Consider the following 140,695-nt stretch of genomic DNA (forward strand, 5'->3'; position numbering starts at 1 on the left):
AGCTCATTACACAATGAGACAAAAAAAAGTCAAGTAATCAATGGTACAAAGTTTTCACACTTCCTTCTCTACCCAAGTAAATAGGTTGGCCCCAATAAAATGCACAACATATGCACACTCTGGAAAGAAAGGTTTTAGCCCTCATCTGCTGATAAGGTGAAAAACTATTTACTATTTCAATAGTAGCCTTTTCTCTCCCATACTAACTAGCTTCTCTTTTAGTTAGCATTAGTTAAAAGCATGCTGGTAAGTTTATTGTCCCTTGATTAAACACACTTATGACTTATATTAAAATTTAAACTTAATGTTTAAAATGCTTCAGAAGCCAACATTTCAGTTTTAGAAATTTCAGTGCTATGTTCAGCATTTTACTCTCTCAAAAGCTTTATCATTGGAGCCTGTCTGCCAGACAAATACATCTGATTTATTCACAACTACTAAAGTACCACACAAATCCTGCAACCAGAACTATGTTAGGAATTACACAAGGGTGCAACTGACCTGGCTAAAAATGCCATATACCAATAAGCTGGGAGACTGTGAGCAAAGGAAGAGAAAACAAAGAGGTGGTACTTAGGAGAGGCATATAAAAGCTCCCTGATGAAACAGTTTAATGATAATCTGAGTGTCACAGAAAACTCCAGCCCCATAAAATGCAAGGCTGGTACATGATTCGGCGTGTGTGCGTGTGGATTGGTTTTAACTAATTTTAAGTGAAGCTGGTAATGCAAGGTCTATCCACTAGTCTGCAGCAGAAACAGAACTGAAGTGCACAAAAGCAAGATCTTCACTGCAATGATATGCATGTGGAAGCCTCAACAGAAGCACAAAGAGCGAGCAAAGCAACCCTGAATTCCATTAGGTTTTTGCTTTTCTTCCTTTTTTTTTCCTTCTTAAAAAAAAAACAACCAAAAAACCCAAAAAACAAAAAGCCCCAAAAAACCACACAAACAACCCCCCAAAAACCCCAAAAAACAAAAAAACCAAACAAACAAAAGAAGAAAACCAAAAACAAAAAACAAAACCAAAAAAAATCCCAAGAACATTTCAGATGTATGCTTCCCCTTGAGATGGTAAGAGTGGGTTGAAAAGATTCCTCTGATCGGCTGCACACGGAGTTCTAGCAGCAAGTAGGGAAACTGGGAAATTTTGGATGAACTTTACTATTTTGCAGCATTCTGGTGGTATCTGTGCCGCCAAACTTCATGTATCTTTTTGCACCATTTATGAGCATTCCCACTCGGGTCCATCAGGTAATATGTCCTGTTTGGCTATAAGTGAACAACATTTTAATGATTACTCCAAACATAGTTTAACCAAAAAGCAATAGTCATTCTGCACCTACCAAGGAAATAATTATTCCGAATTAGTTCATTAAGTTTCTGAAAGTTAATTTCAATTACAGCCATATAACATTACATATTATTGATTAACCATACATCTGCACCTGAATATTTTTAAGCAGTCAACTGACAATATGATTCACTACATACAAAGAGGGCTAAATTTTAGAAGTCCTTAAGAACATCCTTCAAAGCCCAAAATCCACTTATGGCTTATTTAAGCACTAATAATAAAAATAAAGTTACATTTTTGTGATAAATATGCATGTCAGAATGAGGGGTTTTTTGGAAATTTTTATTTTATCATTTGATTTTGTTTGGGGGTGTGGACTTCGTGCCTTTTTTTTTGTTGTTGTTGTTTGTTGATTTTGTTCAGGATTTAGTTTTGTTTTAAATTAGAACTACGAAATTTTGTATCTAAGCAATTATACTTTCTCCAGAAAAATCTTTTTGATAACTTACAGAAATTGCCCAAGGACCTTAGAGCAATTTACAAAGAAAACTCAGAAAAGAAACTCACCGTGTGAACAAAAAACGTCTTAAAATTCTTGGCTTCTGGACGCAACTCTAAAGACCATGGAATTTCTCCTTTTAGAACTTTGTTGACAGGATCCACATAATACAAGTGGGGCCCTTCCGTAAGCAGCAATTGGCGCCGACGTGCAAACAATCCCTAACAAGAAAAGTAGAAGCAGCAGTGAAAAAAAAAAAAAAATCCATGAGGGAATTAAAAATGAAAATTTACACATCTCTGAACTGAAAAACAAGAGGCAGTATAAAACCAGCTCAGTGCTAGGATGGTATATTTGCGTTTGGGGAGGTCCTTAATTTTACTTTACCTATTTGACCTCACTCCTTTTTTAGGGCGTTGCAGTGCATTTCTACTACATGGCAAAACACAAGTACTATTTTAGAACAGTATCTTCAAATTCTAAAAACACCATAAAACACCTAGTGGTACAGAGTGAAGCAGAATCTATTTCTCAAAGAAATCAATAGTCATGATTTTGTAGAAAAAAGACCACAAAGAAGCAGGTAGTAACTTAGATGAAACAGAACCTTCTTTCCTCTAAAGCTGATGCAGACTATCCTCGCTTAGCTGTAAACTGCCGAAGTTAACCCTTAAAGCTCTTCTAACACCACCTCTGCCTCTTTCAGGATAAAGGCACTAAGTCTGATCCAGAAAAAAGAGCACACAGTTGAGATGGGCTTGTATTTAATTTTTTGGTAATTTTGGTTCAAACTACATTCAGACATGCATCAAGAAAGAGTGTTTATTAGATTATATCAGACTGGGAGGAAAAGGACAAGTAAACACTAATTTCCTACAATCTCAAAACAAAAGTATCAATAGCAGATTTACTTAGGCTTTTCCAAGAAATCAAGGGCACATCACTAAATAAAGAAAAAAAAAAACAACAATCTACTCACAAGGAAACACTGAATTTTTAAAAAATAACTTGTATATAGGTGACAAGTTGTTCAAGGAAGGAAGCTTTAAAAATAAGGCTGCTTATCTATCTGCAACTGTGCAAAAATTTGACAGCTCAAGCTTGTTACAGGAAATTAATAAAAGCCCTTACCTTTCTTTTGTCCACTGGACCCATTTTTAGGATTAAGTTATTCTCTACAAACTGATGCCTTAGAAAAAGAAAAATAACTATTACTCCAGAAGTAATTCCTTGACAGAAAAAGCTATAATGATCAAGCAATTTTTCATGTCACTCTCTAGGTATGTCCTTTCCATGAGAGTCCTGAACAATTTTAGCACATGAGTTTTGGACTCTTCCTTAGCCCAGACCAGAGAGTTTTTTCTAAAATTTGACAGGGGATTAAAAAAAAAAAAACAAACAAACAAAAACCAAAACAAAAAATCCAACGAAACAAAAAGCCAAAACAAAAAATTAACAAAACCAAACAAAACAGCAACAACAAATAAACAAGAAAATCCCAAACAAGTCAACTAAAAAGCCCCTAACAATCCCCTCCCCCCTCAAGGAACAACAACAATGACAAAAATTCACACATGAGAGACTTCTCTAAGAGTGAACAGAAGTGCTGTTACATAGTCTGGAGGTATTTTGGTTAGATATCCACAAAGTATTATCATGCAAAAAATTCCAACAACTTATGGCATCTGTAAAAAAGAGGAACCTTTTCTAGTTCTAGGATTGTAGAGCGAAGACTCCGTAGCACAGGATAGCGTCATTGTGCCTATCTTATAAACACACTCCACATCATCTTCTAGACCTTGTAAATTTCAGAAATATAATATTAGGGTTTTGCTGCTATTGCTTTAAAAATAGAATCCAAGAAAAATCTAGTTGCTAACTGTACTTGGAAGTACTTAGACTGACAAATATTAACTTGAATCAAAATCACTTGTTTTACAGGATTCTTTATTGCTGTGCAAGTTATTTAGCTACATTCAAAGATCCTACCAAGGATTTCCACCAGCTTGTTTTGCCAGAAGTAACCTCTTTTCATCTTCAGAAAACTGTAAATCCAGCTCAAAGGAATTGTTGTCAAGATCATGAATATACTGTTCAATATTTCCTCCTGATGTCTGTGGTGTACTTGTCTCTGCAGCAGATAGTGAATGGGAAGAGGCAGAACTAGAAACTTGCATGCAACCGAACTGACTCAGGAGATTGTCATACTAAAGGAGGAAACAAAAGTGAAGCAATTAAATGTCTTTTATTAAAAAGCTTATTTTGCACTAAACTGTGGCTTTTAATTTAAACATGCTTTTGGGCAAAATCCCAGCCTATTCCCTGTAGATCAGCAGGCATTTAAGCAAGCCAGCCTTGCTTTTTCAAAATACTCGCTTTATCAGAAAACAAATGCTGATTTAAGTAAAAATTTAACCAGCATCTTTTTTTAGATTCTAAATAATTAGAACTGTCATTAAAATATAACTAAGTAGCTTCAGTAAAACTGTTTATATAACTATTATTTATTTGCATTAATATTCAATAATTATGCTATAATGGAAGTCTCAGGCAGCATCAGAGCTGAATATAGCAGTAGACAAACATACATTTCCATAACAGTCTTCATCATCCTCTGACATAGCAGGTAAATACGCTGTAAGTTTAGGGGGTGTCTGAAGATGTAGGTTCTCCCACACAATGGATTCGAAGAAGGGGTGAGCTTTAAGAGGTCCATATCCTCCCATTTCTTCACAACCTAATCGGTTGGCAGCATCTAGAACCTAAGCAAATTAAAATTAAGTTAAGCTGCATAAAATAATGACAAAAGGCAAAAGCACCACCTGAAAATGTAAAACCAGTTTGTCCCCCTGCCCTAAGCATACATATCTGTAATATAAAGAGGTTGTTTATAATAAAAGATGTTATTTGTCAGTATGTCTTGTCAACAACATTCTCTACTAGATCAGCTCACAGATCTAAGGACAGGAGCACTTCTTTAGGTCCACACAATTTTTTGGCTTTGCTTCTTCGTGAAGACTGAAACAAACATACAGAGAGATGAAGCACACCTCATTTAAGTTTAGTCCACCATCACATTCTAGTGATGCAAGAAGCTGTGGAAACTATAGTTGGTGCCAAACATCAACCTCTCAAGCACCTTAAAAACAGTTCTCAGGATACAATCAGGTTAATACAACCTGGACTTCACCATTCAGGAGACACTGGCTTGGCATAGAACTGGTCTTGGACACTGGAACACACTCTTAGGCCTTTTAGGCTGTATTTTTCATCATCCACAAGGGTGTTTCCTCCTCATCCCCTGATAACATGATAGACTATTGAACTTAAAAAAGCTTGTAACACCTAAAATGTTCTCTGCATAGTCACTTGAGTGTCATGACTATAATCTCACTGATGGAACAGAACTTTTTTTTCCTATTGTCAAACCTTCACAGGCACAGAAATTCTTAGGCTGATACTACTGAGACATGTTAAGTGTAAGGTAACTGCATGCTAAAATGCAAGGCAATTTGTAATGAATGTATCTGCCTGTAATGTACAGAATGTCGTTTTCAACTAAATGATCCCTTATACAACTCAAAAACAACTAATCTGAGAACTATGTAAGCCTAAGTATTTGAATCTTAATTTGTTTGTAATGCACAGTATCTAGAATTGTTTGCTTCCATTTCATAGAGACATTCCTTATCCATACTTTAGAATAAATATGTTTAAAAAAAACAACCAAGTGCTGTTTAATAACAGATGCCGATTTTCAAGACAGTCCCCTACACAGTCAATACTGCTCCTAGATGTTCATGTTATAAGATTTGCAAGAGTGCATAGAAACATCCAGACAGAACTGCATAATCTGAATGTGTCCAATGTCATCAAACCATTTAATGACAAATCAATTTTAGTGATACCTTTTGATTCAAGAAGTTAGGTATTGAGGTACTTGGTCAGTTATAAAATCGACCAAGACAAGCGTACTACATCCAAGAAGAAAAGCACAAATATTTACCAATAGCTTCTCCACAAGATCTTTTGCCTTGGGAAAAAATTTTTCTGGGAAGTCATATTCCAACTTTATTATCTTCTGGAATATAAGATATTCATTTCTGCAGAAGAGAAAAATATTAACTCTTGTTATTAGTTCTTATGATTCTTTCACCTTAACCTGAATAACCCAGATAAATTTTAAACAAGAAATCTACAAGTTACATTCCCATAAATCTTCCTAGGGTGAATGGATACTATGATCCTGTAAGCATCAGATACTTGACCAATAACAAGAAAAGCTCAAATGACTCAGAGAGTGCTGAGGATATGCCTTAAAAACTTCTTCACATATAGTTATCATCATGGCACAAATTAAGTGTGAAATTCTAGGATATCTTAAGGAATCTCTCTCTCAGCAGCTCTAGTTATAGCTGTCTAAACAACTTCATGGCATCAAAAAGGACAAATAACAGCAGGCATGACATTAACACCAGCTCTGCATCATGAAAATACTCCAGAACTGGTAGTAAGGTAAAAATCCAATCAGAGAATATATTTATGATCCATATGTAAATAATTAGCTCAAATCTCTTACCCAGCTCTAAATGGAGGCAATCCAGCCACAAGTTGATATATTATGCATCCCAGAGCCCAGAGGTCAGAGCTTCAGAACAAAGAGGAAAAAAACATAGCACCTTTTTGTAAAAGAAATCTTTAAAATGCAATTTAAAAATTCTTAACCTTCTGCTACTTGGAACATTAGCATGAACCCAGTGGTCAAATCCGCTTTGTATAACTTTCACACTATTTTCACTTCAGCCCTTGACAGAAGAGCAGGAGAGCAACACAGTTTTCAAGAAAAAACTGTTGTGTAACAGTCCCACAAAAACGGGAAGACAGATGAATTCTCAGTTAAAATAATGGGTATGTAATGACTGAAATAATACTCATATCCACATGACATTTCAAAGATTCCTCCAACTTAATTCAATATATGCCCCTTCAGAGTTAAGATACTTTTCTCTAAATATTTGATTTAAAAAAAAAAAGAGGAAATATGTTACAATGCTTTTCTTAAGACACAAACAAAAAGGCTATAATGGTATGTGTGTGAAAGCCATGTTTTAGCACAGTGGGTAAAGGAAAGTTAAGTTTTAGTGTGCTGGCCTGAAAGAACACTTTTAACTTATTCTGTCTCGAGGTAAGCTATCCATAGATTTTATTAGAGCTTCAAAATCCTCATGGAAGACTAAAATACTGACAAAGACTTAAAACTAGTCCAATTAAGAGTTTTCTGTACAATAAAGCATTATGCAGCTTCTACAAGGAGATGATACTCTGATCAAGTCTTACCATTAGGCAATACAGTTAAAAGCTCTTCACTAAAAGATGTGAAAAGTCTGATGGTATCTCTGTCACTTCAAGAAATGCTTGCACAAATTGCTACATCTATTCATATAAATGATCCTTTTTACCTGTGATTTGTCATCAACTAGCTTACTCTTCCATCATTGCAATAAAAAGAGATATACACATTCAGTAAGTTACCATCAACAAGTGATTTTAATGAGTTAAGCAATTTCTTAAGAGCATCACTCATACCAGGCAGAGAGATGAGCTTTAAAATGTTGCAAATCTGAAATACAGTTTGGGAAAGATAACTGCAAGTTGATCTAAATACAAGTGAAAGAAAGCTGCAGCCTTCTCCTTAACTGAACAGCATGTGACATTCTGTTGTTACTACAGCAGGAAATACCATATTTGAGCCATCTTATACAAAACAGAATTTAAATAGTTCTATTACTTGGATAATAGAAAAAGTTTTTCTGATTTATGGGTAAGAAATCCAACTTCACCCTGCACACCTCCTTTTCCAACAACACCTAATCCTGTTAGTAGAACTCAAAAAAAGTAGATTAACTGAGGAAACCAGCCCTCAGAGAAGAAGCAATACTTGTTAAGAAAAAAAGTTTCAAACTCTCTTAAAATACTCAAGCATCTTGTTTGTTTAAGCTTGCTTGGTTGATTTATCTCATCCTCTCCATTTGACAGTTTCCTGACAGAGTCAGTAAGGGTCTGGAATATAGAGTCCTCACCTTTTACAGGCAGATTTCTCTGTCAGCAGTTCTGGAGAAACATACTGTGCTGTCCCTACAAATGAGTTTGCCCGCGCTGTTAAGGCAATAGAAAGAAATAAGCAAACATACTTATGCATAAGCCAATATACCTCTTCCCCTCCACTTAAAAAAAAAAACCCAAAAGGCAATCCACTGCAAGTTACATAATGCTACAAAGAACCCATGAGAATTTAACTCCACCTATCCACAAAGCCTGCTTGGAAAAAACAAATCAACCTCAGTGATACCTATTTGGTTCAAGAAGCTAGGTATTTAGCTACTTACTTAGTTATAAAGTCTACCAACACAAGTAGCTACAGTCAAGGAAAAAAAGTCAATTGAATTCAGTTCAGCCTAGTGCTTTTTTTCAGGCATTGTCTGCAGCACCTATTTACAGGCTATTAGTAACATCTGCAGACACATTAAGTCTACAACCTTGTGCAATTCTGACAGCCACTGGAGTTAAACTTGTAAGCAGAGTTAAAACTTACTGTATCAGGTGAGCCACGGTACCTATTTGTTTGTATTCTTGCCTTGCAAATAAAAACTAAGTAATCTGAAGTAGTTCAACTTCCCAGTATATTTGGTAATTTAGCTAGTATTCTACTACACCAAACATTGCCTCCTCTGACATAATCTAAGTAGTGATAGACAAAACTGTTTTGAGATCTTTTAGTAATTTAGGTGAGGTAATGATATTTGAAGGTTACAATCTGGTAAAAACAGCATATGTACATTTTCAAAGGATCACTTGCTATAATTATTGGTGTCACATAATGAATAATGGCAAACCTTGTCTGCTATCTGCAGATAATACTTTTGCGGTTCCAAAGTCTGTTATTTGAATGTGCATATCTTCATTTAATAAGATGTTCTCTGGCTTAAGGTCCCTGGAAAAGACAGATTTTTATATTCAAACAGCATACAAATTAAAGTTGAAAAACTGTCTATTGACTGAAGTACAGCATGCTATAACAAATGATGCAGTCATTCTATAAACATTGTTACAGCAACTTCTCTTAACTGGTAGCTGTCAACCTGCAGACTAACAGATTCTGGTAAATCCATTAATTAATTTTTTTTAAAAGCATCAGGTAAATAATCATCTCAAAAATATGCTACCATGCAGGTCACATGTTCAAAAATTTAAAATACCAAAAGAGACCAAAAAAAACCCCCAAACAAATCCCAACCAAAACCCACACAAAACCCCAAGTCCCTTCGCTCCAAAGCCTTAATTTAAATAACATCTGACAGATTGATATGGCATTAAAATTTTCTATATCTGTTTCCTCTGTGCAAAACTCCAGTTCGTCAAACACTGGCAAACCCAGTTCCAGCTAAATGTCTTGACTAGCTAAGAACCTAGATCACCTCCATGCATAATATGCATTTCAAATGCATGCCTACCATGTGCATAGACACCACCTCTGATTCTGAATAAAACCAGACTTCACAGTATCACAAACACAATAGATAGCAGTACAGAGTTAGATGTCAAGAGGTGCATTAGAAACAACGTAAGAGCATTCATTTACACTGATATGATATGCCTTTGCATCAAGTTTCCTTAGTTAATCCAAAAAACCCCTACATACTTCCCTCCTAAGCAGAATCTTCAAATGCTCATAAAGAAATCTAGGAGTATGGAAGTTGTTTTGTTTGACTGACAAGAAAAAACAGTAAAAACTGAAAGCTGTTTCTGTCAATCACTGTGCAGCATTATTTTCTTCAGATTAAAGCCTCCTACTGTGGAAAAGTATGAGCTGTACAGTTTAAAGTCTGGAAACTAGTACAGGGAGCAACAAGCCATAAAAATCCTGTTGATTCTTTTGTGCTTGTCCTAAGAGAGAAGTAGAAACTACATTAATGGAATGGACTCTAACAGTTCTCTGTAGGGCTTTTTAAAACACATATGTACATAGATACATTGTACTCTATACACACTTTATATATACTGTTTATATAATATATTGTATACCTACATTAATATTGAATTATGGATCTATAGCTATATATCTAGATACATAGAGAGATATCTGCAATAAATTTTCCAGGGTAGCCTGACATCTTAAAGTGGTTTTATCTCATGTCCTATTTCTTCAGGCAGCAAAACATCCCAAGAGTATTCAGGCATTGCTAGAGCTGTGTCCTCATAAACTTCATACATTGCACAATTTCACTGTTTTCTTTTGAGCTCCTCGTAGGGTCCTTCATATAAAAGCAAGCATAAAGCAGCTCTTCTCTAATATAAAGTTTCCAATATAAGCTTAGTAACACTGACAATCATGCTACATATATTTTATAAGCATTCTCTCAGCCTAAACACAGGAACTGTAAAATCAAAGTGAAACTGGGAGATCTCGAGCTTCCCCCCTGCCCCTGTAGAAAAATCTCACACTTTCAGTACTCTCCACATCCATAATCCTCAGACTCCAATTCAAATTATTCCACAAAAACTTGTATTTAAAACGAAAAACTGTTTTGGAAATAGCTGAAAGAAATAATGCTATCAGAATTATAATTAGTCTGCTTTTTGCCAACTAGCATCTAGTGTCCCATGACAACTGCTTGGTAACCTACCCAAGAAGAAGTTCTGCAGCTCAGATGTCTTGCACTTAAAGCTTTATTTAATAAATATGAACGACAAAACATGATTATCCAAACAATATATTACATCAAGAACAACTTCGAAAATACTACTCAAACTTCGCTAATTTCACCACTTACCTAATTATTGTGCAGCTTTGTGGAAATTGTTCACTCAGCGTAAACTGATATAGATGAATTTTACTTGATTATATAGTACACATTAAGCCACACACAAAAAGAATTCTAGTTACTTTTGCTACATAACAGCACAAGAAAAAAGTAGCCAAGCAAAAAGTCAGTTCTGGCTTTCAGGCCAATTGACGAAGCTTGAAAGACAAGCTTTTGGTAATGTCAATTCAAGGCCAGAAGATTCTTACGTTTTTCTGCTCCAACAGTTGGTTTAACAGTGACTGGCTCTCCTCCTCAAGTTTGCTATGTTTAACTGCTGATGTTAACTGTGCTAGGGCTGATCAAAGGCAATTTGTGCTCTTTAGCTTTCCACAAAATACACCTTTGCTTTTAACTTCACAAAGAACATTTCTAGGAAAAATAAAAACACCTCTTACATGATCAACTACATGTCTGTCTTAGCTTTGTATTACCTGTGAATTATTCCTTTGCCATGCAAATACTCCAGAGCTGATACAATTTCAGCAGTATAAAACCTTGTACAGGTCTCATCAAATGAGCCAATTTTGCGTATGTATTTTAGCAGCTCTCCGTTTTTGGCATAGCTAAGTCCAAAATCTGAATGTAACTTAGTTAAGGTTTATCTCTAAGCCACTCTAAAACAAAAATCTCCACATCTTATTCCAAAGAGAAGAGTACTACTAAAAATAAATGAACAACAGGGAAGAAGTTGGTTAATTTGAAACTTTACAAGTAGCAACCCCAAATAATTTCTTAAATATATTAACAACCTGGGACATGGGTCCAAATTTGTTAGCACAGCAAAAACTACATAAAGGGTTAACTTTGTAGTTTTTCCAGTGACTTGAATAATTAATTTAAATTACATACATAATTGCCCTCAAAGAGAGTTATTTACAGTTATAACTGATAGAAGTTAAAAATTGTCTCATCACCTGGAAAGTACCACAGCAAGTGTTTACACTACAAAAGAGGCCCTGTGAGCTCACACTGTTTGATACACAAGGCTTGCCAGCACTATTAGCAGCCTCTGGGAAAACCAGAAAAATACTTATTGACCCCAGAAAGACGCTGATCTACACCTTCATGCTTTTCCAAGCAGGAGGTTCAAGAGGAAGTTCACATAATTAACATTTTCTTCACAAAGTTAAAAAAAAAGAAAAGAAAAAAACCAACTGCCAAGCAATGAGCCTTCAGGATGAAACTGCACTTTGCAACTACTGCTAGAGAGATCTGGGGAAACAGTAGCCCAAACAGAGGATTCAGATTATTCTATAAGCACCTTCATTTTTACATTAAAAATACTTTTAATAATAGCTCTAATTTTAGAAATTAAACTAGTAAGAAATATAACTGGCTACCCCTATTTTAAATGCAGGAATTACTGTGTTTTACTACAGATAGATAGATAGATAGATAGATATACACACACATATACACATCAGGAATAAAACACTTCTCATAGCCCCTGATTTAGAATTTTTACATTATTTTAAACTTGGATTGTTACAAGTCACCCTTCAACATTTACCACATAGACAATTTGTCCCACAAGACACCTACTCTTCTCTTTGAGAGGACCCACTCATTTTGATCTGCTTAATTTCTGCTAAAAGCACGACTACAAAAATTGCATCACATACATTAGAATATTTCAAGTATCTCAAGTTATTGCCATCATTTCTGTTAGACTATTTTTCAAGGAACCAAAACTGGGCATTGTTACTCTAACAAAGTGTTACAGCAAGTTGTAATATGCAAAGGATACATAGCTTTTCATCATCCTGAAAGGTGAAGTAGAGTTTCACAAAAAAGGGGTGATCCAGACGGGACATTACATCTCTCTCTCGTGTCACATATGGTACCTTGTTTTCTTTTATGATATGACGTTTTTCTAGAATTTTAACTTAATGAAAAAAAGAGCAAGTAAAAACAAGAAGCATGAAGTACAAGTAAATGAAGCCCATCTTGTTCTGGAGTTTTTTTGTTACATATAATTAACATGAAACCACTAATTCTGTTCCTTCAACAAGTGTTTGTAACTGGACTTCATTGATACTATATTTTCAAAAAGTTCATGTTAAAGGAGTCAATACTTACTGGCATATTCTCTAGAACTTGCCAATTCTCGAGCCAAGACAACCTGTTGCCAGAGGAAAGAAAGCATATTGTAACTGGCCACTAAACACATACACTAACATAGATCTTCCAGTAAGTGTTTGGAAAATATTTTAAGCACGCGTTCATATTATGCTGGCTTCAGCAAGACGTCTGCAGAAACTCAGTTCAGCAGACCAATGCTTGTTTTGCCAAAAGACTTACACATCTAAGAGTGTAAATACCGAATAATTTTTTTCCAGAAAAATTCTGAATATTGTAAGGTAAGTCAAAGTAAACTGCCCAATTTTCTTAAAGGAGGGAACAAAAAGCAACAAGTACATTGAGGAATAGTCATAAAACTAATTGACACAGTACTTTCCTTAATGCAGATGGCAAAGATTGAAAGAAAATTTATCTGAATGAGCAAAAGTAAGAAGTGAGAAAGAACTTTCAACTATCTAGAATTTATTAAGAAAAAGATTTAAATAAAAGGAACAGAAGATTTCCAATTAGTAGAAGCAAGGAATGAAATTTCAGGCAAGTAGGTTTACATTTTTAAAGAGAAAAGCTTTTGGAGGAACACAGGGCTCATTTTCAAGAAAGAACTTACAAAAGACAATTTTAGAGACAATCTGAAATGTCCTCTTGCACAAATGCAAGCAATAACCTTGTAAAAATAGAGGAGTACAGTTCTCTGTTTTTCTCATGGTAAGTTTATCTCCATTTCAACACCTTGCTAAAGTCTCAACTTTATACTATTTTTTAAATTACTGCACCAGGCTTGCTTCTAATCCCTTGCAAAATCAATTACAACAGAGTACACCAAAATATTACTACACACCTGATGCTAAATGTTAGGTATTTAGGAAATCTAAATAAGGCATTTTTTCAGATGAAGGAAGTGCATGCAGTTGCATGCTTTAGTACTAGAAGACTGACCTCAGTTCAGTAGCAGTAGGCACCCTTCATTTTCTTTAAAATTTCATCTGCTAAAAACTCACTGAAGTTTACAGTATTTGATCAACAAAAATTTCTATTAGAAACATTAGAAACAAAAAGTCTGTTAACATCTGCATCTCTGAGTAAGGAATTTTTGAGATCCTTCTGTGTACATACGTGACACTAGATAAGATGTGCAGTTGAATGAGAATGTTATTAACTTTTCTAATTTTTATAGCTAGGTTTCATCAACCATATCTACAATGAAAGCTTCTGAAAGCAGGTCAATTTAAAAGGTAGTTATTAAATAAAACCCCACATACACAGAGACCATACTCAGATGGCAGAAGCGATCAGCTGACACAGATGAAAATATATCTTGGCAAATTAAGCTAAAGACTGACTCTTTTCCAATCCTGCACTGTATCCAGTTTTTTCCATTGTATTACCCAGGTGTTACCCACACACACTGATAGTGAACAGCTGTGTTCTAAGTACACTAAGCACTTACCTGATAGCAGGAGTACTTTGGTACCCTGAAGTTCCTTCCTCACCAAACAAAACTGAGAATACCATATATTTTAATTTCCTCCTAACGAATAATCCACAGAACCAGAGTAGACATGCACAAAAAAAAAACCAAAAAAACAAAAAAAACCAAACAAACTGAAAAACCCAAACCAAAACAAAAAAACGTCAGAGGTACATAATAATACAATGTCTCTTATCAGGGGCCTGAATCTTATCCACCCTGTAGAAAGAAGTAACAGAAGTGATAACAAAATGTAAATTCTATAGAAAGAAATTAGACATTAGCTGGATAGCTTAAAAAAAAAAAAAAAGCCGTAAAACTAACAGAAAAACAAAAGCATTCACATAACATGTAAATGTGTAAGTTGTAAATTCAGACAACAGCAAGGCCAGAAATGTAGTTAAACATCCCAAATCGAATGAAGGGGGGATAGGTAGAGCAGAGAACCCTCAGAGGCTACAAAGCAGAAATAACTGGCATCATGACCAAGCCCCACTCTACACTTGAACAAATGTATCAGGCTGCTAGAGGTTAAATCTACATTTAAGAACTGGTTTTGGCCAGATAATCATACTTCCTTAGAGCTCCCGTTTTTAAAAAATGCCTTATATATAGGTGGAGACAAAATCAAGGTGCAATATATATGTACCCACCATATAGGAGGTGAGCTACACAGCATGCCTCCTCAATCATGAGAATTATCATCTTTCCACCACATAACAGTTATTATTCTGAAAGAAGCTTGAAGCTGTCTACAAAGCCTATCTACAAAGTACATTCTCATTAGTTTAAAAGAGGAGAAGGCTCTGCCTTTGTGTGTTTTTTACTATCAGGCAAGGGTCCAAGAAGTTGCAGCTGCAGAAGAAGATGCCACAAAATTGGAGAGTGCTCTGAAGAAAAACCCTGAACCCACATCATGTGTATCTCCGTTGAATTCAACATGCAGCCCTGGCACTAGGTAAGAGCTTGTGGTAGCTTAACAGAAGTCCAAGAAAATGGAATACATTCATTAAGACCTTGAAGAAAATGTTTTAATCTGAAGCTGTCATTGGACATACAGTAATAGGAAGGTCTCTGCTTTGTAAGATAAACACTTTTCAGTTAGAATATCGGTGAGGATCTTGGGGAGTATAGTCAGATCTCTGAGTCTGCAACCATGTTTAATATGAACAAATCACATGCTTTTTAACAAGATGCTTTGATAACAGCATAAAGATACATGCACCACAGATCAAATGCTCTGAAGTTGATACATCAGAGGATGGTGCTGTCGTCCAGGGAGACAGGTAGCAGAGTGCTGGACAAAAGTTTATTCAGAGTCTGGGCTAAGCCCTATGAATTTCTCTACCTACATGGAACATGGCATTAACTATCAGAGACCAAAAAGAGAAAAGTGTATTGCTGAAGCAAAGTGTTCTGGTATACCCAAACCCCAACAACTCTCGGATTCTTTAGCAAGAAGTTATGCAAACTATGTGTTTGAGCACAAATTACTCTTGACGAGTAATAGAGGCCTGCATCCTAAACATTGCAGTAGGCTGCACTCAAACAACCACAAAACCCCAACATTTAGAGACCTACAATCAAAAATTGTATACAACAAATAAGATGAAAAGACACAGAAATATTATTGTCTTACAACTGAGAAACTATTGAACCATCAAATGAAAGTATTACTTGTTCCATGGATTCATTAAGGTAACACTTAAGTTATTCACGTTTGTGCAATGCTGTGGATGTGAAAAACAGATCATTTAAGGCTACTGAACACAAACATACCGACTGTCACTCACTAAGTCCTCAAGAACCAGAGGCTGAGAAAGAATATTGGAGAGGTATCAGTGTTCTTTCTCTCAAAAGCATCTGGCAGTACCTCCTGTCATAGACAGGACGTCGCATAGTTGTTACCACAAGTTCCTAGACCAGTTCCAGTCCTTTATATCAAACTTTTTACATAACCTATTATGGCTATCACACTTACATTAGAAAGCAATGTTGATTGAACATCCAAGCATCAAATCATTAGGATATAAAAAGACTTTTGATCAATTTAAAAGGAACTTAGGAAAAAAAAAATCACCACCCATATTTAGGACAACACTTTATTTTAATAGTTAAGCTTAAATCCACTATGACCCATTCATTTACTCGTCAAGCTGTTCTCTCTCCACATTTCAATCTCATCAATCTTACACAACAACTTTTCAAGCTTATCCAAGACAAACTGTCACTTCTTATAAAAAGTAAAGTTACCGTTGAAAAGGATCCTTCACCCAGAATTTTCCCAAATTTGAAGTCATCAGGTCGTTTCTTTCGAGGCTGTGGAGGCTGCTGTCCCATATGTTGCTGCAAGGAGTTTGAATTAGATCTTGATTCAGGTGCTGTGCCCTCCATGTTAGATCCCTGTCTGCTGCCACAAGTGGAAATGACAGATGGAGTGCTGGAATCCGCTTGGCTCCTCACCATTGAAGGGGATGAACAGGAGCATAACACCACGCTTGACTGGATTGGAACAGCATCATACTGAAAAGAGAAATGAAACTATTATTATTCCCATACAAGGATCATAAAAATTCTTCTTTGAAAGAGCTAGCATTAAAAATCTGTTTAGGAGGGACTGTAAGTATTTATTTTGGAAATGGCAGCTTCAATTTGATAAATAACTCTATTTAGGTCATACTGTCATATACCCATAGGTCAAGCAGCTGAACACTTTACTTCAAGAATGCTTGTTTTAAACTCAAAAAAATGCTTCTAATACCAAGTTATCAAATTTCATGGTATCTTCTCCTACAAATAACATGACCTTAAATTTCTAGTCATACAATGAACACCTGTATTTACCAGTAACATTAGTTCAGAGATCCAAGTTACAATGAACCCTAAATGAACACATGAAAACTTTAATGGAGACAAAGGACACATTCTCAATTTTTTACACGGAATTTTACTTTCTCTGGTAGTATTTATCTTTAGTATACACTGGGGAAGGACAAAAAGCAAAGAGATAACATAAAAAAGGCAGATCAGCTAGAGGGTTCAATAATCAGCAACACCTAAAACTTTTTTTGAAGAATGCTCTGATTCATGACCTTTTAAAACAAGGGAGATTGCATTCCTTAAATTGCACATATGGGTACATAAAGACAACCCAACTGCAAAACAGAAAGAACACATATAGCCCAGAAAACAGCAAATACAAGAAGACACACTCCTAAAACTGATTAATGTAATATGCAAAACAAATTGTCATTTGATACCCTTTCATTAATTTTCCTCAAGTAAGATCAAGGAACCTTGTCAAGTTGCTTTCCGCCCTTTTTGGTAATACACCTCAATTAGTCTGTCAGGGACTGCTTCTGATGTTCTACCTGAAACTGGCCAGAAAATACAAACAAATAGGAGAGCTTTGCTGAACTACTGCTGACCAAAAAAAAAAAATCTTAAAAATTGTATGTAAACAATTTAAGGAAATATTTAAGAAAGTTAACACTATGGCTGAACATTTTTTTAAAATCTCAGTATTCTAACATACATCCAGCAGAATGAAATTATGACTTAATGAAAATCACCTAATCTCAAAATAGATGTGTTGTACAATCATATCAGAGAGTCTGTAACGTACATCATGTTACCAAATTAACAATTACTTCTCACAAAAAGAACTTTTTTACCGCATGAATTTCAATTTGAAACCGTTTTCTGCATTTTTGTCAGAAACCACCTTAGAAGGGAATTGGACTGGCACTCACTCATGCACATGGTTCTTGAGGAACCTATCAAATAAGCAATTCCTCATCTGGCTGTGCTCTGTGCAGTAAAGAAAAGCTGCATTTATTTACTGCTAAAATTGATACTATTATTATGCATATACACATTAAAGCATATGTGCTACAGGTCACAGCTCCTTTTATTCCTTACACACATACACATTTTAGCTGACACCTTCCACAGACTAACTATTGTCCCCAGCATTTTCATATCCTGGATGAATCATCTCTCCTTCAGACACCTACTCAAACAGCAGCACGTCTGAAGACACACAATAGCTAGAACTAAAAACAGATTGCACCCTTTCCTAGCAAGATTACAGCAAGACTGACACAAGCCTGAATGCTCAGCAACTGAAGTGATGCCAGTATAAAAATCATCCCATTAAATGAAACACAATAAATAAAACACACACACACACATATTAAATATCAGGATCTAAACGATGAACTGGCTCCAGTCACAAATGAGCAAAAGAGGTTTTACAGGTAAATAAAGCAGTAGCATTGCGGGGGGGGGGCGGGTTAGAGTCCTCAGCTAGCAAGATCACCTTGAAAAAGCAAACAAGCAAGAAAAAAATCCACTACAAAAGCATCAGAGAGCACTGCGAGAAAGGGGGGGAAAGGTGCTGGATGCAGTACATTTTGTTAAACAGCAGCTGAAACTAAGTCACAATGAATATCAAGTATAGAAAAATCCTGAGGGAAGAGACAGGAGTAAAGGACTTTGTAGGAAGAGAAGGTTATTTTCGGCCAGGGTATAACCTCAATTAGTCTCCTGATTTTCTCAAATTAAAGTCAAGATTAGGAACAAGGAGAACAGATATACATGCAAAAGATTTAAAAGGATCAGTTACCTAAGAAATGACAGAACTATGCAACTGGGCCTGTTATGCTGCATCTCAACGTTTATAGAAAAAGGCAATTCCTACACTCACCCTTTCACACTCCATATATTCTTCTTTAGTATTTTCTCCTGTACTATTTACCTTCTCAGTTTTATTTTGAAAGGTTCCAAAAAACATGTCTGCAGAAACCATACATGTCTCTACGTATAGGTTTTCACACACGCCAGAGACAGAATACAGGCCAGCTTATGTGAACTGTATCATCACTCTCTTGTAAAAATCGGACTTAAGATCCTTCTTCTGCCAGATGCAGACATTTTCTAGTAAAATAAGAAGTCAGTAACAGAAATTTAACATGTTCTAAACTGCATCTGTAATTCTCAGAAGCTTGAGGATGCTCTCCTTCTTGTAATTATCAACATTTTTCAGCTGGCAGCGAGTGAAAGCCCAGATCATCACACAGTAATGACAGACTTTCCTATAGCATGTCATGTATCACCATGAACCATATTGATAACCACTGATCTAGTAATTCCATCTCTTTAAAAAATAGTCTCTAACACTACTTTCCCAAACCCTTAAGGGTTCTCCTCTTCATTTACTTTCATATAGAAGTAGTTTCATTCTTAGTGCAACACACTTGAGTTTGAAAACCTTTCAAGGAAGAAAATATCAAATCTGCTGAATGTATGTGGCATTATAGATCAACAGTCATTTCAAAATCTTCCTCAAGTAGTTTTCACTAAATAACTAGAAACAAGATTCCTTTTATTTAGACATGAAACAAGTAATAATATTGGCCTTTTTCACATTTGTCTGCAAACAGTAGAAATAAACTTTAAGTAAACTGGAATCAATGCAAAAAGCCCACCAGATAACACATTTTTCATTTTCTCCCCGCCACTTAAAAGGACATATACCTTTTCCCTCTGCAACTCAGCATTTTGATAACTGCACTATCACTACAATTTTTAACGTATCTATATGCAAACACGTACCACACTCCTCTAAAGCAACTACAACCACAACAACTGCACCTCCACTAGCTTTTTCCCACCACAAAATTGCAACACTGCAACATCTGCAACACTACTTTGCTGAGATCATTCTATCAACACTGACAGCAGCAAAAAATATTCTAAGAGACTGAGCTTCTAAAACTTCCAGTATTCTTTACTTCTGTACTAACTGACAGCATGTTGAACACTGAAGATGACTGAGAATATCTTTGCTATTGCTGAAATTCTACTAGCAAGAGCTATTACAAAGAAAATCAGTATGAACAGGGTCCTGACCTCTGAGCTGTCTGATAACACCGAGTCTGACTGCTGACTATTACAGAATCTCAAGCTGCATTAAGACATAGGCAGACATGATCACAAAACCTCTTCCATCTAACTACTTGTAAGGCTTATTTCTTTGGAAGTAGACCTTGGTAACAGCAAGTATTTTTTTTACACAAAGCAACATGACCTTTAAACCTCAGCTGGTACATTTGTTTTATTATAAATAATGCTAATGAGACGATAAGCTAGAAGACTGGAACAACCCAAGGTTCTGCTAAAGACAGTTTAAGTTAGACAGGTTCGGCCTGAGCTGTTGTGTAAACTGTTTTGACCTTGTCATGTAAGCCAAAAGTTCTGCAACTGAAATTTATTTTGTATTGCTTACAATTTAAACACTGACAACCTAGAGTTTAAAAGTGAAAAAATAAAAAAAGCTAAGTAGCTACATTTAATATAGTCTTTTCCTGGCACACTGGTGTTTCAGAGGGTTGACAAAGATGTACCAACTGCATGTGACACATCTCATATCTGAAGAAGAGCATCAGAAGTGATAAAGGGATAATTACCAGATATTACACACAGCTTTTCCACTGGCCTCCTCCCCCCTCATATCTCACAATTAAAATGTTAACCTTCTCTATATTCCCCAATACCTAGTTATGACAGTCTCCAGTTCAAAGGTTACTGTGTAACACACCCTGGGAGTTCCAGCCAATTCCAAAAGAAAAAAGCAACTGATCGGGTCAGATACATAGACAGGCCTGAACACACATCCTCAAACTATGCCTCCTAGTACATGCAGGCAAAAGCAGTGTAGTGCAAGTGCAAGAAACTGAAGATACAAACCCAGTGATTCAGAGCAACAAAACACAACCAAAGGCCTCACGTTTCAGTGCAGAGAGCACAGTACAGTTTGCACCAATAAATGTTAATCCCAGAGAGGAGTTGTTTGCAGGAAGTGTAATGATTATTGCGTGATCCCTATCGATATTTAACACCAGCTTTCCTTTCATAAATTCTGTCTGTTGCTGCACCAGAGCGAAGTGCCCTGAATGAAGACAACCCAGAGCAATAATAGATAGCATGCTTTCATAAACTGCCGTAAATATCAGTTCTCAGACCTCATATGCTCATTTCTATTTTTGCTCTGGATGTCCATCTAAAAATGGATTGTCAGACTTTCTGTTAAGTGACCAACAGCATCCTCTGTCAACCAATTGTACACGTATCTGTATAGGGAGAAACAATATACTGATTAATCAAACTCCATTGAATGCCAGTTTCTCTTTATACACACTTTGAATATGCTTAGAAGTTTTGTCAGATAATCTCAAGAATTCAACAATACATCTATCTGCCAACATTATTATTGCCTTAAAGTAATTAAAATACTTGTCCAAAGAGAAAAAAACGTTCATTAGAAAAGGTCACTATCAGACTATCGTTTTAATATAACATAAAATCAAGCATGCAACGAAGGGGACAAAACTCACAATAAGCCAAGTCTCAGAAGTATTTTGAATGCATCACACAGCTAGTTAACTATTTATCCACTTCACAGGTTAACCTTGACACCAAAATACATACAGCCATTTTAAAACATCACAGTAATTGGGAGGTATTTAAAGACATGTACTCTGCACAAGCTTTCATGTTGATGATTTCTAACAGCAAACACTTTTCTCAATTAAAAAAAAAGCATGTATCAAAAATATATACTAGATTGCAAAAATATTTTCCCAAAACAAGACACTTTTTTCTATAGCTCTTTGAAGACAACAGTTAAGCCATTTTCTTCAAACTGCAGCAAACAAACCCCACTCCATGTATTAGTTATTTGTAGATATTTAAAAAGCATTCACATCAAACATTAATCTTGTGATCTTGTGTAGCAGCAGTTTGCATTTATGTTGCATAGAGCTGCATCAGCATTCTTTCAAATCTCATCAACAAATGGTATGCAAAAGATTACTGCAGAGAACTTAAAATTTAGCACATAGGCCAACAAACTACCCCTTTAACACCACATATCTTGAACAGACTTTCACAGTCCATTCAGTAAAACACTCTGAAGCCAAACAATTTGTCAAAAGCTATACTTTGATCAAGGTTCATAAATGGCTGCCAACTATTACATTTAAATTAACATATTAAAATCTCGTCGTTCAATTATAAAAACTATTTTAACACAAATTCGTTTTGCAAGAGAACCTGAAGTCATACATCTACCTAGAGCGAAGTTTTTTGATCTCAGACATTGTCACATGAAAAAACTGTTGTTTAAAGACTATTTTTATGATTCAACCATGTAAATTTCAAAAGCATTTGGCTCCATAAAAGGAGTGGGTTTTTGTTGCTGTTGTCCAGAAAGACTGCTATGCTAACTAATTAAAGAAGTCTAGGCTCTAACCCACCAAAACAACTATGCTCACCTTCATGCCCACTGTCATTTGAAGCCTCTCTAACGCTGGAAGGTAAGTGTTCATTGAAGCACTGCATAAAACCATTCCCTCAAAAAATCTCTTAATGAAGTATCTTGATAGAAATAACTATAATTTAAAAGGCAACAAAAGAGCTTTAAAAATCATTTCATCAATGGTAATACATTTCAAGATTAAAGACTGTACAAATTAATGGCAGGAGAAAGCTAGAAAGCTTCAAGCTTTCCCCTCTTCAAACATAATATTTTACCTAAAATGGCTGGTAGCTCTGCAGTAGTGGGCAACAGAAGTACTATTGGTCTACTGACATTTCTTGCTTTGTGCAGTAAATCCGTAACACAGTTCATCCTTAAGTTAGTAATGAGGATATCAGCTTCATATTGTATCAGCAAAAACATAGCCAAGAGGCTCAATGCTTTGGAAGCACAGAGAACACCTCTATATTCTTAGATTGTTTTGACCTTTAGGGAATAAAGGTATTTTATCCATAAGACTGTTTCTAGAAAAATTAATTTTTCACATACCAAGCAATGCTGATCCTAAATTTTAGTTTATACAAATGCCTTTCTCTAAATTTGACGACCTTACATACAGTGGTATTTCTTACCACTGATTTCCAGGATTCTAACTCCAAAATCAGGCAGGGATTAAAGCTAATTAAAGGATTTATAAGAACCTGCACATCAGCCAGTTACCCTCTAACCTTCTCTACTGCTAAGCAAAGCATTTAAGTTCCAATCACCTTCAGAGGCAGACTATTTAAGGCCTCCTTCCACGGCCTAGTGCTTCAAAACAAATCAGAAACAGGAAACCACTCAAATCTCCAAGAACCTCAATTCAGCCTATGGCCCAAATAGCTATAATGTAAACAAGACATTGAGAATTCATTCAACATAAACAGATCCAGGCTAGCTCACAAAAAAACAGAAGCCATCTGTGATGGCAACAGTCTGGATCCCAGGCTACATCACCAGCTACCTCACAAGGCACACTGATAATCAGGTGCTGCATAGCATAGATGGAGGCTCAGGCTGGCAAACACAAAAGGGCTCACTATGCCAGGCTCCTGGCTAGCAGCTCTAGGGAGCAAAGAGAACAGCTTGGGCTGAAGAACAGAGAAGCAGACAACCTATACTACCAAGGTGGCAGTATACAGCTGGAGTGTATGTACAAAGGATTCATGGCACAGTCAAGAACTGTAAATTCCTGCAGGATTACTGAAGAACCAAACACTGAATTTAGTATTTTTTCTGAAGAATGTGCTAAGCAAGTTAATCCTTGCAATTTTTCACCATGAAGAATAATGAAATATTTGCAAGGGAAGTATTTACAGCTTGTCTTTTAAAGCAGAAATCAATTCTCAAGTTCAATATTTGCTCACACAGCAAACTACTGATTTCCTACAGCAATTTTGAATAGAATTCATATGGCGTGAAAAATAAGGTTCTACACCAAATAGCTAGTTTTGTGCATTTTGTCTCCAGTCCTTTCAGACACTTTAGACTGCAGGAAGTTTCCACAAGCTTACCTGCAAATATGATGTCAGAAAGGGAAATGGGAAGGGAGGAAAATCTGCTTCTCCCCCTTCTTTTCTTCTTTATTATATATACATAATCTAAGTTGGCAACTTGCAAAGAAAGTTTTTTCCATCTGAAATACTAGAAACAATAATTGCTTGGTATCACACATATTCTTTCAAAAGCTCCAATATGAGGAACTTGGAAAAGGATTTTATCTTTCAAATCTAAAGTTTTCCAAATTAAGGTCACTCACATATTTTCTGATTGCCATAAATGTGCTAGTTCTACATCAATTTGTATAGCTTTTCTAGACAAATACATATATAAAAAAATATAAGTTTACTGTTAAAAAAAGAGGTATTACTAAAACGTTTCATATATTCATAGAACAAATTCATTTTTATTACTTTGCCAGTTTACTACATTTTTCAGTCTAACAAAGTGATTGTGCCCCTGGTTTCATGCCTTCTGTACAAGAATTCCTGCAAGTACTTCAGTAGTCAGCAATCCTTTCCAAGTTTTTCTGGCAATGCTGCCTTCCAACTGATCTGCTTTAGGAAAGTGCAATGAGCCTGAGCCTGCAGGATACCTTACAACATACAGCTACAGTAACCCACTTGTAGAGTTTCAAGAGCTAAATGACACAGACTTTACTTCTGGCACTGTAATAGATCAATAATCAAAGAAAAATCTGTTTAAAAAAAAGCCTACCCACACAGTAGAATCATTGTTTAGTAGAACATCACTATTATACTCAGATTATTATGTGGATCATGTCTTTTCCAGTAGCTCTAAGAACTTTTTATGTTAGAAATTTCAATGCATATAAAACTACTCCCCTTAAAACTTCTGATTTTTCCACCTTTGAGCACCTTTTCAACATCCATGTCTTCTACTAATTTCTATTCCTGTAGCTTGCTTTGGTAAGGGATTTATTGAAAACTTATCTCAGTTAAAAGCCTACCTGTGAGTGATAAAGACTAGTCATTGCTTTACGATAAAAACCAAGGAGAAGAGAACATTAAATACATAGGCTTGAAGGGTTTTCCCTACATTGATATCTGGAAGTTTTATACCTACAAGTAACTACAAACAGAACTCTTAACATAGCATAATCTAATTCTTAACACAGATGCAAAACTTACTCTATGTGAGCGCTGAGAGCCCAGTTCTTTGAAAAGTGTAGTTCATATTAGTTCCACTGGGGGAATAAAAAGAAGCAATTCTGTTCATCCAGATCCATGACTACACTATAGGCTTTATCAGGTCAGAAACACTGGCAGAATCTGGTAATTGCTAGTGCAGCTAAACATTCCAGCAAAGATGTTGCTGCAAATGAAGATGTTAATTACCATACTTTCAGACTCCTCACTTTGAGAGGAAGGGCACTTCTTGGTTTAAGAGCCAATATAGTCATAATAGCATTAACAGCAAATAACTAAGACCACACTGGCATGTGCAACTAAAGCTGCACTAAAATAGTTTCCTCTTTAGAAGTACAACTCCTTCCTTATGTCACACTTTCAGAAAATAACAGAACGTTTTAGGAATTGTCCCTGCATACAAAATACAGAAATTAACTGTTTTGGCAGAGCGTTCCTTTTGCTAGAACGTTTCTTTCAAAGCTGCGCTCTATTCACACTTCCCCTCCCTAATTTCCTTTTATGCATTTACAATACAATAATCACAGAACTCATTATGTCATTAACTCCATCACATAAACATTAACAGTAACTTGCTCAGTCTCAAAAATACTGGATTTCCCATATTTGGTATCATCTGAACAACAAAAACGTTAGTTGAATTGGGCAACCTCTATCTGGTACTGCCTGTCAGTATACTCACCTGACCAGGAATATATTAAATAAAATGGAAGAGAAGGAATTAAAAAGAATTATCCTGACAAAATATCCTAATTTTTACCAAAACGGTCGTCAGTTGTGTTCATAATTTTTCCCCCCTCTGCAAGTTTTTCTTATGGACAAGGAGCTAAACTGTATATAGAAAAGGAATACAAATCCAAGCATTTTTGAGAAAAAACCTGAAAAAGATGAGCAATGAGCAAGAGCAGAAATATAAAGGGAAACATACTCTCTGTTTAAAAGTCTAAGTAAACAGAAGTCATCTCTGATGCTAAGAAACAGCTTTATAGAGCTGTATCAACCAGCAAGAAAGCAAAACTAATTCCTTTAATAATCAAAAATTGGTTTATCTCATAGTCCTCAATGTAGCATTTAATGTGCTCTGTAGGATCATTCACACAGTACTTCTCATCTTCAGTCAATAAATATGATTCTGTGTAACATCCTAATGAAAAAAAATCACCAAGCACAAAGAGGACAGCACACTCAAACAGTGTGTCAAGAATCAACGTGGCTGCGCCACTCTCCAGGGAAAACCTTCCTTAGCCAATTCCAACTGATGAAAAGGTTTTAAGTGCTAGAGTGAAGTTTGGCAACGTGAAACTGACACAACACAAGACCCAAAGCACAGCAGCATGCACACGAAGATAAGGAACATATCACTGCTAGGTAGTTTTGCCAACATGAGTGAAAGCTGGTGATTATTTTTCATGAGGACACGTCTACGCTAACTGAACTGTATAACTTACAACACAAAAGAAGATTTACCATTACCACGTCTGTATACCAGCTACAACTCCATCTTCTAGATACGTCAGTGTACACCAAACGAGTTTATGCTGTCAGACTAACGTAAACAACTGCGTTTGAAACGGCGTCCTACTGTGACCCTCACGATCTTCCTCGCGCGTTTGCTCCTACTACAAAAGAAATCGATTACAGAGTGACAAGTAGCTCCCAGAGAGCAACAACACCTGTTCTCCCAGCGGAACACGGCCCGGCATAGCCACGCCAACGCCCCATACCCGGAACCGAAAACGGAGATCCGCGAGAGGCCGCAGTGCGGCCCCTTCACCATCGGCCTCACCTCCTCCCGCGAACGGGCCACGCTCGGGGGAGAACGGGGCCCTCCCGCGAGACCCGCGGCGACCCAGGACCGGGGGACGGAAGAAGGACCGCGAGCAGCGGAGACAAGACCAGACCCACAGAGAGCAGCGCCCGTTCACCCGTTCTGTTCGAGCGGGCGCAGGAGGCGAGGCCGTTCGCGAAAGAACGCCGCGACCCCGCCGCCGCCAGAGCGCTGGGCTCGGGCGGCCACTTCTACGGGGCAGCCACTTCTCACGGGCCGGCCCCGGCGCCCGGGCCTACTTATTCCCTCACCACCCCGAGGGCCGCGGCCCAGGGCGGACTCACCAGGCGGCTGCCAATGCTAGCCACGGCCCGCCTGGCCCGCAAGCCGCCCCCCGCGCCCGGACTCACCAGGGGGCTCCCGGTGCTGGCCATGGCCCGCCCGGACCGGGGCCGCTCCCCAGCCGTTCCGCGCCAGGCGCTCGGCCCAGCCTGAGCCAATGGGGCGCCCGCGTCCCCCGCCCCTGACGTCACCACAACAATCCCCCCACTGTAGGCGGGCCTTCCGCGCACTGCGCTCGCTCATTGGTGACGGTCACTGTTACTCACACTCGGGCCAGGCCAGAGCGTCCCCCGTCAGCCTCAGCGCCCGAGCCGAGGAGAGCATGCGCAGTTGTGGGATGACGCCCCCCGGAAGCTGCGTACGGTGAGGGCGGAAGAGGAGGGGTCGCCGGGCAGCACCTCCCCCGGACGCTCCCAGCCGGCTCCGTGCCGCGGCGGCGAGGGACGGAGGGATTGCCGGAGTGCCGCGCCCTCTGCACGGCTCGGAACTCAAGTGCGTCATAAACGCAATTCCAGTGCGGATGTTCGCTGCTGAGAACCCGCCTCGTCTGCGTAACAGCGGCGCTCCCTCGCCGGTTGTGACAGGCTGTTCTCCCTGCGGTCCGGATGAGCCCGCTGTGCCCGTTAACGGATTTCTGTCAGTCCGCGTGCGAGCCCGCACACCCCAAACCCCGGGACGGACGGGCCGGCGGTGCCCGACACTGCAGCTAACAAATTGAGTTTGTCAAGGAATTCCTAGATTTGTGAGGGATTACTCGAAAGGATGAGGCAGGAAAAGACCATCTAGTTTACTGAATATCAGAATCTACAAGCTACAGATAATTGTCTTCAGATGGGGGTGCCGTGGAGGGCCAGGGCAACTACAGTGTCCCAGGGTTGATCCACTTTTCCAGAAAGATTTTTTAAACAGCCAGCCCAAATCAGCTTTCCTGTATGTTAATTTTCTCATCCTGCTGCAGAAGAGTAGAACAATTGATCATAATCCTGTAGTAGATGGGATGCATGGGACAGTGGACGTGTGTGTGATTTTTTGTTGTAAGTCTATATGCGCTATTCAGACTGTATCCATATTTTACACTGCTTTTGTGTAATTTAGGGCAGTAGTGCTGTAACCCTGTTTGTAGCTACTGAATGATGGTGTGATGGTTTTCTCATCTGTCAGTTGAAAGAGATTATCCTGGCGAAAAGGCAGATTCTTTTCCATGTGATCTGGAAAGAATTTTCTCTCCTCTTTTTACAGTTTTGGGTCTAACTAGAGAGTATCATAATAGTCCACATAGCTGCCTGAACAGTTGGATTTATGTATATGTCCTTGGATCTTTTATAAGGTTCAAAAAGTATCAGGCTCATCACAAAACTAGTAAAATTTGTGGATCATGCACAGCAAGTTTACAGCTATTTCAAACATTATATAACCAAGAGTTCTGAACACAAAGAAAAAGAAGGAATCAAAAATGTCAGACTTGTAATAATATTACATGACTACTCGGTTAAGCTGCGTGTGTCAAGACAGTTCTGTGCAGACTCACATCCTGTTCCAGCAGGGCTTACTTGGGCACATGTGATCCTCTGAGTCAGCTTCCCTGGGCTGTGCATCATCTGTAGAGACTATATGTGTATTCCAGCATGTATGTGCCACGGCAAACACAGATCAGGCAATAGCATCACTATATGCAATTTGCTAGGTTCTACTGCTTACTATCAGCAAACTGTAACATTTTCCTTTCTACAAAAGCAAATGGTGCCTTTAGAATAGAGGTAATAAAGCACGCAGTAGCGTTTAAAGCCACGAAATATCCGTATATCATATGCAATCCTTTGAGATGACAATGCTGTAGAGCTCAATGGCTTCATCTGGCAGACGTTAGGGTACCAAGCCTGCTGGTAAACTTGGACAGTAGAAATTTTTATCTCCTATTCAGTTGAAAACAAACTGACAAACTGAAATTAATTAGAAAAGGGGACAACCACAACATCTACAAGTTTGTCATCAATCTTAGGGAAAAGGGAGAGTAAAAGCCTGTAATTGTTCAGGAAAGGGAGTGAATAATAGATAATGGGTAATGAATTGAAGAATAGAGCACACCATTTCTCTTCCAGTGAGCAACCTAGTTTTAACAATGAAGATAATATTAATTTTAACAACATGATAGCACTCAAAAAATTGAGTTAAAGTCCTTAGCAAGTGTGTTAAATTCTGCAGGAACAGATGAAATTTGCCCTTAAGTATTTTTTTTGGGAAAATGAAACAAAACAAAAACACCAAAACCAAACAAATAACCCTAAGTAAGAAAAAAACCCAAGCAAAACATAAATAACTGAAGCAGTCTCTGCAATGTTAAAAGTTATTTCTGAGAAGTCATACAAGAAACCTAGAGGACTTCAGAATGTTAGAGAGTCCCATACTCAAATGTAGGAAAAGTAAGGCCCAAAATAATGCTACACCAACTGGATAAACAGAGAAACTATATAACTTCCATCTTTGACAACAAAGTTTACTTGCTGCTAACAGGGTAGACAGTGTATAATTTGACTTTGCTAAGGTTTTTGACAAAGTTCGATTTTAAAGGAATACTAAGGAAGCTACTTGACCTAAATGCTAGCTTCTAGTCTTGTTAATGAATTATTAAAGTTTTTGATAATGCGTTTGAGTCTAATCATTAGCAGTTCCTTGTTAAAGTGGAATGGAATTTCAAGGAGCATTCCAGGCTCAAACTTGGTCTGATTCAATATTTTCAGCAATTTTGGTAATGAAATAGAAAGTATGTGTACAAGATTTGTGATATTATTCTGGGAAAGATTTTAGTCACTTGGGAGACAAAAATGAGGAAAAAAATACTCTGACATATTTGAAATACACTCTAAATAACATGAAATTACATAAAGTGTGAAGTATTTGTAGGACACATATTGAGAAAGTAAGAAAATGACAGCCTGAAAAATATTCCAGGCTGCAGCTTTTCAGCTCTGTTCCCAGCCGATAAGCTGGTCCAGCTCAAGGCTAGGGAGAATTTCTCCCAGGGTGATAATTTGGTCAAAATAAAAAGGAATTAATAACAAAGATAGAACACCTGTTGTGGTGTGTGCCCAGGCCCTGGCAATGGGGTGTCTTCTCTCTGAACCAATCACCTTTTCTCTACTCTTGGAGTTGCAGTCCTGCTATAAAACCAAGTGTGTTTCTGAATAAACTTGGCTCTTTCTTCCTTTCATGAAGGACGACCATGTAGCTGTGCATCTTATTTCCATCACACTTCAAGGGTTAAAACCCCTTACCCACGGCTACAAGTATTGCACTTTAAATAAGAAAGCAAATGTATTGATGTAAACTCTGAAATAATAGGTTACTAGCAGTATATTGAAATAGAATGTGAGAGTTACAGGGTACCAGAATTTACATAATGAATCAATAGCGAGATATTACTGCAATTAAATACTATTTTAGCACATAATGGTATACAGAATTGGAGAACGGCAGCTATTCTTCATGTAACAAATGAGGATGCAGTTGAATAATATATCCAAGCCTAGGCATGATGCCTTCAGGAAGATGTGGAGCAGCTGGGGAGAATAATCGGGGGAGGTAAACGCTGCCTGTGGGGGGAAACTGCGAGAAAGCGCCCGCGGCGTCCGGGATCTGCCAGCAGGGGACAGCCAGGCGCCAGGGGACACTGCCCGGGGAGAGGGGACACTGCTCGGGGAGAGGGGACACTGCCCGGGGAGAGGGGACACTGCTGGGAGGGAGGGGACACTGCCCGGGGAGAGGGGACACTGCTGGGAGGGAGGGGACACTGCCCGGGGAGAGGGGACACTGCTCGGAGGGAGGGGACACTGCCCGGGGAGAGGGGACACTGCTCGGGGAGAGGGGACACTGCCCGGGGAGAGGGGACACTGCTCGGGGAGAGGGGACACTGCCCGGGGAGAGGGGACACTGCCCGGGGAGAGGGGACACTGCTCGGAGGGAGGGGACACTGCTCGGGGAGAGGGGACACTGCCCGGGGAGAGGGGACACTGCCGGGAGGGAGGAAGGACACCACCACATCCACGCAAGGGTGCTATCCAAATATGACCTACCTTAAGTCTGGGCCCTAAAACCATATAGGGAGCAACACAAAACCAAAACTGAATACAAACTATGTCACTCAGATCTAGGTGGAGACTAAACAGAGCTCCCATACCCTGGACAGGTTATGGAGTAGAAGTCCCAGGTGGGACAGCCAAACCAAACCACCCCCAAACACACCACCAAAAAACTAACCTACAATTAAATTGAAATCTTTGTCACAGAATATTTTCAGCTCCTTAGTGGCTTACAAGCACTACTTAAATATCTTCCAAAATAGTTTCTTTTGGCAAAACTCAACAGGGAAAAAAAAAAGGGAAAAATGCTGTCTACTTTGTTCTGGTTACAGATGATATATAGCATGCATTCAGTCATCCCAGAATATGAGGTTTGACCAGAACCAATATTATGTCACCTTATTAGACTGTAGTTCTCTATCTTCCTCTTCTACAATCACTCTTAGAGGCAAAAGTCAACCTTAGAATAGTTCAGAGATTCTGGAAGAAGCTGTGAAAAACCATAGCTTGTACTTAACACCAGTCTCAAACATGACACCAAACCCCCCCCCCCCCCCAAAAAAGAACAAAAAAAACCCAAAACAAAAACAAAAACAAACAAACAAACAAAAAAAAACACCCACAAAGAAAGGAACAGGGAATAAGGGGGGGGGGGGGGGGGCGGGGGCTAGAGAGTCTGCTTTTTTTAGAAAATTTGTAGTATTTCAGTGGCTGAATAAAAATGAGGCTTTGTTTTTCCAAAGACCTAATTGTAAAGAAGAGGCATTTTGATTTTACCTACAACTAGTGTATTCAAGTAATTCCATAAAAGCAGGTAAAAGTTTTTAAGAGTTTCTGGAGAACTGCTGATGCTGGAATACAATTTCAGCCTCTTAACCATCAGCCTGTCATCATCTGCAGACTCAGTTCTTATAGTCTTCCTATCTTGCCCAAATGGACACCAGCAGCAGTGTCTTTGACTTTTCATTTCTCTCAAGTAATTTCTGACTACATTCAATCTCTCAGTTTTCTTTTGCTTCTCTATTAAATGAAGTTTTGTATTCTCCCTTCCATAGAAGCCTGACCTGTTTCTCCTTACTCATATCTGAATATAATTGTTCCCACTCTCATTTTGCTAATAAAACTGGTACAGAATACCTTATTAACAAAACAAGATTTAATGAAAATGGTTACATTTCTGTGCAGATGTGTTCATAAGAAAGGGCTATCAAGATCTGATGGCTTTAAGATACAACTGATCTGACAATTTTAGAGAGCATCCCTCAGATTCTGAAGATTTGAAATCTGGGACTACATCGAACTACACTGTGGGGTCTAAAAGTTTGGGATCACCAAAATCCTCCAGATATGTGACATTGTTTTACTGATTTTCTAATCCTGGGGAAATTAGAGCAACTCTTAATGACAGCAACATCACGTTCTTCTCTTGCCATTAGATTGTGGTGGAGTAATAGAAGCGCCCTTGAACACAATTTTGGTAAGTTAAAAAGCGCCAAGGACCAGAAATGGGATATTTTACAGATGTCAGAAAAGCCCTTTGCTTACAGCGCTGAAAACAAATCACTGCTATCAACTCCTGTGGCTGTCACACAAATCGGGTGTTAACTCCTCTTTCTGTTCCTGTTTTTCACACAGATAAAAACTGCTCACAACAGTTCTCTGGCTTAGCACACCTTTTGGGAAGGATGTCTTGACCTACTTTGCTCCTTCTAAATGAAATATTTCTTGGCCTTGTCAAAACTAGTCTGTGTTGTAACCAGAGAGACAAGGGAAGTACTCCAAAGAGGAGGGAACTAATGTATGTGACTGTGTATATAGATGTGTCAGCTAGTTCAGATGCATGTGTACATATCTCAGTATGCTTGATAAAACTGTTGAGCCCATTAAATCTAAGAGATGCAACTAAGACTCCAGAAATCTGCTTGATAGATTATTAATCACTTATAGGATTTTCCGTGTCTAGGGCAGAAAGTAAACTTCCAGAGATTCAGCTCAGAAAGGCTGTACCTGTTGTGCAGATAGGCAAAGGACTCATCAATTGTGGAGAAATAACAGAAGGCCTGGAGAGGCAGTGGGCCTGGTCTGTTCTGTGATTAAGTAAAAGTCATTTGTGTTGTCTTTATTTTTCACCTTTTTCCATTAAATCAGCCCAGCCACTTGACCTTGAAATAAATTTTTGTTAAAGTAGTACATGAGGCTTAGTTATTGAATAATAAAAAGTTACAGCCATTCAAGATAAAAAAGAACAAGGCCTACTGTCTGATTATCTTTAAACAGAGCAATTACAAATTCTGATCAAATCAGGAACCGCTGTAATTCATCAATATGTTAAGAAGCAGAATTTCTGTCTTAAGCAAAAATAGTTTCTCATGATTTTATGAAAAGTCATGCATAGGTTTTACAAAATAATGGAGTTTAAATCATGGTTCATCACATCGCAAATGTTGCTGCTTCCAGGAGGCACACACAGTTCTAATAGTTCTTCCTGGGGCAAACAGCAGGTCTGCTGCTGCCTCCTTACACGGCAGGGTTACTGCATCTGGCAGCCAAGAGCTTCATTCAGGGAAGGGCGTAGTCGTGTGTCTCTGGGACTGCAGGTGGTGCCAGGGTCAGGGCTTGCCATGCCTGGAGGGGTCGTATTTGCTAGACAGGGCATTTAGTCATAATCTTCTTCTGAAGTACAGAAGTTGAGGATGCATTTTAAAATGATACATGTTTGAAACTGCCTGCACAGTCCCCATTTATATCGCTTGGGAGGTGATAGGAGAACACAAGGAACTTTGTAGGCAGTGTTCCCCAGGGAAAGTCACTGATTTTTCTGATGTTTGACATGACTATTGCCATCAGAAAGCGTCAGCAGTTCCGCAGAAATCAAACCTCCTGTGGTATCATTGTCACACAAAGTACAATAGTCACTACCACTGAAGGACACGTCTGCTATTCCCAAAGATTCTTGAAGCATAAGAAAATCACCCTTTCCATGCTGTGAGTGAGAGGAATAATTCCTTCCAACACGAGGACTCTCAAGGTTGTCTTTAATTATTTCAGAGATTTTCAGGCCAATGGGATCACCAGCATGGTTTGGTGCAAACAATAGTCCCGGCCACAACTCTGTCTCTTCTGCTCTTATGTACCTGCTGGAGACATACTGCTGGCTTGGACCTGAGGCAAATGCAAAGGTTTCTTCTGCAGTAACCATGTCTGTACTTCCTGTAGGTTTCAATGAGTTCTGGGAAATCAGTTCTTGGGTGTTTAGATCAGAAATTCTATCTGCATTCACTTTGCTTGAGTTGCTGGCCTCTTCTCTTTCAAGTTGGCTACAAGCCTCATTCAGTCCAACCCAGTCCTAATGAAAGCATCAATAAGCTGGGGTCATTTTGCATAGTTATTCCAAAATAACTTTTCTTTATTTATGGCTTTGGCACAATAACCCAGATGTTTAGTGCAAATGCAACAGGCAAAGTTTGAATAATAGGGTAAAAAAATCTACCAGCTAATTTCACAAAATCTTACAAGAAGTTTTACAAGATTACACCACCAGAATATAATGCAAACTGTTGGTATTGCTTTGGTTTTGAAAAGGTGAACCTTTTGCATTCAGTCTGGGAGCCACTGGAGGAATTTCATTTCTAAGGAGCAAGAGGCTACATAGAAGCTCTGGTGGTTAGCTAGTGTGTGGAAGCAGGAAAATGAGAAACTATAAATTTTCAGAAAGATCAGAACCACGTGTTAGTAACTCTGCTCAGGAGCTAGAATTATTAATCCTAGGAAAAAAAATCCTCCTGTTATGAATGGAGGTCATAAGAAAGAAACGAAATTTATTTCTTACCTTAAAATTCCCATTGTGCGAACTATAGAGTGGCTGAAAGAAAGCAGCTGGTGTGGGAATGTTAAAGCAGGCGAGGCTTTTTGCCCTAAAGTGAGAAAACAACACAATAAAAATGGAGAGTTTTTCTGTGTTCTGTCTCCATGATACTGGTTAGGTGAACCCTCCCACACTGATGTTAGTAAGACTGCACAAGAAGCCCACTCACCATAATTTCTGACTTTTCATGCAATTATTTTTCTGCCACCTATTCATGCATATAATGTTTCTAACCTGAAGCACAGTCTCATAAGTCTCTTAGGAGTATGTCACAAACTTAGCATACTGGTCTATTACTCATTATATGCACCGATCTATTTAAACATTTGTTTATCAGAGTACTTGATCTAAACCACTGTTTCTGAAAGTTAAAGACTTCTAGTTTCATTACATTTAAACAGAGCAATTCTGCCAGACATCCTTGCCACCTTATTGGAGTCTATCCTATAAAAATATTTTAACATATGGACACCATGTATTCTGTTTCTCTAAGAATGATGTGTATATGGATCATAACAATGTATGTCAAGGCAAAAAAGAAAGAGGTAGGAGATTTACCTATGCTCTGCCAGCATAAAAAATGCAGAGGATGGTTGAACGAAGGTTCTGAAGACACTTTTCTCCATACAACTTGATCTCAAATGAATGAGTCCGTTTAGTTTGCCTATATTGGTATTTTACCTACTGACTCCTGCCAGGAATATTACACATGGTTTAGCATTGACATCAGCTTAACCACCTTTATGGGTTGCTGTGTACTTGCACTTTTAATTTATCTACATGAAACTTCAAATATTTCCGTTGGCTTAAATTTCTTTAACTCCAAGATACCATCATCCTTGTGCTTTAGCCAAATTTGGGAGTCCCAAATGGTCTCCTTAAGGACTGTATGGTGGGTCATTAGCCATCATTGGCTGAGGAATATGTCACATTCCAAGATTGTCAGAAGATGTTTTGGAAATTACTGAGTCTGTGCAGCAAAAACAGGAAGGAAAAGGGATTTAACAACTCTTGATTTACCCTTTCCAGGCCATAAAGATCAAGGGGAACTTAATGAAAATCACATACCTTGAGGAAAGCTTGCAGTTCCAGAATAAATAGAGCAAAGTGCCAAAACTCAGAGGAATGAATAAGTACTGCATAGTTTTGGTATTTAGAATCTTTTCAGAGACTTTTGGGACATCTAGGAAAAGAATCAGCGCAAAAATTTTTAATAAAAAGTGTGAAAGTCAAGATAGAACCCCAAATAACCAAGCACTGTAAAGGAAACAGGCAGCTAAAGGCCTTAAGGAAAGTACTTTGCCTATGAATACTTGAAGAAAGCTAGTTCTGATTTTTTTTATTTTATTTTGGGGTTTTTTATTATTTTTATTTTTTGGGACATGGGCATGAAAAATTCTTCATACCTGCTCTTTGAAACACTGTTGTCTTGCTCCACTCACTCCACTGACTGTGGTATGAATTCTCATTTTCAGAAACTTTGCAGCGAACCCTTGCTGCGTAAGCAATGCCACTGTGGAGCTCTGTGGCTTCAATTTCTACCTGTGGCAGTGAACTGGGTAGTGTCTTGTTCCGAGCAAACTGCAAAATATTACAAAGCATTGCTGTTAATGAGACTGGGCAAAAGGAAGCTCTTTTAAATACTCTTTTTATATTGGTTTTTCTCTTCTCTTTTCTTTTTCAAATTTTCTTGTCTTAGATGCAAGAAGAGAGCCTGAACGATGATGGATGCAGGGCTCATGAGAAGAAAAGTTATTGAACTTCAGAATTGATATTTTATGTAAAATCTCTCAGCCTTAATATGGGAAGTGAGAAAGGCCAGCTTAAGTCAGCTAGTGCAGAGCCCTGAGCTGAGTGGCAAGGCTGCACTGCACCCAAAGGACAAGGCAGGATCACTGTATGCCTCGTCCACTTACCTCCCAAGGCATGCTGTACTCCTTATACTGCAACTCATATTGGAGAATGTCAGCGAGGTACCAAGGCACATTCCACAAACTCCACCATATCTGGCACTTGCTGGCAGTGGCATTGCTCTGGATGTCCAAAGGTGGATCAAGTTTTACTGCAAATAGAGGAGGTGGGGATTTTTTCCCAGTCTTTGGGACAACACAAAAGAAAAAAAGTGCATGATATTAGGGTGACTGAAGTAATGGAAGATAAAGCTGGGTCTAAGGAGGGATACCAACACTAGCAGGAGACCAAGTTAGCTTACAGCATCGGAACAGCTACACATCTGACATAAATTAATGATAACTCCAGTAGTCTCTAGGGTTAATCTTGTAAGCAAAGAACCATTCTGGATATCACATTCTGCCCTACAACATACCACTAATCCAGATAGGTTTTGAGCATTTCTATCTAGTACCAGGCCATGGGACATTCCAGTCAAATCCATGACTCCTCATTACATAATTTCTTAGAGAAGAATAAAACAACAAAACAAACAAATAATTGAAGCAATCCAATTGCAAATTACCCAGGGCACAAGAAAACATAATGCAGATGAGAAGTATTGTTGAATGCTCCAGAGCCAGCCCCTCTGAAGTCCAGGAAAAGTCAGGATGGAGAGACTCAGGAACTGCATCCTTACTGGTGCAGTTCACACAGTGCACTCCCTGGAGATGGGCAGTCTTGATTGGTTTCATTGTTTTCCCTTGCCGTCTCTGAGACATCCTTTGTTAGGCAGCATATCAGACCTATCCAGCCTGAAGCTGCTGGGCAGAGCCTCAGCCCACAGCTGTCCTGGTTCATACTCACTGTGCTTGCGGGGAATGTACTCTGGAAGGGTTATGTACGTGTGAATGCGACCAAAGAAGTGTGCTTGGAGAGAGACTCTATAACCATCTGTTTCCAAGATCTGGCTGGTTAAATTAATTGTGCAGTGGTATTGATTCTGCATGCTCTCTGTGGCAGTCAGGTTGCAGCTGGCATTGTGGCCCTTTGACCAGAGGCTAGAAGAAAAAAAAGGCTGAAAGTTTCTTTTAAATCATACAATTAGGGGCTTTTCAGTTTATGGCTATGTAGCAGCTTAGCACAGCACCACACTCTGGAAGACCATGAACCTCTCTTTAGCGCAGAAAGTAAGCAAACCAGCAATCCAAAAGCCAGATGGATGGCAGGGCTGGATAGGTAGGAAGAAGACACCTTTAAAACCTTACTACTGAGAGCATGAGGTCTCACAGGAGTTGCACATAGCATCCAGTAGCTATTCCCTGCTCCCTCTGAAAGTGAACGAGCTGCTGTCACTGCAGGAAAGCAGGTAGGTAGGGGGAAGGAGTGGATGGACAGCTGGTTACAAGTGCATAGCACAGACGTAACAATAAGCTGTACCTTAAGTCCTCTTTCACTACAAACAAACCAGTACTGAGAGCAAAATGTGTTGGAAGATGGTTTATCTTTTTGTGGTTTAGCCATTTATTAGCAATTTTTTCACATTGCATGTGATCCCACAAGAAACTGGGATACCACAGTTTATCAGCTTGCCCATCTTTCCATAGATTTAAAATCCAGTATTAATAAGAGTTAGTCTATTTTTCACTTAACCGTAGCAGAATATGAGGCATCTAATGTCAGAGTGGCTTGCCTCATAGTTCCTGGTGGTCAAGACAATGTTTCTGCATAACCTAAACACATTAATCTCAGGTTATCCTATCAGTTAGCAAACTGTTTGCCTCATTTCTTCTATTAGAGGAAAAACTATTCAGATAATATTCTAAACGTCTTATTAAAGCTTATAAGTGGACTTGTATTTTTATATTTACTAATATGCATTAAATCATTAGGTGTTTAACTTCTAGGCAAAAATGAAAGAAATTATTAGAAGCTGATTAGGCAGCTTTATGCAGGATGGGCTCTGGGCTCTCTCATAGGGAACAGAGGCTGGGAAGGGAAGGTTCTCTGCTCTGAGATGCCAGCCAGAAGAGTTCACTGAACAGATGGAGAGCCCACAGCTGACAGGAGATCATGCAGCCATGTGCACTTGACCTTTGCTGCTGACGCTGAGGCTGTGGGAGCACAATAGAGAGCAGCTTCTGAGGTCTGGGGTGATGAGGTGGCAGAGCTAGCCCTGCCACAGCTCTCCTGCTGTGGAGGGAGCAAAGCCCACAGCTGGGCTCCATCTCTGCTTCTCAGTGCTGTCCTATCCATGCCAGGGCTGGGACTGCCACAGACAGCTCTTGGTGTGCAGCTCTTACTTGGTGAAATGCAGATGGAAAGGTCCATCACCCACGGGCTTCTCCGTTACCCACATGCAGTTCACAGTAGTCACGTAGTTATTCAGGCAGCTCAAGCTGCCAGAGAGCTCTGCAGAGGAAGGAGACCAGAACTGGATTCATGCATCACTGGATGATGCCTTGCTCAATACATCAAACAATGCATTTCTTGCTAATACTTCTGTTGCTGACACTGCATCTTATCTTCCTCATCATGTTCTTACTCTGTTGTAACACACTTCGCTGCATGAGATGAGTGTAAGATCATAGAGCAGGGACCTTGGGCAGTGGCTACACTTTTTCTAGTGCCCAGCTTGTCCAGCATGTGTTGAGTCCCCTAGGCCTGGCATTGTCAGCCAGCTGTACTGGTTCCTGGGATCTGGGAAAGGGCAGTCACAAGACCTTGGGCTGCATACTGAAGGGTCTGTGAATGAAAAATGAGCACAGGCATGTACCTGTCTTTGTACAGTGGTCCTGTTCCAGAATCTCCCCTTACCTCTCCCTCTTCCTCCACCAAAGAGCAGCACAGCAGCAACGCACAGCTGGAGGCCCAACTGCCACACAACTCCTCCCATTCCAGATAGTATCTAGAACAGAATAATCGTTAAGAGCAGTTTTGTCATTATTTTTACCAGTGGGCTGAAGCGTTAGCTGCATGCTTCTGCCAGCCTGACAAAAGCTGATCCTGAATCTGTCAGAGAGGGCACCAACTCAGCTATATAATTTCTTCTACAGGAACTGTTCTTCTCATGGCAGTAAACAGTACTTTGTGCTAAAGCACCAGCCACCTGAAAGGAAATCTACAGTTCCTGCAATTTTATCAAGAGTGGGAGAAGATGTGGGTGTTCTTTCTTTCTTCCTGCATTTTTGTCATCTGATTTATGACAATTTAAGAGCAGCAGAGAGCCACAGTGTGTTGGAACCAATATTCTTGTTTCCCCAAGTCCTGTTTCTGACTATAGTCAAAACCAGATGCTTAGAGAGAATCGTGGCAATAGAGCATAGATGGCAATCTCCGAGTATTCTCAGCCTCCAGACATTTGCAGCTCAGGGGCCTCCTGGAGCAACGTTATTTCTGCATATTCAGAAAACAGAGAATAACTGGTATGATCTGGTCAAAGCACTCATTGGGAGATGTTGAATACTTAGAGCCTAGTCATTACCACAGTTCACCGAAGAGTAGTGTAAGGATGTTTGAAGTGTATCTTTCACAACATGGGACACCACATCTCTATAAGGTTATACTGGGCTCAGCCTCTTTCTTTTTAACCAAAAATTCCATTCTCTGAATTGTCTCCTGGTGAAGTTTTAATTTAAAATTATACTTTTTCACTAAAAGTTTCTGATTTGATGATTTTATGGCAACATTTAATATGAAGAATATGATCTATTCAACAGTATGTGGTGTTTTAAAAAGATGTTTCTGGTTTGCATTATTTGCTGTTACCCGAACACAGCAAATGAGCCCAGCAAGGAGACTGCTGCTCCAAAGAACCTGAAACCCAGAAAACTTGGAGTGAGTCTGTAGTCAGTAATCAGTATAAACAAAAACAGCTTCTTGAAAATTAAAAAAAAATATTGAAGGAACAATGTTCGCACTACTTAACTAGCATGGACACTGAACTGAGCTTTACAGCTGGGGTAAAAAGACGGTGGAATGATCCATCTCAAAAGAGTTGGGTTAGTTATTATTAGAAAAGAAAAAAGAAAAGAATACTGAACAAAACTTGCCAGAGATTATGATCTCGCTTTCAGAAGGAGCTGGGGAAAAGGGAAGGAGTATCAGGATAGGGAAAAAATAAGTGCAGCATTAGCACAGGTCCAAGTGTATGTAGCCTGACTATAGAATAAGATAGTGATTTCTCACCAACAAAGGGTCTGACGCAGTCTTGAATAGAAGGGAGCGAGAAAGAAGCCTGTGATGTGATATATATTACATATATATATATATCTATATATATCAAGGACTATGATAGAGTAATCATTAGGATTGTTTTACTGAAGAGATTAAGCGACCTGATCCATGACCAAGAATATCCTTCCAGTCGTTAATTTCACAAAGATAGACAACAGCATCCATGTATAACTTCTTACATGTGATTATGCCTGCCTATAGTGTCCCTTGTCTGAATTAAATTGTAAAATAATTACTATGTTTCAGAAACTGATCAAGAGAAAAGGAGTATTTCTGGCTTTCACTTCACCACCTCTTCAGTTATGAGTTTTTCATAAATATCCTGTTTTGCTGCAGACTTTCTTCAGGGTGGGGGTTGTGGAGAGGAAGTGTCACCATTAGCTGATTTTAGCTGAGGGAGGCATGAAGTCTCTCCTGCTTATCATTCTAATCAGGTTTGCTCTTGGTCCCTGTGATAAATACAGTAACACTGACTAAATATGAAATAGAGAGAACTGCAGTAAGTAGAATTATATGTCTGCTTACAAGAACTTGTCCAGGCACACAAACAAATAAACAAACTTAGGTCAAGATAAGTAAACCAGGACAGAATGTTTCCAGGTAATTGCTACTAATCTGATAAACTCCCCTCATTCCCATGCAAGGAGTTCTTTGTTCAGTTCTGCAACGTTTGAAATGTGTTAGACATTTCGGGCTCTCTAGCTCACCTGGAAACAAATAGAGCGTGTTTAAATGCAAATTTTTGTGTTAGAAGCCATAAATGTTAGCCATAAGTAGGTGACGGAACACTGAATTCTGAAAGACTTATCATTAAATAATTTCAGGAAGTAGCACTTAACCAGCTGAATGAGATTCTGCAGTACATTAATGCAATTAGAGGAGCCAACACAGACTGTGGATGCATATAAATTAAAAGAAAAGTTATTGCTGCTACATGCAGCATTTGTAACACCATTAATTAATCTCTTATGTTGGAATCAACACTTTAAGCAAAAAATTGCTGTCAATATGAAAATGCTTCTGAAAATGGCTATGTGAGTGATTTAGTCCTGGATAACTTTACTCAGAAATCAACAATTACAGACCAAGTGGATCTCTTTAACTTAGCCAAAGGAAAGGCTAAGTAGTCATTTCACACCAGCCATAAGTATCTTAAATGAGAAGATGATTTCAGATAGGAGAAAAGTATTTCTTTTTTTCTTTTTTAAATCTATGAGAGAAAGATGGAAAGAGTCCAGTAGTTGGACACTGAAGGTAGATACAATTAGACAGAAAAGAAGTGAAGAATTTTTACAAAGGGGAACTATCTTTATTGCTGAAACCTTTCGCCTAAACATATGCAAGACTTGTAGTCTTCCTGTTAGCTCAGATGGAAACCCAGTACTAGCAGTGCAGGTACAATTACAGCAGCTGCAAGCAGTGGAAGACAAATCAATTTCTTAGCTGGATGTCTTGGGGACCAGACTTCTTGTTGCTTTCTTGTGTTCTAATGTCCAGTTTCTGCAGCACTGCAAAGTTGTGGGTGAAGGCAGAAAAGCTGTACGAGAACTAGTGTCAAGAAGGGAGAAGCACCTTTACTCTGCAGGAAAGAGAGACAAAATGTCTGAGATGATGCCCTGAAATGATACACCAGGCATGCTGCCAGCAGTCCATCAGGACCAGGAGACGGTAGTGACCTTGATTTCCAAAGTGGTCTCAAGCTGGTTGCAGTGGTGTTTCCATCTTTTCTGTATGTTTCCAGGGCAGAATTCTGCCTGTCATCTGCTCAAGGAAATGAGATCTTGCAACTGTGTCTTTCCCCTCCTCTCCTGTGGTTCCTGCCTCCACTTCCCAAAAGTAATTTTAAGTAATTTTAACCAGAATTTGTACAGCACAGATTTTCTAAATGCTCTCAACTGCTTATTAACAGAAAGACAGATATTATTGCTTAATCTATCACCAGAAATTCATATTCTGGGATTCAGCCCCAGATTTGGGGTCCAATTGAATGCACAATAAAAAGATAACATTTTCTCATAAGAATTTGTAAGGTAAAATAAATTATTTGATAGACACCACTGAGAGAGGAAGTAGTACAAGCAGTTGACAACAGTCTCAGCATGTGGGTAGCCTAGATATCATCTAGGTTTTAGAAACTATGTAAAGCAGAGCTTTACAGGGAGACTTGAAGAATGAGGTTGATGTAGCCCAAGAGAATTGCAAGAAGGGCTTTGAAGTGTAGCAGTAGCATGGAGGATGATTAGGAGAAGTAGATTTAATGATCTAGTGGGAGGTAGAAGCTGACATCATAGAGTTAACTTCTAGATGAGGAAGCGAGAGATGACAAGAGGACAAGAAGAGGCTGTTAGTGACTTTAAAAGTGGGGATAAGAAGCTTCTGCTTGATAAGATAGAGAGATAGAAGAATTGTATAGATAAATGTAACGGCTCAAAGGGATGAATATGAAATAGGATTTTTACGTCTGACTTCTGGATGACTACAAGTAAGATCAGTTTTACAAAAGCCTGATAAAACATGAAGTCTCATAAAAGAGCATGAACAAGGATTTCACATGGAGATATGTGCATAAGATTCATCAATATGCTCGGGTATCCTTTGATACATATGATATAATATGCCAGCCCACAGCAGACAGCCAGGAGTTCTAGGTTTTATTCTACTTCTGACATCAACTTTTTATAAGTTGATGTTGCTTAAGCAACATAATTTTTTCTTGTTGCAGCTCATTCACATGGTCTTGTAGGCTCACCTAAATCTTAGAGGAAGCCAGAAGCTTCAGGCTCTGATTTTGCAGTGGCTCTGGACTCTTTCAAGATGTGTTTTGCTCATTCTCTCTCCCAGAGCAAAATTCTGATGTTGACAAGACACTCAACAAGGTCTAGCCATGCATATTTTACAGCCCAGAAAGCCTGTTGTATCCTGGACAGCGTGACCAGCAGGTTAAGGGGTGGGATTCCACCTCTCTACTCTGCTCTTGTGAGACCTCTACTTGCAGTACTGTGTCCAGTTCTGGGGTCCTCAACATGAGAACAGAGTTGCTAGAACAAGTCTGGAGGAGGCCACGAAGACCATCAGAGAACTGGAGTCCCTCTGCTATGGAGACAGGATGAGAGAGCTGGGCTTGGTCAGCCTGGAGAAGAGAAGGCTCCAGGGAGAACTTAGAGCCCCTTGCAGTGCATAAAAGAGCTGTAAGAAAGCTGGAGATGGGTGTGTAGGGATGGGGCAAGGGGGAATGACTTCCAGCAAGCAGAGGCCAGGGTTACATGGGGTATTGGGCAGAAATTTTTCCCTGTAAGGGCAATGAGATACGGGCAAGGTCGTCCCTATCCCATTCCTGGACGTGTTCCAGGTCAGGTGGGGTGGGGCTTGGAGCAACCTGGCCCAGTGGAAGGTGTTGCTGCCCATGGCTGAGGGCTTGAAGATCCCTTCCAACTGAAGCCATCCCAGGATTCTATGATACAATGAGTGGTGCACAGTGGGAGCAGACACAGCAGATCTGGACCCTTGAATGCTCAGTTTCCATTCCTTACATCTTAGCCACTAGTCATAAATGACCTGCTCTCGCTTGGCCATAATCCCTTCCTTTGCTGACATCTCTTCCAGAGGCAACACAAACAGGCACCAAAGAAAGGCAGGACACTGACTAGCACCTACAAAATAAAACAGGGATAGGCAATAGCATGCCTGTACCAACGGGTACAGCCCTTCATCCTCCAAGATTACCTGAAGTGCAGAGTCTCCAGAGCAATCTGTTATGCTGGTATGTCTAATTGGAGGGGTACCCATTGTAAAAAATCATCCCTGCCTATAAAAAAAGGTTTTTGTAGGTCCTTTAAGAAAAATTAGTGATACTTTATCTACCTTCTGAATACCTAGGCCTCTAAGCATATGTCTGACAGAAGCACATCAAATGTGCACAACAGGCTCACATGAGACTTGTCCTGGCGAATAAGGAAAAAGTCGTTGGATTTTCTTATCTGCATAGATTATCTGAGAGAACCCCACATAAGCAGCCTTTTCGTCTCTTCAGCTTTGGAGAGCCATTCACCCAACAATTTCATGCCCACAAACAGCCATGTACTTTTACATGTGATATACTTGGATCCCAAAAACAAAGATGCTACAAAGGATGACTGCAATAAAGCAACATTCATACACACACATTTATATACACACATACATTAAAAAAGTATGTTTATGTCTGCAAAATCCCAAACACTGAGAACTATTTTGTCTGGATTCCTTCACATTCATCTCTTGCAGTCAGAGAGGAGTACCTTGTTCAAGATGGTCCTTCTTTCAAGCACAATCCATAAGAATTAATGCAATAGTGGTGTTTTGTGCTCAGCAAACCATCAGAACAAAAGTGCAAAAACACCTCCGGTCTTCAGGTTCCTAGTTCAAGAAACAATATAAAATTCCATATTTAGATAAAGAAAATATTTTTCAATATTTTAGCTCAGTAGATGTCCCCTAGCATTACATACTGGAATGCGTATAACAGAAATATGATAAACTGTCTTACCAGCTCAAAAGAAATGTTACTTTTCACACTGCTTCTGTCCCTTGATAGTTTAAGCTGTGTGGTTTGATAATCAGGCAGTAGCAGCAGTAGCATAATAAAGCAGATTTTAAAGATAATCTCAAGAACCAATGAAAAACTGTTCTGATTATCAGATTGAGTTAAAGTAGCTATATATGTAATTTCTCATTAGTCATGGAGAAACAGGAATTTCTGCTAAAGGGTTAACATTTCAAAGGCTAAGTAATTTGCTGAAAAGTATCTGCTTGCAACTTTTACATAAATAGGTCAGCAAAAGAGCTTTCTAAGTGACCTAAAGCCATTTCCTAGCCCTGAATGGATGTGGGGCTAAACTGCTCCCACCCAAGAGCTGTCCTCAGACCCTTGCAACACCCCCGAGCTGCCCTGTCCTGCCCTCCTTCCACGGCCGACTGCTGCTCTGTGCTCAAAGGGCAGCTCTGCAAGCCAAGGCAAACAAGCACTGCAGTGCTTCCTTGTCCTGATCCTAGTGTATAAGGAGCAGATCTTCCCATGCCCAGCAGAATGATGCAATGGCAGTGTTACAGCCTGCAGCCATCAGCTCAGTCCTGTACATGGGTCTAGTGCCTGGGAGCAGAAAGACAGGAGCAGTCAAAGAACAGACCGAGTAAAAGTCTGTCAGTATTAGCTTCTGGGGCCAAGGGACAGGGAAACAGAGGCCATTCAGAAATGGAGATGGACATTCCCAAATTGATACATCAGAATGGATTGTGGTGCTTCTCCCAGTACCTGCTTTTTGACCCTATCATTCCTGGGGAAAAGGAAATTTCCAAATTAGAACTGCTAGATCAGGGACATTTGCAGTTTGCTCCTAAGAGGCACTGAAAACCCCACACCTCAAACCCCTCCATATCCACAGTGACAACTCACTGACCAAAAGCTTAATTGTTATACCTTGCTTCAAAGGGAATAATTTCTTTTCTTTTAATACCCTTGTGTCACACACTTGTTCATGAAGTCTGCCTCCTAGGGTGAGCAGTGATAACTTCCAGGCCAACATAACACCAAACCATCACCTTCTGTCATATATACAGCCAGATGGTGTTCCAATAACAGTTCCTTCAGCAGTTCTGGGGCCATCAATACAAATGGAAACAGAGAGCACACAGAACTGAGATGTAAAGGGCCCCAGAAAAACAAGCAAGTTTCTTCCTTAAGCAGCCTGGGGTCAGTTACCACAGTGTAGTTTTCTAAGGTGAAAAGAGCTGCAAGATGAAGCTGCAGAAGACTGTGCTGAGCCCATCAGAAATGCTTCTGTCCAGTACACACTGGCACAAACACAATCCTAATGCAAGCAGCCCTCGTAGCATAGCGTGGGGCAGTCAGCTCGCCAGGGCAGTGAGGCTGGGGCAATCCTCTGCTGCCTTCTGGAGGGCATGTGAGGGACTGGTAGAAGCAGAAAGGATGCATCAGTGCACGAAAACAGCATCTCCCATCACTTATCACAGCAGGTGACAAGAAAAATGGAAAATAAGGAGGGAAGAAACCAAAGAAGCTAATAAATCTTGGTGCATTTCTCAGGAAGCCGTTGAGCTTGGGATGTATCGAGGGAGCAATAACAACATGGGCAAAATGAAGTCATGTAGGTCCAAAATCAACATAGCAAATACCATGGCTGATCAGATGTGGATGCAATGCACTACAGTCCCAGCACTCACCTATGAAAAAAAACCAGCTTTTCTTTACTACAGTGCTCTCTCCTGTTTAGGGAGCTGTGGGGTTGCCTATAGTCTCAGGTAAGAGAAGAGGCTGAGGGAAGGGAGTTTATTGGTATCACAGCAACAACAGATTATTACTGCACTGGAAACATGCATCATTTACCACAAAGGTCCTCTCAAGATATGATCTTCTGTAGCCAAGCAGTCTATGGGTTAGTAGCACTGCCCCTATGTAAGACAAAGGTCTTCATATTCAATTTCAGTATTACAGTGACTTTTAAAGACAATTATTCTGAACAAATCAGAGATACAGAGATGTCAGAGAGAAAAACAGATTCAAAGTTATAGTGCAGTTTCATATTTGGCTTTATTAGCTAGCAGAAATTTCTCAAAATTTGTGCTACTGACCTGTTAACTGCAGCAGACCAAGTCCAAGGCAGAAGTGGCAGGTATATCCAGGTAGGACAACATTTTGATAATTATGGCAAAAATTCTAAAAGCTGCTCAATTAATATGTTTGAAAAGTGCAGAGAGAGAGTCTGACTCGATAGAAGAGCCTAGTAGTGACAGTTTGTTTAGAATTACGTGTATTCTGAAGACTTTTCATTTGCAGACTCCACCTGGAAAGTCTTTCTGAAACCTGAGTTGTGCTTAGCCTCTTGTACACACATCTCTGTGATTATTACATAAGAATTAGTTTTGATCCCCATGGACAGGTCTGGAACCCTCTGTAATTAACAAACCAGTACAGCTGAGTTTAAAGAGCCAAAGCTATTAGGAGGAAAAGTAACATCACACGTTGTTTGCAAGGATTAGGGGAACTTTTATGTAGCAAACATGCTTGCCATGGGTTATGATTCCAAAGTTCTGTGTACAGCCAAACTCTCAAGTCATGTGAGAATACCAGGGAAAATAACTTAAAGTTCAGTACTCTTTGTAAGGTTACTGCAAAAATTTTGCATATCTACAGAAGCCAAAGGATAATTTTCAAGGCACGGTTGTTTTTTTCTGACATCAAGGGAGGGTTGATTTATGATTCTAAAATAATCCAAAACCCCAAAAAATTCAGGAACAATCAAGCACAACAAATTTGGGACATTAATAGGATAAGTGGGAATAGAAACAGGCATATTTCTGTGGACCTGACAGGTGTCAGTTTATGCAAGAGAGCTTACACAAAGCAAACTTCGTTTCTCTTCTGAATTTTGCTAACACTTTGCTCCTGGCACACTATGGAAAAGGCCCCACACTCATCCAGGCAACATCAAAGTCCTTAGTTTGTCTGTGTCCCACTGACAGGGCTCTCAGAGCGACAGGAGATCCACTGCTTGACGTAGCTCCGTGGAAAGTCTTGCCCCTCCTGCTCAAGAGGGATGGGCCCACAAATGGTCTGACTGTTTTGCCCAAATTCAGAGTCAACTGGACTTCCACAGTCTGAGTCCACAAAGCCACTGTCAATAGTGTCCAAATCTACAAAAATCAAAGGACAACTGTCACCAGGCCTTATATTGTGGGGGAAGAAGTCATAGGAGCCTTCACTGTAAGAAACACTTTCACCATCAGGAGAAGGTAGAGAACCTGGATTTTCCAAATCCCACTGATAAGGCTGCAAGCAAAGGGCTTCTAGGATGCTCCCTGCCCCTCCTTCCACTCCCCTTTCTCCTTGCTGGTTGACTGGGACACTTGTGCTCCTCAGGTGGTCTGTGGACACAGAGCCTGAAGCAAGAATTTTGTCCTGTGCACTCAGATCAGCCAAATGCAAGTCACTGCATATCCTTCTGTCTTCCTCATCAATGTTAACCTTGGGGTAACCAGGCTCTCCAGCACTATCATCTTCCTTGTTGGTATGCTCGTGTTCCCTGTACACGTGGTTATTACAGCTGCATTGGCAGTCACAAGGTGTAAATTCATCAGCCACAGTCACTGTATCGATTGACAAGTGCCCATAGGACTGGTCCTCAGTCCCACCACTGCTGTTTGCACTACACCACAGGGACTGGCTACCCTGACCTGGGGCAGCCACACAGGACACACAGGGCTTGCAAGGCTGATTTTTTCTCAGCTCATGCAGCTCTTCCTGTGGCGTGCTGTTGGAAGGATGCATGGTGTAAACTTCTAAGACTTCTGGAAGGACTATTCCCCATTCAAAGAAATCAAAGGCCATTTTCATATGGGATGCACCAACCCACTTCTGCAGAAAAGGAAACACAGGGAGAGAGAGGTTAGCATCACAAGGTTTGAGGTTCCACAAAAACAACCAAATTCCTTACGCTTTTAAAAGCAAAAACCAAACTCTAAAATCATTGACTCCTCCACTATAACAGAAGGATGCTGTAATTATGAGACACAAGCAACTGCAGGAGAAATAACTGAAGCAATCGAAAATAATTAGCTGTGAGAGGTTTGCACGGCTTTGCAGTTTTCTCTGACACTCGTGTCAGGATCCCAGTCTTCAGAAATCACATGAACTCAGCTCACACAGTGAGACAGCACTTACAGAGAATAAGAGGTATGGATGTAACATAAAGGCCTTCATGGCACTGAACAGATACTGGAAAGCTCTGGTTCTTATATCTGGAGACATTTGGCATTCCTTTGAGATAGATTTCCCCTTCTACTGCCCTAATGAGAATCCCTTGCTCAGGATAGCATGATGGCCTTTTAGTATGCATGTGTTCCACTCACTTGTGTAGCCCATTTATACCTTAAAATCTCCATTATGAGCCATGTAAAGTGGTTTGAAAAATGGAGCAGGGTCTGGGATGCAAGCCATCTTCTTCCACAAGCTAGAAGAGAAAAGAGAAAGGCTTTGGGGTTAAGCATACATTACAGATGCAAAGCAAGGTATCTCTAGATCCGTTTCAACCAACTGGAATGACCTGCCCAGCCTGGTGAGTTAGCAAGTGACTGAGGTTCCAAGGATGTCTTGTGCTGCCAGAGCCATCTAATAGCCTTTCTGGTGAACCTCACTGGAGATGAGGCCTCAGCACTTGCACACACACATTCACACATGGGAAGAGGTTCCAGTTTTTTTCCTTCCTGGATAATCACCAAGTGCTAGAAATGCATTTTCACTGACGCTGGGCTGGTTTGTGGTCTGCAGGCCAGAACTCTTCCCTGTGCAATTCTTCTGTGGAACTGGGCTGCACCAGCCCTACTGCTGCAGCAGCCCAGCCCTTCTCCATGTCAGCACCCCATATCTCTTCAAGGGCATGAGAAGCCACCAAAAAGGACAGAGGCCTCCAGCCAGCATTGAGGGACCTATGTCAGCTTTGGAAAGGGGCAGCTAGCTCTGGCTACTGTCTGTCTGGAAACTGCAGAGCACAGACAAGAACAGAGAACAGAGAGCAGCTCAGGAGGCTGTGTGGCCCTTGCATCGTCCCCATGTGCCAGCATCTTGTCCCAGCCAGCAGAATGGCAGCAGAGTCCCAGAGAAAAGCAGGTCACTTGGGGCAGTACAACTGCCAGTACCATTCTTGGCCGTCCCTCACAGGCCCATAGCTGCCCACTCATAGATATAAAAGACTCAAGGAAGGCTGCATGTGAACATCCCATCTTTAACAAGATAGAATAAAAGCATTAACTGCTGCCTCCTCAAGCATTCTTACCTCTGCTGTTTGGCCAGAAATGTCGTGATTGAGGCCATGATTGCCACAACAATACCAAACAGTAACAGCCATTCCATGCCTCCGGTCTGTGTCTCTGCTGGAGAAAGAGATGAGGTTGTTTAGGCTCACCTTGCATTTATACCCAGATCAATAAACAGGAGATGGTGAGGAGAAAAAGGGTTTTTGGAATGGAAAGTGTTGTCAAGCATTGGAATGGGCTGCCCAAAGAGGTGGTGGAGTCACTATCCTTGGAGGTGTTTAAGACACTGAACATGGCACTCAGTGCTACGGTCTAGTTGATAAAGTGACCATCAGTCAAAGGTTGGACCTGATGATCTTGGAGGTCTTTTCCAACCTAAATGATTCTATGAGACACCCTTAATTTCTATCCCAGATTCTCTCATTGGGATACTCAGGCTGTAACTCGGGCATCAGTACTCCAGGCAGGCCTGATTGAGGGTGCTCAGAGATCACTGCATCAGTGAAAGGAGCAGTACACCAGCTGCCCTATGGCCTGGCTGCACCACAGATAGCCAGCATGGTTAGCACAGGACAGCTCCTTGCCACAAAAACCCCTGGTGTTTCTGACTCCTGGTTTAGGGAGACCTCCACAGATCATCTGTGAAGGGAAAGAGTGCAGCTGATTAGAGACAGCTGCTGACTAGATGACTGCTTGGTGGCTGCCCTCCACCTGTGATGAAAAGGAGTGCTTCTGAGATCCAGAACTCAGATATCCCTCAGCAAATGGAGCCTGGCCTTGCTGCCACTGCATCAGGTAAACTTTGTAATACTTCAGTTGGAGCTGCAGATCAGTGAGAGCAGGGAAGCTCAGCACATGCTGCTGGCGTTGACCACAGCCATTTTGCACTTGCTCTATTGGAGCAAAGGCTCCTTATTTTCACAGCCTCTGTTCCACCATGACAAGAACCAGTGTACTTCTGTGTATCAAGTACTGTGAACTCCCTGCAGAGTGGTGGCTACCAAACAAAACACCCATACCCAGCATGACCAAACATCAGAGTCTAGACACAGAACTCAGGTTTGAGAGCAGGATCCCCCTCCTCTTAGCTGAAGACTACACTAAGACCCAGTAGAGTCCCCCATTTCTGAAAGCTGCAAGCAAAACCCTGGACATTTGACTCTGAAAAAGGAAGCTAGAGGCTGCACTCTTGCAAGTGGCATCCAAATATACAGCCAACCCCACCAAACACTCTTCTTCAGCCACACAGTGAGAACGTCAATACTGACAGCCCAGGCTTGGGGTTCACATAACTAGTAAGGAAGCTAACCATACCTGTCTTTACTGGACTGTTTAAAATTTGTTCTAATTAATTAGATTTTATTAAATTTCTGAAAGCATTCTCTGATACTGAGCTAACTGAAAGGGCAGGGAGCTCTGGCTGTACCGGCAGGGCTGGTTTTCAATGGCAGCGGAGAACTCCATTCACTCCAAAAACCACCATAGCTGCTGCCTTCCCGGGGTCTAGCTCTCACTTGGAACTCGTACTCAGTGTTGGCCTGTAGTTCCCATGGCAGGATCAACAATGTCCGTTTATCTTCATGAACAGCTTTAGTCTTCTGAGCCTGTGAACGATTAAACACCAAACACTAGAATGACTGCTCTTACTTTGCTCTCACTGCTGCACACTGAGGATGTCTGCAAATTAACCTCTTCTGCTTTCATGTTGTTTCTGCAAGGCCGTGCTCTGCCTGGTCAGCAGCTGCATGCAGTCCTGGGGGAGGCTTCCAGGCAGGACAGCATGAAAATCAAATGAATTATCAGCCTTGCTCACAGGATCTAATACTTCCCACACAGCTTCTGCTTCTCAATTAATTTTTGGGTTTGCCTATTTTCAGTCCAGTCAAGCAGAGAGACATTTTTTCTAAACCATGAAAACCCTTCTTTCCCACCAGTGCTACTGTCCTGGTTGTGCTGGCCTCCTCTTTTCTGGTACACCCTATGTGATGGTAAAGTGACATCTCACTTACCTCCCAGGTGTCACTTCTTCTTTTGTAACGCAGCTGATATTCCAACTCCTCATTCAAAAAGTCGAAGGAAGAGTTCTGGTAGATGGTTTCCCAAGAAATATTGTAACCCTCTGAGAAGAAAGCGGTCAGGTTGAATGGAGGCTGTGGTTTTACTGGAAGAGAGGATGGTGTTACCTTTCATAAGATTACTCCAGTTAAGAGATGGCCCAACACGGTTTTGGCAGTGCAGAGTGAGCAGGGAACAAAGCTGCCCTGGAAGTGCTGGGCCTTCCTACACTAGAGAACATCCACAGCATTCCTGCCCTCAGCCATGCACAGAACCTCACACATGAGGAACAGAATGAAGTCAGGACCACTTTTCTTCAAATATATCTTCTGCTTGTCTCTGAACCTCCTCATTGCCTATGGAGGAGGAAAGATAGTACACAAGACTAATAAACTCCTGGGAGATTATGTGAAATGTAGAGCACCTTGTTCTTCTCATGACACAAAAGAACTCTGTGTAGTCACGATCACTCACAAAATTGGGAAAATACCCCTCAATGTAACAGAGTAAAGAGGAAAAGCTGAAGCTAGGGACACTGCATAAACCCACTGCAATTCCATGTCCCAACTGCCCAAAAAGCAAGCTTTAGTATCCCTGCAGGGAGCGTTCATATATTGAAAAGCAGTAACACAAAATTCCAGCAGTCTGCAGGGCCCACACTGAGCCATGATGCCTTTGGATGAGGACATGTAGGAGATATGCAAAGCACCACTACCCAACCTCTAGTCTGTCCCTGGGAGCAAGGAGGCTTCCTGAAGTGTTAAGGCATTTGCCAAAAAGATGACACTCCTCAAGTACAGTTTAATTTCAGAAGAAGCCAGACAGAAAAATCATTTTCCTATGTCTGCATGGTATCCATCTGCCTGACTAACCATTCCTTTTCTTCAGTTTGCTACACAACATACCAACAGAACATACCAACATTCCACCAAGTCAGCTATGCAACTGCAATCAGTCTATGTGTCATGCAGGAGAAATGATTAGGAATTGCCCCAGAAAGGAGAGCTGCCACATCCAGTACATCTGGGACACCTTGTGCCACCCAAAATAGTGTCATCTTGGTTCAGGGGTTCACTGCAAAAGCCTTTTGGGAGCCTCCAGCTCCTTGGATATTACAAAAGAGCTGGAGGAAGACTTTTGACAAAGGCATGTAGTGATAGGACAAGGGGGAATGGCTTCACAGTGACAGAGGACAGGGTTAGATGGGATATCAGGGAGAAATTCTTGTCTGGGAGGGTGGTGAGGAACTAGCACAGGTTGCTCAGAGAAACTGTGGTGGCCCCATCCCTGGAAGTGTCCAAGACCAGGTTGGATAGATCTTGGAGCAACGTGGTCTAGTGGAAGGTGCCCCTGCCCATGGCAGGGGGTTGGAGCTGAATGATTTTTAAAGTCCCTTCCAACTTAAATTATCTTAAGAATTCTGTGATTTGTGACATTTGTGATAAAGCAATTTCCCCCTACCCTTTAGAATCCAGCCAAGAACAAGCTCTTGCATAGCCTAGGTATGAGACTGGTCTAAGCTGGACATTTATCACTTACTGCTTCGTGAGGAAAAGGAATTTCCCCACCAAAAGCACGGACCAAGCCAGCTCTGAGCTCAGCCTCAAGCACAGTAGCAATAACAAGAGGACAGTGCTTTATGTAGATGAGGGTACAGCAAATGTAGCCCCTCACTGCTTGCTGCCACTCTCACTCCTTGCCCACGCTATCCTAGTACATAAAGTCCAACAGTATTTATCAAATTCACCATTTTTGTACTTACTATTTTCTGACAAATAAAAGCCTTTGGAAAGCACGTGCTGCCTATCAGCTGTCTCTGTAACATCCACCTGGACTTTGGTATCTGCCAGGAATTCAGTCATGTCCACAGTGCACATGTATTGTGTATGACTGGTGTTCCTTGACAATTGCAGGAGACTGCAGGCAGCCACAGGATTTTCTGGATCTTCCTCAGGAGCCCTAAAAAAGTCAAAACAAACAAGTCTGCATGTATCACATACTGTAGTTGTATTAATTTGTTGCTGAACTACCAGGCACAGAAAATGATTAAAATGAAAAACCAACATGTACAAATAAAAAATAACCTTTAAACTTCAAGAGATTCATTTTTTCCCTTCTACTTGCTTAGCTTAGCATCTTTGAGAGAAGCAGGAAAGTGTTTCTGGAAAGGAAAGGTGCTCCTCAGGGCTGCACAGCCAAGACTGCAGCCACTCCATTGCTGGGGCAGAGCAGAGCAGACTGGACAATTTGCATGAGCCCTGCCAATGCACAGGGGTTGAAAGTTCATTTCTCACAGCAGCAAAGGCAAGGCTGAGGAAGCTGGAATCAGCAGAGCAGTCAGCAGGGAGAAGCACAGGCAGCAGAGACACGGACCAGGGGTCTTTTGCTAGGGAAGAAGTCAGTTTGTAACTGGAGTGCAAAATACCAAGTAAAAAACCAGCATGGCAGCAAAACCAGGATTTCTACCTAACAAAGAAGACAGAAGGTTGCCACTGTGCTATGGGCATGTAGAGGCTCCTGCTGGCTGGGCTGTGCTCATCCCACCAGACGTACCATGTTGCAGTGAGAGCGTAGGAGCCAGCGGCCAGCTCATCTTGCAGGATGCAGGACAGGGTCTGTACATAGTCCACAAAACAAGTGAGGCCTCCACAACACAGAGCTGCAGGGTTGGAAAGAGAAAACATAATATCAACTTCTGTGATGAAGCAAGAACTTTGTATCAATATATGCACTCCTCAGGGTTCCCACAAAACCTGAGGGACACAGACCAGTCTCTGGCAGCCGTCTCCAGCTTTGGGGCATAAGATGCGTCCCAGCTCTACAGGGTGACAAGGCACTGACGGCAAGATAAGTGTCAAACAAACAAAAAAAACCTATTAAAAACGCTGTGGCAGCCAAAATCAGGAAATGTCCAAATTGTCACTGACTTTTCAGACTTATCCCTGTCCCTTCTCATACAATCGCTACAGCAGAGTCACATATTTCTGCAAGTCTTTGTTTATATGGCACATAGAAGAGGCATGAAACCAATAAAAACCAGTAGCATATTCAAACACTTTAATTATACCACTTTCTAAACTGAATACTGTTCTTTGCCAGCCTAGTTTTCATTGTACATCTGCATAGCACTTTACGCATTTTTTAAAGTGCTATTTAAGTAATTTTTTCTTTGCCGTTCTATTTTCTGTTTTCTAAAGCCTGATATCTGCAGCATCAATACTTTTATGTCCAGCTCCAGAGCCTTGAAGTAAGTTTTTCATGAAATTTGGGAACAAAAAATATTGCAAGTTTGTAGTTACTATGATTTCTATAAAACATTCTGATAAGCACAATTTATTAATTACAGACTTCTCAAGAGAACTTGAGAGGCAATTGTAGAACTTACAGTGGTCGTAAGGAAAATCAAGTTATTTTTTGAAAGTGGTCACAAAGCAGCATTCATACTCTTGTACTTGTTCTGCAGGAGCTCTGCTCACAGAGCAGTATCCAGTATGTGTTTTATAAAAGTACAATTGTCCTGTACATAGCACACTTATCTCCCTGGATTTCAAGGCAGGTTAGATAGTAGCACAGTGAGAAATGTCTGCATTGACGGGTCCCCTCCTAACAGCCCACTGGGCGACAAGAACCACGACCTTTACACCAGGAACGGTGGATGAGGAAAGGCGTGCAGGAGCTGCAGCGTGCCATGCTGGTTCAAATCAAGCCTACTGCAGTGACCATTCATTTCTGACATGTAAAGCATCACTCCTTTTCGATGGGAATGAAATTGTCACCACCTAGGAAAAGACTCCAGACTGTTACATCCATGCTTAAATCAGGCATGGGTCCTCCCCTGCCATCAAGGCTGTTCCCAGCCTCCTGAGAACACACTGCTTTGCAGCCAAGCAAACCCTTTGATGCCAACCACGCTACGAGCTCACTTCCCTTTGTCGTTCTGCTGCTTTCTTGGTTAGAGAAGCTGCACTCCCTGCTTCCTCCTTCCCTGCTGCAACATGCTTTATGTCCAGGGTGTTGTTTGCTGATGTGATATGCCCAACAACCCCAACGCCCAATCTTACAGCTGAAGCTGCGTGCAGAGAACCAGCACAGAATGCAGACAGTGTGTGCAGTGATGGACCAGAACCATCTGTTCCAGCCTCCAGATCAAATGGCTGTCGGCACAAACAAGCTGTCTGCATTCACACTCACAATGCACAGCAGGCGTGTCCAGCGGAGGGTGCAGCCTCCTTCTGGGGTGGGGTAAATTCAGAGGAAAACAAAGTCCAACTTTTCCCTGCTGAAGTCACCCATCACAGCATTTACTTCCTAGTCCTCTCGTGTCAGAGCACACACTACTCTGCCTATATGAGCTCTGGGCAGCCCTCAGATTTGCATACAGGATCCCCCTTAATCCAAAGATTTAGGTGGTGGCAGAAGAAATTTGAGGATGTTTGCAACAGACTGGTCCTAAGGATGTACATAGGATTTTTTTAAAATCCTCATTTTGACTTTTAAATTTCACATCGCCTTCAGAATTCTGTTCAAAAATTTTCATTAAGTTTTCACATTTTATTTTGAATCCTCAATAGACTCTTCTGAGGGTTCTGGACCAAGCACTGCTTAGTTCAGAATCCCGAACGACATACTTTTTTCTCTTTTAGCCTAACTTTATTCTTCTAGAAAAAATGGGGTTAGGAATCTCTTGCTTTCCGTTAGAAAGGGCAGCAAGTATTAATAGGCTATTAAGCAGCATTAATTACTGTTCTTCTATGCTATTATGTTAATTAGTCAGACTACTATTCCTAGGTATCTGGTAAGTTACAAGGGTATCTTTGGGCAAAAATCTGTTAACAAAATTAAGAGGACAGCTTTTTACTCGGAAAGGAAGAATTAAGTGTCCTAAAATCAGTTAGTTAGATCTAGGATGAAATGTCTGTCTGTCCTTGGCAGCTTCAGAAACAAAACTCAAATACTTCTAACAGTAAGATCTAGATTGATCCAAACTGAAATTAGTACACGGTAATTCCCTGGCTTGCATCACACAAAATTCAGATCAGACATCACAGTGGTCCCTTATGACAGGAAGATATAATTCTGAATGCATCTTTTCTCCTTATTTAGGTCTGGGGCAGGTCCAATGCTCTGCCTACAAGCAGCAGGTAAGATACTAAACTTGCATGGTTCCCTGCAGATGTGGTTGCCATTGCCTTTTTCTGTCCAGCTGATCTGTTTAGAAAGTCAGCTCTGAGTCAGCTGGAGTTTGCAGTGTGGGTAGGAACCAGCAAAAAAGGAGGGGGGGACTGTATGTCCTAAGCAAAGGGACTCAGACTAGGAGCAGTTCACTCCACTGACCCTGGCTGAGCAGCCAACAGCAACCCTGGGCATGTCCTGGTCTTGGCCACCAGAACCTCTTCTACAGCAAAGGGTATTTTTGGTGGGGGAAATCCTACTCTAAGGTCACCAGGAGACATTTCAGTGCAAGGCAGGCACTTCCTCAGAGCAGTATACAAACTGGCTGAGCTCTGCCCAGCTGTGCACCTTCCAGAACCTGTCCTCCACACATTACTGCATGGAACTCTCTCCCCTGGGACCTTGGCAACCTTGTGCCATGCACATCTCATCAGAGCTGGCACATACGGTCACTAAGATAAATCCTGTGGGTGTGCAACCTGAAAGAAATATCTGACGACTTACTGTACTGGAATAAAAGGCAGAAGAAAATATTCTGGAGCCATCGTTTGTTCCTCATAGTGGTTCTCACTGGATGTCCTGGGGAAGAAAAAAACAGAACAAAACAAAATAACTACTGCAAACAAGACTCCCACAGCCAATTTAAAACTCTGCTGTCTGAGCAGAGCAGATTGTCTGAGTAGATTGTCTGAGCAATCTACTTGATTAAGGTGGAGGTGGAATTAATCTTGCTTTCGTTTAAACATCTAAAAGTAAAGTGCTTTATTTAGACGATTAATTTCAGCTCTCCTGTCTCTGCGTGTCTATTCCATGGGCTAAGGGGGAGATGACCAACAGCCTGCCAACCTGCCAAAAGCAAGATCAGTGAAATCTTTGCTCCTTGCCAGCACACGCACAAAGAAAGCAGCGAAGTGACTGCAGCTTGGCTATCCAGGCAACAAGAAAGACTCTTGGGTTAATTGCTAACCTATTCTTTCTCCTTAAGTATCCTGCAACTAGGAATGGCTTGCCACTAGAAGTGACTTGCTGCAGATTCAACAGCTATGCAGTGAATTAGCCAAATGGAGTCTGAATATTATTGTGGGTCTGTGTGAAAAAAGCTAGTGAGAACTCATTGATTTGGCCTACCCAGAGTTAAATAAGCATGAAATATCTAGTTAAGGGACTCCAGAAAGGCAGACCAGACAAAAAAAAAAGAAAAAACCCCGCCCCTCTGTGTAGCATCCAGGAGAACAGTGCTGACTGCAGGGAGAGGCTGCCCTGAGGGTTTAGTGGGGAAAACCTGCAAGAAAGTCTTCAGAGAAGACGACAGCAGGATGTTTAAAACAGAGGAAATGGCATCACATACCAATGACTGTTCAATCCACAGTCCCTCCTCCAAGAAAAAGCCCTCAAGTCATATAATGCATTTAGGGCTGTGTTTTCACAGCATTTAAACATTTATAGAAACACATGGATGTGCACAGAAAGACTTAAAATGTGCTCCCTGCAGAGTATTGGCTGTTGATACCTGTTACAGAACTCAGCACCGTTTTCTCAAGCTGTTCTTAAATGGGACAAGACTTTGGAGAAGCTATGTGCATTATTTTGGGGACATAGTTTCATTGAGAGCAAGTTGTAAGGATGCACAGACAACAGGAAGGGCCCATATGCCATGCCACATTGTCTGCTCTACTCTTTTAATTTAAAAAACCATCACCCCTTTGCCTATTGCAACAGACTTTGCTAAAACGTCTGTCCTTATCTTTCTTACTGCTTCCCTTTAATTAATGAAAGGTTGCAGCAAGGTCTCCTCAAAGCCTGCTTTTCTCCAGGCTGAACAAGCCAAATTCTCTCAGCCTGTCATACATAGCAGAGGTGCTCCAGCCCCTGCAGCATCTCTGTGGCCCCCTCTGGACTCACTACAGCAGCTCTGTATGCTTGTCACATTGGGGGTCCCAGACCTGAAGGCAGAACACCAAGTGGGGTCTCAAGAGAGCAGAGTAGAGTAGAGAATCCCCTCCATTAGCTGCCACCCCCCCACACAGGGGTTTCTGGGCTACCAGCATATATGCCCTGCTCATGGCCAGATTTTTGTCCACCACTGCCCCCATGTCCTTGTCAGCAGAGCTAGTCTCAATCTGTTTGTCCCTCAGCCTGTATTCATAATGGGGGGGTGCAGGCATCCAGGTCCTGGGGTGTCTATGCTGCTTCTACCACAAGCAGCAAATACCCAGGCAGTCACTCAGCAGAGAGAAACCCACGAAGCCTTTAAGACTTGGGGAACATTTGTGGTGTTTAAAAATTTCCCAGGTTTACTCAAATAATGAAAGCAAAACAAATTTAGCAGCCACCAGAAAGCCCCTGCAGCCTCATGTGGGCTCACTGACGTGATCTCAGCGTGTCAGTGCCCAGGTGAGACCAGCAAGACTCGCTCTGGAGGTGTCACAGACACTGTGCTGTGGAAGCAATGATGCAGCTGCTGTCTCTTCTTTCCTGCCAAACAAACCCTGCCCATGAAGCTCCTTCCAGCTCAGCAAGGAGCCCCAGGCACCCTGCCATCCTCCCTCACCTGATGCCAGTGGCAGAGGCCCTTCTTTCTGCATCACACATTGCCTTGAGTAAACACCTTTTCTCGACCCCTCTAGTCCAAGCTGTCCAAGTTTTCTCTGTATAATAACTCTTGCCATTACCACTACTTCTGATGGGGCAGTCCCCAGTCACTGAGATACAGTTCACTGTCTAACTGCACCTTGTGATCTCACCCATCTTCCACTGCTCTTCTCCAAATCCTCATTTCTTTGAGGAAGGCTTGCTGTTATCCTGCCATCTGAAACCTGCTCACTTGACTTCATGCTAAGACTGGCTGCACCATGAGCCCATCTCAGCATCACTTTGTACTGTGACTGTCACACTCTTGGCCACCATGACAAACAAAGAAAGGCAACTTGCTGCCAGGAGGGAAGGAAGGAAGGAAGGCTGGGCAGGGCCCTCAGAGAGGTCTGCAGACCCACCACTTATTTCAGAATCCAATCGGCAGGGCCTCTGATGCTTCGTATTCACGATATTGCAGTAGCTCCCTGCTTTTATGCTCACTCCTGCCTAAATGAACAGAGCTGTGCAGGAAAGTCTTTGCTGCCTTTACTTATTAGACAGTGGTTTCTTTCAATGGCCTCTCCTACTTTCCCTCCTCTGCTCAGAGAATGGTACCATCAACCTGAAGGCATAGGCAGGACTGATCAGGATAAAGTCAAAGCAAGAAGCCCAAGCAGCTCTTTGGGTAGATGTCTTACAGAGTTACCAGAGGCTGCCATTACACAATGGGGAAAGGTTAGCATACAGCTTTGTAAATCTAGAAGGAAGATTCCTGAAGAAGAGCACAGTAGCAAAAATAAGAAAACCAGTAGGATCTGCTAAAATGGCTGAAACAAAGAGACAGTATTTCCTCAGCTGGGATGCCACTGTCTCATCTCTTACCCTTGCCAGTGCCCACAGATTAGCCCAACATTTATCTCCTCTTTCTCTACCTCGGTGTGGTAGGAAAGGACTGCGACCTCTAAGAGCACCATAGACAGTTTCAGTACTGCTGAAACTGTCTGACCTCCTGGCTGTGCTCCAGATTGTTATGACAAGACATGGACAGACAAGACATGTGCAGAAGAGCTGGGAAAGCTGCAGATCTGCAGCAGCGTCTTTGTGGTCTTTGATGTCCAAGACCTCCTGATTTCAATGGAGATGTATAGCAGTCTAAATTGTGAAGCATGCTCCAGTCAGGCCCCCAACAAGTCTGTTATTGTGACCCACACCTTTCATACATCCCTCCATTTGTTACACCTTCCCATTTGCTTCCATCTGTCAGCATGTGATTGTTCACCTGGAGGAAAGAATGACAGTGGGAAATGAGCAGAGGTAGGAACTTAGTCTGGCATTAGAAATGTTCTTTCTACCTCCTCATTTCATTTTCTTGGTCTGTGAAATGGGGACTCTGAATCAGCTTTATGCATCCTTGCAACACAGACACTTCTTATTAAATGTCAAGCATTGTACAGCTGCCAAGTACCACTTGTGCAAACTTTGTAGTATCCTTATGAGACCACAGCAATAAAGCTGAGTAGCCATTCATAATACACACATGTAAATGATGCTACAAGTTTTTAATATTCCAGAGAAGGGGAAATAGGATCAATACAGACAGACATTTATGAAGGTTGTTTTTGTGAAGGATCAGGAAATATGATGCTATAAGCTGCCAAACAGGGATGCAGTCTAAGCTCACAGTTTGAAGTGCTTCCAGGAAATGTATATACTTAAAAAACAAAACAACACCCCAAACGACAACAAAACACAGAACAAACAAACAAACCCTAACAACAAACAAATCGAAAAACCCCAAAAACCAAAAAAAGAGCAAACCCCAAAAAAGAAAGAGAAAAAATGATGGGATTTCCAAGCATGAGAAAATGAATTTTTGCACTCAAGCAAAAAAAGAGTGGAAGACACAGTCCACCAGTGATATGCCCAAATAATCTTTCTTCTTGGAAAAAAAATCATTATCAATGCACACTACCATCTAATCACAAAGCTGAAGCAAGAGGGGGACAAAGGGATGCTCTGACTGTCCAGAGGCTAAGAGCAATGACAGCTGGGACACAAGGGCCACATCAGCTATAAGAAAGATTTACAGTGAAGTTAAAATATCAAGCAGGAACAAACTGGCAGCAGGGAAAATTGGTGGAAACATGGACATTACCTGCCCTGTTCTGTGCATTTCAGCCCTCCAACACTTCCATGAAGCCTGGCTAAATCATTAAGTGCAGACCCAGCCTGTGGAGCTGGGGAGCAGGTGGGTCTCCTCAGCACTGGGTAAGAGCAAAGCCTACTTGTGCTTTGGGGCTACAGGGGCCGTGGTGTATTGGAATACACAGCAATAAATGGAGATTGACGTCACCACTGTATCAGTATTACTGTGCCAACAGAAGGATGTGGTGAGAGGAGGTGATGAATTCAGGTCCAAACACCCACACAACATTTATTACTGTACTGCTCTGCTTTCTTACATGAGAAAAGGGTGGGAGAGTTTATAAAAACTCACAAACCTCATATCTAAAAGGTCATAGCGAGGCTGGTGGACTTAGACTTGTGCAGTGAGGAGGCATCAGTGTCAAGGCATTAAAGGGCTAAGCCAAACTGCATAGTACAGCATGTGCCACATTGGAGACAGTCAGGCACCACCGTGTTCAGCTTCCATCCCTTCCCCAAATGGTCCCAGGGCAACAGCACTAATCCTCAGGCCACGGGCAGGGAGGTTATGTGGCTCCTACACAGGTGAGGGGCTCACCCCTTTCACATCTCATGCCTGTGACTTGTGTCTGGGTGGGTCTCTTTCGATTGCAAGGTTGACACTGAGGGAGGCTCCAGCAGCTCACCTAATCATACCTCTAAAGGGGCTTCAAGGAACCCGTGCACACTCACTGTATCCTTGGACAAGAGGGAAATGAGCAGCACTATGGAGGGATTTGGCACACACAGCACAGTGTGAAGGCAGGAGGAGCTAGGAGCGAGAACAAGGAGCTGTAATAACCCAAGAAGACTGCAGCAGAGAAGCTGGCACGAAGTAGCAGGGTGTAGGATGAGGGAGCTCCGTGTTCAGCCTTCCATGCCTCTGACTCACCCTGTGAAAAACATGTTTTGGAAGGTTCAGGGCAGATGGCTCTTGACCATGCTTGCCAGGCAGTTGCTGATAACTGAGCTGGTTGAACACTGTTATAACATGTATGGAGAAGGTCACAGGACTAAGTCCAAAAGCTCCTCATCATGTTTAGAGCAGCCTCTGAGAAAGAGCAGCTCTCCCTTCTGCATGCTTTGTGGATCATTTACAGGCACAATGTCAGGCCCAAGCTTCTAGAGAAGACTTGTCTCAGTTGATGGTGCCTGTGGGCTCTGGAGATTGCCACCACTCTTGGGTGCAGTGTGGCACAGTACAGGGTTAATGAGGCTGAGTGGCTAAGTCAGAAATTTCACAGGTTCTTAGTAATATCTTTCTGCTGTGAGGAAAGCACACCAGGACAGTGGTATAGCTTTTGTCCCCTGATTACACAGGACTCTCCAAGGTGTGCCAATCCTGTTATTTGTGCAGAGGAGGGAGGGAAAGAGCAGCATGTGTGATCAGTCCAAGGAGTGATAGTCTGGCAGTCACAAGCCACACTATTAAACCATGCAATAATGTGCATTTGATATTACAGAGCTAATTTTAAGAACAGGAACACTGGTAGCACTGTAAGAACAATGGCTTTATAAATTTAAACATATTGCACCAAAAGGCCTGTTTTCCTCAAATTTAACTCATAAAAAGTGTAATTTCAGCCCAGCCTGCAGCAGTAATATTCACCAAGAAGCAAGCATGAAGGGCACACAAGGGAAGGCTTGGTAGATTCTGTTATTCATGACCCAAAACCATTTTGCCATCACTGGAAGAGGGGCAACATCTGTATGTATTGATCAGCAAGAATACAGGTCAAAAAAACAACATTCAGAGCTGACAATTCCTTTCTCTAGGATATAAAACTATTCACACTTGGAGTTATCATGTCCATGATTTGAAGAGAAGGAGAAAAAACTCCAGAGAAACAGTACTACCTCTGTACTTTCTTCCTGTCATAACAGAATTAAACCCATATGCCCAGCAGTGTCAAAGATACAGACCTGGCATAACTTTAGGGTCAAAGGCACCATTACCGGCTGGTGACATTTAGGAGGAAGATAATCATGCATTACGATAAGTAAAAAATGGCAGGAGAACAGCTGAGACATGAGTAACAGCGCTCTGCTGGAAGGGAAAGCAAGCAGCCACCACCTCAAAGCTCAGGAAACAGGCTAAAATATGAATGAGCTGGGGAGAAAGCGGAGGTGTTAGTCAGCAAAGCAGCAGGCTGAAAAACACCCAAGCCTCACAGGTGGTGGCTGTGAGTGACACAGGACGCTGCAGGGGAGACAGGAGTGCATTGCTTTCAGTCAGGAGAATACTGAATGTCACCTGCAGAGACCCCAGCATCCTACCTCCCTGCTGCCTTTGCCAGTTATCTGTAGCCATCAACACTGGGGTCAGCCTCTGGTTTTCCCCAAGATCCATCAAGTCCGAGCCCATATTGCATGAACGCTGTAGTAACAGGACATCACTTTGGCTCTAGCCAGAGGAAAAGGGCTTACCTTCACAGAGATGTGGCTATGTACGTCCTGCTCACATGGAGGAGATTGCACAGAGGCTTGTGTCTTCTCTTAGGAAATCACCAGACACATACTGGTAAAGAGAAGCAGGAATGACTGTGCTTGTAAACTCACCCTGACCATCTGGAACAGAAACCTACAGCTCTGCTCAGGCTCAAACCAAACATCCGCAGCTGCACCATGCAGAGCGTGCCCAGAGCATCTCTGCACGAGGTCAGCAAGACTGTCATGCATTCCCACAGTGCTCACCTGAGCTGGCAGAACTCTCTGCTCCTTTCATGAAGGTTGGCAGAAACTGACCCCCTTAGAGGCAACATCTATCAGCTTGTCCCCAGATCTCTGCAAGTGGGGATGCACCAAGAGCAGAACTCTACTGCTGGCACACAGCTATTTATGGCAAGATCCTCATCTGCATCTCATGGAGCTCTATTTTACCACAGCTGTCAAAAATCAGCACGTCCCACCTATGCTGCCTGGCTGCAGCTCTGCCACACTCGGGGCTGGTGCAGCAATGGAGCAGCCCTTGGCAGTCAGGGTGAAAACCACACCAGCTGTCTTCAATCTCTGGCTGTGGCAGCATGTCCAAAGCAAAGCTAAGGGCTCACACAGCAAGGTGCACAGGGGTGGCCAGCTGCATCTGTAAACCACAGAACATGCAATTCTAACACATTCAGTGGCTTCTCATGTCACTGGCAGCAATGCACTGTGTCTTTAGGAGAAAAGGCAGGAAGGGAGTGGCTTCTCAAAAAAGCCACCCTTGTAGCCCCTCTCCACTATAAAATCTTGCTACACAAACCCAATACAGGAGCAGAGCCAGAAGTTTTTAAGTTTTAGGAACAGCAAAGGCAGCTTCACCAGAAGTGGGAAGATTTCCTAATGCTTCTGATCAAGAGTGTCTGTTGCAGGGGCCCAGCACAGCTCAGAATGAGGCCATGAAATAGTCAGCACATGCCAAACTGTGTATCCTAATGCCTGCTGGAGTGGAGGAAACAAGGCATTTCACTGCCTCCCCTCATGTTGTGGAGGACCATGCTGTGTGTTTCTGAAGCACCTCAGCCACACAGTGGAGGGGGAAGACCACCCAGCAGTGAACTGCCCTGCACAACCTTCAAGCCCAGAGCCTGCCAGACATGTGCACTGCCCAGCACTTGCAGCACAGTACAAGCCAGCCCCTCCAGACATCAGCTGGCTACTTACCACAGGCACTGGCTCCATGGCTAGCCATAGCCAAAGAACACCTGGTTCTCACAGAAACTCTCTAGGGCATCAAAATAAGAACTGGGGACTGGTTATAAGGCTGACCCAGGCACGGAAATTCTACCCCCAGAATGCAGTCCAGTGCTTTCTCACCTCATTATAATTCTTGTTGCTGTGTGGGTGGCTCATTGCAAGTGAAACCAGCAGTAGCTGAGCTGGGGAGAAGCAGTCAACCTCAAACCCTTCAGCTTATAGCAAATTTCCCCATTTCTAAGAGCTGGGGAAACAGCACCAAGTAGGAAAATCCCAGTGCTATGTATTAGTCACCAACCTGGTAGCCCTGTAGAAGACAAACACTGTTATAAATGCCCTGCTCTTTACAATTGGGTAGAGGCAGGAAGAAGGAAATGGCTGATCCATCACTAAAGGATCTCTCACTGCTGCTCACTGGGACAGGAGCTCCCTAGGACTCCTGCCACGCTCCATGGACTGGGGCAGGTCTGGCAGAGTAAATCCCTCTACCAAAGACAGGGTGTGACTCACAGGCTGCACTGTAACAACTCTTGCTATGACAATTGCCTCTCTGCATTCAGAATATAGAATCTTAGGTCTCAAGCACAGATGGTCAGTTTTATAGAGAACATTCTGGCTAAGAGCAAAAAAAGAACAAAACAGCTGCTGCTCCCCTCACGCAGCTAAATGTGCCACAGCAGCCAGTTCCCCATTCTGTTCAACTAGGGCTGCTGCCAGTTTTTCTTCTTTCATCTTGCACTCTTCCTGATGGGACAGTATGGACATTTCAATGTTATAGAAAGCCAGAGGAGGGGCAGATTGGAAGCAGGACAGTAAAAGGGACAAACAGAGCAAAGTACCTTTGGCCAGAGTTCAGCAGAGATGTAAAGTTCCTCTCAACAGCTTGTCACAAGGAATGAAAACACTCAGGATTTGGCAATACAGCAGTGCTGCTGATAGCTATTATTAGGCACCATGAGAAAACAGGCCAAGGTATGGCAATTCATTAAGCTTTAACTTTGGTTGTTACTGAGGTGTCTGGAAAGTGCCCTCTTCCTCACTTGACTGTGGTTTTTTTTGCTTTGGAGCAATCTGCTTAGAAAGATGACAGTCCTGCAGTTGAAAACCAAACCAGTTCACTGGTCTCCCTGCTTTTTTTACCAGAAGGTTCCTGCTGAGCTGCTGCTCGGCTTCCGACCTTGTGGCTTTGGTGCAGTAGGAGAGGCCTTGAGGGCTGTGGCCACGACTGCAAAGTCTCGGTCACAGAAGCGTGGTGAAAAACACTAAAATTCCGGGTAATGTGAGATCAAGATACATCATCACGTGGGAGCCTGGAGCTGATCTTGTATTCAGTCATCTGCAGAGGTGAGAAATGATCTCTTTGTGTGCATGCATGAGCACACATGCTTGGGCATTGCACAGGTGTAGCTCTCCCAGCAATTAATAAAAGTTGCCTATTTTTTGTAAAAGCAACTGCATACAAAATAACACACTTTGGAAGCACCACTGTCAGGGCTAGAACACAAACTGCAGGAATCATGCTTCCTAAGAGGTTTCTACAGACAGGGTTAGGAGAAAATAAACTGTTTTCTCAGCCTCTCTCAGGAGTTTTGTCACAATTCCATGGTCAGAGGTAAACCTTAGGGAGCAGGGTTTGGGGAGTTACAGCCCTCTCATTTAGTTTTCTAACCCTTTGCTCTTTTGGCCCTATCATTGCAACACTTAAAAGAGCTGGTTTTCTTATATAGAGTTTGTAGCTTGTGGTGGGTGACATCCTTGCACCCTGCCTCAACAATGTAGGGTCACAAAGCAAGATGCAGAGGCAAACTATTTAAAAAGCTGACCCCTCCTGCACCCTAAATTAACTTGTCCCTACTCCCAAGAACTGATTCTAAATCCTCAACATCCTGCTCTATGCTAGTATCACCCTTGTCATGTGGCAACTGTTAGTTTCCTATGGGCAATGATAAACCTCATGATTGATGGAAATTTTCCACCAGGTGATCCTTACGGGTGCGTATTTCCAAGGAGCCAACTCTGTTCAGAAGAGAAATGAAAATAAGCCAAACCTGTGGCATTTCTGCAATGGAGAAAGAGTATATCTGAACTAGTTTCTCCTGAACTATGAATGCATCAGCTCTTTTTCTCAGGAAACGACTTCATTCATGGTGAATCAGATTGCTAATATTTGGTAGACACTCAGGTGAGAAAGATGTGGAGGTGGAGTGATTGTGAGGACGTAATAAATGGCATTATAACTAGGCTAAAACTTGGCACAAGCCTTCATCTGCATGGCAGTCTTTCAAAACAAACTGAAAACCACTGAATTTATGCTTACCATGATCAGTAATTCTCTGTCCTGGCAGGAGGCATGCTGGTCCCCAGGTGGTGACCTTAGTCCAGACCCCTCACTTCCAGCTCAAACTCTCAACTCCCACTCAGCACCCAAGGGGCAGATCACCAGCTTCAGCTAGAAATCTGTCACTTGAAACCCACCTGGGTTTCATTGCGTGCCAAGAGCTCTGGATGGTAAAAGCAGCAGGGCTAGAACTTGCACTACAGCCACGGCTGTGGCAGAGGGGGTGAGGCAGACAGCTGCCCCCCTCAGCCCTGCTGTCCCCAGCTCTGGCTGATACAGACACAGGAACAGGGATCCCCCTTCTCTGAGAGTTCGGTTCCATTTCACCAGAGAAACAGTGAAGGGAGAGAAAGGGAAGAATAACCCCACACAGAAAGCCATCTTAAAGAAATGTGCAGACAGCAGGGCATGGCTATGTGGAAGGAAAAAGCCAGGGAAAGGCAGAATGGAGCTGGGGCTCAGCAGAGAAGCAAGTCCTGCACAGAAGTTGGCCTGAGCAGATCCCTCCAGCCAAGCACGAGCCCTCATGGAGGATTTCACAAAGAGAGAGAACAGGAGAAGAAGGGAAAGAAAGGACCACTGGTGTCCCCTACAGCTACCTCTACTACTTTACACACTTGGAAGAGAGATGCTGTGCTTAGCATAATGGTTTCCTTCCTTATGAATGTCAATACAAATAGAGTTTTCTAAATGAGAATAAATGTATACATTTCAATAGAATAACGCCACAACTTAATGGTTCTTAACCGTTTTACGCTGCTGCCAACATACTAGGGTGGAATTTACCATACTGAAATATACAATTATGCTGTAGAGAAGCTGTCAGAAAACTTCTTGAATAATTCTCCAACAAGAAGTACATACTGCCTTTAAGATGCAGGCTAAGTCCCGTTCTGACTGGACAAGAATAAGAAGCAAAAAAAAAAAAAAAATTCCATGCAGGTAAAGTTGGACCACATGCTGGATAATCTTTCTGGGAAGAAACACTGCTTAGAAATCCCCGATTCCTTTTACAGCTGCTGAAGTAACTGCTTGTTTCTACGAGACAAGGAATTAATCACCAATAATAGCACTGTGTAAGTGCAAATGCTGGTAATCTTTATTTCATTTATTTGATTGAGCAGATATAGAAACTAACACCCCATGTCAGGGCTAAACACACAGGACTTAAGTAAGTTATGGAACCCAAAATAAGTAAGTTATGGAAGCTGTGTGATAAATCAATCACCTTCCCTTTGGAGCTGGACCTATATCCCACTTTCAGGTGTGTCAGCACGTTCCACATCACCTTTGTGTGCTTCCCAAGCAACACACAGCCAGGACAATAACCACAGAAGCTGCACTAAGAACTGCTGCTCCCTTTCAGAGATTGCTCACAGGTGGAGACACCAGCTCTGGCTTTGTCCCTGTAGAGCTGTGGCTGCCACTGCTGGGTGCTAACCCCAGCTGTCCCCAGGGGTCTGCATCATGTCCTGGCTGCCAGACCCAGGCAGGCAGCAGTGCTACAACCCAGTGAATCATGGGTGACCTAGAGCAGCCCTCACTTCAGCCATGATTGAAAAAACAAGGAACAATTCAACTCGTCATACAGTTTATTTCCAAAGACTAGCTCAGTCTAGTGGCTGCACTATGTGGCTAGGCTACCTCCATATAGCAGGTGTCCTCTTGAGCAAGGGTTTGCACAAGTTTGTTTTTTTCTTCCTGTTGTTTTCCATTAACAGTTCTAGGGGTCTTATTTTTAACTGCAAGTGTCAGTCTAGAGTCCTCACTGTGAATGGTGTGAGAATCAGGATAGGAGTTACTCATAAAATGACAAGGTAGCACCTTGTCTGAGCCATGGAGCTCCAGGGGCTCTGCAGTTTTTCTAAGTTTAGCCCAACACTGTCCAGCCATGCTGGTAAGCTGACTGCTGAGCCACACCCCCCACCCCCATCTGCATGCTTCAGCATCTCTTCACTTCCCCCTGCATCTCCAAGTTCCCTCAAGTGGTTGTGTGAGTAGCAGTGGAAGTCAGTATTTTAGTCTGTTATCACCACCCTCTTGCATTACTTCACCAGAAGGGTTAAAGCTTTTCCATTTTGTTCCCTTTGTAGCTCTTTCTTTGCTGTTTAAATCTTGACATTTCATCTCTAACAAATGTAACAGCTGTTCATCTCTGCTGGTATTTTCATCACTGCTATCACCAGACAGCTCATTAGCACTGTTGATCCAAGGGCTGCTATCACTAGTCCGTGTGTCATTCTCACTAGATGCTAAACCTGGGACAATGGTGCAGTCAGAACTCTGAACAGTCAAACATACACTGTCCTTTATCCTTGGGTCAGGTTCATAGATTGCAGTATCTGGAGGTGCTTCACTCAGGCTGTTGCACAGATTAATGAAGGATTCATACAGTGATGTAGAGATAACTTCATTGTCACTGTCCCAGTACAGACCGTTGTGTTTACCTGCACTCCCAAAAGGCTGATAACCAGACGGCCGAGGTGCAATGGGGCAAGAAATGATATCTGCTTTCCTTTGAACATTTTGATATATTACGTGCTTATGTGTTTCCTCCTCTGAAAGAAAAGCTGAAGCATCCTCATTTGCATGTGTGGAGAAAGACAGAAAACCAGTCTGTTCTGAACAGGTGTTTGGAAAATCAAGCTCAGTGCTGGGAGATGTGTAGCTGTTGTTGTAACACGTCTGGCTGCCAGCAGGCCGAGTGCTTTGATCTCTGCAGCTGCATTCGGCCATCTCTGACAGCTGTGCCAAAGGCAGTGAGGAGGGCAAGCTTTCAAAGCTACTGTTAGCCATCGACTGACACACGAGGGCATTGAAGCTCTTGTATGCAGAGCTGCTTGGTTCCTTGCATGCAGACACAAGCGTATTAAAGCTCCTGTAGGCAGAGCCACAGGGTTCCAGGGATGGAGACAAAAGGGTGTCACAGCTCTTGTAAGCAGAACCACACAAGCCCATGGATGCAGACACAAAGGTATCAAAACTCTTGTCTGCAGGGCTGTTTATTCTGTCTGTTTTGGCTCCAGACAATGATTTGTTTGTAGACTCCTGGATCAGGACACAAGAGTCAAGCTCACTTTCAGAACTACATAGAAAAAGGCTTTGATGAACCATTTGTTGAAGATCTCTTGCATCCAGAGAAGCAGAATTTATACTGGAGCTCTGATAGCCAGATTCAAAGGATTCTTCTGATAGTTCTGACTCTTTGCTGGTTGTACTACAATTGTAGTCATCTTTAGAGGCTTTGGTGAAAAGGGGAGTTGTATGAGAAATATCACATGGTTGCAGACTCTGGGCTGCACTTTCTTTTGGATTTCGCTGTGATGGATTTTCTGACCCAACGTTCTCTAAGGTTTTCTTCTCAGCTGTGGGGATGTTTGGGCCCTTATTGTCTTGCATGTTATTTTCATCTGCCAGGAGTGCATCGAACATGTTAGCTAGTAACTCATTGTGTTCAGTGTGCTCTCTGAAAGCACCAATGCTGCTCTCACAAGGCTTGAACATGGTGATCTGGTTGCCAGTTTCTTCTTGGCTCTCAGTTTCACTGTCTGTTAAACATACACAGATTTCTATACACTCTTCAACTGGTATTGTATCAGGGGTTAAAACTGCACTGCTGCCTTTTGGCAAACACTCTCCAGACTTGCTGTGGCAACTGCAAGATGTCTCAACATTTCTGATGTTATCTTTTCCCTTGAAGTTTTGGCTTGACAAACTTTGAGCCTGACAGTTCTTGCAACTTCTGTTTTTGGAAGTCAAAAGGAAAGGACAGTTAATATTTATGGTACAGGAAACAATTTTATGCTGCAAAGCAGAGGAATTGTTTTAAAATCTTACTTACATTTGTTGTTCCATATGACTCTGCTTTAAGTCATGGAATGGGAACTTAATTTCATCAAAATGGCACGGAACTGAAAACTAATAAAGATACAAATGAGATTTAGGATGGATATGAGATGCACTTAGTATCCCTTACACTAGACAGACAATAAAATTTATTACATATTCTTCTTCTGATGATCAGGAAAAGGTATCTTTTGCAAAGCTTTTAAATTACCTTGACATTTTTTACAACCAAATGGCTCTTTGCTGGATTTGGGATTTGATCCCACCATTCTTTCTTCACTCTGCAAGGGAAGAATGAAAATTACTTGTTTTGACTGCACTTGGGCTTAACCGGTGTACATTTCTCTCTTCTTTCTCCTTTTCCTTTTAGGCATCTGCATTGCAGCAACAGAAAGTGTTTGTTTTGGGCATCTCCTGCTTTTCATTAAACCAGTGTAAAGATGTTTGTATGTTTGGTATGTGACTGCTCTGCACAATGACAGTCACCTGTTCTAATCGTGTTTAAAATGAAGTGTGAAAGAGACAGCATCCCATTTTCACATTACCATTTAAAAATTTTGAAAGAAATAAAGGTATTCAGCCATCACTACTTGAACTCTAGCAGAGATTAGGGCCCAAAACTGACAACCTCCTCCTATAATAAGCCTTTTCCAGTAAGATTAATAAAGACTGTTCAGAAAATGACACAGTGCAACTGACTTGTGTTTATAAAATCTCTGCTCACAGACAGCTAGATAAAAGCGCTGAGAAAACCCAAAACATTAGATTTCTCTGCTACCAGACATTCAGCTAATCAATAGCTATACTGATATCCTTATAAACCATTACTCTATAAACTCTAACAAGCAGGATACCTACTTAGTGAAACAGAAGTAACAAATTACAGATCCTGCCATGATCAGTATGCAGGATGTGGGCACAGCCATCTGCAGAATGTCTTCAGCCTTCACCTCGTAATCTGTAAAACAAGCAAATATTTACATGTGAATGTGCATCTGAATGCAAGCACTGGCATAACCAAATCACTTGCTGCTCTTCTGCAATTAAAAAAAAATGCTTTTTTAAAGGACGTAAAATAAAGCTGCCAGCACATAAACAGCAGAGCCCTAGATGGCATGTGGTGTGCCAGAGACCCTCTGGTGCAGGTGCTGTGCTCAGCTACTGGACACGGCAGGAGCTGGGAGAGCCAATGGGTACTGCAAGGCCACTGCCAGCCCTCAGGGACAAGGCCTGTCACACAGTGCCTAAAATGGCATTATCATTGCCACTGCAGGGCAGCTATGTTTCTTGTTCTCTCTGTAGCTCTTCAGGGATTTTTAGAAACTCTCACACCTCTATTAAAATACTGTTTGATTTGCAGCCTATATACATATATTTATATAGCTATATATCTATCTAGATATATATATAGATATATACAGATATATCGTGTTCATTTATACCCACTTGCTCTCACATCAATGTTGCTGTTTAGTTCAAATATCTCTTCTACTTCCTTGTTGTCTACTCATGAAATATTTATAAAGAATAAGCACATTGCTTTCGGCCTTTTTTTTTCACAAGGTTAAGCAATCCAACCTCCCTTGGTCTTCTCTTCCTTAGTTTCCCAACGTATTCACATTACATTCAAAATGATGAAGAGTCCATAACTCTCCTCCAAGAGAGCAGCAGAGTATGTAAGGCTATGTACCATCCTTTTAGCAAGCTGCTATTTCTGACACTATTACCATAGTGAAATTCAACTTCTTCACTCCATTCACTCCAGTAGGCTGGGAAGTCCATGTAGTTACACCTGAGACTTGCAACGTAATCATAGCCTCTCTTCAAGGAGCTTGCAGTAATCTCAAAGCTTTTTGCCTGGTAGTTAATTGCTTTTACAGAAACCTGAAAAGAAAATGAGGGAATTCACTTTGATTTCTTTATAGGGTGAAGGGTTAGTGACAGCAACTAAACATCAATAGTGTTATGTGTCTCAGTAACCTTTCACAAAAGAACAAAAGAATGGCTGGGTATGACACTGCAGCTCATGTCATCAGCAGGTGGCACCTGTCACCTGTCACCTGTCACCACGTGCGTTCTTCCGCTACCGGGGAAGCCCAGCCCAGAAATGCTGGATTACTCAGAAGGGTGTTTGAAATGCCTCACCTGCCCCACAGAGCCACCAACCCCCAGCTTCCTGATGTCTAAGGAGCAAATGAAGTTGAGGGAACAAAAGCATTGCATTTTCAATCTCTACCTTGTCTGCTGCAAGCAGCAGACCATTTTGAGGTGGCAGGCAGAAGTTTCAATCCCCTGACATCCAGCTGAACTATCTTGGGGGCAAAGTGAACTGTGGCAAGTGTGTAATCGGGAACACTGTGGGACTTGCTCTCACTGGCCCTTACACTATTATTCATGAAGTGCTTTTCTAGAGGACTTTTTAAACCTAAAAACTCTGGAGACAGAAAAGGAAGAGACTGGGTGTCTCTTACCTCTGTTGGGTGCTGCTTCCTCCAGTACTTCACTTCATAGATGACTGGCTGTCCAGAGAGCAAGGATGAATGAGAGTGGCTCTCCTCCCAACTCAGATTGAAGTTACCATTTTCAGCTTTCTCAACGGCAAGATTTTTGGGGGCCCTCGGCTTAACTGTATGTTAAAAAATACAGACCAGGGTAATGGGAGAGCACTGATAGAGAGAAGCAGAGAGAGAAGCATTCACCAAAGACCAGATTATCATCACAGTCAATGCACTTAGCCCTTTTCACTATGCTGTAGCACAAGAATAGAGAAGCTAAATCTGAGCAACTTCAGGGTATTTATTAACAGTCACTGATTCTTCAAGCTGGCTGAACTGCACGGCCTTTTGGTGCACTGGATGCAGCTTTCAGCTTGGAGAAACGGGAACAACCTGTGCCCTGACAGCAGCAGCTGTGAGGCTGAGTGGGCACAGAGCTCCAGTGCTGCAGCCAAGCTGTCCTGGCTCCCTGTCTCTAGGAAATCAATGTGGACTTCTGCTTATTTGGCAGATAAGCAGCAGTATCAATCAAGAATTCTGAAAAGAACCAGCTCTCCGTCCTGCCTAAGGTATGAAAATGGTTTTTCTGAGTGTTTAAGGTGACAGGTGTTACCAACAAGCACACTGTTCTGACCAAACTGGGGGCCTAGGCAGAAACATGAAATGTGTCTACACTCTGTCCTGTTTAGGAGCAGTCTCTTTAACTTTTTATCACTGGCTGTTAAAATCCAACAGCAATTGCTGTGAAAAATCCTCTGTTCATGTAGCATGATTCAATTAGCATGAAAAATCAGAGTATGATAGAGACAGGAATGGGAGGAATTTCAGTAGGAATAACCAAGTTTCTTTCTAGAAACTGAAAGTAGCATGATTGCTCTTCACCCTGTAAGCCACAAGTAAAATGCACTAAAGATAATCTACTTACATTAATTCCTTAAGAATCTAATCCAAAATGAGGTTTCTAAAACAAATGCATTTTGCATTTAAGCTACCATGACACTTTGCACCTCTGACAAGCAAAAACTGTTCTGGTGACAGGAATGAGAAGTTAGCTAGGATTGCAAAGCCTGGAACCAGATGTACCAGTGACAAAGTAAACAAGTTCTTACCAACAAGGGCTGGTGTAACATTGTAATTCCACATATCAGTGCCATTGAATTGTAGGGCTAGAATATATGTGAGGCCTGATACAAAATAATCTGGATATATTGTACAAGTGCACCTTAAACTGTCTTTTTCATTCTCAGGAACACATATGTTTCTGAAAAACAGGCACAAAATTATGTGATGTTTAAGAGAATGTGACACACTATATCCTTGAAAAGGTGAAATCAAGTTTCCCAACATGAACAACTAATCAAAACCGAGACAAGTCAGCGCCCAGAAATGTTTTCAAAACAAAATTGAGATGCCCAAACAACACACCCTCCCTAGCCCCCCCCGGATATCTGTATCACACAAATTAAAAACTTGACAGAAAGCCTAAGGATTGATCTCAAATACCACCCTTTGTCACACTTCAGCTTCTAAAGGACATAGTAACAACTTGTTAATATAGGAACAGGTTTATTGCAGTGTATGAGCAAGGTTATTTGAATGCTGGTGTGGTGAAATCATGCAGCAAGAACAGGAGAACCCAGATGCATCTTCTTTTGTAAGAGATGATGACTGGCCCTGCTCAGAACAGGGACAGGTCTGTGCCTGAACACGGAGTTAGACTGGACCCAGACACAATCACCTGGGCTCCAGCTGAAAGTATCTACAGGCTACAGACCAGTGAATCAAGCAAGATTTCTCATTAAGAAGGTAAAATTCTGCATGAAGTTAAGATTTTGTAAACTTCTAAGAGCCCTACTACTCCTACCAGTGGGACTTGATCCCTCTCCCTCTTCTGTGCTAAGAGAGCAGAAAGTTCTACAGAAGAGTAGACCACTGAACAGAGCGTGCTGTTAATTGCAGAAACCCATTTTACTTAAAAGGAAATAATCCATTTTACTTTAAGAGGAACAATCTGAAGTACATTTTGTCCTGGACACCCACAGTAGAGGGAGGGAATTGAAGCCAATAGTGGCTGTAGGATATCTGAAGCTCTAACAATGGCAGTGTAACATCTTACTAAATACTTACGACACAGAAGAAGTTTCCTTGCTGTAGCAGAGCCGGAATTCTTTGGAGCAATTGGTTTGTGCAGGCACCTTCCAGTGACAAACCAGCTCTTTGTCAAAGTCAGTGAAGCATTCAAATTCTTGTACTTGTCCTGCAGCCATAACTAGGGGACAGCAGCATACAATGAGAAGCAAGAGAATCAGAAGACTGTATTGGACTAAGCTGAAATACTAATTTTGGCGTCTAAACAGAGCTGCCACATCCCTATAAATTAAGTGAAAACATTGTTATTTTTTGTGTATGGATAAATGGAAAGAGGGCACTCACTGTCTCCACCTTTCTGGAGACAATGTCTATGGTCTTAGGAGAAGAAGAGCCTGCAGTAGTAATAGAGATAGAAGGGCACATCTCAGCCAACAGAGACTTCCAAGAACAGAAAATCCGATTCCAATAGCTCTATTTAAAACACATCAACATTAAATCACAAAATAGCATCATCCCACCTGTTAAATACAAAAAGTTCAAAAGCCAAAATGCAGATAATTAAGAGTCAGACCAGGATCACTGCTTAGAGTCATGACCTCGTGCTTTACATACAATGGTTCTGAGCTTCCCAAATGCACACCTTCTGCTCCCCAGAGCAGCTCCCCAGTGCCTAGACCTTCCTGCCACAATCCTTCCTCCAGTATATACCTTTACTTGATTTCACTCAGTACTTCCTGTTCTGTCTCCTGCTTGTCGTTGCTATGCCAGCATTCAAGGCTGAGGAGAGACTGAGTCACAGAGAGCCAAGCACGGAGGAGCTCCATCAAGGCCCAGAGTCCTGCACTCCAGTTTGCAACTACTTCCACTGGCAGCATTTAAGCAAAAAATAGAATATACTGGTCAAAATATCTTTGTAAGACCTGGAAGCAGAAATAGAATCCACAACCCTCAGTATCTCTTCTCTTCCAGCCTCACTTTCCTTTATTTCAATGTGCTCCACAGGAGTGATACCCAGAAAAGCAGAGGAGAAGCTGGGTGACAGAAAGGTCATGCTGTTATTTGGACTAACAGTGTGCCAACCCTGGTACTGGACCCTGGAATGTGATCATTAGAAAATAGCTAGAAATAGCTAATACTTTTATCATCCAAGACAATTATTTGACTTTTCTGATGTTTAACTTCTCTTTCACAGGTAAATAACAACAGTATCTCCCTTTTCCTGCACAAGTTGTACAAATGTAAATCCTTTTCTACTTTACATCTCCTGTAAAAAATTAAAAATAGCTTTGATTGATTTTTTTGAATCCTATTAATTAAGATTTGCTGAGAATTTCCAATGGGATTCTGCTAGACAGTTTTCTTCCAGAGACCAAATTTCGTGTACATGGCCCAGTACATTACCAACTCTTCATGCTGATCATTTACATTGCAAATTCAAGACTCAGTTGCCAACTATTCACACCCTGCAAGCCCATTGTCCTTCAGCCACTCCTGCTTCACAGGCTTCTTCCTTCCAATGGGTACCTAAATTTCAGATTATTCCTCCCAAGCTTTTTTTGTTGAAAGTACTTAATTTCATTTTATCTTCCCTACATTTTTATTTTTCTGTAGTCCACTTGCATTATTTACTATGATCCAACTTCTGCAAACTCTGACACAGTACAGAATCTGCAAATGTAAAATGTGATGGTCACACACCTTTTAGTGGACATGATATACAGCACAATGTGATCTATAAAATTTGGATTCTAAGCTCTCTGGTATATTGACTGCTTATAAACCTAGAACTGACTATGATTCATAGTTTTATTATGTTCAAATACTTACAAAATGTTTTAGTTTAGTTACTAAGGATAAATATTTATCTTGTGGATAAGAACTATTGCTGTTATGTCCTTTCTGCATGGCAGTACCATGTTAGGTTCCCTTTTTTTCTGCATGGTACTCAATTCTTTAGCACTCATCAAAAAAGCAGCAAGCTCAAACTTCTGCAACACTTTAACAGTCACACTGCTTTTTATTTTACAATAATCATTACCTTGTTGATGTTGTTTATATTCGGTTATATTTATAATTTTATTGCTAGTTTCCTTTTTTCACTTTAAAATGTACTTTTAACAGAAGTACTATCAATTTAAGGCCCTTAAAGATGAATAACATTATTTTTCAATGTGTTAATCATCATATACTTTCAAGAATACTTCAATTAAATGAAGCTCTTCCTGCTGTGTTAAGCTATGACGATTAACAGTTTATCTTGCCATTCAGTGCCCTCATATCTTTTCAGAACTCTAAATTATATTCTCTGCTCTTTTCCTGTCACCTTCTCACTTTTCCATCTCTGGTATACAATATTTTTTTAAAAGCTCAGATATTCGAGAATTTCCTTTCACAACTATATATAGTACAGGGCTTGTTTTGAGTTTGTATAGTTAAAAGAGGGAACTGAAATACTGAATTTCTTTTTTAATCCTCCAAGAGTACATGATGCTGAAGAAACACTAGGCAGTTAACCAGGCAAACAAACTCGAACAAAATATGATAAAATTAAACTCTGATAAAGATCATTTAGGGAAATGAAAAGGTGGAATTACCTAGATCAGACAACCCTGCCAATGTGCTCTTGCAAACCTTGATCCTTCTCATTAATTCAAATTGCACTATTTCATAGTACACAAGACAGTAGCTAATGAAACTTCTTTTTTAGAGATAGGCTATTTTAAATTGTCTTTTAAATATTTTGATTTAGCTTCTTAAAACAAAATAAAATGAGATTTAAGAAACTATAGACTACTGTGGAACTAGTTTAAAAAAAATACAGAAAGCAAAGTGTAAGATTCATTTTCCAGAAAATAAAAATGCATTCTTGAATACCATTAGTACAAATATTACATTAGTATTTATAATCAAACACCATAAAAGATGCAATGAAAACAAGCCACGTTTATATTCAGCTTCTGCCAACACGAAATAATCCTTAAGGAAGCAGCAGCCCTCGGGCTGGGTGAGTGTGCAGGCTCTGCACGCCGAGAGCCCATCCCTGTGCAGGGCAAGCGAGAGCAGCCAGGGCTGCCGTGAGCCACAGCAGGAGCCTTCAGCCTTTGGAGAGCACAGAGTGACAGCAGCCCTGCAGGCACAGCTCCCTGGGCCCAAACCACAGCAGCCAGGGGACACGGCACCGTGGGGAAGGACAGCATGGCTTTCCAAACCTGTTTCTCCTTCCCGCAAATTTCTACTTTTTCTTGCCCACAGAGAAAAGGTCAATATCAAGAAAAGAAGAAGTCTACGATTTTTTTTTTCCTAGTACAGTGATATTTCTGACATTTGAAGTTACAAATTCTATAGTAGTTAATTAGTGGTAACAGCGTTACCTAGTGGTCATGGAAAAATGCTGTCAAGAAAAACTTCAGTATAAAAATCTAAAATATTGATGAACATACCTGCATTTGTTGTATATGAAAAGAAAAGGATCCAAAGGGTATATGGTGCAGCAGTTAGGAGTCTTGCCATTATTGAAAATGGTCAGGTTCAACAGGAAAAACCGTGCTGCAATTCTGCCAACAGAAAACATAAGAAACTTACATTCCTGTCTCAGTTAAGGTAAAGGTGTTTTTCCTACCACTCTGCTAGATGTTAGAGTTCAGACCTCCTGCTGTACCTGTTTCCTACCTCTGGCCCCTAAAATTATCTCACGGAAGAAACATGTAGAACAAGGGGAATACAAATGAGCTAGAAGATTTTTCTGAAAAATTTTAATTACAGAAGATACGGGACTGACATTGGCAGTGGACTTACTCTCTTTAGCTACTAGGAAAGCTGCTAGCATGTAAAGGGTAAAAAAGGGCAAGCACTAGACCAAAAACGGTGACATTGTCAGCAAAGCCCTACGATTCCACTCGGGTAAGTAAAAGGATTTAAGAATCAAGTGTCCAATCTATTGACTAAAATGTTTTCCCCAAGTTGTATCACCAGTACTTTGATAATCTGAATATCATCCTCTTAAAAAAAATTTTAGCAAAGAACTCTGAGCATTGTTCCAAAAGAATGCAGATTCATTAAAACATTAAATAATTAGAAGTTGTAGAACACATACCTAATCATGATATAACCAGAACAACTTTGGAGAAGGAAAATAATGCAGCTTTTATGTCCCTAAGCATAACAAAACTGTCTAGGTAAATTGAAAACAGATGAAATAATTCATTTCAGACTTAAAAATAGCAAGTGTCCCCAAGACTTTTTTACCAATGTAGCTACTTAATACCTAAGATAAGGCTACTAGCTTTAATATCACTACAGATGGATGTGATGCATTTAAAATTCTGGTAAATTCAGATGAAGTCATGCTAACTAATATGCTTTTGGCTTTGCTTTCAGTATAGAGAGGGATAAAATTCGTTCAGCAGCACATTGTTAAGACATAACCCTTTGTTCCCTTCCTCTCATGCTTTCGGAATTTTCTAACTTTCACGTCTGGACAGAGTGTTCTTGCTGCCTGCAAGCTTCGGCTGTTCTGTTTAAACCCGTAGGGCTCCCAGGTAGTACACTAGCTTTTATTTCAAAGCCTCATGATTCTCTCAGTTGAGAAGAGAAGAGAAGAGAAGAGAAGAGAAGAGAAGAGAAGAGAAGAGAAGAGAAGAGAAGAGAAGAGAAGAGAAGAGAAGAGAAGAGAAGAGGAAATTTCCTTCAGCAGGTGAATGGTGTTGGGTGTTCTGCAGAAGCTTGATCAGATTCTGAAACAGAAAAATCACTGAAAGGTATTTGTGGATGGCAGTTCAATACTCTCTTCCCCAAGCAAACCATGCAGCAGAACCACATTTCATCTGTCTGACAGAGGTGAGTCTGTCTGTCTGACTGAAAACATCCATCTTAGAAGTTCAGGGATAAGGACATTGCTAGTGAAAACAGAAAAACAGAATGGAGACTCCTCTGTGACCTTCTCTGGGGCAGTTACTGCTCACCTAGTAATAAAGGACAAACATGAAAGACAAATTTCTCATAAGAGCTTGAGAGCTGAGTTTTTCATATTCTGAGAATAGATGAAAAGTGACTAAGCACAGTGATACTTTTTCTAAAAGAACACAAGCACCTTTGCTGCTGCTCAGAAAAAAAAAAGAGCCAACTGCTCTGGCATAAAAAAAAATAAATCCTTCATTTCCCTTTTTCCTGGAACTCTGAAGAGAGGAAGCATTTGCTTTCCACTGTTAGGTAATGCTGCCACATGACTGGAGTTCCAAGAAACTCCCAGAACTCTTAGAACTTTGGCAGAGAATCTTGAACCACGTAAGCATGTCCAAATAAGCAGATGGCAGACCAAAACCATCTTCTCTTGGAAGAATGGATCTGCACATCTGCATGAAAATGGACTTAAGCCAGAGGTTTAATGAAACTGCAAAAGGAGAAAATTTTAAAACATCCACAGCTCTTCTGCCTGTTACCTCTTAAGTTTTTCATTATACCAGACAATGAAATACCAATCTTTAAAAAGTATGTATAGACAATACTAAAATTGCAGCAAACCTAGTAACTAATATATTTGAGGAAAGTAAATTGTAAACACATAAGTCACTTCCCCAAACCTAGGAAAGAAATCTCTGTCGGGGTTAGAAGCAGATGTACACAATTACCGGCACAAGGTATATTCTTTGATCACTTAACCTTTCTGTTTCATGAAAAAAATATTACGTGATTAAAATGATTTTATTTACTATCAAGAAAAACGGTACTAACTTTTGGTCTGGTCTTCTAAGGAAAATAGGGTCACATTTCATTAACAGGTATAATGTGCATAACTGTAATGTGCGAAGAGTAACTCCTGCCCGAACCAAGAGGTCAGATATTAAACAAGACTGCTCAATGTACCATTGCTGCAATTGTGCACCTAAAGCAATTTACATTAATTCCTTAAGAGTCTAATCCAGAATCAAGTCTCTAGAACAAATTTCTTGTTTAAAACTGGGATACATCTTGTCTTACTCTCTAGTATTTAAAGTACTGGCTATAAACGCTGGATAAAATCAGACAAGCGGTACATGGCAAAGCAAAAGGTTCACCAACAGATTCTGTATCAAACCTTAAAAAGAAAACCCGTGCAGAGCGTAATGCCGCCTGGCGAGAAGCCGCCGCTTTCCGGGCGCTCGGCACGAACCGGGGCCAAGCCCCGCGGCCCCCGAGCCCCGGGCTGGGCACGGCCGGGAACGGCTCCGATGGGGACGGCGGGCCCGGCCCGGGCGCGGCTGCTGCGCCCACCGCGCTGCGGAGACTTACACCGCTTGTGTCTGAAATACTGTAAAAGGAGCACTCGAGTTTAACAGCCTCGAGGAAAGAGAACCGGCTCTGCCCGCGGGCTCCAGCCGGATCCGCCGTACGGGACGAGCCCCGGGATCTCCGCCCGGCCAAGCCCCGGAGGGAGCACGGACCTTCCGCCCTTTCCAGAACCGGCACGGAGAAAAACAGACCGCACAAACGGCGCGCCAAACGCAAGGAACGAGAAGGAGCCGGTCCCGACGCCGGGACGAGCAGGCCGCCGGACGTACCTTGTCTGTACCGAACCTGCGCCAGGCTCCCGACCCGGGCGCTCCCGACCCGGACGCGGCGCCTCCCCGGGCCCGGCCCGGCACCAGCGGCCCCCGCACACCGCCCGTCCGGGGCGGGGCCTGCGCGGGCCGGGCCGGGGCCTGCGCGGGGCGGGGCCGGCCCGGGGCCATCGGTAGCAGGCGAGCGCGGCCATCGCCGAATTGGCGAGCGCGGCCAGGTGCGGCGGGCGGCTGACGGGGGTGGTACCGTGGTGGGAGCTCCGGTGGGTCCCGGAAGGGCCGAGGGCTAGCGGGCCGGGCGCTTTTCCGGGTCATTGCCTCCGTGGGCTGCGGCTGGCCTGGGGACGCGCGGGCGGCGAAGCCGGAGCTCAGTCGGGAGCGGGCAGTCGGTTGGTACAGTGGTCAGAGAATTGCCTGAGCTGCCTTTAATTACTTCAGGCGTTCTTCGAAACCTGTAGAGGATTATATTCTGTCCGAAGTCACCCGCTCTGACTGACTGTGCTCAAATCAGGGAGCAGGAGCTTCATGTACCATAGAATGACAGACGGTGTTGTGTTTGTCACCCAGCACTGTTATTTTCAGGTTTGGGCGACGACAGTGCTGCAGATTCCGCAGGGGAGAGTGCCGGTTAACGGCAGCTTCGGTCGCGCTTCGTGGGACGTTGGGCGCTCTCTGACTCCCGTTCGTAACAAGTCACAGCGGCCCAGCCCAGCTCGCTCAGCAACACACTGCAGCTTCGATGAAAAGCACACCGGCTGGAGAAGATCGTTGTCACAGTTCAGAGGCTCAGTGACCACTAGGAGTGCCTAAAGACCCTCCGAGAGCACCGTCTGAGACTAACTGTGCAGACTCCAGCGGCTGCTACGTTTATCACCTTGAGCCAACTGTGCACGTTAAGCAGGAGTTATTCCCCTGTGTATCCAGTGCTGCAGTAAAGTATTGCTTCCTTCTTAATACTACGTTGGTGTTAAGAAGGAGTTTTATTCTCGATTTTGGGTGACAACAACACAATGCCTACGTTGTTCTTTTCTGTAGCTAAAACTAGTTGAACATATTTATCTCTTGCACCCTTCCAGAACCTCAGAGCTGGTCACTCTGCCTTCTCAGGACAACCTTGGGATCTCCTTTTTTTGCCTTCATTCAGTGTAATAGACTTTGATTGAAATCTTGTGTACACTTAGACTGTTGTGTTCTTAATTTGCATGAACATGTGCATTAATTCCAGCTTAAACCTCCTGCAGCACTTGAAGCCTGGTGAAACACTGATGGCAGCTCGGATGACCGATGCTCACCGACGGTTCTTGCAGGTTCTCATGTCTAATGGGATAACAGAAGGATCAGAGGCCAGGAAATTACACCAGCACTGCTGTGAAATTGATAAAGGTGTGTCTGTCCTGGTGATGAAAGAACTGGATTGTTTTCCTGGTGCAGTTTACAAATAATTTGACTTCTCGAGGGCATGCACCAGCTAAAAAAAGTTAAAAAACTGTAAAGATATGAGTGTTCCCTCTCTTTCCTGAAAGATAAAATAATACAGCAATGAGTAAACTAACTTCTAATCAGGCCAGATTTGTATATAGTACTTTTTATTTTCTCAGGGTTGTTGTTTATAGGTTATACATATAAATGATTTTTAAAAAATATTTTTTGACACTGAAAGTACTTCACTATAGTGAATGCTTTTAAGTAAATGCACTTCAGTTATTTCTCCCAGGTGCTGTGAGAGAAGTGACTGCTGCAAAAGCATTTTGGTGAGGAAGAGATGAGGTTTCCTGGGGAATTGCTGTGCTTTCTTCCCACCTCACCTGCCCTGTATTGTTCATTCCAAGTCCTGGAAGCTGTGCTCCTGCCAGGCTTAGGACTGTTCCTGTGCCATGGCACCATACTACTCACTCTGCAGGGACTCTTCTGTTTTTCTGCGACTTTGTACCTACTTAGGCTTAGATGTAATGTCAGAATGAAGTGGCCTATTTGTGTCTCTGGAGTCAGGAACTGTAACCTGATCTACTTCTTAGATGCTAAAATTGTGAAGTGCAACTTTTGGTGTTCTCTAACCCCTGTTCATTTTTTATGGAGAATTTTTATCCCTTTTTTTCTCACATAAGATCTACTGGAACAACCACTTATCTCACATTAAAACGCTGTAGCTGTTGTACAAAAGAGTATTCTGTTATCTTTCATCTTTTACCCTCTCTGACTAAAGCTCCCTGACTACTTTGTGCAGTGTTTCCTGCTGACAGGGGCCAAGCAGGTGGCAAAATTATAGTTAAATCTTGTACTTATTTTACTGTCATTCTTGCTGTTTGTTGGCTTTGCTTGCTGAAGGAATCTTGTATATCAGAATCAGGAACTCCTGGGCAGGAGCATCCTGTGAGTGCTGGATAGTGCTGAGGGGTTTGTGAGCAGGACTTGGCCCAATGCTGTTACACCAGCGAGGGACTCCTGTGACTGACAACAGGATTAATTTCGTGATAACTGGTTGCATTTTTGAGACATGAATAATTTATCTAAACTATGAGCTCTTACTTAGCTCTGGTTCTTAAACCATAGCCTGATGTAGGCAACAGGAGCATTGCCACTTACAAAATCTTGTTTTGGGTGGATGTGAGGGTTGTGCTGGTGATGTGCAGGCAAGAACCATTGTATGCTTTTACACAGAATGACTGCAAAGTCAATCTTAATTATGTCTATGATAAAACTGCTGCTAGTATTTGCTTGATTTCTACAACACTAGAATTTTAGGTTTTCTTATATGTAACTTGATCATTTATGTGCCATTAATTTGTGAAACAGAGCATACAGAAACAAGAAATCCCTTGTTTATAAAGGAATTCAAGTCAGTGTATTTTTCTATTGTGCATAATATTTTTTCCCAGTCATATTTTCTTTTCAGTTCAGCTTAGTTCAAGTCACTGTAATTACTGGATTAGTGCTGTGGGTTCCCTGCCACAAGGCAGAATGTCTGGATTCTGTCAACTGATTTTAAAGGAGCTGAGCATCTCTGAAGGCCACGAGACAACAGCACAAAGACATTACATGTCTGCTGAATAGAACAGTTTGAATTCATGTTTGAATTCTGACTTACAGTTTTAGCACTTTTACCTGGGAAAAATGTTTCATATAAAAAGATCTGTGTGATGTGTAGTTGTTTGACTTTTCTTTATATGTGTTTTTTCTCATTCATTTTCAGTTTACTACGCACACGATAAACTGGACGATTTCATCAGCACTATTAACAGCCACCTGCAGCCTTTGTTTATGCAGATCCGGAAGGGAGCATCAGAAGATGATGGCAGAGCACATTATGCTGTAGTAGGTACCTGCTGTGCTGTTTGTGTGGGGCTGGCAGTGGCTGCAGGAGCTGCTGCGAGGGTGAACTGTCACAGCCAGGTGTGTGGGAATAAGACATGGCACCAAGGATGACAGCACTGTTGGAGTTACTTAGCATAAACATTGCTTAAGTGCTGAAGTGAGATTCCTTTTCCACGGGAGACTTTCTTTCCTGAGACAGATTTTTTAACTAGAAGACACAGAGAGCTATCCAACATCAGTTTTCTTTTTCTCCCACTCAAAAATCAGCTAAGCACAAAAGGGTTACTGAGGAGTGGCCTGTAAGTTGTTTCCCCAGATGATCTGCAATATATGTATCAGAGAAGGTTAATAATTTCAGAAGACTATACAGGAGGCATTATAACATTAGCTGCTGCTTTTAGCCTTTCCTTTTGCCAGCTAAGTTGAGCAAATAATTAATAGTAGTAGCATGTGCAGTAAGAGTAGAAAACATGGGCAGCTGGTTTTCACAGTTTTCATAGTTCCTGCTTCTGTCTAGCACCTGTGCCGTGTGAGCTCTGCTGCAGCACTGTCTCAGTTCTGGGAGCTTGGGCTGTGGAATGGTTTTGCCTGGGCAGAGGCAGCTGTGGGGAATTTGTGGCTGGCAGATGAGGGGTTGTAAAGAAAGAACCTGAATACATCAAGTGCCTTTCAAAGAACTAACATTTATGTTAATTGTAAGATGATGTATTCTTAACCTCAGGGTTTTTTTTTTACAGCTTCTGGTATAAAACTACATCAGCACTTTATATCAGTTTATTTTTTTGTAGGTGAATTTGGCAGAAACTGAAGTAACTAAAATGGCATCTGACTATACAGAAACTGAATTAGAATTGTTCAGAAAAACAGTAAGTATGTCAGTTATCACTTAGTAAATCATACAATTTGTGAAGGTATGTTAAAATGAATGGAAATGGAGATGTGCTTGAGGAAGTAGTTGCCATTTTACCTAAGTTTATGAGATCAAATGGGCGGAGTGGGCAGGGATGAAAGTACGTGCAAGCAGTGATTTGCTGCTGTAAGTCACTTATGGGTCAGGCAAAATCAGCACCAGGGAAGGGCTCCTAGGGGTTAGGGACTCGACATGCCTACTTTTAGTTACACAACTTTCTTCAGGATTTTCAGTCATGATTGCTGAGTTTTCTACTGGCTTCAGTAGTTTCGTAATATACAGTAGTTTTTAATGCTAGCAACATACAAAATTAATTTGCTGATTTGCATCTAAAAATATGGTTATGGAGATTTTTCCTCAAAAGATCTTTGATAAAGAGCAGATAAAAAGAAATGGATCTGTCACCACTGAGTGTGTCCAGGGGTCCCTGAATGCAGATTCATTTAGGCAGCACATATACTTCTATTTGTGGAAACATTTTCTTGGCAAAGATCAGAACTGTGAAGGGGACAATGATTGTTTCAGCTTTTGGCCTTTGTTTTCCAATTCTGGTTCAAGCCATATACTGTAGTATCTCTCACATACGTGGATGCTAAAAAAAAATGCACATTAGCACATTACTGTGTGTCTGCCTAATTGCAATGTTTCTAATACTTGTTTTCTAATGTTTCTTCCTGTAGATGGACCTAATAATTTTATCAGAAAATGGCTTTGCCTCATCTACGGATATTTTAAACTTGGCTGACCAACTTAAGACCAAGAAAATGAAGAAAAAGGAAGCAGAGCAAGTGCTGAAAGTTTTTGTGGAGGATAAGTGGCTCTCTGAGGTAACTGCATTCAAGTGTTCATAGTCCAGCTGCCACGTTCTTACAGATGAGGTAGCTGAGACTGGAGCTCTGCTTGAGTGAATGATGGCAAAAATGGTCTCATGGGGCCCATGCTTCTCGCTGCTCCAGTTTTTTTTTTCCAGAAAAGGAAGTAGACTTACAAGGAAAAAGTCCTTGGGTAGGACTGTACAGAACCATGTGGTTTCAGTTTCTTGTACCTGAGCCAGGTGGGTGGGTGTGTCCAGTCCTGCCCAGTGACACACAGACATCCTTTGTACACAAAAGCACAGTATCCTTCAACCTGGAACAAGAGCTGGGGAAAGCTCTTCAGAGTGATCAGTGCTGCTAGTTGCATTTAGAATTTCCTGAAAAGGAATATGTTAAACTCTTGTACCAGAAATGTGTGGGCCATTGGGCACATGGTTACACTTGTTTTATGAGGGAGCAGTGGAAATGAGCTCACCATGGTGGACTGACCATGTGGACACTGCAGTTGCTTGCCAAGTGAGACCCTAATCTCTTTTCTGCTGGAGTCCTTGCATCATAGATCTCCAGCCTGCTGCCACACAGTTACTTACGTGTTAAGTTGATTTGGCTGATATTTCCAAAGATACAGTAATGCCTAGAATTTGTAGAAAGCCAGGAGAATTTCCTCTGACATATAAATGGAGGATGCCAAAAGAGCATGCCTCTGTTAAAGAACACATGCTTGCTCATCTATGCTTTCCAAGGACTAGATCTCTGTTAAAGGTGTGGGGTTTTTATTCTGCTCCTCTAAACAAAGGAGTTCTGCCATTTCAAAAGTGTTCTTGTGTTGCATTGTACCAGCATGTTGGTTTCATGACTGTAGAAAAAAAGTGGATTGTTAACAGGTGGTTAGCAAAGTCAGAAAAGATAGAAGGAATTAGAAGAAATTCCTTATCTCAACACTTGTTTTCTTAGAAAAATGGAGAATATACTCTGCATACCCGTTGCATAATTGAGATGGAACAGTACATTCTCAGCAACTACCAGGATGTGGCAAGGAAATGTAACATCTGTCACAGCCTCACCATCCAGGTAACATGTTTTATCAACTCAGCCGACGGACTTGCATGGTCATAGCTGAGGTTTGTGATGCTTTCCCTTGGGTATAATCTTGGTCTTATAATCTGGTCATGGTGCTCATGCATTTTGTAAAAAAACCTTTTTTTTTTTGTCATTTTAGGCATTTTATCTTCTGTCTTTAGAAATAAAATTGTCTTGGAGCAATGTCTCCAAGTATAACATTGGAGAAGTGCACTCCTGCAATGAGGAACATGGTTGTGCTGTCTGGCTTTGCAATCCAGCATGTTAGAGATGAACTCCTCATGCTGAAAGAGGTTTAGCAGTGTCCTCTTTGGGCCTGGCCAATAGATGTCATTGTGTGACACATTCATTCTTGGTCCTGGGACTTCAATTCAGGAATTGCTTCTGTTTGGACCTGAGAAGGAACATGTGCTATGTAGAGCATGCTAAAGCACTGTGTTTTGATAGCTGGGACCTTACCCGTTCCATCTTGCTGAAGCAGTTACAGCCTGGATTCCTATTCCAAAACTCTTGTTCTGTGAGCCTGCATCTTCTGATCTGCCCAACTAACATGCTTCCATGTTACTTTTCCCATCCCAATTAGTCTCCTTTATTGCAATGAAATTGTCTTTCAAGCTAAATTTTGTCCATATAGGGAAATAGTATTTCCTAATTCACAGAAAAATACCTCCTCTTACCATTTACCATCTTTGTCTGCTGTGTGTCAATCACACGTATTGTGGGAACCATTCTTTGGAATGAAGTGTTGCATATCTGCTGCTCTTTGTAACAACTTTCTCTTAAATTGAAGGACTGTTCAGAAGGATTTTATGAATCAACTCTTGATTTCAGAGCCAAGTATGTGAATCCTGTGGAATTGGAATGCACTTACCTTGTGTCAGAAAGTACTTCAGAGGCCAGACTGAACCCCGCTGTCCCAAGTGTAATGAATTCTGGTCTTGTGACACCCCAGGTACCAAGGAAAGTACTTCTAAAAAAATTGAATGTAATAATACTAGGAAATGGGCTGTGATATCCAATGGCATTACCTGTATTATTTATAACTGTGAACATCACCTATTTCTGACTTCAGTAGTGTGTTTCATACACTAAACCACACACAGGCATTGAGCCCTCAAAAAAGTGCCACAGGGGCATAGCTGACCCGGTGCATATTTTTTATAACTATCTTTAGAAGGTGGGGTGGGCAGGGAGAAGGAATAGAGGCACACACAACCCATGACACTAAAACTTCTGGAAATACCAAGCTTCTAAAAATCTATTTGGAATTCCTCCATTTATCCAGGGAAATTGGACATTTTGAACAGCAACAGAAGACTATACAAAGCATTTTAGAAAAGGAGGTGATACAATATTATCTTTTTTGTGTGTTGTCCATTTACCTTCCTTTTTCTTTACAGGTGTGAGTCGGATGGGCTCCCATTCACCACAGAGCTCCACTCTTGGCCCTAGATGATGCCAGTAAAGCTTGTCAGTGACATCTGTTTGCCTCCACTGCTAGAACAGCCAGACTGTATTGTATTCATTAGTAACAGTGCTCAGTGCACTCCTTTTCTAAAGTTCTAAGAATCTTACAATAAAATACCATTTATGTTCCTGTTCACAGTAATGCCTGCACAGCTTTCTTGGAGGCTGTTTTGTGTTTGTAATTCTCCATATTCTTGGGCTGGGACTCTCAGTCCATGTTTGGGGATGAAAGATGCAAATATTTCAGTGGGTCCTGCAGGCTGATACATGCAGCTGAACTCCTGAAAGAAGCCTTTGTCAGCAAGTGCTCCCTGTTTGTATAGGGACAGTACAAATGGAGTTGCACAATGGAAATGACACCTGCTGTAGCACCTCAAGCAGGTGAAAAATCAGTGCAGTATCTGCAAGACAGCTGGCTGACTCTCTGACCTACAGCTGGAGTTGGAACACTTCTCATTGGCACTGTGGTTCTGCTTTGTCCCTTCTTTAGATGCACAAGAATTTGTCTTGATGTAAGGCCAGGTCACGAGCAGCTGTGCTCTGTAAGGAGGGAATATTGCCACAGAAGGATTGGGAAGCAGTAGGACTGGACTTGGGGCAATGTTAGCTTATTTCTGCAAAGTGCTGAAGAAATTACCATATTGAGATTCTTTGGGTTTTTAGTCTTGGCACTTCTGTCTCCAGTTTTAAGTAAGGATGCTTTTTCCTTTAAGAATGACTTGGAAAGGAGCCAAGGACTGGCTGTTGCCAGACACCAGACTGCAATGGCAGCATTCTTGTCCTTGGTAGAGATGTGTGACACTGCAGAAGGGCTGTGGCAGCAGTTCAGGTGATAGTTAATCAAAGTGTAATTAAGCTTCAGGTTATCTAACTGCAATTAAACTACGGATTAACGTCGCTTATGTTCTAGGCTTTAACATGATGTTGTGCTTCAGGAATGGTACTCCCCAAATTCGTGTTCCCACCAAAATGCTCCAAACCACAAGATGCTTGCTCACTCCCTCCTCCCCCTACCTCTCCCCTCATGGACAGGAGAATTGAGAGGCCCAAAAGATAAAGATCGTGAGTTGCAATAAGAACAATTTACTGGAAATGGCAACGGAAAAAGAAAATGAGCAGTAATAGCAACACTATCAGTAACAAAGTGTACAAGAGAGGAAAAAAAAAAACAACGAAAAAAAGATTGACACACAGATTCAGTCACTAAGAGACCAAGGAGCCCCTTCCTGTCCCCCCTGCCCTGCTGGCAGCAGTGGCAGGCTGAGGTGGTGCAGAATAACCTCTGGTCTGGGCCATGCCCCTCCTGGCTACTGCAGATATTAACCCTATCCTGGCCAGAACCAGGCCACGAGTAACTTTTTCCATGTAGGAGACTAGTGCCTTGCTTGGTGTTAGCTTAATTTTTTAATGGATTGAACCTTTAGGTAGCACATCTCTCTAGCTAACTCCAGGGTTCAGTGTTACTAAATCCAAGTAGAAAATAACACTGACCTGGTTTCCAGACAGAGGCTCAGGCAGAGCCCTGGCAGTGCCCGTGCACAGGCTGTTTCTGGGGGATGCACACACAGGACACTGTGTGCCACAGACTGGGCTCTTTAGGAGTTACTAGAAACATTTACAAAAATGAAGTGGCTACAGCATCATCTTTCCACTTACCCACTGTGACTGCTTCTCCACGCTTTAGCAAAAGTTCATTGGTTTTTGGTTTTGCTCCACCTCTAACCTCTCCTGAGAGATGCTACTTCCCTGATTTTTAATTTAATTTCAGTGCTATGACCACCAGAAACTAACAGAGAAGCTGAGCTCAAGTGATCGCACGTAGTGCCAATATTTAACTGGAATAAAAAGAATCTGTCCAGGCATCAGAATGCAGGACTGAAATTCAGCCTTTGTGAAATTTGGAAACTTGACCAAGTCTGGATCTTCCACATCAACCTAAAAAACCAAACAATCATCAGAATAATGTCTTTACTCGAATGTGATTTGATAAGATAACATGACTGATACTAAAATTTCAGGCAACTATTTACCTGACTAGTGTTGTGAAGAATTTGGCTTTCATGGGGGTACAGGTTTTCTGAATCTTGTGGTGAATAGAGACGGATATACTTTCTTCCAAATACCTATGATAAAATAAATGTTCTCCATTGGTTAATTTGTTTTGTAATGTTAACTGGCACATTACTAGAAGCTGTGGGCCATAGCTGCTATTTAACAGTAAAATATACCTGATTACAAGGAACATAATTACCTTTGTTAGTAATAGACACTGCTATAATAAAAAGTTAAATCAAGCTATTGGAATTCAAGTGCCTATTCCCTTGGAGCAGATAAGAATTTGAAATACCTTTGGGGAGGAAATGTCTTTAACCAGATTGCTTTCAATTCAAAGTTGAAGGCACCCAATTTATACATCATTATTTGGGCTCTACATAGCTAGAAATAAGAACTGAGAATAAGGAGGTTGAATGTTCATTGCAATTCACATCAACAGGCAGAGGTAGTTGCACAGTGAGTGCTAAGCTTCCATACAGCCCTCAAACTCTTACTTCTGTGTCATCATTAAACCAGTTCTTTCACTGGATTTCACTGATTGTTACTTGTCTGCTCCCCTTGTCTCTAATACATACTATAAACATTTTCTCTAAGTATTGCATTAATGGCATGTGGTGTAGAGTAACTTGAGTACATACCTGGGCTAAAAAATTTTGCTGGGGATCTTGATGAAGAGGTGAGATTGTTCCTCCTGGACCAAACCAAGCATTAATGGTGATGTCATCTTCTTCCCCCAAGCAGCAGTAGTCAGGGATACTGATATCTTCTTTCAGTTCTGGGATCTATTTCCATAAAGAATCATTAAAAAGGGTATGTGCTGACTTGCTAAAATGCATAGTTCATAGAATAGATGAGCGAGGCTGGATGCAAAGAAAACAAATGACTGGTAGGTCCAGCAAGGATAGGAGAAAAGTGGCTGACCTGCTAGGAATCTGCAGGAAATTTTCTCAAACTTTCTGTTCTAGTGAGCAGACTCTGTTGGAAGGAGAAGCAGGAAAAAGAAAGGGGTTTCCTCATTCTTCAGAGACCCTTTGCTTTTGCAGAAATCAGAGATAACCACAAGAATAAGTATGTTTGCTCTTCATGGAAAAGGAGCAGCTGATCTCTTCTATACTACGCTTGCTTCTCTGGGACATTCCTTTCTATGTCTCCCGTCAACCTAAGCTCTGGTAAACTGGAATGATATTTCAGATTATGCTGAACATATAAACGTTGAAGACTTTCCTGTCCAAATCTCTTCCCCGACTTACGAAATGGGCTTTCCTACGTATATGCTACATTGTACTGAAACAGCACTAGGATTGAATGTCTTCATCCCAAAAGGGTTCTGTTTCCATGTCTTGCAGCCAAATGGAATAAACCTCTCCCTGCGTTTCTTCAAACCATGCAAATAGAAACTTAAGAATTACTGTGAATTCTCCATATGCTCTTTGATCTAGTACAGTTAACATCCTCAGAGACAACTTAGGCTACAACAGGAACACATGACTGTAGGAAGATAAAAACACTCACTCAGTTTTACCTGATCAAAAAGCTGGTGCTGGGCAAGGTATCCTACATTGTTCTGAAATGACAGCAGAGAAAGAAAAAACACAGTAACATACAGGGAAGACAGCAAGTTAATTTACTTACAGGTGAATAGAATTTACTTATAGGTAACATGCATTTGCAATGTCCTATTCAGAGTACTATAACTATTTCAACAATATAGGGGAGTCTTCAGAAATAGCAATTTACAGCTCCATTGAAATTGTGAGAGTGTATGTGTGTCTCCACAATCAATAAATCATCCAGCTTGAGTTACTGAAGGAAGCTGGGACTCCCTGAGGAGTCCTGACAGCTGATAATGCACTGCATCTGTCTAGCCAGACCCTGCTGGCACACAGCCCAGCTCTCCTTCATGCCCTGGAACTACTTCCATACTCTATTCCAGGGTGCACCACAGATCAGTTTGCACATGGTTCTTCCTGCCAGAAGGCCAGGAAACAGAAATGGGGGCTTGGGATTCTCATCTGTGAAAGCAAAAGGACATTCCAGATGCTAATCAAATCTGCATTTTCTTGCCTCATGGCATATAAATTTGGATCCGATCCTAAATCTCACTAAGCAGTTTACTGAGAAAGAGGAACAACACTGCTGTCTGAGGATCCCTTATACTTAGATTCCATCAGTCAGGTTTTTGCTGTGTATGTATGTGTGTACATATGTATTAATCAAATTCCAGCTACTGTACATTTGATTATAGGTAAAACCTATTGTTGCAATAATTATTCCTGGCTTCAGGTCTTGAAAATATGTCAAACCTTTTAGTTCAGAGCTGTGCTTACAGCACATCCCCTCCCTTGCTATCACCTCTGAGCAGTTTTGTTGAAAGCAGAACTGTTCTCCATACCAGTCCCATGCTGCTATGTTTGGAGATGAAACAAAGGAATGTAACAGACCTCAGCCATGATATACTGGCTGATGAAGTCACTGACAGTCATGAGCTGCTGAGACCATTCCTCATCTGTGTACCGAGCACCCAACTCCACGGGGACTGTGCGACACCCTGCGACTTGACAGAAATAGTCCACACTGAAATAAAGAAAGTTCCATTACCCTCTATACTGCTCTTACTAATTTTGAATGTAAGGCAATCAATCCAAATCAGTCTTGTTGCGTAATAAAATTCTATAACCACGAGTTTCTCCTGTCTAAACCCAACCAAACAGAAGAAAAAAGGCAGAAGAAAATGCACACAACAAGGAAATCAGCAAGCAGGTTTGTGTGTACGTGACCCCAAAACTGTCTGTTTTGTTTTGGTTTAAAAGCCTGTTTGCCTCAGTTGTTTCCTTCCAAACTAAGAAGATTTAAGCTGTCACTGTCTCCTGGCAAGGTATGGCCAATCCTTTTGCTGCCTGCGGCCACATTTGATAAAATGTTGTATCTTTTGCTTAGTAATATAAGATCAACTCTCTGTCAGAGTCTGTCTATACAGGTGCCAATAATACCCATTCCTATTGTAACCAGAGGGATTAGTTTGATGGGTGAAATATATCTCTCCATGGACAATGGTATTAATTAAACTGAGAAGTTAATATTTTTAATCTAAATTTAACCAGTGCAGTACCTTCCCTCAAAAATGAATAAAATTCGTACGACATAACAAGTGTGTCCACTTAGTTGTTGAACTAAAGTAAACTTATTCAAACTAAGCATCAGTGTTTTTTCCCTTTTCTAGGGAATCACGACCTTCATCTTACAAATACTCGATGCTCAGTATTGGAAATGTGGGCACCATCGCGTGCATTAACCAGGCAGCACAATGGTGTCTGAAACTCAACACTCAAACACAACACTGAACAAACATCAGTGCTTGGACTTATGAATGAAAAAGTCAGCCATGCTTATTCATGGCTCTGAAATTCACTTACTATTGCACTAATTATCGCAAGCTCCAAGGGGTAAAATCCACTGAGGTGTGTGTGACACAGATCCAGGAGCTGTGAGCAGCTCCCCGGCCCTTTGCAATGTGCACTTCTCCCGAGCTCCCAGGTGCTGCCAATGGGCTCCTGGGACGGCTGAAGGCTGGCAGAGGGTGGCCGTCACCCGTGAAGAGCCAGAGGCTGGTCAAAGGGTCACCTTTGCCCTGACACAGTCCAGCACCTGCCGTGTGATGCCCTGAATGCTATGAAGAACTTCCCTCATCTATGAAGCAACTTCCACAGAGCAGTAGGACAGTGCTGCTAGCAAAATGCACCGCTCACGGTATCCATCCTCTGTGAAGGTATCTGCTGCTCTATCGAGCATCAAGATACCCCACACAGGGAACAATCGTACCTTTACTTGGACAAGAAAGAACTTACTTCTCACCTCCACTTCTTCATACACGGCCAGTGGTCCATGACGCCCTCCAGGACCACGGGCCGCTGGGGAACGAGGTAGTTGTCTCTGAAGTGCTCCAGCGAAGGACAGTGAAGGTGCGGGATCACCTCCTGCGGCCGCAGGGCGGGGGGCGGCGGCTGCAGCCGGACCCTCTGGAATGGAGGTTTGGAGGTTCCCCCTCAGCAGCGCGCCCGGAAGGAAGGAAGGAAGGAAGGAAGGAAGGAAGGAAGGAAGGAAGGAAGGAAGGAAGGAAGGAAGGAAGGAAGGAAGGACGGGGGGGTTCGCGGCGCTACCTGGGCGCGGGCTCGGTCGCGCGGCGCCGCGCGGGGCAGGTGCGGCTGCAGCGCGCGCACGAGGCGCGCCAGGGCGTTGTCCAGGACGGCGGCGCCCATGAGCAGCCCCAGGTCACAGAGGCGCACGGCGCGCGCGAGCGAGCGGCCCGCGGCCACCTCGGCCAGCGCCCCGAACAGGCAGCCGTAGGCGTAGACCTGGCGCCAGCCCTTGCCGACCTCCCTCCATGGCCCCGCGTTCAGCTTCTCCCAGGAGTAGTCGCGCAGGATGTCGCTGAGGCGCTCCAGCGCCGCTGCCGCTGCCGCCCCGGGCCGGCCCGCCGCGCCGTAGAGCAGCGCGCGGGCCCGCCGCAGCAGCGGCAGCACGCAGTCCTCCACCTCGCCGCTCAGCGCCAAGGGCAGCCCCTCCTCGGCGCGGGGCAGCAGCGCCCGCACCTCGGCCCACAGCGCGGAGCTGCCGCTCGCACCCTCCGCGCTGCCGGTGGCCGCCATCGCCGCCCCTCCGCCAACACCCGCCAGACGGCGCTGTCGGGCCGCGCCGAACGCGGGAGGCGCGGGGCGAGGAATGAGGCGGGGCCGGGAAGGAGGCGGGGCCGGGAATGAGGCGGGGCCGGGAATGAGGCGGGGCCGGGAAGGAGGCGGGGCCGGGAAGGAGGCGGGGCCGGGAAGGAGGCGGGGCCCGGCTGCGCTGCCCGTGCCGGGGGCGGAGCTGCTCTCGTACCGGCGGAGCTCGGTCTCGGCGTTCGGTCTCGGCGTTCGGTCTCGGTGTTTGGTCTCGGTGTTCGGTCTCGGCGTTCTTGGCTGTGCTGGTTCAGCGAGTCAGCTGCGATTCCGTGGCTGTGATCGGCGCTGCTGTCGCCGTAAAGCGCAGCGCACAGTCGCGGTGACGGTCACGGTCTCTTCTCCGGCCGTTCACCCTGGGCCGGCGTGAGGAGGCGGCTGCCTGCGCTGTGGAAGCCTCGCAGTCCCTGTCTCGGGACAGCGGAGCGCAGGCGGTGAGCTGGGGGGGTGCACATCCCAGCTGACCTGTCGTGCTGCAAAGAAACGTCTGTGCCCGGCCGGTGCTGAGCCCGGGGCTCCCGCCGGCTCCGCCGCTCGCTGTTCATCTCGCACAGGACGTGCTTTCTGCATGGCCTGTGCACCAAAGTCTTCGTTCGGACGCGCTGGGCACGGCATCTCTGAGCCCCAGCTTGCTTTGATAATGTGCCCTGAACGTTCTCGGGACTTAATACTTGATTGCAACGGCTAAACAATATTTTACTTAAAGTTCAGCTACTGAGGAATGTTTTAACGTGATGAACCAAGCTCTAAACCACCATGACAAGAAATTAAGAATTTTTAGCTCCTAGTTAGAGTTGAAATCTTCAGATTTGAGACAAATCCTAATTTACAGAAAAAGTTAAAATCATCATTTTCTATACTGAGAAGCTCACACTTCTTTGTTGCATGCTCAGTCACTAGTGCTTTCCAAAGAGGAAAAAAAAGTTGATGTGAATCCTTCAGTTGCTGCTGGTGGTGGCTCTCCCCCTGTTCCCCAGCTGTCTCACCGAAATGATCACTTCTGCTCTCAAACTTCTCACACTTCAGACTTCTGCATTGCTTATGCTGGCCTGTCTATTGCCTGTCTTCTGACTGCCTTTCTCTTGGCACCTTAAATTCCTTCTGTGACAGTGTGATTTTAGCACCTTCATTCAGTATTTTCTCCCTAACTGCTAAATGTTAATATATGCTGCGGTAGGAGGAAGTATTTAAGCGTCAAGAAGATTTTCTTGTTAGACCTGGTGTTCATTATTTGCAATTTAGGATGCTAGCAAGTGTTGTTAGTCTTGTGTCTGTGGACTGTCCACTTTTTATAGCCATTTACGTTAACTTTTATTTGCATTTAGGTTGGTTAACACAATTCCCATTAAATAATAGTTTTAGTAGTTTAAATATGAGTAATATTTTCATGAGTTTCACTGAGAAGATTAGGATTTTCTTTCTGGAATTTCAAATAACACCAAGGTCTGAATAAGAAATCTCCAGCACAGCAGTGAGGTATTGAGGCCCTGATGAGCTTTATCAGTTTCACTTCAGGTGATTTTAGTTTTTGAGTGTTCAGGGAGGCTCAATGTTCCTGTGTGAGCATAGATTGGAAGACAGTTATTTCTCGTCAGTTTTGGTGCAATAGGTCGAATTCTGATATAGCATCCATAGTCTTGAATCACAGAATCAACTGGGTTATAAAAGACCTTTGACATCATCGAGTCCAGCCTATGACCTAACCTAGACCATGGCACTGAGTGCCATTTCCAGGCTTTTCTTAAACACCTCCAGGGATGGTGACCCCACCACCTCCCTGGGCAGCCCACTCCAATCACTCCTTCTGTGAAGAACTTCTCCCTAAGGTCCAGCCTAAAACTCCTCTAGTGCAGCTTAAGACTGTATCCTCTCGTCACTGGTTGCCTGGAAGAAGGGACTGACCCCACCTGCCTACAAACCTATTTCAGAGACTTATCATTGCAGATAAAGGGGCTGCATATCTACTGAGCTAATAACGCTCAGGTCTTAAGGTTTGTACTGAGTTACATCAAGACACATGCTCAATGGTTCACCACTTAAGTCCAAAGTAGGATGTTTGTATTAGGTGGGATGATTTTTAAAATGACAGCATTTGGCACATTTCTTTATTAATCTTCCCTAGGTGAGTATAGCAGGAATCTGGTGAGTAGTAGCCAGCTGTTGGAATCAGCAGATAGAGAAAGCTACTTGTACTGTCAAGGAGTGTGAAAGTTGAGGCCAGGAGTAATAAAAACTAAACAGGTGCCCCAAATATCTAAACACAAGTCAGGACATGTAAGTTGCTTGCAGTGCTGACTGGTGAAGTCATCTCAGATGGATTGCCTTGGCTGGAGTTCTTGTTAAAGATGAAACCTTCTCCAGTGCAACATCATGTCTAGCAATCTAGAGCACAAGAAATAACACTGAAGATTTTCTTTCTCAGGATTCCAGGCTGCTGCTCAGCTCCTCAGGAACACCGTGTCCCTTTTGGCAGCTTGGAATTTACCCCCTCCTTAAAGGGAGGGTGGCAAGAAGATGGAGCCAGGCTCCTCTCGGTGATGCCCAGCAATAGGAAAAGAGGCAACGGGCAGAAACTCATGCATAAGAAGTTTCACCTGACCATGAGGAAGAACTTCTTCACTGTGTGGGTGAGATGCACTAAACAGATTGCCTAGAGAGAGTGTGGAAAGCCCATCACTGCAGATACTCCAGAATGACCTGTGATCATGTGCCATGTGCTCTGGGATGAGCCTGCTTGAGCAGGGAGGTTGGACCAGATGACCCACCTGTGGTCCCTTCCAGGCTGAACCCTTCTGTAATTCTGTACCAGGAAGGTGATCTGTTCCCTGTTTCCAGGGCTTTTGGAATGCCTGGGCATGTGCCTTCACCAGCCATTGCAGCAGGTCAGTGCCTGTCAGTGTTGGCAGCATCCAGGAGCAGGGATGAAGTGGGGACAGGCTGGTGCTGCCACTGCCCTGCCACCAGTGCTTAGGCTCTTGTTGCTTCCAGGAGTGGTTGACTGGTACCTTCCATGAGCAATACCCCCAATATACTCACTTAACATTGCCCCCGTGCCTCCCCACCTATGCAAAAAAAAAAAGGTAAAAATAAAAATAAATGAAAATGGAACCTAAGATGCCCTCTGGAACTTTAATGGGAATATAAATTGATGGCTGCCATGAAGGCATAGCTGGCTCTTATTTTCCTTTACAGGAAATTTTTGTCTCTTCTTCTGCAAGAACAAAAGTGTGAACACATAAGACTTTAAAGATTTTGGATGTCTTTCTGGTTTGCTTTTTCTCTTCATCTGAACTGGAGATGAATGATTCTGATTAAAATAAGTACAGAATTAATTATTAAACATAATTTTCCTCAGATGAGCAAGGTCTTCCTGACTGAGAGTAACAGAGCCATGTATTTTGATGGTATCTCAGAGTTGAGTGTAATTGTGCAGTGCCAGTGTAATGACGGATATATCTTTATCAACCTGTTCCCTGAACTGTGTTTTTATCACTGCCATCTGCTCGGCCGAGAGTGGCAGCTGCCAGGTCTCACAAATAGTGCTGTCATGTACTTTCATGTAGAACAGCACATTGTTGTCATTTCCTGATATTACTAGATGAAATAACTTTAAGTGAGATAAGGTGACATTTTGCATGGCACTTTGGAATGCCTCTCATTGCCTTGGGTATAGCACACACAGTGTTCTTTCTGGAGCAAGCTGGATCAGCATACTCAGTTCTACTTTCAGAAATCACTGGAAAATACTTACTTTACGAAAACATTATTTAACATTCATCTGTGATATATGTGTCAGTGCTGAGATGCAACTGAGACAGTATTGTTTACACATGTAGCCTTAGTTACCTTTGCGGGATGGCAGTTATGTAAGTTAAACTATTTTAAAATTCTTTTTCCTTATATCAGCTTGAATCCCCTTCATATTTGCAAATATGTTCAGACAGCTCCTTCAACATTAAAGAAAACATAAAATCTTTACAACTATCATGAATTAGTGTTTAAGGTCGCTTACAGAATCACCAGCAAAGGTATCAGCAAAAGCATGTTTAATAGAAAAGTGGAAACATGAAAAAGTTTGTTGGAAAGTTAATTCTACTACTTGGTTTAAGAACTAGAAAAAGCAAATTAAAGTCTAAAATCAATCTAAAACCAGAATCAGCTCCAAAATTATCTATGTGAAGGCTGGGGGGTGGAGGGGGAAGAAGGGTAGAAAATGATAAGGGATAAAAAGGAATAAGCAAGACCCTCCTGCTGAGTCACAAGGTTCGGAATGGACCTCTCTGCTACACTGAGCTGGGGCTTGACCAACAGTTTAGGCCCAAAGCTCTTAAATTTCACAATACTTAATTGATAGCTCAAGTTAAACAATTTAACAAAAGATTAATATAGAATTTACTATAGTGCAACAGTAACCACCAGGCCTAGTTTACTTACAAATCTAAACTTCTTAAGAGTTTAAGAGAGCAACATTTATAGTACATTTCATATAGCATATTCACATTTGCATGCACAGAGACCTCAACACTATGTACAAGGTACATACCTGTGAAAAATTCCCCTCGAATCAGTGAAGGATTGGATGCCTTTGCATCTTCTTAAGAGGCAAAGGGTTGAGCCTCAAATTTGGGTGCATCTGCCCAGGATCTATCTTGGCTATAGCAGTGGCTGTCTGAGTACAGCAAACAAGAATTCACTGGCTCTGAGTGGCCACACTCAAAAGGAGGTCGTTGGTTGCAGACTGCTGTGGTCCAGGAGAGTTCAAAGGGTCTGGCTCAGGACCACTGTTTGTAGGGTCACAAGGGAGTGGCCTTCAGTCATAGTAATTTTTCATCCTGGCTGCAATTCGCATTGGTAACTTTCTTTGAAATTTCGATAGCAAAAATGTTGTTCCACTCGGGTTGTTATTCAGGCAAGAAAAATAAGTTTCCAAGGCTGTTTGTTAAAAACAGGAGCTCATTAAGCAGCACCACTTCCTGGGAACAGACAGACACTATTTCTGATAAGCTCAAGAGGAGCTTGGCACAGGTGCTGTTTGTCAAGGCCAAAGCCTAGCCAGTGTTTCTTGGATCGTAGTGTGGCCCAAGAAGGAATGGAGCAGATGCACTGCCACAAGAACAAACCTTTAAAACAATCTTTATAGCTGCAGGTGCAAAGAAAACTGCAATTGGGATATTTCTTACTGCTAATGAGCATTAATGAGAAACAGCCCGTCTCATAAGGCAAAACCTCCATTGTGATGAAGAAGGTAGAATATGTATTCCTGGTTCTTCTGTCATTTTCTTATTCAAGTGCCATAGGTTGTCAAGTGCTGAACAGCTGATTGGCAGCCTGGAGGTCTGAGGCACAGAGACAGCTGGCTTGTAGTCAGCCTGTTTGGAACACTGCTGCAGGTAGAAAGCCATCCTGACAGGAGTGTGGAAGGACGTGATGGCTTGGGCCCTTTATGTTCTCTGTTTTATCTGAATCAATGTGTAGCTTTGGCACTTCACTGCTAGCGAGGCAGAGGCCACTGGAATTGTGAACAGTGTTCTCCCAATGGCAAACAGAGGGCCAGGCCAGGGAAAAGTCTCTTGGCATTTAGCTGGTGTTGTACACTGGAAATGTAAGGCTTACCTGTCATTCCAGTAGTGCATTTCAAGAGCTAATGCAGGCTCCTAGCATTGTACTGATCTTGAGCACACACGAGATTCCCTTTTTATGCTCAGGGCTGGGACATGTCATTTTCATTAGCCACACTTCATATACATTTATGTACCTTAAGAGGAAGAATATATATACATACATATAAACATTTTTGCCTTCCTCCCAAGATTTAAAAATCTCATTTGAAACTTGTGTTTCATTCATCTCCTGGACTAGGGCTATAAATGCTGCATGAATTTGTTTTCTGCTCTAAGTATACACATTTATCTATGTTCTTACATCACATTCTTATTAATGAGCACACCACAGTTGTTGGTTGTATTGTCTTTTGTTTCTGTGTATGTTTTTGAAAGATATTTTAAAGTCTTTGTTGGAGTTTGCATGTGCTTCAAAAATTAAATTTAGTCTGTGATTTTATTACCCTTTTTATTTAATTTATTTTAACTGTTGCTTTCAAGCTGCGAACCAGCTGTTGACTTTGAAAAAACATTGTTCAATTTGAAAGGAGCATTTTAAAGCTTAATGTAATGGCTGTAAGTAATCACTACAGCAATTATATTCTCTGGTGTTGTGCGTCACTATAGCAATATCGGAGGCTGTAAGAAAATGCAGGAAAGAAACCCATCAGGTTCATATGTCTCAGCTTTGTGTGCAATGCCCAGCATCTCTCTGCTCTGTGTCCCTGCTCGACTTGTGTCAGAAGATCAGGAGTCGCACTCTGTTGTGGCTCCGTGTTTGCCCAGCAGGAATCAGGGGCTCTTGGCTGTGCTCTCCTTGGACTGGAGATGGGTTTGGCTTTTTCCCATGTGGGCAGGTGGTGGATGTGCTGCTCTGCTGCCTCCTCCTGACTCATTCCAAGATATTGTGTGGAATTTTGGGGTTGATTTTTCTTGAGCAACTGGGTAGCCACCTTACCTGATGCCTGTGACAGCAAAGCTCCTCACAAAGCATACAGAGGGCCTGGCCAGGATGGGAGATGTTGGTGTAAGCTCAGGCCATGCTCCCACTGTGCTCTGGAAGGTATGGTAAGGAGAATTAATAGAAATGGGTGTATTTTCATGCGCGTTCTGAGAAGAAACATCCTCCATTTATTTGTAACTCTCCAGTTCAGACAGACTGGAGATTTTGGGGAAGAGAATTTTCTGAGGATAAGGGAATAAACATGCACTCTGCATCTCTTCATGTTGTAATAGTCCATGAAAATGCTGTGCATCTTCCTCTGCCCTGGAGATTCTTTCCATCATGATTTTTAAAGGAATGTAATACACATCCCTGTGGAAATGGACTATATTTTGCAGCGAGTCACCCAGCCATGCTTTTCACACAGCTTGTGTTTGAGAACTGTGGACAACGCTACTGCTCCAAAAAGGCAGTGCAGGATTTACACTGTCTCTGCTTTTCACAGAATCCCTGAATGGCTGGGCTTGGAAGGGGCCTCTGCAGATCATCTAGTCCAACCCATTGCTAAAGCAGGTCCACCTAGAGCAGGTATTTTTGCCAGTGTGTGTTGCAGGGCAGGTTCAAGTCACCTGCCAAGCTACCATCAGTTCCCATTAACAGCTCTGTGAAGTAACAGTGCAGGTGGGAAAAGCCGGTAGGAAGTTAAGATTCCCTAAATTTAATTTGTAGCAAGATCCTTCAGAATACGTATCTGATGGCAGCAAGGTCTGAGCTGATGCATGATAGGGACAATAACAGGAAGGGCAAGTGTGCAGGGAGAAGGGGGCATTGGGAGCTTGGGGTGAATGGCAGACCAGGCTTACTACTGAGGCATAATTCCAGATGTTTGGTTGCCATGGCTTTTAAGAAAGAATACTATATGCATCTGGAAGTGGGTTTTGCAGTGACACTTGTAGTAGGTGGTGCTTGGGGTGATACAACTGGAGGGATCCTCTGCTGAGAGGTAGCCGTGCCTCGGCATGGGAGTGCCCAGCTCCAACATATGTTGCCATAAAATGAAGAAATGAGATTCTCAAAAGAACGAAGGCACAACTGACTGTGTGTGCAGTGTGCATTTGTGGGACATCCCCAGTAAAAGGAGTTTCAGTGTAGTTTCCCATTTCTCCACCTGTGTGTAGTACAGAGCAAGCAAAAGCTACAGATCCAAGTGTGCTTCAGAAATCAGGCGTGTCCCTTCTGGACACATGTGGCAGAAGCTGGGCTGGTGATCACAGAGGTCACAAAGGGACAGAGACAGGATCCTCATTGTGGCAAAGCCAATATGTCATGTGAATTACACTGTATCTTGTATATGCATGTGTGTGTATAAATTAGACACTTAAAGGAAGTAACTGCTGGGATGGAGACACACATGGAACAGTGTGCTCTGGAAAGCTAAAAGCTTAGCCAGCATGCCAAGGTATTTCTTAATGTAGCAGAATGAAATTCCTTTGGGTGCAGCAAATGAGACACATAAAGTGTAATGCCCTGTGAAATCACAAAGAGCCACTTTCAACAGATGGAAAAAGCAAATTTAATACAAAACCAAAAATTGATAGACACTGATAATCCAAGTACCAGCTTACACTTTACAGTATCCATTACTGGCTGTGAAATGTATTTTGATTGTTAAATGCACTTGCTAGTTTGTCACTATATAGAATTTAGAATTATGAATCCTATATTCTGCTGTTTCCTTCACTGTGAGAAGCTAAACAAACTCTGTGACAAATGGCTCCCAAGTCACCTATGCTGTTTCACTCTCCTGTGTGCTGCACCAGCGTGGCTGTCCTCAGGGTGGAACTGAACCCCGGGCCATGTCATGAGGGGACACCCATGAAGAGCCCATTGCCAATGGCAGAGCTTTGGGCTGGCACCCTGGAACCAAGGAACGTTCCTGTGCCCTCAGAAGAGCAACATCATCATGGAAGTGGATGTGAGTGCTCACCTTTGCTCACCACCTCTGACGTTTTGCTGTGTCCACAGAGGAGTGGGGCACCTCTCCTGTCCTGTGCTATGAGTGACTGACCTGATTGAATCCAGGGCTGAGAACTAGGAAGTGATGATCAGAAGGAAGAACAATCCTAATTTTGTGTAGACAGTCAAAAGTACAGAGGGGATTGCTAAGTAATGAATGAGAGCTGGGATAGTAATAAGTGCTTACATGGAAAAGCTGGCATAGCACTGAATCATGAGAGTAAATAACATGTTAGGAGTTCTTAGAGAAGCAACAAAACACATAACAGGATTATGTTCTTACCTAAATTCCCAGTGTTGTGCACCTTGAATACTCTGTGCAGTGCTATTCCCCCCTTTCAGAAAGCAAAGAATTGAACTAGAAAATGTTAGCCCAGACAGACAAAGATAGTAAAAGATCTAGAATGGCTTCTTTATGAGGAGAGCTCTGCCTCAGAAAAGAGACGATTAAATTGAACAGATGTATATAAAATCACGTGGAATAGGAAGGATGAGGAAGGAATGATGAGGAAGGAATGATTGTTCACTGTCTCTGTTGAAGAAGGGCCTGGATGTGGAGGGAAGGACATGAAAATATATGAGTCAAAATCAAAGAAAAAATCCAAAGGGAGGTGCTTTTCTCACACTATGTATACTGGAGCTGTGGAACTCCTTGTGTCAGGATGTTATGGGTGCTAAAAGTTTCAAAAAATTAAAGCAAAAAATGTGGAATTGAAATCCATCTGTGAATATTAAATACCAAAGCACCACTATATTCTGTCTTAGGAATTTTTCAAACTCTATGTGCATTACTGGAGACTGGGAACATGCTGCTATGTGCTTTTCTATTTCTTACCTTCTTTGCTAGACATCTTCTGTCTGTTGCCAGAAGCAGGATATTGAGCTGAATGGACTTTAGATTTGAAGCCTTGTGGCTGCTCCTACATATCTATGTTATCCTCAACTTGAGACATTCCAGGGAAGAAGCTATGTATGATGCAGATTTACACTGAGGGCCAGTATTTTTCACTGTTGCTTTATTTACCTCTAAAATTTTCCTCCTGCTCATCAGAGGTAATTGCAGCCTCAGGCTGTGGTGTGTTTAATTCTTGCAGTGCAAGTTGTATTGCCAGCAGTGGAAGTCAGGTCTAAAGTTGGGAGACAAGTGCTGTGTTGCATGGATGTCACAGACAGGCAGGCAAGGCCCTGATCCAGTGATGTTTTGGTTTCTGTTTTGATTGGGGTGAAGGAAGAAAGGGGAAGAAGAAGTTCAGTCAGCACCTAGGATCCATTCAGAGTTCTCTGTGAGATGGTCACTTGAGGCAATGTTTATGGAGTCTCCTGTGCAGTGGATGGTGACTGAAAACCACACACTTAAATACCTGTGGAGGGGGCTGGCAGCCTGCTAGCATGGAGAAAACAGAGGTTTCTCCATGGAGGGTGTGGATAGATGTAAATTTGTATTGGGTTAAGCAGACACTCACTCCAGTCTCCACCCTTCCCACTGCTTTGCACACGTGGGTGTTCACTGTGTACACAGAGTCCTGTGGGTGAGTTCAGGGCTGCCTCTCACTGCATGTCTGTGTTACTGTCAGGATGGAGCCAGCTCCCCAGATTTTCCTCTGCAGGAAGCTTTCCATTTACATGCCACAGAAATAACTCCTGTGGATTTAATTAATCACAGTTTACATGTTAATAACCCTTTTTTATGGGTAAATAATGTGTATCCCCTGCTGGAGTGGGGGTTCTGCTGGTTTCAACATTTGATTATTACATAATCTTCTTTCCATTAAATGATCAGAGTGAGACCAGAGAAAACTAACACTAGTGGGAATAATTAGCAGCTTCCTTGTGTTTGGGGCATGGCCTTACCTCCTTAATGCTCCTTAATTCAGAAGCCCATACACTTAAGGAGAATGCAGGTTTTCTTGGTGCTGCCAGGCAAGTGCCACAGAATTTTTGTTTGGCACCATGGTGCTGTGCAGAGGTGCTGGGCTAGGTCTTACTCACAAGTTCTTTATTCCAGAGAAGTCCGGTGCAAACAAGGCTGCTCAGCCCCTGGTACCTGCCTGAGTCCCTCACCTTTCCTCGCTGTGTATCTGCTGAGAGCTGCATGGGAGGGTGCCTGGCAGTGCTGGTGACAAGCCTTTGTTCAGTCTCTCTCCTGTCAGGCAGGCTCAGGGCACGTCCAGGCAGTCACAAATGTATCTCCTCGTTGTGAGTCTGTGAGGAGTGTCATTGTCACCCGGTGCTTCTGGCAGAGAAAGGTGAAGAGGCTTGCCCAGGGCTGCGAGGTCTGTGTGCAGCAGAGCAGTCAGGGCTGCAAGTCTGCTCCTAGGAGGGACCAGCCCCACTCTGCTGCATGCAGGCAAACCTTCTGCTGAGCAGTGCTCCAGGAGCCATCCTGCCAGCACAGCTGTGGCTGGTGGCCTCTGCAGAGGTGACATGCCAGCCTGACTAGCAGCCACAGCATGCATAAGGAGAGCTACCTCTGAAGTGAGTGGTGCCTGTGTGGAAAGGGCTTGCTCAGGAGCACGCTCCAGTTCCTGCACTCTAAGCACCACTGCACTTTTCCTGTTTCATGTTTCCTTTTCCTGCCTTGTCTTTGCTCCTTTGGGTTTCTTTAATGTTGGATTTTCCGTTGTGATTACTACTTTATAATGTTGTTGCCTGCCCAACTTCTGGCCACCTTTAGGGCCAGTGCTGGTAACAAGTCAAGGTTCCTCTCAGCTGCAAGGTTCCTGCAGAAATAACTCCTTAAATAAATAACAGGCAAATTGGATATTGGAAAAGAACTTTAAATAACCTCTGAATTCCTAGGGAACTATATCTTACATCTCTGTTAGGGACAAATGGCTTCAACATAAGTAATAATCCTCTGAAATGAAAAATAAAGAAACATTGTTCATCAGCCTCTGTGGACTGGAATGAGAATAGACTTTGGTGATAAAAGAAGAATGCAAAGATATCCCTGGGTGGTAGATGAGAGCAAAAGAATGAAACATCATTGGACTATAAACATAATCTCTGACATGTGCCACAGCTTGCCTCCAGATAGCTGTTTTGGATATGATTGCTCTAGTTTTTTCCTCTTGTGCCATGGGAAGAAGCTAAAGGCCCTTTACTGTAACATCCTTCCTGGCAGCCCTTTGTGGCACGTGCCAGACCATGACCTTCCCAGATGGAGTTGAAACTTCCAAACACGGCCTTTTGCTGAATTCTAGCTCTTCAATGAAACATAACTAGCTGGAATTCTCTCCGTGATTTTCTGTTTTCCCCCATACTGATGTAATGCTAAAATCCTCCTTCTTCCCACTTCAGGTGATGCATTGATGTTTTTATTTTGATTGCTATCTCCCTGTTGTGTGATACTTGCCCCTTTTCTCCTTTAGGAGTTTATGACTGGACAAGCCCTTTTTGGTTCTAGGAAACATATTCCTGTCAGTGGCTGGACCAATTGCCTTGTCTCTGGACGTTTTGCTTTCTGAGCTATAAAGTTCTTTGTCACAACAGGACGGTGCCAGTGTTTTGAATCTGTGGCTGTGATGGAGCAGCAGAGCTCACTGTGCTGTGCAGGAATCCCCCCGCTGTGCTGCCCACTGCATGAGCGTGTCAAGCAGGGACTATGGCTTTTGCTGCCTTTGATCTCCGTCCAGCTCTTTGCTCCGTCAGGGGTATGCAGTGGGTGTTGCTGCTGCCACTAATGCAGCACCTGCTCCTTTGTCTCCCTTTGCATTTCCTGACTGCATTTGTCCTGAAGAAAGGCTCCCTCCTTGAGCTTCAGCTGAAGACGAGCATGTTTACAGCTGTAGAAAAGGCCTTTCCTTTTGAGAAGCTCTTCAGCTTTACCAGAATGAAATTCTTGGCGTGCCTGTTTATGCAAAGCAGCCCATTCGCTGCCTGTGCAGCCTGTGCTCGGCTCCTGAGGAGGGCAGCATGGCTTTAGCTGATGCTCGTCGCCTGGAGTTCTGCTTTACATTCCAGCCATGTTTAAGGCAGAGCTAGTGGAACGTAAAACAGCATTGAAGGAATTGGTAGTAAAACTCTTGGCTCTGTGATGAGATGCCTGGGCTGAGCAGAGTGATCCCCACTCCTGTTCTTACAGGAGAAGTTTGCTGCTGGCGGTGGCTGAGCTGCTGCCAGCCGTGCCCGCTCGGGGAGCTGCCCGCAGGCTGCTGCCACAGCTGCCAGCCGAGAGCGCGGACACAGAGCAGCCGCTGCAGGGAACCCAGTGCCTGCCTCCCTCTGAAACACTGACCCTGCAAACTGGACGGACTTTATGGCTCCAGCCTTGTGGACACGTTGTCACTACCTGTTAAACACTGATGCTGAACGCAGCCTCAGCTCTGTGGTATGTATGCACAATAACAACATGGAAACACAGATCCCCTGTACCAAGGAACTTGCAGGGTAGTGGGGTGTGATGTATGTTTTTCACTAAGAGGAAGACACTGGGAAACCTAGGGAAGGGATTCCTCGGGTTCAAATCTGGGCACTTCAGTGCCTGACTGCCTTACAGGTGATGAATGAACAGCTTTTTCCTTGAAGCAGAAACCAGAATGGTCTTAAGCACACAAGCCTGGAAAATCATGTGGAAATACTTGTGACATGCACATTAATACTGGATGAACTAATAAGGATTAATACTATCAGGAGCAATACCACTGAATAGCACAATGATTAGACTATTATAATAGTGAGTTTTCCAGAGAGGATGATGCCAGGTGATTTATATACCATACAGGTATTTCTTGATATCCAGATGATAAGCAACTCTGGCACTTTGCTGCAAGAATTTAGGACTGCTCCTTATTGCTGAAGTTGTCCACTTTTCTAAGTAGTTAGTTGGCCAAAAAGATCCCAGACAGAAAGAGAGAGAGGGCTGAGTAGACAGAAAGGGTGCTGGTGTGTCATTCTTTACCTGCTTGGGGAGAGCTGTTGTGAATCTAGCTCTGAGATGTTTTCAGGCCTCTCTAGGAAAAAGAAGTCTGTCTGGAGGCATGCAGGGACAGTTTTATAAGCACCACTCAGATGCTGTAATGTGATGAAGCTCTGGCTGCTGTTCTATCACACTCTCTACGTTTCTGCTCTGTAAAAATCAGCTGCTGTTTTCTGCTCTGGTATTCAGAAGAAATATATCCAGTGGGATATGAACTTCTGTTGCTACAGACAGTTTCACACAGTGTGTATGTGTATGGTCTTTGGCTACAGCAAGCTGTGGCCTAACAGAGCTAGCAGTCACTGCATGTGTAACAGTGATTGTACAGCAAAAGAGAAACCTCGGATAGTAAGAAAAGGTAGTTGCAATTTTCCATGCATGGCATTCCATCCTTCTTCATTTTGTCTGTGACTTTGCTGTGCACTGGCTGTAGTTTTTGCTGTCTGGGATGCACAGTCAGTTCCCGATAGATTTTCTACCATCTCTGTGGGCTGGCAGGAGATAAGGAGTTATGGGGAACTTGTGCAGAGCCTATTCTCCCACTGTATTGTCAAATTGTTCAGAAGGAGTTTCTATTTCTCTGGAATAGAAATCAAAGGCTGGGAATCTACCTAGTAACTTGTTAAGGATGACAAAATGATGTGTCATTTGAAGCTCTCATGGTAGATATTGAGCTCATTCATTGATTTGTTGACAGAGTGACAAGCACAGCAGCAGTTCAAATTTTTTTCCTCCTTTTTCTTTTTGAGGGATACCTGGATCCTTTCTAGAGACCCATTTCGGACTTCAGAAGCTATGTGTGTACCTACATCCCATCTGTAGACTTGTGAGTTAAAGAACACAGCTTTCTACCTTTGATGCCCACCTTGGGGAAGGTAACACAATATCACCATTATTCTCAGTTTTATATTCACCTTTAAAATTAAATGTTTAGTAATAACAATAATTATTTCCAATGTAAGCCTGAAAAAGTGAAAATAAATTCAGAGCAATTTCAACACTAAATTTTCTTATGGGTTCCTGTAATGCTTCCCTCTTAGCGAGGCTTGTTGTTCTTGCTGTGTTCTTTGCACAGTGGGACTTGGGCAGCTACTAAGTGGCAATGTGCCACAGGTATTGAGCAAGCCTTGTTCATCCTGCTTCCTGCAGAGGTTAAGATTGACTAGGGACTTAAAAAGCCAAGGCTGACACTGGAAAGGTCAAACACACAGAGCTAGGATTAATGTGTTACCAGTGTTATTGCAGAGACTGGGACTGCACACCATTGTATTGGCTTTGTGTGGCCAGGTTTTGGTAGCAGGGGATGGTAACAGGGACTTTTGTGAGAAGCTGCCAGAAGTTTCTCACAACTCTGACAGAGTCAATGCCAGCTGGCTGCAGGCCACTGGCCAAGTCTGAGTCCAGCAGTGATTGCACTCAGGCTTCTGGGATAACATATTTAAGAAAGAAAAAATTTATTACTCATAGGTGATTGCAGGCAGAGGAGAGAGGAGTGAGAACATAGGAGGGGAACATCTCTGCACGTGCCCTTGGCATTGCAGGAGTGAGGGGGACATGCTCCAGGAGGCAGAGCAGACATTTCCTTGCAACCCGTGGAGAAAATCATGGAGAGGCAGCTGTGCCCTGTGAAGGCCAGTGGGGGAGCAGAAATGCACCTGCAGCCCCTGGAGGAGACCTGCCAGAGCAGGTGGATGCCCAAAGGAGGCTGTGACACCATGGGAAGCCCGTGCTGCAGAGAGGAGCCAATGCTGGAGCAGGTTTGCTGGCTGGACTCGTGACCCTGTGGCACAGCCAGGCTGGAACAAGCTGTGCCTGAAGGGCTGACCCCTGGGAAAGGGACCCACCTGCAGGGGCTCATGAAGAGCTGCAGCCCAGGGACTCCCACTCGAGAAGCCTGTGGAGGGCTCTACCTGTGAGGGACTGCCCGTTGGATCAGAGGAAGGAAGCAGAGGGAGAAACCACGTGGGATGAGCTAATAGTAGCCCCCATTCCCCATATCCCTGCACTGCTGAGGGGAGCAGGTGGGGAATTGGGAGTAAAGTTAAGCTCATGAAGGAGGGAATGGTGAAGTGCAGGTATTCTTTGGACTTTTTTTGCTTCCCATTATTTTGTTCTGATTTTGATTGGTAGTAAATTCAGTTAATTTCTTCTAGCCGAGTCTTTTTTGCCTGTGACATCAATGGGTGAGTGACCTCTCCTTGCCTATATATAAATTCATGAGCCTTTCGTTACAATTTCTGTCCCCTGTCTACTTGTGGAGGGGAGTGATCAAGCAGCTTTGGTGGGCACCTGGCCCCCAGCTGGGGTCAAACCACCACAACCAAATTTAGATACATGAGCATATTTTTATGGAAAATGCACCCCATCGGTGCTTCTGTTTTTATTTTAAACAGCCTGAATCACAAAGTTTAGCTGTCAATCTACATTAAAGTAAGACTGTTCTGTGCTATATTGTCACCTGAATTCTTCAATACCCCGGAGGTTCTTTGGCAGATTTGCTCAGGTGACTGTGTTATCCTTACAGCTCTGAGGGTCTCTTGGCCAGGTCCAGAGGGAAGGGAATGCAGAACTGGCTTCCTTACTGATCTCCTGCATTCTGAACTTGCTGCATATAATGCTTAAGTCATATAGTTTTAAAACTGTGATTAGACTTTGCAGTTGTCTCACCAGTAGACAAATGTCAGTCTGGGAAGTGGCCTGGCAGCCAAGAGGAGCTTCTGGGAGGTGGTTGCTCCCATCAGAAGGAGTGTGACCTCAGAGTGCTCTGGAGAGGCACTTGGGCTTGACAATTGCCCTTTCGAAGAGATTCTGCATTTGCTTAACCTCCTCCTATTGCCTCTGATCTCTACTGCTGTATTGCAGAATGAAATGCTTGATTCAGTTCTAGATTAACTTGGTCTCTCCCTCACAGTGCAGCTTTACAAAGGATCTCTGTTGAAGAAATAAAATGAAGTGCCCTGACGGGTGATAATGACATCTGGGAGCTCTGTGTCATCTTGCTGAAGCATGCTAGGTGTCTTGTCACTAGCTAAAGATCAAGATGCTGCATTCAGCTCATTTGTTTCAGAAGTGAAATAGAAATACATGAGCTCTGCCAAGGCCTTTTTGTGGCACCAGGATAGCTCCACAGCGAGCCACCCCACAGACAAGAGTGGGGCTAATATGATTTTACACCAGCTGTCTGGTTCCCTGCACTCAGTTTTTTTGTGCTCTGCACGCTGGTAAGAGGAGCAATTTGAGCTTTAGCTAGGGTGTAAGTCAAACTATTTTTTGTCAATGTTAGATGAAGGAAGCAGTCATACTGCCTACAAGATAGAGCTGGAAAGTTCAATAATTTTGCCATCAGAACCCTATTAACTGGAAAGGTGATAATGTGATCTGTAAAGCAAGCTTTTGTCATGTCTGTCTTCTCTGCTGTGAGTTTGTCAGGCATGGACATTAGACTGTTCATCCAGGAATAAATTACATTTATATCTCCCTGGTTTGTGCCCTGGTATGAGACTGACAGTATGGCACAATTGAACCAGCTGTGGCAATGACAATCTTTCTAGTTTGTTAGATTACTGAAAAGAAAAGGAAGGACATGTAAAGTGATCATCTTAAAAGCAGTTGAGAAGGGGATGATGGATACTGGGAGGACTAGGGTGCCCAGTCAGGTCTCCAGGACCCGTGTAAAGCTCTGCCTTTGGAGGAAAACAAAGGAAATTCTGCCTGCCAGAAGGAGGTTTTCCCTGGTCAGGACCTGAATAGAGTTCTAGTTTCACTTCTTTGCATGGATTCATATTTTCTTCCAGATAGTCAACTACATCCAACGTCTTTGGGAGCAATTTTGGCAGCCTGTTTGCATAGCCCGGCTCAGTTCCAGAATTGCCAGCAGCTGTCCAGGTGCCTAGGGACCCAGGGAGAAGGGGTTCTGCAGCCATCAGAGCAGGACCCTGGGGGCAGGGCAACCACATGCAGTTCTGAAGAGACAGAGGCAATAAAAGCCACGGCTCTGCTTGTAATGGTCGAGTAAGGCTGGGCGGCACAATGAGACATCAGGCATTCTGTGAGTGTCTTTGTGTAATTGCCTTGTGCCTCCAAAGCACTTCTTCTCTTCCCTACCTGCTGATGCTTTCACATGCCCTCAGCCCCCAGTGCTTGCATCTGCCCTTGCTGGCCTTCTGTTCTTGTTCTCTTTTTCAGCTCATCACTCTTTGTGCTCTGTCTCTTGATCTTGCCATGTAAAACACTGTCCGTAGGTAATAAAGTCAGTGAAATTTCTACTCAGATGTAACATGTCAGACCAACCAGTGGAGCCTGACAAGGCAGAGGCAGCTACAATTAGCACCTCCTAAGGAAGTGTGAAGGTGGTGTCACTGCACAGCAGCACAGGGGCAGACCCTGCTGGACACGCTGGTCCCTGTGCTGGCTCGGCTTGCAGGAGCCGCAGTTTTGTCGGTGGCACACCTCTGTCTGTAAGGACTGGCATTTCTTTGTTTCTGTGTCTTTTAGCATTTAAACAAGCTTGGTGCCAGCTGCTGTGTAAGACAGGCAGTGCCCAGCACGACCCCGGCCAGCCCTGGGCATAGGCTGAGCTCAGCAGAGCCTTCCACCCTTCAGAATCAAAGGGATCTTGTCCTGGATGCTCCAGGCGTCTATTTCCAGTGCATTCAGACCCATGAGACTTTCTAGGCTGAAGACATTGGTCTATTTTCTGCCATTATTTTCTAGTAAGTTTTTCCACAGTTACAGCATTATGCTAAGGCGATTAAAGGAAATATTGATTTCATTCTGATACAGAAGCTTTGAAAATGTATTAACCATTAACATTCATGTACAATCAAAACATAATGTTTTTCCTATTAGTCAGATGTTCAGAGTTGTTAATTTGTCTTTACAGAAACAGTTGCCAGTAGCATAAATGGACCATTAACTAAATACATTAATGCAGTTTGTTTCAGTGTAATTAGAGACCTGTAAGGTACATTTTAGCAAGTTGAAAGTGTTAATACAGGTGCACACATTTTCAGCCCTCATTGAAAACATTCATGACAATGTCCCAATTAACAATCTATTCAGACCTAGATTTCATGAAAAGGGAGGAGAGAGCTCTGAGACACTTCCAGGTGTTCAGCTTAGTCAGGTCTGGAAACCATGGTTTGAATGAATATTGATTTCCAGAATGCCAGTGACACAGGGCACAGAAAAAATTACTCAAAGGCCTAGGTGCAGGAGCTGCTGAAACTTGCCATGTGCCTGAGTTCAGGGTCAGACTTCAAAAACAGATTGTCAGAATATGGCATCTGGAGACCCCAGGTCTCAAATTCCCAGAGCAGCTCTCAGTGCAGAGCCCAGCACACGCTTTGCATCACCCTTCTGCTCTCAGAGCCCTTGCTCTCACAGTCAGTGCCTCACTGGAGCCTTACACCCCTTCAGGGGTTTTCCAACAGGGAATTTCCAGTCTTGGTGTGGACTGGTTGCCTTTCTTTTCTGTTAACTGTGGGCTTACAATGAGATGTTCGTATTTTAAATATGGTGCAATGACATCAATGGTAATAATTATTGCATGCATCAAAGCTTTGGAGATTAGCCATGGATCATGCACCTAAATGGCAAATAGTTATAATAGCTCTGTACATGAAACATCAAAGTCTGAGGAAATGTTGCTCTGTTATAAAAAATACATCAGAATGATCATTCCACTCCAAGCAAAGTGCAGAACTGTAAACGTGCATGGAACAAATGCAACACATTTCATACTCATTTGAGTGTTTCAGGTGTGGGAAAAATTGATTCCACAGCTCCAATTACCAATCCACATCAAGTGAAGACTGTATTGAAAGTATGAGATTTTGCACAATATTAGGCTTAAGTTGACTCCTCCCTTTGAAAATGTATTTGTAATTAGGGCCTAGAAGAGCAAGAAGCAATATTTGGGGTTTTAATTTTTTATATGCTCCCTGGCAGAGAGAGAAGTGGCTGAGATTGCATAAAATTCTTAAACCCATGATGTTTCAAGTATTCTTCTGCTGAATTGAAATGGCTCTCTTGTAGATAAAGGAACTGCACTGTATTTTTCTTTGTTAAAAGAAAAGTATTCCAAGCAGAGTGAAGCATGGGCTCTCTCTGCTGAGCCTAGGGACAGCTGCTGAAATAAAAAAATGCAGAAGAGTCACTAGAAAAACAGAACCTCTGAACTCAGCAACTGAAATTCCCAATTACAGACATGCTGCTGTTTCTCCTGCCTCATCACAGCTGTTTTGCTTGCTCACTGCCCCAGCCCCAGTGGGATGAGCAGTGTGAGGATGGGGTGCCACATGTGCTCCCACAGCCAAATCAAAGGCCCAGCCAAGCCTGTGCCTCAGCCATGAGTTTGAAGGAAATTAGAGACCTTCATTAAAGTTTCAGAAAAACCTAACTGGTAGGAGGACAGCATTCAAAAATGTATTTGGGGGAAAACAAATATTGTTTTAACTCTGTTAATAATGTATGTGTTGCCAGCAGAGATCCTCCGAGCATTAAGGGAATTGAAAATTAAAGGCACAAAGACACTACTTTAAGAAAACATGTTGATAAATAATTAATATGGCATAGACCTACTGGAATCTGAAGAGTGTAGGTTTTAGCTTGTCTTGTCAAACCTATGCTTTTTAATATCACAGTTTCTCCCAGAATGAGAGCATGGTCATTTTTGGTTTATATCGACAAAAGCTCGAGTTGTTTTTAGGCTTGGCTGGAATATTTCACTGGCTTCTGTCAGTGTCTTGTGCCTGTGCCAAGCCCTTGGGATCCTAATCAGGATACACCCAAAGATTGTGGTTTTCTTAAGTTAAGATGGATGAAAGATTGCTGCTTATTTAGAAAACAGAACCGACTATGCCTTCTTCAGGGAAGCTACTGTTTGTCAGGGTCAGACTGGATGAGAATAAAAAACACTGGTGGAAGAAGAAGCTCTGGCAATCCCTGTTTAGCAGTGTAATTTATAAATAGCTGGGAGAGGTGCTTTGGGATATGTAATCCCCAGGAACAGCTACTGCTTTAGTGTGTGCATCTCTACAGAGATGCATTTTCAATGGTGATGCCAATCTTGGGGACCACTCCAAAAAATCCATGGCTGGCACTTCCCCATAGCATTCTACCTGATGGGGATCTTAAGGATGAGAAATAGCACAGCCCAGCATTGCACAGAACACAGGCTCGTCATTGTGACCAAAGAAAGGATGGACACAGAATGTGCTGCAGGAAGTAAATATGGAATTTCATTTGTTTCCAAAGCAGAGCTTGCCAGGGAGCATTCTGTGACATCACTGAAGGGTTCAGCTGGTGCACAGGTCTTGACCAGAAGAGACACTGTCATTTAAAAGCAGTATACTGAGCACCATGTTAACTTACAGAGCTGCTGCCATCTCTGAAGGTCTGTGTCTTGCAGGAGGGCCTGTGGGCTCTTTAAACTTCCAATTTACTTCACTCCAATCTTTTAGGATTGGTATAATAAAGCAGCTAGTAAGTCAGGCATAATTTCTGGCAGCCTTTCAAATTTAAGAAGGTGCACAAGAGCATCCATAGAATTATAGTTATCCTTTAATTCCTTTGAATAAAGCAAAAGTAAATGCTGCTTCTTCATTAGAAGATCTTTAGTTTAGTACTTTAATGCAAAAGATTTGTTGATATTGATGGAATTCCTAAATACCTTTTTTTTTTACTACAGCTAACTTAATAATTAAGGAGAAGTGATAATATCCATGAATGCTGTTAAAAAATAAATCCTGCCTTAGTTCCAAGGAAAACACCCATGTAAATGGAGAATGTAAGGGTTACTGACTTGAAGTATAAGGGGGAGTTTTTCCATTCTGAATGAAGGGAATGCAGTGGTGAGGCACTGGCGAGTGCAGGCTTTGCAGACTGCAGCTGAGTGTGTTGTGGCTCGGGTGGGTGTCCCTGTGGCTGTCCCTGCTGCACCCATGGCACCCATGGCACCTGTCCCACCTTCAGCTCACCTTCCTGCTCACTGCCAGCACTCAGCCTGTGTTGACCCTGGAGTACAGAGCTGGGGAGGTTGGGCTGGAGGAAGGGCTGTGGGAAATGGCCCCAGTGATTCCCCCAAGGACGATCATTGGTGTCAGGAGCGTTCCTTCCTCTGGCTGCAGCTGCTGGCAATGGGCAGGGTGGGTGTGAGTGCTGTGCAGGAGCCCCTCCCTCACTGCGAGTGCCGTGAAGGCCAGAGCTGCTGTCCTGCAGGAATGGCTCCCTGCAAGGGCACATCTTCCCTGCGCTGGTCATCCTGTGCCACTGCTGCCGCTGCAGCCGCTCATCCTTCTTCCCCCTGCCCTTGCTTGTGGCTCTCAGTGTCTCTGCTGCCACTGATGCCCTGCCTTGCCTTCCTCCCTCTGCCCCTGCCATCCTCCCTCTGCCCCTGCCATCCTCCCTCTGCCCCTGCCTTCCTCCCTCTGCCCCTGCCTTCCTCCCTCTGCCCCTGCCATCCTCCCTCTGCCCCTGCCTTCCTCCCTCTGCCCCTGCCATCCTCCCTCTGCCCCTGCCTTCCTCCCTCTGCCCCTGCCTTCCTCCCTCTGCCATCCTCCCTCTGCCCCTGCCTTCCTCCCTCTGCCATCCTCCCTCTGCCCCTGCCTTCCTCCCTCTGCCATCCTCCCACTGCCCCTGCCTTCCTCCCTCTGCCCCTGCCTTCCTCCCTCTGCCCCTGCCCTGCCTACTGCCTGCCCTCCCTCCCTGCCACGATTGCCTGTGCTCATGTAGGGACACCATCTCCCAGTCCTGCTGCTGACTGCTGGGGTAAGCACGCCTGCCAGACAGCCTTGCTGTTAGTTAAAGATGCTGACTCTGGGAGCTCCATGCCCATTAAGCAAAGCTGAGAATCTGCCTGATTTAACAAGGCAAGGAAACAAGCCAGAGTTATCTTGATCTGAAGCATATTCTAGAAGTGATTAGCTGCCTAAACTTACTCTGTAATTATCTGTGCTGAGTGGTTTCTGCACATCATTGCCCATTTTTCTGAGTGTTTTTATCTAAGTTGATAATGGAAAATGAATAAAGCCTTAGTTCCACTCTGATTTTGACACTTGTGCCAGAAAATATCTGAAGATGAATATTTTTGTGTTCACAATAGTTAGATTAATATTTAATTTGTTGGCATCCAGCAAGCTGATTAGTTTTCCTCTAATATGACTCCACTTTGTAATTACAGGAACCAGCTCCTCCTGGGGAGGAGGGTGCCTGGGCTAAGAGGCTCAGAGACCATCCTGGCATCAGTGCAGCCATGATTTCACCAGGATAATGTACTGCAAGGTTATTGTCATATGAAATCTCTACTCCTGGAAAGAGGTACAGGAGATATGCTCTGTGTCTTCTGAGGACAGGGAAGATCTGCCCTTGATTGCATTTAAACTGAAGTGGGATCAAGGTGCAGCTCTGTCAAGTCTTGGGGCATGAGTGCCCCTTGCCTGCAGGCCAAGCCATGTTTGATGATGTAGCCTACCTGCTGGGGCAGGTGTGGAGGACACAGCACTGCAGGGGGGCGGGCACAGGTAACTGAGACACGGGGACTCCCCTCGCTGGGATCCTCTGGGGAGCTTGAGGAGTGCTGCTCTTGGGTACTGGCAGTGACGAGCCATGGAAGGACCTTCTGCACACCATGGAAGCAAGCTGAGAGAAAGCTCCTTGAGGCAGGGGGGCTGCCTGACTTGGAGCCTCTCTTTGGCCACTTTCAGATGCTTTGGAAAAGCAGACAAGGTGAGATGGTGATCAGAGTCCTTGTGGAGCAGTGTCTGTGTTCCAGCACTGCTCTGAACGAGCAGGTGGGGCTGTGCTCCAGGAGTGTCTCTGAAGCCTGTTGAAATCCTGAGTACATCTGGGCTCCACGGGATTCCTCCTAAAGAGCCACATCTGATCCTGGGGTCACACTGGCCTTCCTCTGTCAGCCTGATAGCAAATAATTTCCCTGGCACTTTGTGATGCTGATGCTATGAAAATGGGCTAGTGAATATTTGGTGTGTGTTGATGATCCCCCCAGCTGGGGACAGTCCTGCCTTCCTGACTGCATTTGAAGGTGAGTTGTCCACTTTGGCTGGATCCTCCGGGGGTGGGCAGGGGAGTCAGCCTGCTCTCAGAGGCAACAGGAAAATTCGCATCCTTTGTTTCTAGGATCACCCAATGCTTTCTTCATAAATGGGACTAGCACCTGTGATTCAGTCCTTCATGTGATTGAGCCTTCTCTATTTCCTCTGAGAGCAGCTATGGCTCAGAATGAAACGCAGCCTTTAGAATTAATCCATCTGTAATGGCAAGTAGGTCTGGATTCTCCTGACCAGCCATGCATAGCAACGTCTCAGTGCCATATTCATCTTGCACTGTCAGTTTTACCCAGCTCCTAAGCACTCAGGAATAGCAGCACTGTCAGGCTGTTGTTATTCATTCGTTTTCACCCACTTGAAGTATACATTGTTGTCATAATCTGGCACTTTGCACTGGGAACAAACTCCCCATGTGGACAGGGATTAGGGCCACTTTTCAAATGCTGCTGACTGTTAATTTGTACACTGTATGAAGGGGAAATCATATTGTTAGAACTCCATTGTGGACATGAATTCACCAGAGCATAGTGGGCATTTGTCTCCAACAGGTGGGGGACAAAGGGGGTGACAGCGTGTGCAGTGTCACTGTGGCTGCACACAGAGTGGGCTGTGCACAGCTCTGCACACACAGCTGGGCTGCTGAACATCATCCAAATCTGCTGTTCAGCATCGACTGTCTAATACCTGCTGGCCACTCAGCCTCCATTCCCCATTGCAGTCCTCCAGGACTGTGCCAGAACCTGAGCAGTGGGAAGTCCAGGTGTTTTCTTCAGCTGCACTCCTGGCTGGGTAAGAAAAGAGATGGCAGAGACTGAAGAGGTCACAGTTCAGCCAGCAGCTCTCACAAGCTGACTGAAGTCCCAGCAAGTGGAATGGCTACTGCTGCTGGGCCATCCTGAGCTGTGATGGTCTTCCTTCACAAAAGGCAGAAAAATTTAACAGGAAAATTAGTCTCTCACGGGAAAACAAATCAAACCAGCAACCTCTGCTGCATCTCATGGCCTGCTTAAACACGGGTCTGGACTAGAACATTTGCTACAACCATTTAGTGACCCATGCTTGTCCCAGATTCATCTTATGAACTGGGAAAAACAATTTTTCTGCCCACGTGTCCTTGAGCACTGATATTTGTCAAATCCACTGCTTTGAAAGCCCTAGATCTGAACTACTGGATATGCAGAGAGAGAAGCAAATAAAAGCTGGCTGTGATATGTGTATTTCATCTGGGTAATATCCTGGTAAGGCCGGATTTATTACCTTTATGTCTTAAGGCCAGGCAAACCTCATGGGTCAGTCATAAAGTAGAATGAGGCAGGAGAAGAGCTTGAAAAAGGAGATCCAGAAATCCTCTTTGCTGGTAAATTGTCAGATCTTTACTTTCAGAGTTTCGACTTCAGGCCATGCTGTCAGGCTGTTGCCCAGTGCCCTTGGCACTGCTGCTGTGACTCTGGGGTGCCAGCCTGGTGCCCATGGCAAAGGGTGACCACTGCACTCGCCCTTGTGCTCGCTTCTCCTCTCCAAAATACAAGCTTCCTTATCTGAAAATTGATTACAGCAAAAAGCACAGGCTGGTACCAAGTTATCAATGACAGGAACTATGCAAGTGTCACCAATGAACTGGGGTTAATAGGAAAAGAAGGCAAACACAGGGTACACAGAGGGTATTTAAAACCACAAGACCTAGGGCTGTTTCTAAATTTAAAAAAAAGAAATCACACTGAAAATTGAAAAATTATGCATTTCATTGGGTTAGTTCTGCCCAACTGGCAGTGTCTAAATAACAATGACATTATCTGCTAGCTTCAGGGAGTCTGGAGGGGTGAGCAGAGCAGTAGAGCTCTGGTATCCCCTTGGTGTGGCAGGGACTTTGGGACCCTGGGTGGGTTGGGAAGGAGCCCTGCACCTCTGTGTCTGTTTTGTGCTGGCACGATGCCCTGGGTTGGGCTCAGTGCCCTGGGTTGGGTTTGGTGCCCTGGGCTGGGCTCAGTGCCCTGGGCTGGGTTTGGTGCCCTGGGCTGGGTTTGGTGCCCTGGGCTGGGCTCAGTGCCCTGGGCTGGTCTCAGTGCCCTGGGCTGGGCTCAGTGCCCTGGGCTGGGCTCAGTGCCCTGGGCTGGGTTTGGTGCCCTGGGCTGGGTTTGGTGCCCTGGGCTGGGCTCAGTGCCCTGGGCTGGGCTCAGTGCCCTGGGCTGGGCTCAGTGCCCTGGGCTGGGCTCAGTGCCCTGGGCTGGGTTCGGTGCCCTGGGCTGGGTTTGGTGCCCTGGGCTGGGCTCAGTGCCCTGGGCTGGGTTTGGTGCCCTGGGCTGGGCTCAGTGCCCTGGGCTGGGCTCAGTGCCCTGGGCTGGGTTTGGTGCCCTGGGTTGGGTTTGGTGCCCTGGGCTGGGCTCAGTGCCCTGGGCTGGGCTCAGTGCCCTGGGCTGGGCTCGGTGCCCTGGGCTGGGTTTGGTGCCCTGGGCTGGGCTGACACAGGAGTGCCCAGTGCCATGGGCAGGTCAGCAGCTGCTGCCAGGCTGCCATCCTGCAATGTTAGCCCTTCCTGTTTGAAGCAGGGGAAGAAACTGGAGCACATGATGATCAAAACCTTTGTGGCATCCAGTGCCTTTTGTGGGGTGCTTGGAGTGAAGTCACAGAAATCTTCCAGAAGATTGGTTCATTTTTAATGATCTAGGACTATAATTCGTCTGTTTAATTCAACCTGAGTGACATAATAGCTTCCATTTGGACTTATTACCAGCAGAGCAGTCCATCAGTTGGAAGCAGGCCTAGGGCAGGGCATTTTGTCATTATTTTAAATTTTCTCTATCTGACAAATTTGAAGGTCTTGAAGAGACTGAAGCCATTGTAAAGGATAGAGCATAAGAGAATAGGTCACACAGTGTGTTAAAGAATGAAAATTGATTCATTCTTTCCTCTGTTGAATAAGCAGCTGTACTTTGGTCCCTGTGATCCATGAAATAAGCTGTCAGAGAAATAGGAAATGTGCCACATTTGAACTTCACTCATTGATTCTGTTCTGATCCAAGGTATAATATTAAAATGCAGTATGGTTGGTGAAGAATCTGCAGCAGTGACAGCAGCTAGGCCCAGCTTGCTTATCAGTTTGTAATGAGCTATTTGTAATTAAATTATTCAGTGCTTTACAGTGTTGGGACTCATTTACTTAGGTCACATGGTCAGAGCCAACTAATAGGAGAAATTTCACAGAACTAACATTTGTTAGTTTTAAATAAAACCAAAGGCTGCAGAAGAGCCTCACAGTTCTATAATTTTATTTCCTTTAATCTGAACTAATTATTTGCAGGCAATTCAGAAAATCTTACAGTAGTCAGTGTAAGAATGGGTAGCAGAGAATTCTAGAATTTGGGATTATTAGCTGGAGCATGTCAGGCCGATGAATGCCTTCAACTTAGACAGACCTAGCTGTGAAATTAAATGGAGGACATTGCCATTATTCCCTGAAAACTACACCTGGTTTCATTGGTTGTAACAGAACACACCTTCCTTTACACTCCTATTGCCCAGTAAAAATTCAAAGTAAAAACACACCAGAGGACTGCCTGCAACTATGATTTGCTATGTTAAGTCTGTTTTATCCATGCTGAAGTAGATAAAACTTTTGCTTCTTTGGTGAGTTCTTAAAAGTTTTATTAACTAAAACATCATTTTTACTGCCTTTGCTTTATTTGCCTTAAAATAGTGATTCATAAAGATGGATTTTTGTAATTAAGGTAGAAATGAGGAATAACCCCCTATATATAATTTAAAAATGTTGGAATTACAGGCACTATCTAACTTCTGTTTTAAATCACAGGAACAAACTGTTCCCCATTAGCAGCCCTAATTAAATCCATTTTTCTGTGAGTCTTTGGCAAATTCCATTTTAGTAAAGCTGTATTAAACTCTCTTTTATTTCCTCTTGCTTTGCAGAATTCTGTGTTTGAGATGAATAACGGTTTGAATCTGGTATGTGATGGCTCTGTAGACTCCAAAGATATAACATGAACAAATACATTGTTCTGGAGAGCTGCTTCAGGAGCACTGCTGAAGATTTGGAAGCATTCCAAGCAGGAGCACCCTGGCCTGCGGGGTTTGTGTGTGATGGGCAAACATCTGGGGCTGTGGGCAGGTGGAGGGGGCTGTCAGCACCCTGGGGTGCTGCACTCCTGAGGTCTGGGGTGCCCCAGCCGTGTCCCCCTGCTGCTGCTCTGCTCTGCAGAGGAGGGGAGAGGAGAGAACTTCCAGGGCTTCTCCAGCTCTGCTTTTCCTCAGTGCCTGCCAGCACATGCACATGTGTTTCCTGCAAGGCTTAGTGTGGCCTGTAGCATCTGTCTGGGTTGTTGTGTCAGACCTGTCTGGAGCTGTTTCTGCACACACGAGAATCTGCCCTGGGCCACTGCTCCTGGGCACTGACCACTGTGCTGGGGTGATGCTCCCTGGTGACAGTGCACACACCAGAGAACACACTTGAAACAGCCTCTCATTTTGCAGTCCCCGTGCTTGAGGATTAATGCACTTCCCAAAACCTGCCTCAGACCCAGAGCAACGGGTCTGTCCTGTCCTCCAGCATCTCCATCACTCATTTCCTGCAACAATTGGCTTCAGCCTTCGATTTCCTCTGTGCAGCATATTGGAAAGAGAGAGGCTGAGTCGTGAACATTAATAACAATGAATAATAACAGCACGAGTTCCACAAGCTTTAACAATCAAATGAATCAACAATCGGTAGGGTTTCATTAATAAATACCTGCTGGAGTTAGATGACAAGGGAGCTAGTGCCACAGGTGTGTGTATCAGTTACAGCCCCTATCCAGTGTGATCAGGATTCTCAGCCCCTTTGTTTCCCTGCTTCCATGCTCCTCTCCATGACCTGCTGCAGAGGGGCCAGGAGGAGCAGAGCAATTGGTGGAGCAGGCTGATTGTCCTGTCCATGGCAAGGAGGGACTGGGAGGGATTGGCTTCTATGAGAAGATGCCACAAACTGCCCCCATGTTGGACAGAGACATTTCTGCTGTTATAGATAGGAGTAGATTCTTCATGACTCAGGGCAAAATATTCCCCTTCCAAAGCCACCAAAGTAAAATTTGGGAAAGCCCTCTTAGGTCACCTCTTAGGTCACAGTATATTTCCCTCAGGACCAAGGGAGGGTTGCAGGGTTGGGCCATCTGGCTTGTCCTATGCAGCTTTCTCTTTAGATGAGCTGAACCTGGGATGGTTTATAACATTTTATGCAGACAAATTCCTGTGCCAAGAGGAACATTCCTGGTCATTATGCTTTTACTAGAGCAATAGCAAAAGGAAACACAGTCTTTCATCAGTCTGGTTTGAAGTCCAGTCTAGAGCAATTCTAATTTACCTAGGGAGGGTCTGATGGCCAACTACCAATGTGTTCATTCATTTCAGGAAAAGAGAAAGACAGCTTCTGTAATTATGATTAAAGGAACTATTAATGGCTTATTCAGGTGTTCCTGTTACCATAAAAGCAGTACTTTTCTCTCTTTGGAATTTGCAGCAAATATGTCATCTGCCTTCGTTGTCTGGGCTGCTTGAAGTAAATTTTGTGAACTTCCATGTTTTCTATAATAAACATTTTTTTGCTAGAAGCCTTGCCCCAAGGCACAAGATGGTTATGGAAAGGACAATTGGTTTCAAGAGAAATCACAGAGTTCAAGGGTAAAACAGAGCTTGCTACAGTCACAAGGAGTAAAACTGGGAGCTGTTGTGCTGAGAATCTATGCAAGAATTAGGCTGCCTGTCAGGAAAAGATGCTTCTCTTATAAAGGCATGGGGTTTTACCTCAAAGACAGGGACTGTGAAGCTCATTCCAGCCTGTCCCTGTTGTCTCATTGTTTCCTGCTGCTTTTATGTATTCAAGGGCCTCTGCTCCACTCTCTGAAACTGCACCACACTGGCATGCCTGGCATGCAGGAGTTTTTATCAGTCCCACAGCACAGGCTAATTGCACAGCACACTGCAGATGCTTGTGCTGAGCAGGCTTCAGCCTGGCTGGTGTGGCCAGGACAAGCTGGGCTACCCCTGGGTGAGTGTGGAGAATATGTCACAGTAACAGACCTGTGTCCATGGCACACGGTGAGCATGCCTGGCACCTGCAGGTTCAGATGAACTTTCCCAGTACAGGATGAGTGCACGTTGGCACTTGCTTTCTGACAAGCTATTTTCTCTTACTGCTTGTTGCTTTTCATCCTGAATCTGTGTTTTGGAACTCCTGTTGCCAAATTCCACTGAATACTCCACTTGGCATCAGAAATGTCTTTATGAGGAGGACAGGGTGCTTGGCAGCCTCAGAGCTCTCTGTCTTATTACTCTGTAGCTGTTGGGCCTCCTTGCCTTTCCAGGTTTCAGAGACTATGGAGAGGTGTAAAAAACTTGTAAAGTACCATGTGATGGTTTGTCTTTGTAGAAGTGCTGTTTCTCAGGAGCAAAGAACACTCAGTGATCTCATTTTTGTACTTGATCATACATGGGTGTCCTTATTTCTTGAGAACCACTGGGATCTCTTCAAATTGCTCCTTTAAGTCAAGTCCTGTTCCTCTGCTTCATAACAAAGACCACCTGACAATTGATATCAAAACAGCTTATACAAGATGAAAGTGCTTCTCCTTCTGTGGTAAAGCTCTGGCCACTGCCATTTGAGTGCCATGGTGGCAGGTGATCTCAGCATGGGCAAGGGCACTGTGCCCACAGCACTTCAGCTTGGCCTCTGTTGTTTTAACTTTGCAGATGCTCTGACCTCACAGGCTGGACAGCTCGATGCACTTACCCAGGTGGATCTGTGAGGTAATGATGTTTCATTGCCAGGTTGTGGTTTTTTTTCTTCTTTATCAATCCTGGCATAACTAATTCCATTAAAGCAGAAGTGACCTTGCTGGAGCAGGTAATCTTCATCATTTGAGTGTGCCACTCCCACAAGTCACTGGAATGACACTTAACAGCTCCTTAATACGTGGAACATCTGTTCTTCGTTTATGCAATCATCAATGATTTTCCTCAATATCTTCCCTTACCGGTGCCTACCTGAGCCATCCATACCCGGCAGAACATTTAAACTTTTTCACTTCTGGCTAGATGGGGTTCTGAAACTGCTGACAAGATAAAAAGCAATCAAATCTATAAATTATCTGACATCACAGTGAGAACTGGTGTGCGAGAATTAACTAAGGGTAGTTAGAGGCACAGGCTAATGAATTAACAAAAACAGTTTCTCCTTTGGAATTAGAATAACAGGGATGGTAATATCATCAGTTACACCTTCAGTTTTGCTTTTAAGAGGGACTGTCCTTTGCTTTACAAACAGTCAGATCAAATCTCCTCCAAGCTGCACGCAGTAGATTATTTTAAAACATTCTAAAACCAGGAGAGCCCCCAGTGTGAAGCTGTGCCATAAGCAGAGGCTGCTGTCTGTGTGAGTCGGTGCTCACAGCAGCACAGTGTCCTTGGACACTGCTTCAGGAGATCTGGGGGCAGGGATGGGCTACAGAGGGCCCTGAGCTCTGGCTGTGCCGTACTGAAGGGCAGCTTGTGTCAGGGACACTGCCACGGCAGAATGTGCCCCGAGGGACAGAAGAGCCGTGTTCGGTTGAGGGTGCCAGGGAAATATGATCTGGCCGTTCCCCGTGAGAGCTGGCACGTCTGCAATGGTTTGTGACTGAGCTTCAGTAGAGCTGTGCTTTCCCCTTCCCTGCTGCCTGCTTTGGGAGGCAGATACCAGCCTGGCTTTTTCCTGCTGGGCACGGAGGACAGGGAGGATCAGAACACACTGATCTGCCTTCAGTTCACATCTGCCTTTTTGGCTGCTTCGTTCTGTGACAATCACAACAATGCCAGAATAATGCTTTAAAGGCAATCATTTTTATGGGAACACACATAGTGTAAAAGGCCTGTCTGTGCACACCTACACTGTCTGTGGCTATTACCCAATAAAGTTGTCAGAGAGAGAAGTGTCACAAGTCCTTGAACAATATATCCCCAGGTTTAAACAGATGAAAAATTGCCTCACAATTAATTTTTCATAAAAATAAAAAAAAAGCCAGGATCAATACAAACCGACTGAATGAATCAGGGTCCCTTCCTACAGACAAGGGAAGAACTGTGGCTTTGTGGCCACAGGTGCTGGCTCTGGGAGGGCAGCCACTGACTGTGGACATGACTTGTGCACACCTGGAGAGAGCCCTCAGCTGTGCTGACAGCACACATCGCCTTTACCCAGAATTTGAACTTTATTCTGAAGAAGAGCCCAGGGTTTTTGCAAGGGCAGGCAGGCCAGGGACTGCCAGACATCCCTGCTCTGTGCTCCCTGCACAGTGAGAAGTGTTGGCACAGTAACAAACCTGGAACAGCGAGCAGGGTTTGCTGTGCTGCTGCTGCTCTGCCTGTAATGGCTGTCAGTGCCCTTCTCCACCCAGAAATTCCAGGCTTCCTCATTGTCACAGCAGTTCTTGGCCCCAAAAGGATCTGTGGAAAGTGCTTTATTTTCTCTGTAGTGATTAGAAACACAGTGCTTCCTTCATGACATGCTTCATTCTCATGCTTTTGTATTTCTCTTCTCACAGTGTGAGTTCCACAATGCTCCATTTAATGGATGTTATTTGGGTTGAAAGGGAAGCAGCTTAAATGCTTTGCTTTCTAGCATCCCTGTCCTGTTAGAACCATCTCTCACTCACTCTCAATTGCACATTTTGTTACATGAACATGTTTAGATCAAGAGTTCTTCTCTCCTTCAAATATTTATAGTGATGACTTGTGATGTAATCAATAGAGTTTGCAGAATCTCACCCTGCTCCATCACATCTTTATTCTTCAGAATGATGTTTGCTGCAGTGTTATAGCTAGGACTGACAAGATAAAGCTGAATTAAAACAAATTGCACATTATCTGCTTCCACCCTGTTGCTGGGATTACAAAAGAGAACAAATGAAATTCTATCAAAGAGGAGCTCTCCAGAGCTCTTCTCCCTCCTCCCAAGCAGAGGAGTGGTGGCTGCTGAGGCAGACTGAGAGCAGTTCTGACAGAAGCTGTGCTGGCTCAGGGCTCCTCTTCCTCAGCCCCAGCAGATGAGCACGGAGCTCTGTGCCAGACCCACATCCATCTCACCCCTGTGCCAGATCCCCAGCTCATCTTTACCAACTGCTCTTCAGTCTTGGCTCAGGCAGCTCCTGGGAGATCCCCAGGCTCAGCCTTCAGCCCAGGTCACCAAGCAGCATGACCTGAGCCATCCTGCTCCTGCTGCACCCCAAGAGGGGCCCCCACACCTGCCTGCTTCCTTTGTATCCTCCTGCAGGGAGGAACACTTCCAGGGAACTACATTCCTAAGAGCTTCTTCCTCTCTGTCACAGCCAGCTGTGAGCCCGTTTCCATGGGCCCACAGAATGCTGGGGTCCCATGCAGTCCCCACAGGAGATGCTAACACAGTCCCCTTTCTGTCAGTGTGAATGCTGGCTGGCTGCTCCACCTGGCCTGCATCACAAAGTCCAGGTGTTTGGTGCTGCAGGCTTCTGGACCCCTCCCTCTTGCCAGCACACTGGAAGGGCTTTTTTCAAGACTTTGGGAAAGCAGGCAGCATGTGAGTAAAGTGCTGTTCAGTATGGATATGTGTACACTGAACAAAGAGAAAACAGGAGCTCTTCATGTAGTGAGAGATAAAATGCAGGCTTTTCAGGAAGCCACAGGCTCGTGTGGTTGATGAGGAGTGAGAGCATCCTGCCACAGAGCTGCCCAGCTAGGGGGTTCAGCACAAAATCTCTGGGCAGTGTATAATAACATCCCTATGGTTCCTTTGTGCCTTGCAAGTATCTGACACTGTCTCAGTCACAGCAGGATGTTCTTCTGGGCACTGAAACTGCATTAAAGAATAATATGCTATTGCTGCTCTGGATGGATCTGCCAGAAATTTCCATTTCTTGCTCTTCACTGTTTTATTTCTTGCTCTTTGCTGGAAGATGGCTTCACTTTTTTTGTTGTATGAAGTTGGTTTATTTAAGTTCACGTGACACTCGACTTCAGCAAGAAGGCATTGCAGGGAATTCTGGCTTAGGTACCAAAGACCTTCCCACTCTTGTTGCTGCTCCTATGAAGGAGGAGGAAAAGGATTTCTCAAAAATAAAGCAGATTTGACCTGTAAGTGGAGAGGATAGCTTGGTAGGTGGCAAGAGAGGAAAAAAAGGATCAGCACTGGGAATATTGTAGGCAAAATACCACCTGATTTCTGTCTTTAAAGGCAGCTCTTTGCTGGGACTCTGTCTCTGCACAGTTCTCTGCCTCAATCTGTGAGTGCTGAACTGGGGACGACCCTGGAAAGATGTTTAGCTTTAAAGACATTTAGCTATCCATTAGCAAAAAGTAAATTTTAAACACTCTAAGAAATAAAATTCTACAGATTTTGAAGATACGAAAAGTCCTGGATCATTATTGCCTGGTATTAGGAATTCTGTTTCCCAGCTCTGTGTAGAATAGTCAGGCACACACTGGTAGGTGGAAGGAACATCAATCCTGTGTAGCCTTAGTGCCTTGGTTCAGAATATCCTGGGCAGGAAAGACTCTTCCTCCTTCTCTCTAGGGATGATCTCCAAGCCCATAATTTCTGAAATGCTTTTTAACTGTCTTCCTGGGCAAAGGACGATGTGAGGTCTGCCAGCAGCCAGCCCCAGACAGTGCCAGGGGCAGCCTGGCACAGTGGAGCCAGGCCATGCCACTCTCCTGGCAGCCTGCAGAAGCACACAGAACTCGGGGGGAGCAGGGGCAGCCAGCCCCTCACTGATGCACCTGCAGGACTCTTTCATTCTGGTAAAGGTGCTGAGGAGAGTGCAGGGCTTGAAAGTAGCAGCTGGAACCACAATAGTAATGAATGCTGCATGACAAATGCAGCAGCACAGCTGATGTGGCTCCTGTTAGACAACACAGCTTTATATCCCCTTTCACAGAGCTCTGAGGAGGCACTGCAGGATCCCTCCCCCATCCAATCAAAAGAGCCTGATCTGCTTTGAAAGCCTGCATTTTTCCCCAGAATATCAAGGGTCTGGTTCCTTTGGGCCCAGCTGCAAATCCAGGAGCCTTTGTGTGTATTCCACAGGGCTCTGTCACTGCAAACAGATTCCTTTGGTTTCCAAGTGAGTCAAGCCCAGGACCTGTTCTGTGTTCTCTCCCTTTCTGTTTGTACCACTGTTCTATTACATACAGCAGGGTGCTGCAGAGAGGAGATGAAAAGAAGCTTGGAAGTCTGCTTCTATGAATCTGTGAATTTATTTTTAAACCTCTTGAATTATTTACTTTGTCTGCCTTTTTTTAATGACAGGTGAATATGTTTGTGACTTTCCCAAGGTAGCACTTGGATGAAGCAAATTAATTGTAGAGTAAATGCAGCTGATGTTAATTTTCAAGTCAAGTTTCAGCTTTGCTGAAATTTCAGAAAGAAAGCAGTGCTTTATAAATTAAACGCTGCTTTGTGTGCTTTCTTTTTAAAGAAGGCCTGGCATCTGGAAAGGCAGCAGAAAGAGAAAATAAACACACAGAATGATGGAAACTTGTCTTTAAGGACAGAGTCCATGAGCTCTCGGTGCACAGCTCTGAGAGATCCGTGTGGCAGCCACCAGCTGAGTGTAACAGGCTCCAGCAGCACCCAACACCTTTGGCTCCAGTGGCAAAGTGCTGCTCTGTGGCAGGAGCTGCTGCTTTCACTGGCAGGGTGATCAGACTGTGCTCCCATGAGGGCTGAACTGACAGGACCCTGCTCTGCCTGTGGGACAGGTGAGCCCTAGGTCCCCTTTGCTGTTCCACCTGAGGCTTTCCTGAGCTGTTCAGGTCCTCCCTCCAGAAGGTTGGGCTGATCTTAGAATAACTCCTGTGGTATGAGCTGTCTTGGGAGCACAGCACCCAGCTGGATTGGTGCCTGGGCTGGAACAGCAGCTCTGGGTGTGGCTGGACTCTCCTGAGGGCAGGAGATGCCCTGCAGGCTGCCAGCAGACAGGCCAGTTGTGAGAATGGTGACTGTGGCAGCTGCTTGCCAGCCCTCAGGCAGCTGACATGGAAAGGATCATCATTAATTTAACTCTGCATCCATCAAGCCCAGTTTCTGTCCCTGGAATGACAACTCATACGTGATGCTTTGCAAGAAAGCAGTTCCAGCTAGCTTCCAGTGCTGCTAACAGGCAGTGGTGCTCTGGGCATCTTAGCTGAGAGCTTATCTTTTAAAATGTGCTCTTCTGATTTTTTGGGCTGCAGTATTTACCATCGCTGGGAAATGTGAGTGCCCAGTGGCCTCTGCTGCTGTCTGTGCCCTGGGATGCTTGCTGAGAGTGCCTGGGAGGGAGCAGCTCCTCAGGCAGCTCCTTGCTCAGAGGGTGGGTCTCATTTTGGATGTGTTGTTGGTCTGTTGATGGCAGCTTTACCTGCCCAGGTCTGCTCAACATCCAGTGCTGTGCTCTGAGGCCTCCTAGTGAGACACTCTGCCATCTAACCCGGAACCACAGACAGTGCTTTTGTCCCCTCCTTAGTCTTGCTTGAGGTGTTTGCTGAGCTCCAGAATTTCGTGGAACTCCCGTGAGCACATTTACAACCAGGCTGTGGCTTTGCCTGACCCACGCGTTGTTCAGAGCACCACAGAAGGCTCCTCCTGTTCACAGGCAGAGTGCTCTGCCTCCCTCTCCTGCAGCACACAGCTGGAAAAGTCTTCCCAAAACTTGAGGCAGTCCTAGGTGCTGTTTCTTTGGGAACAGAGGGGTTAAAGTGAAGAGGAGTGTGTGTGTCTGCCCACGCAGGGCCCTTGGGAGGGACTGGTGAGTGAGAAGGACCCTGAGCACAGGCAGCCCTTGCAAGGTGTGTGCCAGGGCACGGGGCTCTGCTCTGCTGCTGCAGGGCGAGCTCCTGGGGCTGGGACACCCCAGGCTGGGTTTTAGTGCTGACACTCCAGACACGACCAAGCCACTCTGACGAAAGAAATGGAATCGGACACTTTTGCTATTTAACTGTTTCTCGTAAATTTCAAACAAAAAAGACCTTGGCTTCCTTCAATGAACCAAGCGTGTAAAAGGTTTGCAGAGCAGAGCAGCCCCTGAATGTGACTGGCAAAGGGGGGTAATGTAAAGGCAGAGGGGGCTGCACTGAAAAGCAAATGCCTCTGCAGCTCTAGCTTTGCCATGAGGCACCGGGGGATGGAAACGTGCGGGAGGAAGGGGAGGAGGCTTTGAGGGTACCCCAGCCCTGAGCAGGGCTGCCCTGGTGTTGGCTGGGGCAGGACTGGACACTGAGCTCCTGCAGCCTGGGGCTTTTCTCAGCACTGCTCTTCAGGTGGAGGCTGCAGAGCCTGGCAGAGCCTCTCGGGCTCTTTGCACCTTTAGCTTTGCTCCTGAAGCCTGGTGTGTTCTGGGGTACCTGGGGTATCAGCTGTGCTTTGCCAGTGAAAGCATGCCTGGATTCTTTGGAGGACTTTATTTGCAAAGACCCTGAGATCCATCAGCAAATGGCTGTAAGGAAAATGCCTTTCATCATTCAAGTTAAAGAACATCACAAAGCCTTGGAGACAACACTTCACTCGGGAATTAAATTGCAGGAGTCATCTGGTGTCAAATAAGTTTCATTTAATAGGTTACTCAAATAAAGTTTCTGTAGAAATCAATATCACTTTCTCCTGCAATTGACAGCTCAAGACACTCAAAATGGCATTTTTCACATAAGGTTTATTTAATTTTAGGTGGAAGAATCCCTCCTATACTTTCTACTTGGCCTACACAACTCTACAAGGTTAACAGCCTGCTGAGTTGGAAACGTGCCCTGCACTTACCTGGGGACAGTGTGAGGTCACCAACACAGACCTGCCAGCCTCAGGCACAGCAAGGATGCTGTAGTCAAAGGGAGCTATCAGAAGTGTGTTCACAGCTTGCTGAAGGAAACAGGGACAAGTCATTTTGTTTACTCTTACAGGTGAGCTTGGCAGGACAAAGTGCCTCATTATATATGTCTTAGTAGAACTGGACTTTCTGTAGAGGCAGGGGTCTGTGGGCTGTGAGGACTGAAGACTTCAACAGCAGTGCTTGTGGCTCCAGGGAATGCAAATCTTGAAATTTCTGCCTGCCTTAAGAACATGGGACACCTTTGCTCTGTGTTTTTTATTTCAGTCTGACGATATCCCATGAGGAAGGGAAGAGACTTTGGCACCTTTCTGCACCTGGAGAAGGAGCTCCTTTTCTCAGGCTTTCTTCGGTCACACAGGCACATGCTCTGCTGCTGTACTGTCCTCTGAGGTGCAGGTTCTGCTCCCCACATCCGTTTACAGTGCTGGCAGAGCCCCTGTGATTGCACAGCCAGCAAGGGCAGATTACTGCTAGGCTGCTCTAGTGCCATGAGGAGACATCCAGCTCTAGCAAAGGACAAGTTCACCTTCTATCTAACATCCTTAATGCTTGTAATTCCTACAAGCAGTAATATTGATTCCTGGATCTGTGCTGACTGCAGCACAAATGGACAGCAGCTGGTAGGAGGAATTTCCCAGCCCTGTGGTACTGGGTTCCCTCAAGATGCACCGAGTGCTTTGTGTGTTCCAGCAGCTGTAACCCAGTAAGGACAGAGTTTGTGACCTGCAGGCAATCAGGTTCGTGCTGGCTGCAGGTTCTGTGGCAGAAGCTGGGCAGGGAAGTGACTTTATAACATCAGTGCTCTCCAGTCTTCTGCTGTAGCCCGGTGCCAGAGACCCTTGTGCTATAAGCAGGCTTCATGTTTTCCATCTTTTCATAGCTATAGAGCTTTCAATAATATAAAGTTGATTTTTATTTGAACATGTTTGTTATATTAACGTAAACCGTGGGACTGGGCTGCAGTTTGCCCATCTGATAAACAAAGGTAAACATTACCAGTACTTGCTGAGAAAGGAGATCTGGCAGTAAACAGAGTGCTATTGAAGAATGTTATTTTCAGAGATGCAGTTACTTGTCTCTGACAAATTAAAAAGGGAAACATCTGCAAGGCACAATGGGAATAAAATACTTCAGGAGAGGTTTTATCAGGAGTAGGAGGTAATAGTCCTGTGGAGGCAGTCTTCTGGTGCTCTGCAAAGTATTGCAGGGATAGCACAGAGAGCCAACATAGGCATTGGATGCATTGTGCCATGGATGGTGTGTTATTTAATCATGCTTTCCTCGAAGAGTCTGTGTTGTCTAAGTCTCTGTCAGTAAATATGAAGTGTTTCTTTCCAATGAGGAGGGAGTTCAGCCTTCAGTGCTTCTGGTAGGAGATACAGTGACCATCTCCCTGTGCCTTCCCCAGGCTGATGCCAGCCCCTCTCACTCCGTGGTTTTGTCTGGAGATTTTAATAATGGACCAAAGACGAGCACAGGAAAGCTCCTACCAAATAGCCCAGTGCTCTTGCTCCCTGTGGCACACCCAGGAAAGCCTGAGCAGGCTGAGCTGATGGGGGGAGCAGGTGACTGCAGCTGCCATGTGGTGGACACGTCTGTTATGGAAAGGAGTATTCGTGCTTTGCAATGCCGATGTACCTCTCCTGGGGATGATCTGTAATGCATCAGAGAGGAGCACACTGGGGGACGTGTGGCAGAGGTACAAGACTTCTGCTGTTCCACACTTTTCCTTAACAAGGTGAGCTCCAGAGATTTGCAGTCAAACAAAAGGTGAAGATGAACCTTTTGTAAATGGTAGCACTTAAAATTCCTGCTGCTTTGAAGCTGCAGGCTGAGCAGATGCTGCATGCACAGCCATTGCCCTCGTGGGTTTTGATTCACCTCCGTTTATGTCATCTGTTGCCTGTGTGCTGATGTGAGCTGGGAACCTTGTGGGTCAGATGAGCTGCTCACATCTCGCTCCTCCTGCCACAGGTGCTGGGCAGTGCCAGCTGTGGCCAGGCTGAGCCAGGCACTCCAAACCATTCCCCAAAGCTGGCATCTGAGCACACTCTTGGTTATCTGTCCGTGTTTTAACACCTCCTGCAGCGCACGGTGTGGGGGTCACCAGGGAATTAACAACACATTTCCAGGGGAAAGGAGCCCTTCTGGGGACTCAGCCTTCCCTCCCGACTGCAGTGATGGCTCCTTGTGGAAACCCCCGTGCAGGGGAGCAGGTGGCTGCTCTGAGCACCCGGCTGTGTTTGTGCTGGGGCTGCCATTGGGGTGACACAGGCAGGTCCTGCAGTCAAGTCAGGCTTGGCCCATGGCTCATTCAAAGGGCCAGTGAAAGGGTAGCACGGGCTCATAGTCCAGAGAAATGCTGCAGCGTCCTCAGGCTGGCTGGGTTCCAGCTCTGACCCTCATCTCTAGGGCCACAGTGCTCTGCACTCGTCATTTCCCCTGGACAAATCCAGGGAGATGTAGATGAACCTGAGATAAATACAGTTCCTGTAGTCCTTGGCACTTCCTCAGCAGAAGAAAGTTAACCAATGGAGTTTATTAAATGTCTCACAGTTCTTGTTCAGTCATGTTTATCCACAGGTGACCATCTATTTCCAATATGATTATACTGGAGGGAAGTGGCAGAGTTTGATGCAGCAAGTCCTTTCAGCTGCTCAAAGCCAGGTCTAGGGCTTGGTGCTTAACATGCTGCTGTGGTACAGATACATCCTTTAAGCATCAAGAAAGAGATGTGGATTGGCTTTTTCTTTCTTCAAAAAATGACATTTTGAAGTAGGTTAAGTCTACTACTTTCCCACATTTTCTCAGAGAGAGATTTTGTCTGGCTGGTGTACGTGCTTTCCATGAGAAATTATTTATGAGCTCCTCCATCCTGGTCTAGTCTTCTTGATGTAACAATAGTAGATCTGGAGGAATGACCAAGGTTAGTTTTATGGTCTCACTTCAGATGTAGTGCCAAGTTATTCAGCGCTTCGTTTTGTTAGTGCCTGAACCAAAAAGCAATTTATCTCAGCAACATCCTTCAGATTATACCTATATACCATGATACCAATAAGGCATGCACCTGGCTGCTCTAGTCCCAGAAGAAATCAATGTTTCATTTCAAAGATGCCAGTTCTTTCCTCTCCCTCCTTCTGCCATTCTTACGAAGAAAAGCTTTTTTAGGGACATGAAAAGAAATACAGAAGGATTGTGAAAAAACCTCCTCTACTTCAGCTATGCATCCTGTTCAATTATGAATCATAAAGAAATTCACTGAGGGCACAGTTGTCAGGGCTTAAATGGTCAATAGATGTGAATGAGAAGGGGCACGCCCTTTGTTGGGGTCCCCTCCAGGTGATGGGCCTAGGCTGCTGCAGTCCTGTAGGGATGTGTGCAGTGTGACCACAGCACTGCTGTCTTCACTGGGAAAATGCAAAGGTGGAGCTCACAGCCAGTTATCTATCCTGGCACCGGTGTAATTATAACACTTACTTTATTGCTTGTCAATATTTTAACCTTTCTGACACATTATCCCCTAGGGCAACTGAGCAGCCTTAATAATATAGCTGATAATTATCCTCCTGGTGAATAAAGTTATCACTAGGGTCCTGTATAAATCACATGGAAAACATGATGGATTTCAGTGGCTGGCCATCACAAAAATGGGAAGAGGCACAGGTTGTGACAGCTTAATGGAGAAAGTAATAAAACCAACAATAAAGTAATTTATAATATAGGCAATGATTTTCAGGCTTTTCTATTTGTTTTCATGCTAATAGAAGATAAATGTCATATTAGAAACAAGACCTGAAATTTCTATTACATATATTTGGGAAATGTCATTAAATATCAGCAATTCCCAATGCAAGAATTGGTAGCATGGGTCTTAATTACGTGTCTTAATTACCTGTATGAGGTCCTTAGAACCAAGGTGTCCTTGTGGTCAGCAATTCCCCTGACTTTTGTAAGGAGTGAGATGTGTGGTGCCTCAGCGGGAGGAAGCAGGACAGCAATCCTGCAGGGATCCTGAGCTGGGTGCAGCTCGGCTGATTCACGAGGCTGCAGCAGTACTGGGGCAGTGAGAAAGGAAGGGTGCAGTGGGCACAAAGGTCTCAGGGACACTCACTGGAAACACGAGGGACAGGTGCTGGCACCTGAAGTTACGTGTCACTGTGAGTGCTCTGGGTTGTATGCTGGGAGTGAATGTGCAGCTTCAGCGTTTATTTACCCTCCACGCTGAGGGAAGGTCTGGGGGAGTGAGTGAGCCGTGGTGGGGCTGCAGTGAGCAGAGCCCGGGGCGAGGGGCTGCTGGAAAGCAAAGAGGGCTGCTTTGGGGTGAGCAGCCGGACCTGGGCTGGCTCTGGAGGGTGTCCTCAGCAGTGATTAGTGTGAGGATGTCTCTGGGATGCGGGCTGGGGAAGGGGTGGGGAAGGGAGAGCGGTGGAAATCGTATTTGTGTCTGTGCTTAACATTCTTAGCTCATTCTCTTGCATTTCTTCTAAACAAGCACTTTGAGGTCTGAGCCCCGGTGCCTTTAATCTGGTGAGTGCCTTATTGATCAAGTCTTGCCATTTGGTCCCCTGAGCTGCCCTGTGTTGCACAAAAGGGATAAATTACTCCTTATACTTTAAAGAGTAAGGATGTTTTTAGTGCATGTAGACCCATATGATAAATACAAAGGCACAGGTGGGATGAGAATAGCAAAAAGCAGAGGGATAATTAACAGCTGGAACAGCACAAACCAGTTCCCAAGCCCAAACCCTGGAGGA

General features: G+C 43.2%; 6 protein-coding genes and 1 long non-coding RNA gene across 21 annotated transcripts; 2 read left to right on the top strand and 5 right to left on the bottom strand.

Annotated features, from left to right (window-relative positions):
• Positions 1 to 594: 594 nt before the first annotated feature.
• Positions 595 to 27,570, bottom strand: PDPK1 (3-phosphoinositide dependent protein kinase 1). Of its 4 annotated transcripts, none has more exons than XM_088174139.1 (15): positions 27,416 to 27,509; positions 26,705 to 26,856; positions 16,463 to 16,732; positions 12,739 to 12,781; positions 12,407 to 12,544; positions 11,091 to 11,235; positions 8,689 to 8,786; positions 7,876 to 7,951; positions 6,375 to 6,443; positions 5,802 to 5,898; positions 4,384 to 4,557; positions 3,785 to 4,002; positions 2,927 to 2,984; positions 1,864 to 2,016; positions 595 to 1,271 (listed from the first exon to the last, which is right to left on the bottom strand). In XM_088174139.1, the coding sequence occupies exons 2-15, from the start codon at positions 26,705 to 26,707 to the stop codon at positions 1,164 to 1,166; spliced, it is 1,650 nt and encodes a 549-aa protein (XP_088030265.1). In that variant the 5' UTR covers positions 26,708 to 26,856; positions 27,416 to 27,509; the 3' UTR covers positions 595 to 1,163. The 4 variants fall into 4 exon arrangements, with proteins under 4 accessions (XP_088030265.1, XP_088030266.1, XP_014741864.1 ...); XM_088174140.1 differs by having other exon boundaries at positions 26,711 to 26,856; positions 27,416 to 27,507; XM_014886378.2 differs by lacking the exon at positions 26,705 to 26,856 and having other exon boundaries at positions 27,416 to 27,570.
• Positions 27,571 to 33,516: 5,946 nt separating this feature from the next.
• LOC106859297 (interleukin-9 receptor-like) lies at positions 33,517 to 48,175 on the bottom strand. Its single transcript, XM_088174142.1, has 10 exons — positions 48,042 to 48,175; positions 45,692 to 45,809; positions 39,996 to 40,086; positions 39,482 to 39,590; positions 38,046 to 38,239; positions 37,205 to 37,350; positions 36,695 to 36,869; positions 36,357 to 36,471; positions 35,253 to 35,337; positions 33,517 to 34,769 (listed from the first exon to the last, which is right to left on the bottom strand). The coding sequence occupies exons 3-10, from the start codon at positions 40,072 to 40,074 to the stop codon at positions 34,230 to 34,232; spliced, it is 1,443 nt and encodes a 480-aa protein (XP_088030268.1). The 5' UTR covers positions 40,075 to 40,086; positions 45,692 to 45,809; positions 48,042 to 48,175; the 3' UTR covers positions 33,517 to 34,229.
• Positions 47,726 to 66,279, bottom strand: IL21R (interleukin 21 receptor). 5 transcript variants are annotated; one of them, XM_014886438.2, is made up of 10 exons: positions 65,901 to 66,279; positions 65,634 to 65,724; positions 58,953 to 59,027; positions 55,830 to 55,935; positions 55,039 to 55,235; positions 53,231 to 53,382; positions 52,648 to 52,825; positions 51,242 to 51,338; positions 50,338 to 50,419; positions 48,436 to 49,824 (listed from the first exon to the last, which is right to left on the bottom strand). In XM_014886438.2, exons 3-10 carry the CDS (start codon positions 59,005 to 59,007, stop codon positions 48,907 to 48,909), a joined length of 1,785 nt encoding a protein of 594 aa, XP_014741924.1. In that variant the 5' UTR covers positions 59,008 to 59,027; positions 65,634 to 65,724; positions 65,901 to 66,279; the 3' UTR covers positions 48,436 to 48,906. The 5 variants fall into 5 exon arrangements, with proteins under 5 accessions (XP_014741923.1, XP_014741924.1, XP_014741927.1 ...); XM_014886437.2 differs by lacking the exons at positions 65,634 to 65,724; positions 65,901 to 66,279 and adding an exon at positions 63,178 to 65,603 and having other exon boundaries at positions 47,726 to 49,824; XM_014886441.2 differs by lacking the exon at positions 65,901 to 66,279 and having other exon boundaries at positions 51,242 to 51,335; positions 65,634 to 65,821.
• Positions 66,280 to 70,793: 4,514 nt separating this feature from the next.
• IL4R (interleukin 4 receptor) lies at positions 70,794 to 84,309 on the bottom strand. Of its 2 annotated transcripts, XM_014886433.2 has the most exons (10): positions 84,188 to 84,309; positions 81,092 to 81,205; positions 77,688 to 77,829; positions 76,670 to 76,821; positions 75,537 to 75,691; positions 74,793 to 74,949; positions 73,924 to 74,023; positions 73,277 to 73,346; positions 73,061 to 73,137; positions 70,794 to 72,961 (listed from the first exon to the last, which is right to left on the bottom strand). In XM_014886433.2, exons 2-10 carry the CDS (start codon positions 81,159 to 81,161, stop codon positions 71,230 to 71,232), a joined length of 2,655 nt encoding a protein of 884 aa, XP_014741919.2. In that variant the 5' UTR covers positions 81,162 to 81,205; positions 84,188 to 84,309; the 3' UTR covers positions 70,794 to 71,229. The 2 variants fall into 2 exon arrangements, with proteins under 2 accessions (XP_014741919.2, XP_088030269.1); XM_088174143.1 differs by lacking the exon at positions 76,670 to 76,821 and having other exon boundaries at positions 84,188 to 84,275.
• On the top strand, positions 84,302 to 91,913 carry NSMCE1 (NSE1 component of SMC5/6 complex). Of its 6 annotated transcripts, XM_088174148.1 has the most exons (10): positions 84,331 to 84,405; positions 84,770 to 85,118; positions 85,264 to 85,332; positions 85,429 to 85,570; positions 87,378 to 87,499; positions 88,288 to 88,365; positions 89,090 to 89,236; positions 90,179 to 90,295; positions 91,136 to 91,256; positions 91,705 to 91,913. In XM_088174148.1, exons 4-10 carry the CDS (start codon positions 85,453 to 85,455, stop codon positions 91,758 to 91,760), a joined length of 759 nt encoding a protein of 252 aa, XP_088030274.1. In that variant the 5' UTR covers positions 84,331 to 84,405; positions 84,770 to 85,118; positions 85,264 to 85,332; positions 85,429 to 85,452; the 3' UTR covers positions 91,761 to 91,913. The 6 variants fall into 6 exon arrangements, with proteins under 6 accessions (XP_088030273.1, XP_088030274.1, XP_088030276.1 ...); XM_088174147.1 differs by lacking the exon at positions 85,264 to 85,332 and having other exon boundaries at positions 84,302 to 84,405; XM_088174150.1 differs by lacking the exon at positions 85,264 to 85,332 and having other exon boundaries at positions 84,770 to 85,123.
• A 921-nt stretch (positions 91,914 to 92,834) lies between these two features.
• KDM8 (lysine demethylase 8 (putative)) lies at positions 92,835 to 98,492 on the bottom strand. 2 transcript variants are annotated; one of them, XM_088174144.1, is made up of 7 exons: positions 97,984 to 98,492; positions 97,679 to 97,842; positions 96,268 to 96,400; positions 95,349 to 95,390; positions 94,465 to 94,608; positions 93,802 to 93,894; positions 92,835 to 93,706 (listed from the first exon to the last, which is right to left on the bottom strand). In XM_088174144.1, the coding sequence occupies exons 1-7, from the start codon at positions 98,470 to 98,472 to the stop codon at positions 93,542 to 93,544; spliced, it is 1,230 nt and encodes a 409-aa protein (XP_088030270.1). In that variant the 5' UTR covers positions 98,473 to 98,492; the 3' UTR covers positions 92,835 to 93,541. The 2 variants fall into 2 exon arrangements, with proteins under 2 accessions (XP_088030270.1, XP_014741858.2); XM_014886372.2 differs by having other exon boundaries at positions 97,679 to 97,868; positions 98,004 to 98,481.
• Positions 98,493 to 111,282: 12,790 nt separating this feature from the next.
• On the top strand, positions 111,283 to 114,175 carry LOC148221855 (uncharacterized). The gene is made up of 3 exons (XR_015807138.1): positions 111,283 to 111,430; positions 112,768 to 112,893; positions 113,560 to 114,175. It is a non-coding gene; the product is annotated as an uncharacterized LOC148221855 (long non-coding RNA).
• The last annotated feature ends 26,520 nt before the right edge of the window (positions 114,176 to 140,695 follow it).

The sequence above is a fragment of the Sturnus vulgaris genome, chromosome 16 (genome assembly GCF_052056855.1).
Source record: "Sturnus vulgaris isolate bStuVul1 chromosome 16, bStuVul1.hap1, whole genome shotgun sequence".
Taxonomy (NCBI): Eukaryota; Metazoa; Chordata; class Aves; order Passeriformes; family Sturnidae; genus Sturnus; species Sturnus vulgaris.

What these genes read in the sequence shown, in the direction of transcription:
- PDPK1 (XM_088174138.1), bottom strand. Translation starts at nt 22,620, where the DNA reads ATGGTTTTATGCAGTGCTTCAATGAACACTTACCTTCCAGCGTTAGAG. An exon ending in TTGCCTCCATTTAGAGCTGG is followed by an intron (nt 5,899 to 6,374) that starts GTAAGAGATTTG and finishes TCTCTTCTGCAG; the next exon opens with AAATGAATATCTTATATTCC. An exon ending in GTCCAGTGGACAAAAGAAAG is followed by an intron (nt 2,017 to 2,926) that starts GTAAGGGCTTTT and finishes TTTTCTTGTTAG; the next exon opens with GGATTGTTTGCACGTCGGCG.
- LOC106859297 (XM_088174142.1), bottom strand. Translation starts at nt 40,074, where the DNA reads ATGGGAGGAGTTGTGTGGCAGTTGGGCCTCCAGCTGTGCGTTGCTGCT. An exon ending in AGTACAGCATGCCTTGGGAG is followed by an intron (nt 36,870 to 37,204) that starts GTAAGTGGACGA and finishes AATATTTTGCAG; the next exon opens with TTTGCTCGGAACAAGACACT. An exon ending in AACAGTGTTTCAAAGAGCAG is followed by an intron (nt 36,472 to 36,694) that starts GTATGAAGAATT and finishes TTCTTTTCCTAG; the next exon opens with ATGTCCCAAAAGTCTCTGAA.
- IL21R (XM_014886437.2), bottom strand. Translation starts at nt 59,007, where the DNA reads ATGAGGAACAAACGATGGCTCCAGAATATTTTCTTCTGCCTTTTATTC. An exon ending in TACGCTCTCACTGCAACATG is followed by an intron (nt 55,236 to 55,829) that starts GTACGTCTGGTG and finishes TGACTTTTTTAG; the next exon opens with GGCTCCTGAGGAAGATCCAG. An exon ending in CTCATAATGGAGATTTTAAG is followed by an intron (nt 49,825 to 50,337) that starts GTATAAATGGGC and finishes CCTTTTCTGCAG; the next exon opens with AAGTGGGTTGGTGCATCCCA.
- IL4R (XM_014886433.2), bottom strand. Translation starts at nt 81,161, where the DNA reads ATGGCAAGACTCCTAACTGCTGCACCATATACCCTTTGGATCCTTTTC. An exon ending in GGAAGCAGCACCCAACAGAG is followed by an intron (nt 74,950 to 75,536) that starts GTAAGAGACACC and finishes TTTTCTTTTCAG; the next exon opens with GTTTCTGTAAAAGCAATTAA. An exon ending in AGTCATATGGAACAACAAAT is followed by an intron (nt 72,962 to 73,060) that starts GTAAGTAAGATT and finishes TTCCAAAAACAG; the next exon opens with AAGTTGCAAGAACTGTCAGG.
- NSMCE1 (XM_014886464.2), top strand. Translation starts at nt 85,390, where the DNA reads ATGAACATGTGCATTAATTCCAGCTTAAACCTCCTGCAGCACTTGAAG. An exon ending in GTCACAGCCTCACCATCCAG is followed by an intron (nt 90,296 to 91,135) that starts GTAACATGTTTT and finishes TCTTGATTTCAG; the next exon opens with AGCCAAGTATGTGAATCCTG. An exon ending in CTGGTCTTGTGACACCCCAG is followed by an intron (nt 91,257 to 91,704) that starts GTACCAAGGAAA and finishes TTTTCTTTACAG; the next exon opens with GTGTGAGTCGGATGGGCTCC.
- KDM8 (XM_014886372.2), bottom strand. Translation starts at nt 98,472, where the DNA reads ATGGCGGCCACCGGCAGCGCGGAGGGTGCGAGCGGCAGCTCCGCGCTG. An exon ending in CCGTGTATGAAGAAGTGGAG is followed by an intron (nt 96,401 to 97,678) that starts GTGAGAAGTAAG and finishes TCTTTATTTCAG; the next exon opens with TGTGGACTATTTCTGTCAAG. An exon ending in AGCACCAGCTTTTTGATCAG is followed by an intron (nt 94,609 to 95,348) that starts GTAAAACTGAGT and finishes TTATGGAAATAG; the next exon opens with ATCCCAGAACTGAAAGAAGA.